The sequence below is a fragment of the Chiroxiphia lanceolata genome, chromosome 17, assembly GCF_009829145.1.
Source record: "Chiroxiphia lanceolata isolate bChiLan1 chromosome 17, bChiLan1.pri, whole genome shotgun sequence".
Lineage (NCBI taxonomy): Eukaryota > Metazoa > Chordata > Aves > Passeriformes > Pipridae > Chiroxiphia > Chiroxiphia lanceolata.
Genome location: NC_045653.1, coordinates 2,291,290 through 2,397,697, shown reverse-complemented (window position 1 = coordinate 2,397,697; position 106,408 = coordinate 2,291,290). Strand labels below are relative to the sequence as shown.

The 106,408-nt window shown below is 53.1% G+C and overlaps 3 protein-coding genes across 5 annotated transcripts; 1 reads left to right on the top strand and 2 right to left on the bottom strand.

Annotated features, from left to right (window-relative positions):
- The first annotated feature begins 18,598 nt into the window (after nt 1-18,598).
- CBFA2T2 (CBFA2/RUNX1 partner transcriptional co-repressor 2) lies at nt 18,599-64,506 on the top strand. 3 transcript variants are annotated; one of them, XM_032704695.1, is made up of 12 exons: nt 18,599-18,610; nt 26,722-27,031; nt 48,631-48,774; nt 51,887-52,128; nt 53,794-53,883; nt 54,593-54,774; nt 55,380-55,633; nt 56,241-56,326; nt 57,677-57,869; nt 59,263-59,331; nt 59,658-59,848; nt 61,719-64,506. In XM_032704695.1, exons 3-12 carry the CDS (start codon nt 48,657-48,659, stop codon nt 62,004-62,006), a joined length of 1,713 nt encoding a protein of 570 aa, XP_032560586.1. In that variant the 5' UTR covers nt 18,599-18,610; nt 26,722-27,031; nt 48,631-48,656; the 3' UTR covers nt 62,007-64,506. The 3 variants fall into 3 exon arrangements, with proteins under 3 accessions (XP_032560586.1, XP_032560585.1, XP_032560584.1); XM_032704694.1 differs by lacking the exon at nt 18,599-18,610 and having other exon boundaries at nt 26,679-27,031; XM_032704693.1 differs by lacking the exons at nt 18,599-18,610; nt 26,722-27,031 and adding an exon at nt 43,507-43,639.
- A 2,131-nt stretch (nt 64,507-66,637) lies between these two features.
- Nucleotides 66,638-93,007, bottom strand: NECAB3 (N-terminal EF-hand calcium binding protein 3). Its single transcript, XM_032704705.1, has 13 exons — nt 92,023-93,007; nt 87,360-87,384; nt 86,291-86,399; nt 80,426-80,451; nt 80,009-80,106; nt 71,630-71,766; nt 71,334-71,455; nt 70,832-70,911; nt 70,410-70,463; nt 69,704-69,816; nt 68,062-68,139; nt 67,692-67,783; nt 66,638-66,864 (listed from the first exon to the last, which is right to left on the bottom strand). The coding sequence occupies exons 1-13, from the start codon at nt 92,113-92,115 to the stop codon at nt 66,836-66,838; spliced, it is 1,056 nt and encodes a 351-aa protein (XP_032560596.1). The 5' UTR covers nt 92,116-93,007; the 3' UTR covers nt 66,638-66,835.
- A 4,806-nt stretch (nt 93,008-97,813) lies between these two features.
- E2F1 (E2F transcription factor 1) lies at nt 97,814-102,085 on the bottom strand. The gene is made up of 7 exons (XM_032704704.1): nt 101,882-102,085; nt 101,138-101,228; nt 100,374-100,593; nt 99,795-99,947; nt 99,556-99,670; nt 99,258-99,462; nt 97,814-99,042 (listed from the first exon to the last, which is right to left on the bottom strand). Exons 1-7 carry the CDS (start codon nt 102,083-102,085, stop codon nt 98,798-98,800), a joined length of 1,233 nt encoding a protein of 410 aa, XP_032560595.1. The 3' UTR covers nt 97,814-98,797.
- Between the last annotated feature and the right edge of the window lie 4,323 nt (nt 102,086-106,408).

The following is a 106,408-nucleotide window of genomic DNA, read 5'->3' as shown; positions in this document are numbered from 1 at the left end:
CTGTAGAGCTTCTTCTCTAACACACAAGCCTATTTCAAGGACATACAGAAGCATCAGCTGAGTGAACAGGTGTTGCTCAGTTGGACACAGCACAGAAATCCGTACTCATAAAGGCTGGGTGGGTTTTTTTCTCTTGGAGCAAATAAACCCTGCTCTGTGTACTAATGTACCAGCAGAACAAAAATTGCATCTGACACCTTTGTTTGAGGGCTGTTGATGTTTCCCAAACTCGACTCCAGCTCCAGAGAGCATGAGACAAGCTCAGCTCACTGTATGGCTTAAAATCTGGGGGGTGGGAGGTGGGGAAGGGGTGCTCCCCACAGGACAGGCTATGGCAGTGTGTGTCTCACAGACAGATCCTGTGTCTCAGGATCTGGGGCTCATCCTCCCAACATGACAATGCCCACACCCCATGTCTCACCTACAGCCCTGGCACCACTTGCCTCAAATATGAGAAAGAGCACAGAGAGCCTGTTCCTTGCTCACACCTCTCCCTCTCTGTAGCAGACACTTGCTGGAGGAGCAGCAGGATGGCCACATTTAAAACATGACCTTGCTTCTGTGGGGAAGTCACATATACCCATAGAAATGTCCCCAAAACTGCTGTCTTGAGCAGCTACATCTTTCATTGGCATTGAGGCCTGCAAGATCAAGCCCTATGTGCACCTTTTCCTGGTATTCTGTATTATGTAGACAATCCTCTCCTCTCTGGGGTTTCCCTCTGCAGCTGTTCCACCTTTAGAAACCAAGCAGCAATGCAGACCCACAAAAGAGCTCTTCTGTGCCCTCCGTTGCTTTGCCTTGGGCAACATGAAAGCTGTTGAACAGAAAGGAAGAGGAAAAATACATTTGCTCCTCCTTCAAAGCCTTCCCCAGGACATCCCAGTTCTCTGCTTTGTTTTCCCAGCTCTCTTCACCCTGTTCTCATTCAAAGCCATGATACTTTCACACCAGGGCATGTCCCTCAAGGTTGTGGTGCTCTGGAGGGATGCAACACAAAGCAGGGCAGCAACAGCCCCACACCATCATCACAGCAGTTCCCACCTCCTCCTCTGCACTCAGGCACACAGAGCATGGGGGAGCCTCAGGGAGATGCCAGGCTGTGGCCAAGGAGCACGTCCAGGTGGCTCAGGAAGCTGCTCCCATCACGCTGGACTCTGATAGAGCCCAGCCTGCCACTCAAGGGGTTTCACAGGCTTTGAGGACCAGCTAAATTAAAACAAAGCCCTTATCAGCACCCCACACAACGGCCCTTTCTGCTCCACCAGTGTGAATTTGGCCACAGAGAGGCTGTAGATGACACTGGGATGAAGCGGTGGTAAACACAGGCCAGAGCCAAGCTGCAGGAGGTGAGAGCAGTGTGGGGGACGTGGGCTCTGGCAGACAGGGCTCAGGGAAGCACTGCTGCCTCACAAGGGGGGGAGGCAAACACACAAAGTTAAAACGAGGACAATGGGACTAGAGGGATGGTCCTGTCGTTTTAGTGCAAATTTGGATCTGCTCCACCCTGAGACATCTGGGCCCAGGAGATGCCTGCTCTTGGCCAGCAAACTCGAACGGAGCCTGTGGCTCCCTGGGAATCCACAGAGAATCACTGCCAAGCTGCAGTGCTGGGCTTTCCACAGGCTGCTCCCCAGCAACCACCAGCCCAGAACTGGGGCAGGTCAAACCCAGTTTCCTACTGGGAAACAGCAGCCCTGACCTCTATACCCTTTTTTCCCCAAGTAGGGCTCACAGCTCTCGCTGCCTTGATCATATAGGCACCGACTTGAGGGGATGGATAGTGCCTTAGGGCAGCCAGTTTGGATTTCCTGCCCCATTCCAAGAGCTCTCTGTCACTGGAAGTGAGCTCTGCCAAGGCTGAGCCAAGAGATGGCAGAGCATCAAGAGCCACACTGGTACCAGCATGACTCGCTAACTGGTGGGAAACTGGGTCCTGGCTCTGCTTCCAGGATCACATATGTATTTTATTGCTGGGAAGAGGAACCCCGCCTATAACCCAACCAGCAGACATTTCTTTCTCCTGCAGCTACTTCCAAGTGTTCTGGGACATCCCTGACCCAGCTGGCCTATCTGCAGTTTCCCTAAGGAATCTACCATGGCAAATCCCTCTGGGATGGGAGCAAGGTTGTGCTTGGTTTTCAGATGCTAATCAGACTTCAACATGAGGAAAAGGTTCTTCCCCAGAGGGTGGTTGGGCACTGAACACTCTCCCCAGGGCAGTGGGCACAGCCCCAAGGCTGCCAGAGCTCCAGGAGGGTTTGGACAACGCTCTCAGGGACAGGGTGGGATTGTTGGGGTGTCCTGGACAGGGCCAGGAGCTGGACTGGATGATCCTTGTGGTCCCTTCCAGCTCAGGATATTTCATAATTCTTTGAGGCTGCAGCCTTGGTAAACCCCAGGTAGGACTCTCAGGCTCTCAGTGAAGCTCTCATGATCCCAAACTCTGGCATTTCTGGGCTTTAAGGCACCTACCAGGGATAAATGCACTGAAAGTTTTAATTTGTAGGAGTGTCTCAGCTCTGACATGGATATTTGGCTGTGGCAGGACTTACTGGGACATTCTGTGGATGTAGTTTAGTGGTGGAATTGGAATGTAGGAAGTGCCAGGAGGGAGCAAAACCACTTTGGTTACAATACCTGTGGCCCCGGGGCTGGGCTGCAGATAAACATATTCCTCCTCAGGTATTGTAACACCTTTGGGGAGGGTGTACAGGTATTGTAACTCCTTTGGAGGAGGTGTACAGGTACTGTACAACCTTTAGGGGACTCTGTACAGGTATTTTAACACCCTTGGGGGGGTTACAGGTATTGTTACACCTTTGGGAGATACAGCTATTGTTACACCTTTAGCGGTACGTACAGCTATTGTAACACCTTTTTTGGGGTTACAGCTTTGGGTGTGTGTGTACAGGTATAGTAACACCTTTGGAGGGTGTACAGGTATTGTAACACTTCTGGGGGTATATACAGGTATTGTAACACCTGGGGGGTTGTACAGGTGTTGTAACACCTTTGAGGGTGTAAAAGTACTGCACCACCTTTGGGGGTGTGTGTACAGGTATAGTAACACCTTTGAGGGTGTACAGGTGTTGTAACACCTTTGTGGGTGTGTACAGGTATTGTTACACCTTTGGAGGGTGTACAGATATTGTAACACCTTTGGGTGTTTGTACAGGTATAGTAACACCTTCGGAGTTTGTACAGGTATTGTAACAGCTTTGAGGGTGTGTGTACAGGTATAGTAACATCTTTGGAGGGTGTACAGGTATTGTAACAGCTTTGAGGGTGTGTGTACAGGTATAGTAACATCTTTGGAGGGTGTACAGGTATCGTATCACCTTTGTGGGTGTGTGTACAGGTATAGTAACCCCTTTGGAGGGTGTACAGGTATTGTAACACCTTTGGAGGCGTGTGTACAGGTATTGTAACACCTTTGGGGGTACGGGTATTGTAGCACCTTTGGAGCACAGGTACAATATACCTTTGAGTGTACAGGTACCGTACAACCTTTGGGGGGCGTGTGTACAGGTATTTTAACACCTTTTGCGTATAGGTATTGTTATACCTTTGGAAGGGCTGGGGAGACCTCAGCGGAACGCAGGAATGGGGCCAGACGGTTCTGCGGAGGCTACACAGCACAATTAGCCTAAACTCCATCACTGAACCGACACACACCCCCCACCTCCCCTCCCCACACATCCCCTTCCTGCCCGGCTCCCGGGGCGGGCCGGCCAAGCCGCGCCCCCGCTCGTCACGGGGAAGGGCCGGGCCGGGCGAGGAGGCGCCGAGCAGCCGGGCCATGGTGGGGATCCCGGGAAGCGGCCAGTGTAAGATCCAGGAGCGGGGGAAGGGGAGGGGGGGGACCGGGAAAGGCGCCGCGGGGCCGGGGGCGAAGGTCCGAGCGGGGCTGAGCCCCCCGAGCGAGACCTGCCCGGGGATGTGCGGTCCGGGCTGGGCTCAGCGGGCTGCTCGGCATTGCTCGGGGGGACCCACGGGGACCTCCACCCGCAAACCCAGCCCGGCAGATGGGTTTGTGTTCCATTTCCAGGCTGGATGGGTGGCCGGGAACAGAGATTCGGTGGCCGGGAACAGAGATTCGGTGGCCAGGAACAGGGGTTTGGTGGCCAGGAACAGGGGTTTGGTGGCCAGGAACAGGGGTTTGGTGGCCGGGAACAGGGGTTTGGTGACCGAGAACAGGGGTTTGGTGGCCAGGAGGAGGGGTTTGGTGGCCGGGAACAGAGATTTTGTGCCCGGGAATAGGGGTTTAGTGCCCGGGAATAGGGGTTTAGTGACCGGGAACAGGGGGTTGGTGACCGGGAACAGGGGTTTGGTGACCGGGAATAGGGATTTGGTGACCGGGAACAGGGATTTGGGGACCGGGAACAGGGGTTTGGTGTTCGGGAATAGGGATTTGGTGACCGGGAATAGGGATTTGGTGACCGGGAATAGGGATCTAGTGGCTGGGAAGAGGGGTTTGGTGTCCAGGAACAGGAATTTGGTGTTCGGGAACAGGAATTTGGTGTTTAGGAACAGGAATTTGGTGTTCGGGAACAGGGATTTGGTGACCGGGAACAGGGATTTGGTGACCGGGAACAGGGATTTGGTGACTGGGAATAGGGATCTAGTGACTGGGAAGAGGGGTTTGCTGGCCAGGAACAGAGGTTTGGTGTCTGGGAACAGAGATCCGATGACCGGGAACAGGGATTTGGTGTTTGGGAACAGAGATTTGGTGACCAGGAACAGGAGTTTGGTGGCTGGGAACAGGAGTTTGGCATTTGGGAACAGGGGTTTGGTGGCCAGGAAGAGGGGTTTGGTGGCCGGGAATAGGGGTTTGGTGGCCGGGAACAGGAATTTGGCATTTGGAAACAGGGGTTTGGCATTTGGGAACAGGGGTTTGGTGGCCAGGAAGAGGGGTTTGGTGGCCAGGAAGAGGGGTTTGGTGACCGGGAACAGGGGTTTGGTGACCGGGAACAGGGGTTTGGTATTTGGGAACAAGGGTTTGGTGTTTGGGAACAGGGATTTGGTGACCGGGAATAGGGATCTAGTGACTGGGGAGAGGGGTCTGGTGTCCGGGAACAGGAATTTGGTGTTCAGGAATAGGGATTTGGTGACTGGGAACAGAGATCTGGTGACCGGGAACAGAGATCTGGTGACCGGGAACAGGGATTTGGTGTTTGGGAACAGGGATTTGGTGTTTGGGAACAGGGATTTGGTGTTTGGGAACAGGGATTTGGTGTTTAGGAACAGGAGTTTGGTGGCCAGGAACAGGAGTTTGGTGTCTGGGAACAAGGGTTTGGTGACCGGGAACAGACATCTGGTGATCAGGAACAGGGGTCTGGTGTCTGGGAACAGGGGTCACCATCGCAGGCTGGGAGTTTTGGCAGTGCCAGATCTCAGGTGTTGTGACCAAAGTGGTTTTGCTCCCTTCCTGGTGCTTCCCACATTCCAAGCCCACCACTAAAGCACGTCCATGTCCTAGTGGATCATGCCACGGCAGAGCTGAGACACGAGTGTTTTTAGTTCCACCATCCAAAGGCACTCAGATGGGCAGTGACCTGTGTGTGTGTGTGAATCCTGTGCACATGAATCCTGTCCCTTGCAGCATCCTCTCCTGCCTGGAGCAAGGAAGGTGAATATCTCCAGCTCCATTTTCCTTAATTTCCCAAAGCAGGAGGTCTGTTGCCAGATCTGTGCTCTCTGAAAGCCGTGAGGGTGGTGCTGCTGCCAAGGAGCACAGTGCACGGTCAGTCTGTGCCTCTCACCATTATCAGCCTCCTGAGCGTTTTCCTCGTCTGTTTATTGTTTATCCACATATGTATCCATATTGTTTATCCACAGTTTGGGATGGAGGGTGAGCTGTCCCAGGATGAGGAGTGAGGTGCCAGACAGAGCCGTGGTGTCTGTGGGTAGTGGATGTCCAGGCTGACAGCCTGGATGGGCCATTTATGCACAGGCTGGATCACAGCCTCGAGATGACTCTGTGCATAAGTCATAGGTCAGGGAAGGAAGAAAAGCAGTTAAAAGCACATCCTAAAGCTCAGGAAATGAGGGAATTTTAAAACGAAGTGTGATTGCTCATAGGGAAGCAACGTAAGATAGTTACTGATGCTAACGTGGAAACCACCCTGGAAGCTGCATTCTCAATATGGAGAAAGAATTACCAAGTTACAGAAGTTGCAGAGGGTGGGTTTATACTTTATTTTGCTGCTTTGTGTAAGGTGTGTGGAGACGTTTGGGATGAGGTTGTTACCCCTCAAGGCAGTTACAAATATTAGTCTGTCAGAGCATGTGGACTTGACACAGCCGGGGCCCAGATGGCTTGGCAGGAGGAGGGCACAGCAGTGGGCAAGCTGTGCCACATCCATGTGGATCTGGAGAGCCCTGGAACCCGGCTCCTAACCTGGCTGCCAGGGAGGGCTCTTCATTTTGTCAGCCTTGAAGAAAAGGCCCTGCAGAAGGAGCTCGTGTGAGATCATCTGCTTTAACCTCGCTGTCCACAGTCAGCCCTCTGTGCCTGATCTTTCTCCAAGCTCCCTCCGAAGTCACATCAGAGAAACAGGCACTTCTGAGGGTGACTCCTCTCTCCAGTCATGGACACGTCTCTTTGGATGAGACAAATGACACACTGGAGGTGCCTGGGCTTTTTCATTGACTGCAAGGGGAGTTCAGGAGCTGGCTTAGGCTGCGGCAGCGAGGACTTAGATGAAACAAATGTGAGCAGTGTGTCTGCTCACGGTGCATCCTGATGATGTACAGAGAGACTGGTCAGATTTCCTGTTTCTCTTTGAGCACTGGGAGGAGAGACAGACCTTTGAAATCCTGCTAAAAATAATTGAAGCTAAGGGAGACGGGGATTTTGTCCCTCACTCACAGCTTCAGGGTGGGTATGTCAAACCGGTTCTTCTCTCAGCTGTGACACTTTCTGCAACACTGGGCAAGTGGTTTGAATATTTTATTGGATTGTGGCAGGAATGTCTGGATGTATATGTGGCTGCTCAGTTTTGCAATCTGATATTGAGAAGAAATCCTTCCCTGTGAGGGTGGTGAGGCCCTGGCACAGGTTGCCCAGAGAAGCTGTGGCTGCCCCATCCCTGGAAGTGTCCAAGGCCAGGTTGGACGGGGCTTGGAGCAACCTGGGCTGGTGGAAAGTGTCTCTGCCAGCTATTGGACAGGCTGAATGCTGGCACAAGACACCACTTAGTTCTTGGGCCTGGTGTCTGCCCAAGAACACTGTTGAACTTTATCTTTGGTCTCAAGAAAGTGAATAATCAGCTGTAGACTCCTAACTTTTATAAGCACAAATTATCTGTATTGCCTTGGTTATCTGCCCAGTGATTTCTGCTGTATTATAAACACAGATCCTGGCAATGTCAGGAGGCTTTTGATTTCTTTGGGCATGTGTGACAGAGAAATGGATCAGTGCTCAGTGTGAAACTAATAATTGGGAAAGAAAGAAGAAATGTAGGACTGCTTTGAAACTTTGGGATGTTCCATGTTAGTTTAAGGCACACACTGACTCTCTTTCTTACGTAGATATTTCCAATGGGCAAAAATTAAAATGGATCATTTGGGGACTTAGTCTTGATTTTCATATGCTGTAAAATAAAAGGCTTAAGGTGTTGTTCTTCCCTTGTGCCAGTGTTCAGGAGAGTGAAATAAATTCACTTTTTAAAGCAGTCAGAGAAAAGAAAAAAGAGTTTTTGATTTGCAGCTTCTCTGAGGATAGAAAAGAGCTTGTACTTCAAGTAGAGCTCATGGAGTTGACTCTGTTAAAGGCAGGACTGGAGTGGAACAGTGAATTGAGCCCTTTCCATTGGCCTGAGCTGCCAAGGTGTCACAGCTACCTGGACAGGCTGCCATGAACCACTGGGGATGGGGGGAGGACTGCTGGGGTTTCCTTTTTGCTGGCAAGGATCAGAGGTAAACCCTTCCCCTTCAGAGGAAGGAGGTGGCTGTAAAATTCACAAAGGTGAGGAGTGAATCTGTCTCTCCCAGTCTGATGTAGAAAGTCCCAGGGGAAGGATTTCCACCCAAACAGGCAGTTAAAGGGAACTCTTCCAGGCTGAAAAACACCTTCTGAGGGCACTTGTGCAGCCAGTGCCTGGGGCATTAAACTTCTCCTGTGTCCCTGTCACCTTCCCATCTCTCCCTGCCACATCCCACGTGTTTGATTCAGCTCCAGAGGTGTCCTGGACATCATTATGGCTGTATTTGTGCACTCCAAGTTAATCGACCCTGACCTTAGAGCTCAGCTAAAACAACCTTTACTCCATTTCATGTTTTTCTAGAGAGAGCAGCACTAACTTCTACAGGTAGTAACTTTTCTGGCAATTGGACTTTTGAGGTCAGAATCTGCACATATGTTTTCCTCAAAGACATGCTTTGCAGTCTTGGTGTGATTTAAAGGATCAGACTGTTAGGGCAGGGTTTTTCTCCAGTGTAGATTTATGTTGGTATTTAAGATAGTTGTTGCTAATAGCCCTCGGCCTTGGGTTGCAGGGGTATTTTCAGAAGATAAATAGCATGCTCTTGGCTTGACTTTAGGTCCATAAGTGACACTTTGAAGCTTGTTGAAAAATATTTCAAAAATAGTAGAGAATTCTCTCATTACAGGTATGGTTTTGAATGGAAAACGTAGCATTAGCCTGTTTTTCTGTAGAAATAAAATGATCAGACAAATACTTAGTGAATGCTTGCAAACTTACTACTGCTTTTCCCCAAGTGGACTTGACAGTAGTTTGTTCACATCAGTAGCAGCTTCTTCCTGGTTATCTGTATTTTTTAATCCTCGTGATCTCTGGGGCACCTGGTTGCTGTAGCAGGAAGTTCCTCCGAATATATCTCCTGGGACACTCCCAGGTGATATAAAACTGGGCGTTTTATCCCGCCTTTTCTAACCGGAGGCAGCAGGAGGTACCAAATCCTGAAGGAAAGAAAACAGGAAGGCTGTATGTGAGGGTAGGGTGGTCTGGCTGAGGACTGGTGAGGGATGGTCGGGTTGAGCACTGGCACCGGTGGGACTGGGCTGGTGGCAGGCAGCAGGTTGGCAGCGCTGAGGAGCCAGTCCAGGGACCCTGCCTGACGCCCACCTGGCCAGCAAAGCCTCTTCAGTCCCCTGAACAGCAGTGGTGAGCACACAGGTGAGCCTGATAACTCATTACATCCCAGCTATCTTCTGTTTGTTAGCCAGCAAATATTTGCTTTGTGCCTCTAAGCTGTGCATCCTGCCTGCGGAGCCTCTCGGGATCTGCCTGGAGGTGTTCGATCAAACGGAGGGGGAAGAGGGGCTGTAGTGTGGGGTACAGCCGTACGGTCACACGTGCTCCTGGGCAGGCAGAGCTCGTGGTTGTCTGCCTGGAGCACGGACAGCTTCCTTTTCTTAGGGGAGTGTTGTGGGCTGTAATATTTTGTGGCTGAGAGCAAGCATTTTCCTGGGTCTCGGCTAAGCAGAAACTTAATTTATCGCCTCTTTAAAGGCTGGGGATATCTCAGCCCGCCGCATTTCCAGGTGCAGGTGAGATTAATTTGCTTATCTTAGGTGAGGGCAGGTAATTGCTTGTGCCGGGGAGGTACCGGAGTCAGGATGTTAAAACACAAAGGAGTCAAATGGCTCCTCTGTTCCTCCCCTGCTGTGCAAACTCGTTTGCATTAAAACACCCCGTTTAGCAGAAATTCTTCAGGATCCTCCCCTCCTCCTCCCCGATTAGCTTTGTTGGGGGCCAAGAAGCCACCGTTGAGTTGTGACTGTGAAGCGCTGAACTTTGAGGAGAGATGAAAAAAAAAAAAAACAAACCCCTTCGGAACTTTTGCGGCCCCGGCAGCGCGTCCGGTGATGGGGGTTCATCCTCTGACACCGCGAGGATCTCTTGACATTTCTAGTTTAGAAACAATAACTCGCCTTATCCGTCGTCATGTTTTTCTAATTAAAGACAAAGCTTGGTAAATATTTTTTAAATGATTGAATTTCCCAAGTATGGAAAACACATGTGGGGAGCCAGCCTGGCTGCGTCCGACGCGCCTTTTCCCATCGTGTCCCTCGGAGCACGAGAGTGCAAATACGGATTTAGAGCTCCGGGTGACAGGTTTATCTGGGATGACTGGCAAGGATTTATAAACCAGGAGGGGATTTACTTCGCTCTTCCCCCTTCTCCCCCCCCTCCCCCCCCCCCCCCCCCCCGCCTCCCCGACCCCCGTCTCAGAAATAGGAAATTGGGATCGCATTAAACCCTAATTGGTTTGGCTCCAGCGCTAGTTCGGTGGCTGCCAAATAGTTAATTTATTGCGTGAGAGTTTGGCCATGTGTTGAGAGGCAAATTTGCTTGAAGCAAGGCATCTCTGTGAACTCTACATCCATTCCCGTGCCAGGTCCTGTTTGCAGCATCTCCAGAGTGGGGTGCAGGAGGTGCTTTCCATCCCCATCCTGGCAGGACAGCGAGGGGGGACCCCACCGTGGGGCTCTGCCTTCCCCGCTCCCCTGCCAAAATTTCAGGAATTTTTGGCCTAAAAGAGCTTAAAGTGGTTTTAGCTGGACTTGGAGACAGACCTTTGGGAACAGCCAGCCAGATAAGGCAGCCAGATAAGACGTGGGAGGCTGTTAGGAGAGTAAATGCATGTTTGGGAGATAGCAGCAGGCCTGGGCTGTCATATCCGAGCAGGGCCAGCTGGGAAGTCCCCAGGGGTGGCAAGATGGCTCTTCCTGGGTGATGTGAGGAGGGGCAAATGGGAAGCAGGCGTACCTGGCTGGCTTCCCAGGGCCCCACACAGACCCTCCTTGTTCCTGCCCTTCTCCATGAGGCCGCTGGGGCCGGTGGCTGTTGGACATCCCGGATTTGTCATCACTTGCTGTTGGACTGGAGGCATCTAGTTGTGTTTGTCACCTGTGAAGTTTTCTGGAAGTTGGGCTCCAGTAGAAGAGCTTGCATGGGCTTGAAGGACGAACATCCTTTGTGCTCCATTCACCAGCACTTGACAGGGAGCTGTTTGGATTTAAGAGGATGCTTCAGCCAGAGTTAAAGACTCTCACTGTCAGCCTGTCTCCAGTTTGGATTGTGATTTGCAAGAGGCTGTGTAAGGAATAAATCCATGGCTGTGGCATTTTCTTTCATTTCTCGCTGAGTTAAATAACAAACTTTGTGTAAGGGAGCTGCTTCCAGCTCCGAGGCAACAGAATTATCACCATCGGGCTCAGCAGAGCCCTTTCTGTGTCAGCTGCTATTTCCATTGTGAACTTGATACCTGAAGGCTCAATATTGTGACCCTTTAATTTTCAGCTGCTGAAACGTGCCCTGCGAGCTGGCTAAAGGGGAAGAGCTCAGAGGGGAATTTGCAATAGTTATGCAGTGGGAGCACTGTGTTTCTTTGGGTACTTCTTAAGTGCTGAGTGTTGAGGAGAAATTGATAGGTAGTAGCAAGGCACATTTAGCAATACTTTTCCTTCTGTAGCTCTTGCTTCCTGGGATGTAATAAAATCCATTAAGTTCTATTTATGATCCACGGCTCAGTATAGTAATAGTTTTATTTGGATAATTATGGCTGTTCTCCCGATAATGAGAATACTGAACATTTCCAGGCACACTGCAATGTTTAGAGGGGTACTGGGTTGGCACAGCCAAATGTTTGCCAGTTTTACTGAGGAGTCAGAGAGACACCAATTCTAAAAAAGAAACAAACTGGATTAAGCCAAGCCTCTTTGTAGGAAGGCAGCTCCTGCCCATGGATGCCACGTTGGGCCGTGCTGCCCTGGATTTGCCAGCCATAGCATGGAGGTACAGCAGGGTTAGACAGACCAAAGGGAGACAAATTGGACAGGTAATTTGGAAGCAAACGTGGTGGTTTGTTTTGGAGAGCACCTTTTAATCCTCAGGTCTGAAGGCAGGTTCAACATTCATCAGGGAGCAGCCGCTCCCCACTTGTGTATCTCCTACCTCGTTTGAAATGCAGCCACTTCTGGGATGAGCTACTGTAATTACTTTAAAGTACATCATACTTCCACTGCTTTTGGCAGGCAGGAAGGAGGAATACTGTGCTCCATCGCCAGACAAAATAGAAATCAACAATTGGGATTTTTCTCAAAGAGCGGATCTGTCTTCTCTGCCATTAAATCCGAGTTGGATGGAAGCCTTGTACCCATTTTGCTTTCACGGTGTGAGCGTGGCGTTCTGCAGCACACAGCCCGTGTTCACACGGAGATTTAAAGCAGCAAACTTGAGCCAGAAATTCTTTCTAGCACTTTGCTTTCCTTCTGCTGTTTGCTCCCCTCTTCGCACTCCAGATGCTGACGGATCACCTTCCGCGGTGGGTAACGATACGCGCTGTACTTCACGTTGTGCCGTGGAACTGTGTCATCTTCCATCTTCAGGAACGTTCTTTCAGGAAGGCATTCCCACTCCTAAACCATCACAGCTCAGGAAGCACTAAAAACCTTTGAGCTTAGCTTGAGGTCACTTGTGTCACCTAAACACCTTCCTCCTGTTTGCACCTGGGCGCGTTTCTGAGTGTGTGTCCGTGCTTGTGCCAGGGTTGGGTGTGTGTACAAGCAGATGCATCCAGGTTTCTAGCTCCCTTTTTTCCCTAATCCCTTCTCCTCCATATTCACAGATGGAAATTGTGTTAGATTTGACATCCTTTTTATGGAGCCCTCCACTTCCCTGAACCAGTTAGACTTTCACTCTCTACAACTCCCTGAAAGGAGAGTTGAGAAAGGATAAGAGAAAATGGCCTCAAGTTGCACCAGAGGAGGTTTAGATTAGATATTACAAAAGATATTTCACTGAAAGAGTGGTCAGGCATTGGAAGAAGTTGCCCAGGGAGGTAGTGGAGTCCCTGTCTCTGGGAGTGTTCAAGAGGCACCTGGATGTGGCAGTTGGGGATATGGTTTAGGGGTGATAATGGTGGTGCTGAGTTGACAGTTGAACTAGATGATCTTGAAGGTCTCTTCCAACCTTGATAATTCTGTCATTCTGCAGTGGCTGGGGGTTTTTTTCCAGATCTGCTTAGAAATGGAGAGGAAAGGCAGTGATCTTGAGGACGGTTTCCAGAAAAATATTGGGCAAATTTGTGGCGACCCTGAAGCAGACTAGTTTAGCAGATCTGGGAGGGCATCCCCAGGACCTTCACAGAGCTGGAATGGTTTGGGGCTATGGGATGGAGAAGCACAGGGGCAGGAACAGATCCTTGGCCTGTTCTCTGCTCTCATCTGTGCATCCATCTCTTGGGAGCCAAGCCACCTCTCACCTGTGCAGTTGTTCCCAGAAATGGGCAGCAAGAATTTACAGAAACACCCAGTGCAGTGATGTGTTCACAGCTTGTAAACCTGACTGTGGGCTATCAGTCTGCAAATCAACATCAAACAAAATGGAATTTTGGGTGGATCACCTGCATCCATTTACTGCTGTTTGTTTACCCCTATGCTGCAAACACCTGACTCCAGGTTACTGCCCTTGGTCCACCTGAGTTTCCACATTCCAGAATACACTGGTTGGCCTTTTTTCCCTGCAGGGGATGATTTTTTTCTGTGAAATCTTGGTCTTACCTCTTTGTCTGCACCAAGAAGTTAATGTTATGGAATCTTTTTAGGAAGGAATAATCTTGGCCTTGCACTGGTTTTGCACTGCAGTACTCTGAAAATGTTCCCAGGCACTTGTCTGACCATTTTCTTCTTGAATATATTTGTCTCATAGAACAAACCTTTTTTTTTCCCCTGTGAAGTGAGGGAAAATAAAACCTCTTTGTGCATGTGAATGGGTAAATAACTATCAGAGCCCACAAACTGTTGAGCAGGTGATTTTTAGATCTTAGATTTTAAACTGTTATGAATTTAATTTAAATGTAAAGTCTTCAGTCCCTGCAGCTACTGTGTTCATTAGGTTTTATTTCCCATTTAATAATTACAGCAGTTTCCCTCGAGCCCTATACCTCTAATTAAGAAAGCTAAGTTTGAGATAAAGTTAATGAAATGAAATTTGTCATGTTTTTATGGTGAAATACACTCACAAAAAAGAAAACATTTGTAGACTTCATCACTTCTCCTGAACGTCGTTCACCACATCTCCTTGTTCCTCCATCAGTGCTGAGGACTGTCCTGGTGGTGTAAGGACAGCTGAGCATCAAAGACTAGGATCTTGTGCATGCAGGAATTGTTGCCTTTGGTTTCACAGGTACCAAACAAGATGGTTTGGCTGGCACAGGATCTCTGCTTTTTCTTGTGTACATGTCCATAAGAATTGCCTCAGTTTCCAGAGCCCCTTTTGGTGAAAGCCAAGGCGAGGAGGAGCCAGTGGACAGATCTCCCTGTGCACGTGCAGCACACCAGGAATCTCAATCTGTCACTGATGATCCCATCCAAGTGGCTGTGCTGCTCCCAGCAGCAGCTCCCTGAATGGAGGTGCACCTCTTCACACCTGTTTTATAACACAGAAGCAAAATATTCAGGGCATCCAAATAGTTTATAGCCCAACAAACAAACTCTGGCAGTGGGAGCGTGAGTTTCCATCTCATTAAGCTGTTGGCAAAGCTCTGGTAATTCCAGTCACTGATACAGTGCAGGAATTATCCCTCGACATGACTGGCTGTGTCAGGTCAGAGCATCACTGTTCTTTCTCAGCAGTTGTGTGTTTGTACTTGAGGGTAAAAGAGAGTGTTGAAATGTCAATTCACTGGGTTCTTCTCTGGTGCTGGAGCAAGGTCTTGTGAGGTCAGGAAAAAAAGTGTCTGAGGATTTCTGTACAACGGGCATAGAGTGGATTTCTGCACCTAAGTTGTAATGAGGAATTGTTTTCAAATCTAATATTTTTTTTAATACAAAACCTGACAGAGATTCTCAGTTTGGCAGAGGCTAGAAGGTTCATCTTGGAGCTCAGCAGCCGCACTCCAACACAGATTGGCTTTGACTCAGTTCCTGCCATCTCCCAGCTCTTCACTGGGCTGTGTGAAATCAGCTGGAGCTTTTGATCCACTGTCTGGGGGCAGGTCAGCCATATCATGGCCATTCCCATTTTGGGAAGTGCTGCGAGTCGGAGAGATGGAGTTGGACGAGCTGGAGACTGTGATGTCCTCTGGCTCCTCCGGCAGGCAGAGGATGAGGCATTTTGTTGGAAGGGTGGCACGCAGATGTCTGGAGGCATGGGAAGTGTGTCTCCAGTGCTGTTACAGATTTTATGGTGTCTTGCAAACAAGAGAGAGCAGTTTGCTCTCCCTGCCGCGTGTTAACCTTCCGCAGCTTGAGACAGGCACATGCAAAATTCATTTCAGAGGTTGCTCGTCCAGTCCCAGAGACTAAGGAATGTTGTAGTAGGGCTTTTATAAAATTTATATGCTTTAGCAAAATTCCTATACTTTCCTCATTAAGGCAGGGTTATCCTTTTGGGATTAGCTGTTCTGCATGGGTGAGGAAGACAGCCACACTCCACTTCCCTAATGGACTTTTCCTGCCTGCAGAGATGTGCTGAGAAAGGGGAGAGGCTGAGTACCCAGGAGACACAGGGATGCAGGTGTTTGGAAAAGGGACCCAAGGGGAGCTTTTACAAATGTCTGCTTGATTTGACTTGACTCCTGAACACACAGAAGAATTGTAGCAGGCTGCACCTCCAGCACTTCCTACCATTCAAACATCCCATCTCTGAGACTTGTCCTGGCATTTAACAGCCTCTGTTGTTGGCATGAACCTTAGGGAGTGAACTTGCAGCTTTTCCATGTGCTGAAACAAACAGGCAGGAAAGCCTTTCAATTTGCACAAGGATGTTCCATAGTCAATAGAAGCTGATCCTGCAGGCTTTCTGGAACTAATTCCTGTCAGTTTGGCTTTGCAAGATCTAATGTAACCCTCCAACTATCTCCTTTTTCCCATAAGTTTATTATGTAGAATCACAGAAGGGTTTGGGTTGGAAGGGATCTTAAAACTCATCCCATTCCTGGCCCTTGCCATGGGCAGGGACACCTTCCACTAGACCCAGTTGCTCAGAGCCCAATCCAGCCTGGCCTCCAGCACATCTCATGGATTTTTTTTTTTTCCTGGTATGACTGCAAGGCTGAATTCAGTTCAAGTCATCTAAAAAATCACTGCTAAGTAACAAATAGCTTCTTCAACTGATGCTGTAGTTTCCAGACATTTGGAGCCGATTGGGAAGTGGGTTTGCAGGTTTTTTTAGTGCACTATCTGCCTCTACAGCCTGTAGACACATAGTTTCATACTTTTGTGTTCCTAATATAAATATTACCATCGTTGACCAAGGACCTGCAGGAAAATGGTGCAGAGAAATGCTGAAGCAGCACTGCTAACCTGGTAGATGTATTACACTGCTGCTTTGTGGTGAGGAGTCTCTGAGAAGAATGAACTGTTGGACTAGAAGCCTGCCCAGACTGCAGTTTTAACCTCAAGAGAGGTGTTATTTGACATGACTGCTGTAAAAATCCCTCAAAAAACAGTTTTAGTACTTCTCTTGCTCTGCTGATAATGACATTCCCTATAGGATAAGTATTTGTCATCTGTTTTTCTGGAGAAGTAAAATCCCAAGTACTCACATTGTAGCTTGGAGCATCGGATCAGACGTCAGCAGTGAACAGCAGGATGGTTTTCCTTCCCCTATCCCAACTGGAGCATCCTGCCAGCCTGGAACCCATCAGGATGCCTGGGCACAGCTGCAGCTGTTGTGCTGGTGGGGTTGGTACCACCCAAAGCTGTTGTGTGAGGGATGCAACTGGTTGTGAGTGTACAACAGCTGGGGCATCTCATGGTGGTCTGCTCTGAGTAGGACCAGTGGTGGACCTGTCACTCATCTTCCACACCTTCAAGGGCTCCTTTTTGTTGAAAAGCTGCCCAGCTGAGCTTTTCAGGCTCCCCAGCTGAGCTTTTCAGGTCCCAGGGGCTCAAAGCAGGCAGATTATTAACCACAAACGCGGCATTTACAACCTAAATAGTGATAGGGCTTTGAGTAAGGCAGGAGCTGCTGTAACTCTGATCTCCCCCTGCAATGGGGCAGGGCTGTGCCTGGCCAGGTGTTTGCCTTTAACTGCAGCTGCTCCATCTGCAGGAGCAGGTGGAGCCGTTCAGCAAAACACAGCTGGGAAGAGTTAAGAGCAGCCCTGGAGGTGCTGGTTCACCTGGGCAGAGGACACCCCAAAGCAGGATCACAGGCAATAAACTTGGCTTCACCTCAGCCACGGCTCTGGGTAGAATTAATGAAATGAAGAGGAAGTAGATGTATGCTCAAGCTGTTTTAGTTTTTTGGGTTTTTCTTCTCAGTAGCAACAGCCAAATCAAATCAGCTCTCTCCAGAACGCTGCTGTTTAACCACCCCTGCCATCAACTCCTACCCCACTTCGGAGAAGCTTTGCTGGTGAATCTCTCTTTTTCATCTCCTACTTCAGATTTTTATTGCTGTTTTCTTAAGTTAAGATGTTTCTTTCTTGTTCCTCCCCCCAAGAATTTTTTTTAATGACTTAAGGTGTAGAAAATCAAGATTTTGATGACTTTTGAAGTTTCAAGTTTAGTAAATCTGAGGTTTGGTTTCTTTTCTGTGTATGTTAATTAACTTCAACATACAGATGGTTGGTTTCTTCTGGCTCTTGAAGTTGTCTGAACATGTACAACCAGTGTGTGGGGTAGGAGATACCTGACTTCTTTGATGTGATACTCTCAGCAAACGCTGCTTTCAGCCTATTGCAAAATCTTCTCTTTGAGCTTCCATCCCCTTGCACAGGGACGGTGGCACCTGGGTGTGAAATGCTTGGGTCCAGGGCAGGCAGCTCCTTAGAAATGGTTTCCTGCTAAGGACTTAGGGTGGAAAAATAAGTTTGGGGAAGTTTGCATGACTCTCTGCTCCCCATCTCTCTGACTCCATGGGCAGTTTTGTTGTTAGTGCTGCTGGGTTGGTGTGGAAAGAGCTTGGACACCTGGGGAGTGAGTGGAGATGGGGCAGCTCTGGGTGAGGTGGGTTGTGAGTTCCCTCTTCAGCTGGGTTGCCCTAAACTTCTGCATGTTAAACCCTGAAAGGTTGTAAGGCTGGGTGGGTCGAGTGCTCTGTCAACCTGGTCTTGCTCAGCTGCTTCTCTCGGGAGAAGATTTTGAGACCTGATTTTCTGTACCTGTTATGTTTTGTTAAATAACTTTGTTTCAGAAGGGTCTTGTGATTGAATCATTCTTCTCTTGGAAAATGTCCATTTGTTAAGACTTTCCTTGGGACCAGAATGTTCTCAGGAGATCAGAAACGACCCTTAGGCGCTCCATATTTGTCTTTACTAAATTATACAGCATGGTCTAAATAAATATTTACTGATTTGAGTCTGGTCTTTGGCATCCTGGTAGAGCACTGGCTGCTTGACCTTTGGCTGTCCTGATGTCTTCTTGTTTTGTGTAATTCTGGAAAGAATATTGGGGTTTTTTGTTTGGGGTTTTTTGGTGTTTTTTTAATAGCCATATGGAAGGAGATGATTTTAAGTCCAAATTTCACAAGGTAGGGCTGTTTAGGCCCAGGGCTCCTGCTTGCTGAAGGCAGTAAATGGAGTCCTCAGCTTGATCTGGGGGTGAGTTCAGGGGGAAGGGTGGATCCTGGCAGGTCCTGGTGCATCCAGCAGCACCACCAGACACCATTATGGTCCCACGTGTGCCCTTGTTGAGAGGGAAGGGCCCACTCCAGTGGGATCGTGGGCTGAGCTTGGCTGTGACTCTTGGAGGAACAGTGTAATGGGAATGACAAGAGAGTTGGACCAGAGGAGAAAAATTCATGTTAGCCGGAATATGGCTTTTCATCCTCTTAAAATTCTTTTGCTTCTTTGAAGTGTGAATCCCAGATGCTGCAAAAGTATTTTTCCAGACGTGGCTGTGCTGTCTTGCTGTGTATTTTCCACCAAATTGCTGAATTACTGTTTTCTTTCTGGTCTTCACTTTTATTTTATTTTTTCTTCATAGCTTTATCTTTTTGTCTGGATGTTTTACATGGCTAAAACTCATTCCTGCCTCTCATACCCATCTGAGAACTCCCCCCTGAGTCAGTGTCCCCACCGAGCTATCACGTAGGACAGGAATGCTGCCTTTTTTTCCAGGAAACTTGTAAATGTGAGTTTCCTGTTAACACGAGCTGTAAATCTGCAAATAGGCTCTGCTTCCGTCAGGAGAGGAAGGTAATAAAATTTCAGGTCCTCATTCACTGTGCCTGCTCCTCCTTGAGCTGCATCCAAGCGCTCCAGAGGCACGGAAGGAAACCTGCTGGTTGCTCTGCACCTCTGGAAATGAGTCCTTCCCTTTATTTTTTTTCCCCCCTTTAGGCACCAAAATATGGATGCAATCCTAATAAAAGCCAGTTGGAGAATCTCAAAACCCCTGATGATTCCAAAAGGATGCTCCACTGCTTGTTTTCTCCTTCCCTTTCCCCCTGCCTCTTCCACCGCAGAGCTGATCTTGTTTTGGGGAGTTAACTCTCATCTACATCCAAACCATTTGGGATAATGAGCTGGCAGCTATTAGGAGACTAGGCTGTGTGTTTTTGGGAGGCTGAGGTATGCTTTATTTCTGGGTAGGTAGCAAGGACAGGTAGCAGACACCTGGGCAGGTGGCTGAGCTTGCTCGGCAGATACTGTGGACTTACAGTGGGTCGGGATGAGTGTGCTGATCTTCAGGATCAGCTGCTGGGAATGCTGGGGAATCTCTGTGCTGTTGGGGAGGGATGGAGACAGGTGAGAGGCTGGGAGGTGGTGGCAGCAGAGTGTGGAGAAGGGAAGCGAAAATAAGGCGAAAAAAGAGGTTAGAAAAGAGATTAAAGGGAAGAAGTAGTTACAGACCATGGAAACAAGGAGCAACAACGGGCAGGATAAAAGGAAGGTCTGGATGGAGGCTGAACTCTCTTAATAAGCATCCCATTAATGAATCGTTTCTCCTGCGGCAGCACCGGGATGTGGACGATATCCAGCCCTCTCCTCCTGACCTCTGCGCTCCCCTCGCTCGCCGCCCGGCTGGTTTTCCCTTGGCTCCCTGCCCCGAGCCAAACCACAGCCTGAGCGAGAGCCCCGGGCAGGATGGAGGCACATGGCAGCGGTGTAAGGGGAGCCTCTCGCAGCCGCCTGTGCCTGGGTGGGCGTGCTGCTTCTTTCGTAAACTAATAGCTCCCAGCAGTGCTACTAAATCAGACTTGGTGGAGCCGGGAGCGGAGCGCTGGAATGCCGGGCCAGGCGCAAAGGGCTGTGCTGGGTTCTTTCTTTTTTTTCTTTTTCCTTTTTTTTTTTTTCACCCTCCCCCCCCTCCCCTTTCCCAAACCCAGCGTTAGGTCCAAAGGGTCAGCGGAAAGCAGGAGAGGGAGCTGGCAAGGATGGGCTGTGCAAAGAGCAATGGTTGAAAAATGAATTTAAAAAGAAAACCAACACCCTAAAAAAGCACGTTTTAAACTGGGGTTGTGGTTCTTTGAGGCTGGAAGGAAGGGAATCGTGTTCAGTGCTAAACCTGCAAAGCCAACAAACTGGGATGCTGCTGGGAAGCCCTCCTTAAAAATCCTGGGCTGGTGGTTTTACTGGGTTTAACGAACAAAACAGCTGAGGATTTTATTTTTTTTTTAAAGCGACTTATGGGCAGGCTGTGGTTTGGATGAGAAATTGGGATATTTTTAATCAAGGTTATTGACAACTAATTAATGAGAAAAGACCCCTCTTGTGGTGGCTGTGTGGTGGGGAGGTAGCACCTTCCTCTCCTGAAGGACCAGGCAAGGAGCAGAGCCCCAGCAGCCCTCAGAGATGAGCAGTCCCAGGGACTGGAGGGGAGAGAAACTTGGGATGAAGTTGGGGGAAAGGCTTCTGTTAAAGGAGCCCAAGATAAAGAAGGAAAAGCCAGAGGCTGTAGCAAGGAAGTCACTGATGGAGGGAAGTGCTGGAAGCAAACGGGGTACATGATGACCCTGCTGTGGGGAAAGGGCTTGGGATCCATCACATGCATTTTCTTGTTCACATTTTGATTGTCCTTTCTGGGACAAGGCCCAAAACACAAGTTCAGCTGAAGAGTCCTGCTTTGATAAGCTTTAAGCTGTGCTTTCTTAACTGTTAAATATCTTCCATATGGGAGGTGGTAGGGAGTACTCGGAGCCCAGAGTAGGCTGTCTGATCTAGGACACAGCTCTCAAGGCCCATTTTCTCACCTGCAAAAGAGAGGATTTCTGCTTCCACAGCTTGTCTGCACCATAAAGAAGTGCTTAAGAGGATGGCCCTGCAAGGACTTGGGCAAAAGCGTCAGATCTAGGCAGGTAATTGGGTTTTCCAAAATTGTAGAGAGGTGCCTGAGAGCTGCAGCAGAGCTCCATCAGCACAGCTTCCCATGCCAGGAATGATCCTGATCGGGGTGTTGGGCACTTAAAGATGAACATCACTGAAATGACAATTGGAGGGGAGTGGATGTGTGTATTTTAACAAATCTCTGTAATCAAACAGCACTGCTATTGATCTGGAAAATACTGTCAAGCTGCAGAGCTGTTGGACTAGAATTAATCCTCTGCAGGCTGGATTTTACTCTCTCCAAATAGGATTACTCATTTTTTCCATATTTTTGTGTTTCGTTTAAATACCCGTGACAGCTACAGAAGCTTGAATTTCTAATCAGAGCAAGGGTGTTAGATTTAGGAATTGGTTTGTTGTTTTGGGGGGAATGTTTTTGGACAGGATGTCAGTTACTGCCTGTTTTTTCTTTACATTATGGTCACAGGAATAAGGCAGAGTCTGCTTAGGTGACATGTGTCCCCCCATCCTTAATGGGTGTCCAGAAGTAAAATTTCAGTAACTTCCTTAAATTGTGCCTAGTTCCTTGTTGCACCATTGTTGCTCTGGGTTTTGATTTTTGGTTGTTTGGTTTGGTTTTGGTTGTTTGTTTTTTTTTCTTTTGCAATGTCTGTCTGTAATTGTTCTGGGTGTAAAATTCTGCCAGCTTAGTTAAGACCAACTTTTAATACCGTTTTTCCCTTCTCTGGGCAGTATTGAAATGGCACAAAAGCCAAACACTGCTTATGTTCACTCCTGAAGGAGGCAATGTAATTAGATTTCCTTGAGGGAGGGAGCCTCTCTGCTCTGGAGATGGGCTGAGAGAGCTGAGGGTGTTCAGCCTGGAAAAGAGAAGGTCCAGGGAGACCTTAGAATCTCTTCCAGTGCCTAAAGGGGCTCCAAGAGGGGCTGGAGAGGAATGTTGAACAAAGGCCTGGAGTGACAGGACAAGGGGGAACGGCTTTAAACTGACAGAAGGCAGCTTAGATGGGATATTGGGAAGAAATTCTTCAGTGTGAAGGTGTTGAGGTTGGATGGGGCTTGGAACAACCTGGTCTAATGGAAGGTGTCCCTGCCCATGGCAGGGAGTGGAATGAGTTTCAAGATCCCTTCCAACCCAAACTGTTCTATGATTCTATGACAAATTAAGCTTGTTAACATAATCTGCCATGTGCTAATTCAAATAATGGATGTATTGAAAAGAGGATGTTTGTTAAATGTGATATATTTGCCAAGAATGGAGAGGTCTAATCTCTGTTTTGGGGGGGGGGGTTTCACGTTTGTCTGCTGAGCTTGAACTCAAGTCAGCCAGTCTCCCCTGCAACCCCACCAGCATCCCTTCAAAGAGAGCAGTCCCTTCTTGGCTCCACTGACTTGTAAGGCATAAAGAAGGCAATAAAATGTTTGACTTTCCTGCCAGACCTGAGCCTGGAGGAGTAGGAGGATCCCAATTGGTTTCCATCAGATTCCAGTTAGCCTGAATTTACGGTTCCTACTGAGCCTGATAAATGGCTTTGGCTGCCTCGGTGCCTTTGGATTTATTTTCCTGTGCGAGGGACAGTGGTCAGCTTGAAAAGGCCAAGGCTTTCCAGGGTTCCCGTGATTTCAAGTGAAGCTTCTTTCCGAGGCAAGAACACAGCAGGCAGAAAATAAAACCGGGGCACATCATGAAATATGTGTGGAATAGCAGAGAAATCAGAAGCAGTTTGGGTCTCTTGTGCTTGCTGTGGCAATGGGCTGTGATAGGCATAAAAATTCCACTGGAAACTGGAAAAATTCTTCAGATTTCCTCGCTTTCCTCAGAAACCACACTGAGCAGCAGGTATCAATAGCTCCCAGTGTTCAAACTTTGTTTGCATCGTTCTTTCCATGGAACGTTCCCAGGAGAAGAAAGCAGAAGCGGATTAGCATGGCGAGCTGGGGAAAGCAGTTTGCCCCGTGTTGCCTGCAGTCCTGCTTCCTTCCACTGTGCTGGTGATGTCTGGGCTACAAAATCTGGTTTAATGTATATTTGGGGAGCAGGGAAGCCTTTTTGTTACAGTGAGGTGCTGCTTGGAGTCAGTGGATAAGTGGACTCTCCATCCCTGGAAGTGTTCAAGGCCATGGGCAGGGGGATGTAACTGGATGAGCTTTAAGGTCCCTTCCAACCCAAACCATTCTGTGACTCTGTGTCTCACTGTCTTCTCTTGGTGAGTTTGCCTCTGCTTTCCACGAGCTCTGTTTGTAAAGGTGGTGGCTGAGCAGGACATGGTTTCTGGGATGCTTTCTGCTGGCTCACTTTGAAGAAACTGGAGCTGCCGTGTTGGTTTTCCTGGAGGGACCAGTTGCAAGTGGTGTGCTTACCTGTGGTTCCATGGATCTGTCTCATTTGAGGGATGGCTCGTGTTTTGGATGAGCTGAGGCACATGGATCATCTGTAAGACACAATCCACGAGCCTTTCAAAGGAGGTTTTGCAATGGCTTCTACTCAGAGCACCCCGGTGATCCCACCTTTAGTTTTTAGGCCTTGAGGGCCCAAAAACACATGTGCATCTTCCTTGTTCTGAGCCAGGAGGTCTGGCATATTCCTGCCTCTCTAGCCAGAAGTGGGGATGTATTCCCCTGGGGATGTTGGGTTTTTGGTTGACATTGGGCTGTGGACACCATGGCAAAGAGTGTGAACCATTTTCGTTAAGGTTTATAAAGCCACATCACTGGAACTGTACTTAAAGTACTCAGAATGGTGTGAGGTATTGACATTTCAAACTACTTTAGGTTGTAAAAATAGGGAAAAGATTTATTTGACCATGGGTTGACAAAGGATAGTTAGAACCCAGCTGTCATAGTTGGGGACCGCTTTTGTTTGTGTGAAGTGAAACGTTACAAGCTGTTCAGGTCCTCAAGTTAAAATATGATTAAAAAAGAAGTTGAGGGAACACCAGGTGCTAGTTACCTATCTCACATAAAGCCCCCAAACCCCAGGCTGTCCTATGTACCTTCTGAGAGGGCTTTCTGTGATGACTTTGACCCAGAGAGCTGCCAGCTGCCAGGCTGCATCTCTTGAGCACCTTTTGTTTGCCATCCAGCATTCACCCCTCTGTCTCACTCAGACCAGAGTCAGCTCTCGAATTCCCTGGCTGCTTTCAGGCTGGTTTGGCGATGTTGGGACGGGGCTGGACAGGGCACAGCCGTGTCTGATGCTGAATGCTTAATGCCTTGAGCACAGGGCTGCATCTGTCTGCCTGGTACCATCTCCACTGGGGACAAAGCTGCAACATGAGCTTGCTTCTTTTAAGACATCAGAGAATCCACATAAGAGCCTGTGCTGTTGGCACGACCCCGGCCGGGGAGGGCTCCTGTTGGGGACCTCCCATTGCGAGGCGCCGGGGAGCCGCTCATGAGATGCGAGTTCCATAGGAAAATAACTTTATTAGTTCTGGTGCTGGTGGAGCTGCTTTGGGTTGTGTCTCCCTTCATTGTCTGTGTAATCTAGAGATGATTTTTCCATCTCAGCTTATGAAATATTGAGAGCTTCAGTATTTTGCGCAACCTCCATCAGAAGTGTCAGAAGCCCCAGCGAGCTGAACTTTCTGCAGTTAAGTGTTTTATTGACTTGCCTTGCCAGCAGCCCCACCAGCAGGGCCTGAGGTGCAGGAAGAAGTGAATGCCTCTTCCCAACCCACTTTGCTGCCTGAGCATCACCTTGTGGGATGCTCTGGGTATCCATGTGCTGATACTTGAATGTTATTCACTTTTTTTTTTCAATTGAAGTGTGTGAAATTGCTGGTCTTGGGTTAAGTTTGGAGGTGGGAGAGTTGCTGTAAACCTGTGCCCCCTCTGCCTGCAGCCAGCCAAGGAATCAGCAGCTTCATGTGCTCCTACAGCAGACCAGAGTCCCTTCCAAAATGCTCCCCCAGTTATCATCCAGCATCCTATGCTGGGAGGCCTGTCTTTTGCAGGAGATCGTGGCCCCTGTGCTCATGCCATGCCTGCTCGTAGAATGCTTTTTAATACTTCCTTTAAAGCACTTTTCTCCCTTTACAGCCTTTTCCCCTCCCAGAGGGACGCAGAGGTACCTTAAACTAATTAGGAATAAGCAGCAGAGAAGCAGGGGCTGAAGGGTTAGGTGGGATGCGGGGGGGCAATACCTCTAGAAGGTTTATGGACCTGGCTTGGCAGTTAGCAGTAGCCTGCCAGAACACTGGGAATTTCATAAAAAGAAGAATTTTCTGTCTGTGAATGAGTAAATATCCTGTCATGCCTACACCAACTATGGAGAATTTGGCACGTGTGATTTCTGGACTTCTGAAAAGTCAGCATCCCTCAGCTTGGGCTCTTAGTTTGCTGCCCTGGGAATGGACAGAGGGAAAGTACAGAGGTCCCTGGTTCTCCAAAAAGTAGCTGGAGGGAGAGGTGGTGTTGCCTGCAAAGATTTGAGAAGGATAGCAAGAGCTGAACCTGCTCAGCTGTGTGGATTGGATTCACAATCCCTGCCGAGATCTTAAAATGTGTCTGTGCACTCTCTGCAAGCAAAACGCAAGTGTAGCTTTGTCCTCCTGGGGTGGTTTTATGGGAGCTGGGAGGAGGATGGTTTTTGGGCAAGAACTGGAGGAGTGGTTGCCCTTTCTCGGGGCAGCACAGCCGGCAGCCAGGGACGCCCATCTGCGTGGCCAGGAGCTGCTGTGTAAATGCGTGTTTGCCCAGCGCCCGGCTCGAGGTGAATGGTGCTGGGCTGATGGGATTAGTCAGGGGCCCCCAGTTAATGTCTGTTGTTCGCACCACACCTCGGGGAGCGGCTATTCAGGATTACCGAGGGGTTCGGAGATGGCAGAGCCGCCACGTCTGTGCATTAATGGGAGGGGGAAATGGTCAAATGTGGCTGTGCCCGGTGGGTTCCTGCCCCGAGCCTCCCTCGCTGCTCCGAGGTCCTGGTGGAGTTTGCTCCCCGTTATAAAGCATTTCGGATTTACATTTTCCTTTAACACTTCCTCTTCGATCCCAGTAATATGTTACACATTTAATTGCCCTTCCTTTGAATTTTCCAGTCTGCGTTTGGTACCCTTGCAACATCAGTATCTTGTTATCTTGTTGTTGCTTCTAATTGCTAACACATGCCAGCTTTTCCAGCGCTGCAAACTCCGGCGCGGGCTTGTTGGAGTGGGGGGAGTTTACAGCGAAGATTTACGTGCGTGGGGAAAACCTTCAGAAAATTAATCCTCTGGTTTACCCAACAGCTTAATCCGGATTTCAAAACCGAGGTCTGAAGGGAGATGTACCCCCGGCGCCGCGTAAGGCAGAGCTGGTTTTTGGGAGGGTGGCAGCGCCCGTGTCGGTCGGCGGAGCCTCTTTTCCTGCCGCCGCTGTCTCGCTGTTATTGCCGGCCATAAACAAATTACGTGTATTTAACAAGTTAATGTCAGGCGGGCTGCGAGGCGCTGGTAGGTGTGTGCCTGGTGACATCAGCTGGCGAGCAGCCTGGCAGCAGCGCGGCACAGGCAGGGAGCAGGCAGGGAGCCGAGGGTGTGTTGCCTCTAAGCTGGGTATTCTGGCAAGGTGGAGAGCTGGTCTGTTTGGCAGGACCTTCCCATCTGGGATCCATCTGTGTTTCCCTGGAATCGGACAGGCGGCTCCAGGCAGTGAGAAATCGCAGATGTGCGGGACCTGACACATGTCCAGCTAATGAAAGGAGAAGGCAGGCTGGGCTCCGGCTGCGCTCGAAGATCACGAGCGGAGGAGGAGGAGGAGGAAGAGCGCTTTTCTTTCTGTTTCAAAGAAACTAGGTGTATTCAACAGCAGCTGGATCCTTGCAACCTCGCCGGTTAGGGTAAGCGATAGCCGGGTTTATTTTTAAACAGCGCTGGGTTAGGCTCAGCTCATCCGGGCGCAGCGGGGGATGCTCGGGGGGGATGCTCAGCCCTTGTGCCGCCGGCAAGGTTTGAGGAGCGACGTGTGTTTTGCCGGCGGGCTGGGGAGACCCTCAACCTTGGGAGCAGGTAGAGGGAGAGGGTGGGAGCGGCGGCGGCCGCAGCGCTTTGCCTGCCTCGCTCCTCTGCAGTGGCTGTGCTGGGGAAAACTTCAATAGCCGAGCGGCTGCAAGCGAGGATTCTGCAGCTGAAAAAACACTAAACTCTCTCTGAGGAGAGCTGCGGTACAGCTTGTTCCGTGTTGCTATGGAATGGTTATTATTTTTTTTTTTTCCTACCCCCCCAACCCCTCCTCCGTGAGCAGAGGGCTGGGATTCAGCGTTTTCTGGGGAAATGGCAAAGCAGGAAGGGTTTTGTGTGTTTTAGCAGAATGTGGTTTTTTTGCTGTGCCCAGCCTCACTCTGGTTTCTGCATACTGGTATTGAAGCTCGGAGAGAGGGGGGGTAAATCTGCAGAGGTGGATTTCTTCCATTGGCTCCCAAATTTCCTTAATTTTCCCCGTGTTTTCAGGGCTTCTCTGCATTGTGGCAGAGGCTGCTCCCTTTTTGTCTTTGCGCTCCTTGAGCAGCAACTGATGCTCCCAGCATCTAAATCTCCTGGATCAATTTTGTGATACCAGCACAGATATATTTTCACGTTGGGCTGCAGACTGCTGTATTTTCTGGTTTTCCGTTGTAATCCCTGGATCCTGTGTATTTAGTTTAAACCTGTCCTTTTCCCCCCTCCCTGTCTTTTGGGAAGGTTCAGCAGTTGAATGCTCCTCCAATCCTCTGTGTAGCTTCTTGTAAAGATACTTCTGTTCCATGTTTGCTGAGCTGCTGCCCCAGGGCGTGCTCCCCAAAATATTACCAGCTTTTTCTCCTTCCTGCAGCACTCAGCTCCCGTGACAATACTCACAGTCCCTTTTATGTGCTGGAGAAATCCTGCCCAGCCACGGGAGATGCACCAAAATCAGCGCTCAAAGTTGGGGGAGCTGAAATGTGGCTGTGCATCGCTTGCTGTCAGGCTGGAAAAAGAGAGAATATTTGCTAGGCTATCTGGTGCAGGATGATTCCCTTTGGTGTTGCTTTGTCCAGGTTAGTTTTTAAGTGTGCCAGATGACAGGGTTTCCCAGGGGAGAGCCTGGCCAGGCTCCCTGGCTGGGTGCATGGGCTGCTACAGCTCTGTGCTCGGCCACTCTGTGGGCCACCCTAAGGTTTTCCTTCTCCTGCAGCATGCAAGCATTTGGGTAGAGGCTTTAAAAATAAAATATATACATATATATATATATATATATATATATATATATATAAAATCTCCTTCTGCAGACACAACAAACATTTCTCATGTGTCCCTTGCTGTCCCCAGAGAGGAGGCAGAAGGAGCATGTACTGCCCAGCGCTCTTCAACTTCAGCGTCTCAAAGTGCACCAGCACAAAGGAGGTAGAGACCCAAAAAGTGTCCAGCAAAGCCAGACAGAGTGTGATGATACCTAAAAGCAAAGGGCCGTGCTCCTCTGCTGCAGCTCTCCTGGAGACTTCCCGAATTTGTGAAGGCAGTGCAGTGTGTTGGAGCATCTGCTCCTGTGGTCTCCTTGCAGGGCTCTGATTAAACCAACGGAAGTTTCACCGGCATCAGGGCAGCGCGTATGGCCATTAAACAACTCATTTGCTGAAGTCTTGCTCAAGCCCTGCAGGAAACTTTGGGGTTTTTTTTCTCAGGTTCCTTCATTTTTGGAAAGGATTTGGGATGCCTGACGAGCTGAGTGCTTAGGTGGGAGAGGTGATTGTATTTTGGGAAAGAGGGGGGCCGGAAACTCGGCAGCCAGTCGTAATAATTTTATAGAAATGGTATAGGACATCCAAGTGAAGACACCTTGTTTTTTCACAGTTGTCTGCTGGATGACATGATTTTCACTATTAATGTGGAAAAGATGTTTAGTCTGATTTTTTTGGAACTACCTGGGCTTCATCTAAATGACTGTGTGTCCTCCTCAGGCAGGGAACCCTACCCCAGCACATCCAGCAGGTAGAGAAACGCACAAATAATGCAAAACTGAGAGACTCCAGTGTAAGAAACAAGGAAAAAGGGGTAAAGCAAAGGCAGTTTGAGCAAATACTGCCAACAGGAAAGTGCAGTTAAGCCAAGAGAAGGATTTGAAAGGTTTGAGGAAGGAGCAGAATTGCTAAAGGCAGGGAGAATAAATCGTTAATCTGAGAACTCTATTACACAGGGAATGCCCCAAGGAAAAGAGCAGAAACTCCATTTAATAGTGAAAAGGCCAAACCAGTGCTGCCAAGTCGGGCTCTGCTCTGCCCAGGGACTGGAGCCACAGCCCCTGCTTACTTCCAAGATGCTGCTATTTTTGCAACTTGCATCTGCTGGTGTTGCAGAGGCTTGTTCAAACCCGCCGGAGCCGAAACGAAGGGAGCTTTTCTCACGTGAACCCTGGGTCAGGCTCTTGGGTTTGGTTTTTCCTTTTGTTTTATTCCTCTTGGTCTTACAGGAGCAGTGTCCCCGAGAGAGAAGGGTTTCTCTTAATGTTGCCTCATCTGTCCTGCCGAGTGTGAGTCCCAGATTATTTTATTGCTGCTTTACAGAGCTTTGTCACGTGTCACCCATGGTGGATTTTGGCTTGTTGAGGTTATCACTGGTTTGACAGGTTTGTGTGGTTTGACTGAGTTTTCAAGGCAACCAACTCTTTGGTCCTCAAACTGACCCATAAATGCAGTAACCACCAGCAGCATTTAGCAGGAGGCAGCTCTCTCCCATGGTTATGGAATGGGATGGGTGAGCCAGGTGGCCTCTTGTTTTTTTCCAGCTCTGTTTTTTTAAGGTTTGGACAAAAAACAAGATTTGTTTGATGGATATGTGTGATGTTTATAGTATAACTGGAGGGCTGAATACAGTGATTTGAGGATTTGGGCATATGCAGCAAATTTAAGGCAATGCTGGCTAGTTCTTACATCTGAGCAGGAGATGGTCGTAATCTGTTGCCTGTTGGGTTTTTTCCCATTATAAGAGCTGGCTTATCCATACTTGTTCTGGGCTGGATTGTAAGCTTGCCTTTATTTAGTGACTATTTCCATATCTGATTGCCTGTTAGGAGCTAGGTATGAAATGTGTTTCGACAGACACTCCAGAGCAGTCCCTGGGGGCAGCGTCACTGCAGGTCTCTGGGAGCCTGTTCAACTTTTATTTTTATGATGGAGACTGTCTTAATTCATGCAGCGTTCAGGGAACGGCTGGAAAAACCTTTGTTTAGAGCAGGAGCAGCAGCCAGGAAGAGCTGGTGAGCGATGATCCCACAGTTAAAGTGCAGCATGGAGAGGCTTGGGTTCAGTGCCTGGGTCTGCAAGCAATTTTCTGAGGCAGGACCTTGACCTTAGCACCGCTTTGTGTGTCAGCAGCTTATGTCCGACAGGACAATAGCGATTTCAGAGGTTTCAAAGCATTTTAAAGTGTAACTATCATGCCTTTTATTGGGCTGGGCAGTGGCATTTTTGTAAGCCAAGCTTAAGGTTTTAGAATAATGCGTATTGAATTTCCTTGGCGCGCTCCTGGCCGCAGGATTCCCGTCTCTCATGGCCACAGCAGGACTTGTGCTGTGGGAGGAGGACAGTCACAGGTGGCCAGAAGACCATCGAGAAGAACCAAGACCTGCAGATGTGCTGCTCGGTTACTCCCTGGTCCTACAGAAACAACAAAACCGGGAGCCAGTTTTCCTTGCAGCAGCAGGACGCCACGACCCGCCGGTGGGATGCTGCTGCGTAACCACCCCTTCCAAAGACATCTCTTTCACCGGAAAACAAACAAACAAACAAAACCAACTGAGAAAGCCCCAAAAGCATTGAGAGGAGGAGGAGGAGGAGGAGGAAGGCCATGCTGCAGCCCCGGAACAGCTCAAACCTGTTGCTGCCCGGCGGGCGGTGGATGCGAGCGGGGCCGGTGCGGCTCGGGATGGTGCCGGGGGGAGCGGGGCATTGTGCGGGAACAGATGTGCGGGGCGCTGCCGCCGCGTGCCGGCTCGGAGCCGCTGCTCCCAGCGCCAGGTGCAGCCATTGTTCCCGCTGGTCCCTATTCAGCCGCCCTCGGCTGCCGCTCCGCGCCCGCTCCCGCATTGTTCCTCCAGGAAATTAGCATTAAAAACCCATCCGAAACCCCCACGTCCCTCAACTGCAGGTGACTGTTATTGGCCCCAGCTGCCACCCTTGTGCTTGATTACTTCCATATGGGGTTGTGGCAAGGAGTAGGATCCACTTATTGATTTTTTTTTTAAAATTTTTTTCTTTTTAATATATTTTTTCCCCCTTTTTTATTCCCCCCCCACACCCCACACAGACACTTCAGCTCTTGCAAGGAACAAAACCCTGAAATCTGTTAAGCCCCCGATAGGCTTCAGTTGCTGTTACAACTGGGATGAACATTTTACAGGCAAAGCTAATTACACCCTCCCTCTGCCTTCTTCCTTTCTTCATACCCCACCCCATAAATGTAAAATAACCAGAGGGCGATTGGTAGTAAATTAAATCTTTGCAGTGTCCTCAGAGGAGGTTTCCTTGCTAGCAGGAAGAAGTCTGCCAGGCTTTAGATGTTTGGGGTTGTTTTTTTTTTTTTACTAGAAAATAGGAAACTGGCATGTTGCTGTGGCACACCTATTAAAGGGACACACAGATCCCAACCTGCGTCTGGATAGAAAAGGAAAAAATAATTGAACAAGTGGGCTGTTAATTTCTGAGTGTTGTCAGCTGTTGAGAGGAGCCAGAGAGAAACTGGGTGCCAACTGAGGCTACAAAATTCTAGGAACAATGTGATTTTGCTCCTGGTGTGATTTATCTGCAGGGCAGCAGGTTCCATGAAACCCCAAAATATTTTGTGGGGTACTCTGGCAGAGTGCCATGGAGCAGCCTGGGTTTGCCTCGAGGCGAGAAATGCTGCAGTTGGTAAGAGGAGAGAGGGAGAGAAGCATCTCCTGGTGCCCTACCTAGGACTTGGAAATGAACCTGCCCCGCAGAGGCACGGAGCATCTCCGGGGAGGAGAGGTGGGTCATGTCCCATGACGTGGGGACCAGCCCACACAGCCCTGACCTACTTTGTGCCAGCAGGGATGGAGGAGAGTGGCACTGGGCAGAGCCTCCCTCCGTGCTCCTGCCCAAACAGCTTGGGTGGCAAAGCCCTGTGCGGGTCTGGAGGGCGCGTGGTCGCAGCACATGACTCTGTGGAGAAACGTTGTGCTTCTCTTGTGGAACACTGGGCCTCCCAGAATGAGTTTGGGTATGGTGATGAGGGTTGTTCTGGTGGCTCCTGACAGAGGAGCTTGTGTGGGGGGATGATGGTCCTTGGAGCTACTTGACCGAGGTGTTGCCTGCTGCTGAAGGTGAAGCCCATCAAAGCCCCCCAAGCCTCAGCTGTTACAGCTTGTGAGGCTGTTCCACAGGGAATCAGTGGATTTGGTGTCTTAGCATTCCTGGTGGTGCCTCAGCAGCCACTTCCATGGGATCTGTCTTGTTCCTGCTGGTGGTGCACTGGGAAGTCCCAGGCAGCACCTGCTGAGAGCTGCAGGGCACTGTGGTGTGACAGGGGTGCTGCACTGTGGTACAGATACACATAAGCAAACCTCTAGGTAGAAATGACCCTAGATGTGCTCATCTATCCTCAGAGCGAGACATGGCAGACACAGTCAAAATGGAAATGACTTTTTATTCAACCTTTGGGCAAAGTCCCTCTGGCTGGTCTGGAAGTAGGCACTGAAGTGAGTCTTTGCTCAGGTCTTTGGGGTTGGCTGGGGTTGACCTCTGTGTTGTGAATGTGAACTCACAGATGGGGAATGGACTTGTCCTGAGACTGTCTCTCAGCATGGGTCCTTTGGCATTTGCCAGGTTGGCCCCTCCCGTGAGCTCCCTCCTCTCTTTTACAGGTGGGACCTGCCAGTGTGGTTTGTGAGGATTTAGAGTAAAAACTCTGGTTGCTGTCTGAGAAGATGTGTTTAGCTGAAGTACTTGGCTTATTTACTGCACACACTTCCTTCCTGATACAGAGCTCTCCTGGCTTGGCTGCCCAGCGTGGACCAACCAGATCTTCCTGGGAAGTATCCGTGCAGGTGCCGCCGTGAAGGTTGTGCACTTCTCAAAAGGTCTGGTTCTTAGGGGTGCTCTGCAGTGTGGGGAGAGCCACAGGTCAGTCGGGTCAGAAGGTGGATGAAGGTAGCAAGGCAACCTAATGGAATATCTCGAGCGATTTTCCTCAGACTTGGTTTAGACCCTTCAAAGTCAAATCTCAAACTTAGGGGGTTTCTTCTCCCTAATTAAATTAACAGGCCATATGGTGTTTACTGTGAGCGCCTGCAATATGGAAGGAGCTACCTCCTGGATCACTTTCTTTTTTCAAAAGCTGCTGCTTTACCTGATGTCACTGTTCTGAAATGTTCTTTTCAGCAGCGGGCGCAAGGGGTTATTTCTGCCACCTCACTGCTGTTGGTGTCACCTTCTGATCCCGGGGCTGAGCTGTATCATAACCTGTTTCTGCAGCCTTCTTTGTCTTTTCCTGGCTTTTGGAATGTCATTTTGCTGCTTAGTGGGGAGTGTGCACAGGTCAGGGCTTTTTTTTGATGCTTTTTCACATGCAGATAATGATTCTTGTTCTTGTGTTTGAGGAGCATAGAAAACAACTCGGGGTGAGTGTTTTTGGGGGGCAGTGGTATTTTTTCTAGCGACTACTACTGATTTTTTTTCTTTGAGGGTAATGTGACCATCTCAGGAACGTGTGAAACTGAAAGTTTTGTAGAGTTTTGTTCTTTATTACTGGGCTATTTTTAAAGAAAGAAGTTACTTCGCATGTGCTGCTTTTATCTTCACATGAAATCTGGAGGAGGAAATTAAGACCTCGAGGAAGAAAACCATTGGTTTATTATCAGACCCCTGCATTTAACTGAACAGGAAATAGGGTGTGAATCTCTAAACCTGTAAGAGAAATCAAGGAATGGAAAGTGTCAGATTTTGCTGTCTGTTTTGAGCTGCTCTCACTCCTTTAGCTGGGTTTTTTGGTAAGCAGCGTTCTTGTGAGTGGACTTGCTGTGAACTCATCCTGTACCTCTCCAATGATGTAACTTAACCTTTCTCTGCGATTTTTTAACTTGTTGATGCATCTTTTCTTTAGGGGCTTGGTGACCCTTCGTCTTCAACCAGGCTCAGCTTGTTCTGGGGTGTCTGAGCTCCCAGGAACAGATCCATTTGTGTCCTCTGAAAACACCCTGCCACATTAGCATATTCCTGTAACGTATGCTCAAAGGGTGTTTCTTTGCAGAGAAGCCTCTCTAAAGATAGCATCGTGAAGTTCTGTGTTGTCAACCAGGGACACTTGATCTAAAAAACAACATTTGATACACAGACAAGGTTTGCAAGTGCCATCTGGATTCTAGGAGATGAGCTAGGTTGTCTCTGTTTTGCATACACTCACCAGGAAAAAAAAGTGGGTGCAGGCAGATTAATTCTTTAGGATAACCTGAGCAGAGCTGTTCAGTCCACACGAATGTCCTCAGTGACATGGGACACCAGTGTAATCCCACACCACTGGGTATCATGTGCCTGTGGACCTGCTTAAGGTGCTGGAAATAATTCTGTAGTTTAGTGGTATATTATTGAAACCTGGGTGGAATCAATTTAAATTCTCCGGGGCCAGAAATACTTTAATCTCTTTATCAAGCAAACTGCAAGGCAGAACCTGCAAATGGTGCAAAGCCCCGCAGAAGTGGGCATCTTTTGAGGGAGGTGGGATGCAGAGAACGCAGATGTCTTTGTCTGGCTTCAGTTCTGTGTGGTGGAGAGTCTGTCCCCAAACCCACGCCAGCACTGGGAGAAGCCTGAACACCGTGAACATCCAATGTAGTCCTGGGCTGAGCAGCAAACTCAGCGTCCACATCTTCCCAGGGACATGTAGCTTATAAAATGTATTTTCCTTCAGGGTCTATTTCTTGATTTTTCTAGTTATCCTCTCGTATGCAAATCTAATTTGCCTAATGGGCTGGTGAGTGTAATTGGAAGGCAGCCTGCACTTACACGATAGTGAAAAGTCTCACCTGTGCCCAAGCACAGATGGGGCTCTGCCTCACTGCTGCATCATTAGAGGAAATTTATAGGCACTGTGTCACAAGCTTTGCTGTGACCAGAGGAGGAAAACAGCAGTTTCAGACAAACTTGGGGCTTTGCTGGGGTTTTTTGTTCCCTGGTCTTGCAGTTTTGGTGGTCGAGCTTTTTGGTTAACATAATTTTTGTCTTTCCCGTGTGCTCCACTTAATGGGGAGCAGGTTAATGCGAGTTACTGGTAACAAGCTGAGGACAACCCTAAGAATGACGAGTTGGAAAAGTCTTGTCTGTGCTATGTTGCAGTGGGATGGTTTGAAAGCAAGCACAGCAGCAGCTGAGCCAGCCTTCACTCTGCGGTCCCTGTGGATCACTGGATCTCCAGAGCTTATCCATGGAAAATCTCCAGCTCCACTGCCCACAAGAGGGAGGGGAGGGAGGCACAGCAGAGACCATTGCTGCTGTGTGTCCATCTCTGCTGGGGTTGTTCACTGAACAGACCAAGAAGCTGTGGCTGCCCCGTCCCTGGAAGTGTCCAAGGCCAGGTTGGACAGGGCTTGGAGCAACCTGGTCTAGTGGAAGGTGTCCCTGCCCATGGCAGGGGGTTGGAATGAGATGAGTTTTAAGGTCCCTTCCAGCCCAAACTGGTGATTCTAAGCAGTGAGCTTTAACATCTGTCCTCTCTGTGCTGGCCTGTGGTGCTACAGGTGTGTAGAGGCCCATCTGCATCATCGGGCTCTTACACCCCTCCAAACCCCACCCTAAATGTGTTCCTCCTGTGCTTCCAGCCCTGTGGGATGGTGGAAAACTTTCCACATGCCGGTCAGATTTGGGGAGAAGAGGAAGAGCAATTTGTGTAGTGGTGTGAGAAGCATTTTTAAGAGGCAGAATTGTTGTCTTGGCAGGGCTCCTGTGTGTGCCATCGATCGGGAGGGACTGTGAGCTGGGCAGCAGTTAATGCACTTAGCGCCCAAGTGAATGAAGTGTGCTCTCCACAGAGCTGTTGGGAGTTATGGAGGGATTAGTGAGCCTTGGCTGCCTCAGGAGCATTGACAGGGCAGTGAGACGGGTGTTGGTGTGTGCAGCACTGCCAGCACAGTGCCAGGGCTGATGTGGGAAAGCCACTGTGGCTGTGGGGTGAGGGACACTTGTCACAGAATCCCAGGATGTGTCAGATTGGAAGGGACCACACTGGGGCATCTGGTCCCTGCTCCAGCAGGGTTACCCCAGAGCACACAGCACAGGATTGTGTCCAGAGGGTTCTGGAATGTCTCCAGTGAGGAGACTCCACACCCTCTCTGGTCTCTGTTCAGAGCTCAGTCACTGCTCAGCAAAGAGGTTCTTCCTCATGTCCAGCTGGAGCTTCCTGGGCATCAGTTCCTGCCCGTTCCTCCTGTGCCATTGCTGGGCCCCCCCAGCAGAGCCTGGTCCATCCTCTGCCCCCTCCCTGCAGGCACTGACAGACATGGATTGGGTCCCCTCTGGCACTTGTAGGAAGTTGTAAATAATGGAGATGGAAGGGACTTCCTAAATCTTTTCCAAGTTTCTCCTTGATTTCTTGGATGAGCTGCCCAGTTTTGGGTAAAGTCTGGTGGAACTCTGGCCCTGGAGCTGGCTGGCAGTGAGGGAGCTCCTGCTCTGCAGCCTCCATCCAGAGAAGGGAGACTTCCTGTTGGACTCTGCTTTATATTTGGAAAAGAGACCAAATGATATGACTTCAGGGACCCAAGGGGGATGTTTTTCTGTATCCTTCCTTGATTGCTTCATGCTGGGATTGTGGTAGAACTTGGTTAGTGGTTTGTTTTGCGTTGGATTTAGTTTTTGTTTTGTTTTTGCAAAAATGACCATTGTTTTCATCTAAACTGGCCCTTCTGCCTGGGAGCTTCTGGACTGCTTCCTTCTCCAGATGGTCAGGACTTGTACCTGTTCTGTGCTTAACAAACAGTTTTGGGGGTTTTTTTCTCTAGTTTAATTTAGGCTTTTCTAATAGTTTTGGGTGTCCTTGGTGTTATTTGTGCTTCTCTGTGGTCATACTGGCTGTTATGGATTAAATGTGGGTTTTTGTCTTGAGATTTTCTCACTTCTTTAAGAAATGACCTTGCTTTTTTTTAATTGACATTATTTACAGTTACTGGTAGTGGTGCTTTGGGTCTGCCTTGTATGCAGAGACTTTTTTATCCCAGTTCCTGTATTACTCACTTTGAGTACTCTTTGCTCACTGAATACCTTCACCCACAGACCCCAGATCTGCTGGTTCTCATTAGCTCCAGATCCCCTTGTGCTCAGCAGCATTCATGATGCTCTTGAGAAATCCAGATTTGCTCAGTATTGGATATTTTTCAAGGTCAGTGGTGGTTTTCAAGGTTGATTTATAGTGGTGGGAACCAAATCATCAAGCAGCAGAGCTTGGAGGATGGAGGACCGTGAGAGGGATGTATCTTAAATAGTTGTTTTAAAGCTTCTGACTTAAACCTCCTCTATACATCTTTGATAACCACGTTTTAAGTTTTTAATATTCAGTTACTGGATAACTTAGAGGAATTTGTGGTTGGTTTGAAATCATGCTTTATTTTAAAAGATTTAATGATTTTCAGGCTGTTCCCCTTTTCCTTGCATTGTCTGAACTTCTGAGGTGCTCTGGGCTGGCTCTGCCCTACGTGGGATTCCTGGGTGTGTCTGCTCACCTCTGGGTCAGGTGGAGCAGTGCAGGGAATGAGGACCTGTCCGAGTCATGGACAATATCCATGTTTGTTGTTCCCAGCGAGGCAGGTGAGGCAGGATCACTGTGAAGGTCCAGTCTGATCTCAAGGATACCCAGGAAAAAGGACAAGCTTGCACAGACAAGGGCTGTCTCTGCTGAAGGAGACTTGTGTTTTCCTCTTGCTGCTGTGACTGAAGGATTTCTGGGTTCTCTGATGACACAAAACTTCAGTGAACCTTGCTGTCCTCCTAACAATCTGTGGGAGCTTCTGTACAGACAAACAACCCTTACATATCCCTGTAGGAACTGGTGCTGTGTGTGGCCAAACGGATTCCCAGCAGCAAAAAGGGAGCAGAGGGGCAGGGGTGGGCAGGACCCAAAGTCCCAGGAGCTGTGGGGTTGGGGTCTGAGCTCTCCTGGCACTGCAGCACGGGCATCACAACATCCTCAGCTGCTTGGGGTTAAAAATGCATTAGGAGGTGCAGTGGACTCTGCTTGATGTGATGCTTTTCTCTCAAACTCCTGAAGTGGTTGCCCCTGGAAGGGGATTCATCCTGCAGTGAGCAGAGTAGGATGCTGGTGGGAAGCCTTGAAGGAAAGGGGCTCACAGTGCTGACCCAGAGTCGGCATCTTTCTCAGCATCTTCTGAAAGTTTCCTCCTCTTCCACAACTTTACTTTTCCTACTGAAACTAAGAGCTGGGATGTAGAACACCAGGCGGTGAAAAAGAAGGGTGGCTCGCTCGGTGTCTCAGAACAAACCATCGCTGCTGGTTTTCCCCAGCTCCCAGGGCTGCACCAGGCTCACAGCGTGGGTGCTGCAGGACAGGACCCAGCGAACATCCCCTGGGCAGGGCGTCTGCTGGGGAAGCCATGGGAATGCTGGGCCTGCAGTGCTCACCTGGATGTTTTGGAGGGGGGCAGTGCTGCAGTGTTGGAGCTGTGGCCTCGCTGTGTGTGCAGCTCCAGCGATGCTGCAGCGCTGCTCCGGCTGGAACGTGCCCTTTGCAGATTGCCCTTCGCTCAACTCTTTTCTTAAAGTAAGGCAGTGAGGAGGCTCGGGGTCCCAGGCTCTCAGATGGAGTTAGTGGGGTGGTGGTGAGATGAATTTGTGGCTTAAATCTCTTCTGCCAAGGTCTTGCTGGTGCATTTGAAGCAGCAAGCGCTGCTCGTGCACCTCTAACTGCAGCATCCGTACGAGAGGCTTGTGCAGGAGAAGCTGCACAGCAGCCAGATTCCTCTGGGAATGCTTCCCTTGGGTGAGACAACCCTGTAGCCTCCCCGAGGCTCCTCCAGAACCTCTCCTGTGACCAGAGAAGCCCAGCAAGGGCTGCAGTGCTGGTGGCCCCATGCTGGCTCCTCCATGGGGAGCTGTGGTGGTGGCCTGGGTTTCCTGGGTCATTCCTAGGAGCCTGGCCAGCAGCTCCGCATTTCCAAAGCCCCTTTAAGTGAGTGGATGCATTCCTATTACCTTTCTGAGCTGTGGAGAGCCCCTTGGAGCTAATTAGTAATTAGAGGATGCCAATTAACCACAGCTCCCCAGGCTCTACCACCGCTTTGCTGGTACTGCTGGGTTGAAGAGAGAGGGAACAAAATGGAGCCCAGTGGGAATGTGTTTCATCTGGAGAGCAGGAGAAGGGTGGAGCTGCTTGTTAAATGGCCAGCAATCCAAGTTTTAAAAGGATTTATGAGGGCTAGATAAAATCATGTCCTGAAGGCTGTCTCGAAGCCTCTGTTAAGGTGGAAAATGCTTTCTACAGTTAAAGCTTGTTTTGCTGTGTTTTCCCTCTTTTGGACCTCCCAAAATTTTACAGGTACAAAAGTTCCAGCCTTATTTACTCTATGGTGTTTAGCCTAGGCAGGATGGAAAGCAGATTTCCACTCCCAAAATTACAGTGCTCAGTTGTTCTGTATAACCTGTGGGTTGTATGCCTGCCCACCTTTGGGAATGTGGTCCTTAAACTGTGACAGAGTTTAAGGAATGTCAGTAAGTTTGGTGCTGGCATTGCCAGGGGAGGCTTGGTCATTCTGCCACGAGTTTCTCACTTGTTGGATCACTTCTTACTCTCTGGTGTAAACTTGGTGTTCACTCTCTGGACCCTAGAGGGGCAACTGGCCCCATCCATGGCCTTCCTGCTCTGGGCAGGGAGCAATTTCCAACCTTTTAGGGGTAACCCCTTAAAGCCAACTTTTTAAATTACTTTTCCTATCTAAAAAGTAGCTGAGATGGTAAAAGTGCTGCACTGCTTTCATTTTATTTTGGTTTTAATTCATATAAGCACGATTAACTCAATTCTTGCTTTCACCACGGACAGAATTTACTGTTAAGAGAAACTCAAGCTCTTTTTTTTTTTTTGCCCTGACTTATCGTTTCTCCATATGTGGGAGCCCCACAAAATAACCATTAAATAAAAAAAAATAATCTTTGATACCAGACTGCTGCTCCAAGTCTTTCTCCATGGTATCCCTTTGTACGTGTTGTGTCTGGGCTCCGCCGGACTCGGGAGCCATTTATCTTCCTGGTGTTTTCTTCCCTGCGGCAAATGAGACACAGATGTTCCCATCTGGAAAGTTTGCTCCCGCCACCGTCGCTTCGCTCGGAGTTGGAGGCTTTTGGAGAGCAGTGCAGCAGGCTGAGACTTTTTAAGAACTAATTTTTCCCCGTGATTGTGATAATTGCCTGTTTGATATCTGTAACTGCTTTCGTTTTTCATTCGGAGTGCTTTAACCCAGAAAGTAAATAGTGCGGAGGAGTAAATATTTCTTAATATTGTTACAGGAGTGGGTGATTTAAAAAAAAAAAAACAAAACCCACAACATTGAATGGAACAATGAATTAATGAAAAAATACCAAAAATACTTCAGCAGTAACCAGGCAAATGAATTAGTTAGCATCTCTGGCTTTGCTGAATAACTGCCTTGTCCTGGGTTAAAATCCCAGCCAAAGGGGGCTGAGCAGCCAGAGGGGTGGTTTGGGGAGGGAGGATCACTCCCCTCAATCCCCAAAATGCTTCCCACTTTAAAATTGCAAGGCTGGCCACGTTGTAGGCTTTGATTTCCAGGAATATATTCTGCTGGGCTATATTCCAGGAGTATATCCCTCCCTTCAGGGTGGCTGTCCGTGATGGGGGCAGAGCAAGTGGTTGGTGAGGATGAGGAGGGTTCTGTGCCCTGGGGCATCCATCACAGGCTCCCTGGCAGAGCTCACTGCATCCCTTTGAGACAGTGATGAGCAAAAGCTGCTGCCATGGACATCAAGGGATGAACTGGGGTCCCCAAAACTTCTTTGGATGGATGCTAGTGGTGCAGGAAGGGAATGACTGCGGCATTTTGGTTCGAGAAGCAACAGCTCCCAGGTGGCTGCTGCACCGTGTGTGAATGGTTTTTAGAGTGTCTTTCATGGTCTGAGTAACTATTCCCTGGCTCCTTCCTGGAAAAGAGAGCAGGAGAGTGGGGGATACCACACCAAGGTGGCTTGTGTTCTTGTAGAAGCAAGATGACCAGAATAGGGGCACTTGATGTGCACCCTGCTCTGGGGGCTGTTGGGTGTGAGAGTTTGTGGGATGAATCCTGCATCCACAGGTTTGCACCGCTGGCCCTGGTACAAATCCATGGCCCAAGAGGAAAGCAGAGCTAAGGAGGCAGGAATGTCATGCAGGTGGGTTTGTGCCGATGTGTCCAACACAGCCAAGGCACGGGCAGAACTGGGGCTCCATCCGTGTTGTCTGGGTGGGAACTGCTCCCGAGTCCAACCTGTGCTACTGATGAGTTTGTAGAGCCAGGCACGTTAATAGGATTTCATAAAAACCACTGAAGGGCAAGATGGATAAAGATCTGCAGTCTGCCTTCAGGAATAAATTATTAATCTTATTTCCCTTATTAACTGCTTTCTGGACTGGTTGTGAACGATAACATACTTTGCTCTTTCAAGTTCTTCTGAGTTTCACGTTGAATTGAGATTTAAAGTGAAACAGCTGTGTGTGGGAGAGGACTAGATGGCAATGGAGATACAAGCGTTTATTTTTGATTTATAAAATGCCTCTCCCAGGCTCAGCAGCTCCCTCCTGTGTGATGCAAGGCTCTCCTGCGAGGGGCCGAGCCCTCTCCACTCCCACAGCATCTTACAGCTCAGGAGCCGAGATGTGCTACAAACCCAAGCTGAACAGGCTAAAAATAGTCTGATCACATTTGGGGGAGGAAGTATCAGCACAGTTAACATAAGTTACCCGCTGCAACAGATGCTGTAGTATCATCTTGGCCAGCTCAGTGTGGAGGGAGAAGGATGGAGAAGGACCTTGTTGGACCAGCCCTTGCTGGTGACCTGTTTATGCAACTTTATCCTATTTCTGGTTGTAAATTATCATTTATTGACTGGAGCAGAGGGAAACCTGTATAACCCCCCCTACATGCAAATAAATGTCAATATTTGTATAGAAATGTCATCTTGACTGCAAACCTCCAAGTGTCTCACTCTCTTCCAAATTGGGATGGACCCAATCATCCTTTTTTTCCCTAAGGCTGCTGTATTGGCTGCCTTGTTGCTGATGCTTATCTTCAGTCTTCCCCCTCCATCACTTTTTGATGTGGTGATGCTGCAAAAAGATAAAATATTGGCTCTTTCCTTGATGATGTGGTTTCAGTTTGGGCTCGGGGGAAGCTGTCTGGAAGCAGGTGAGGGAGGGACTGCAGTGGAGAAGCAGTAAATGGCATCTTCTGGAAGCCTGAGTAATGATACCCTTGCTTTGCATGTAGATCACCTCTCATCTGTGTGCCTTGGAGAACTGCAAAGGTGCTCTACAGATGGCTTAGAGCCGTCAAGGGGAGGGAAAGGCAACCTTGGAGCACAGGAAAGATGTTAATAAAATTTAAATGTAATTCTTCCCATTTCTCAGTTCCTAAATGTGAAAAATATTAGCTTGGTGGAGACTGAAAACAGATGGTGAGCAGTTGGAGCAGATAAGCATGTTATTCAAAATAAACATTCGCCAAAGCTGGGGAGGTGGCGAACCATATTTCATTTCACCCTATTTACATTATCAGGTCAGGTTACACTGATGCTGCCTCTCGTTTGCATTCAGACTGTCAACAGGGAGCCCTGTGAGGAGCCAACTGCAGCCCGTCCTTCTCGGAGGGGACGTGTCGGGGCTGCAGTGGGTGCGTTGGGGCCCTTTCCCTGGCTTTTCTCCAGGGGATCTGTTGAGCTGGTTATGGAATTGTAGTTTGGGTCAGAAGGGACCTTTAAAGGTCAGCCAGTCCAGCCCCCCCTGCCATGTGCAAAGAGCTGTCCTAGGATATAGGCAGGGTCCTGCCGGCCACTGAGGTCTGTCCTTCCTTGGTTTCCCTCTTTCCTCCCTGTCTGTTTAGCCAAGCTTGGCCTTGCTTTGTCATAAACCAGGGAGTCTGCTCCATGTGAACAGTAGGGGAAAGAAGCCTCTGGTTCCAGGGGGTGTTACTAGAAAATGTCCATCTTGCTGACGTGTAGGTGATGTATAATTCATGCCTCTAGTCCAAGTGGTCATCTGAGGTGGTAGGGCCGGTGGAAAGAGAGGTGTGGCTGGAGCGTGGGTTATCTCCCTTGTTTTGATGAATGTTTTGGGATGGGCTGAATTGCCCTTGCAGGATTCTGTCTGTCCCTTGGCTCCAGAACAAGCTCAGACCTGACTCATGGGTGACCAGAGGATTTCTCCTGCTGGATTTAACCTTGGTTGCTGTTACTGGGACAGTTCTCCAGTCCCTTGCTCTCAAGAGGCAGGTATGAATTTGGGGCTTCTAATTTTTTGAGGTGAGGAGTGGCATTTTAGGTTATGAGCGTATTCTGCCTGTTCTAGATGAAAGGCAAAAACATCTGCTCGGATTAAACCTCTTCTTTCTGTCTGAAACTGTTGCATGCTTTTGCTCCTGAGACTCTGAACTGCTGGGCAAACCCTTGTACACAGGCTTTCCCTCGAAAATATCAGCCAAACCCAAAACTTTGTCGATTTACAGGTTTTCAAATATGACCACTTAGTGGTCAGAGCTGCTTTGACGAGGTCTGATTTTGAGTCTGCTCTCTGTCCTGAAGTTGCCAAAAGGAAAAGCAAACCTTACCTGGGCATAGTTGCAGGGCTGTCTCGTGGCCTTCTCTTATTTCTTCCAAGATGTTTCATGTTTTGACTTCTGCAAAAAGCCAGGAGTGCTCTAGTCCGGCATATGGATTGGTGAGGTGCATTCCTGGCTCTGTGCAGCTTATTTAGAAACAGGAGCTACAAAATTTCTCCCAGGGCAGGCAGGTTCCTCCTTCCTCCTTAACTCTGGTGCCGGGGAATCAAGGAGAATCCTACCCCTGCATCAGGAATGGCTTGAAGATACCAGTGTTCCTGCTGTACAAGACCTCCAGACACCCAGCCACAGGCTTTAAATCCCTGTCCCAGGGGGAGGAGGAAAGGCTGGACTGTCTCAAGCTGATAGCAGGGTTTAAAGCCTGTACACACTCCATGTGCAGAGGTGACTGGATTAAATTGTGCAGACACTGCAGTGCAAATTCATATAAAGCACCCATGTTTTCTGCACTGGAACAGTGGCTCTTCTTCTCTTCCCTTTATCTTGGCAAATTCACAGCTCTGCCAGGGGAGCTGGATCAAGGCTTTCTCTTGAGCAGGGTGGAACACCTCCTGGTGTTATCTTGCTGACTGTTGGAACTGTGTTTTGAACTTTGGGAAGAGGATGGGGAGGAGACCATTTGTGTCTGTCTGCCCCCAGGGTTATTCCTATCACTCTTTCCTGGTTATCTTGTTTTTTGAAGGAAGGTAACATCCAGTTCTCCTCATGCAGTGTTTTTGTTTCTTTTTCATGGCTTAGTCTATTCTTTAACTGCCAAAGGAATTAAAGGATTAATTTGAATTCCACTGTACTTGAGGTACTCCCTAACTTATCGCTGTTTATTTTCTTGTGCCTTTTCCGTTTTCTCAAACCCACAGGCATGAAGAGATTAATAAAGCAGCTTCTTTACAGAGTTTACAGTGCAAGCAAATGCTGGCTGTTTGTCATAGGTTACCTGTCACAGCAACACTCTCTTTGTGCTAAACACCATAGGTGGTAAAGTTCTTGAAGAAAATAAATAGGATGAAATCTGTCTCAAGTGCGTGTTGAAACTGCCCCCTCTGAAATGTGCTGTGGTGTTGGAGAGCTGGAGCCTCAGTCCCTTGGACTGCAGGAGTGGGACTTCCCTGAGGGTCAGTCAAGACCCCTGGTTTTCTCCTGGCATCTTGTCCTGTTGTCTCCCTTTGCTCTTTCTCCTCTCCAGAAAGGAAAACCATCGGCTGAACTTAATCTCGACATATGTTCCTTTTTAATTTTGTTACGCCAGGAGGAGAACTGGAGCAGGGGAGGAAATAGGGTGGTGTGGGGGCACATGAAACAGGGGCTTTGCAGCGTGCAACAGGGGGGGTGAAGGCTTCCAGGTGTAGTCAGAGCTCTGGGGCTTTCTAGTCCCTTGCACACCTGGGCTCCTTAAATGGGACACACGAGTATATAGGGCAGGAGCACAGAGTGGTCTGTGCCTGCAGCTGTCTGTGCCCAGCTGGCAGCTCGAGCATCTGAAATCTGGAACTCGGCGCTGTGAAATCTGCTCTGCAGCTCCACCACCATTTGGAGAAGACGGAATTCTTGCATCAAGCCAAGACTAAAACAGCACCGTCACGATCGGGTTTTGTTTTACTCCAGTTGAATCGTCTTCCCGTGTGAATCTGCAGCATTCCAGGCTGGGAAGGCAGCTCTCCCACCCGCCTGGGTGGCCGTGTCCCTGCTGCCTCTTTCCCTGGTTAACCTGGGCAGGGCCTGGTGCAAAGCTGAGCACGTGTCACTGCAAAGTTTGGTGTTTGGCAGCTCGACAGCAAAAGTATCGTGCCATAAACAGGTTGGATCTGCTCCTGCAGGCACTGCTTGGAAAGTGGCGACAGCATTGTGAGTATTTCTAATCCAGGTGGGGTTTGGAAGGAGTTTTTGAAGGAAAACAGCCCAACGTTTCCAGTTTGGGCAGGTATCCTGCTGTGACACTTGATGTATTCAGTCATTGACAAGAATTATTGTTCTTAGGGCATCATCCAAAATCTGTGACAGCATTTGACTGTTTAGGAGTCAGCTAAGTGACACAGTGGAGTGACTTGGACACATTTGGAGGAGCATCTCAGCATCCTCCCTGCACATCTGGAGGCAGCACTGAGATGTTGCTGTTGGTGAGCCAGTAAATATTTCTGAGTGCTGAAATCGGAAGAATGAGGCCGGGAAGGCAGCGTGTCCCCAGGGAGCAGCTCCCTGGCTCATTTTTAGCCCCAGGTCAACTCAAGGCTGACTCAAGCCCTTGGTCACAGTCTCGTTTGTTCACATGATTCTCATTAAATGGATGTGTTTAGGCTAAAAATGGGGAGCTTTAGAAAGATGGTTTTTATCTGCATTTATAGATGCCCCAGGTCATTAGCAGGAAGCTTTTAAATTTAACAATCCTGTTTGCTTCTTGTCTGTCAGAGTGGGCTTGGAAAAGAAGGTGTTGGCTTCTTGTGGGCTTTGGTTTTAGTGTCTCACACAGTAGCTGATTTTATTTTTGGGCTGTAAACTCCTTTTGAAATTTATTCCCCCCCCGTAAATTAACCAAATTAGTTCTGCTTTTGTAATGTGCCCTTGGAGCATTTTAGGAGGAAGGAGGAGAAAACTTAAGGATTAGTTTCATGCTGTTTCTCTCTAAGGCATGGCAATATTGTGTTGGCCACGTACACCTGGAAAAGGGGTTTTCATGGGAAGGAGATCAGAGGAGGCAGGAGGGTGACAGTGGGTCCCTGGGTGGTCATCAGGCAGCTAACACCAAGTGCTGGATAGGCACAATTAGTGCTGTTTTGATTGAAAAATATGGGTCGTTTAACAACATGGTTGTTAATTGGAACATCATATTCATGCACAGGAATGACAGGAAGAGTCTGCACTCAAAGGTTCAATTGTATGAAAGTTGGACCAAATGTATATGAACAGTAGTTTGCAATATGGCATTAATATGGCTGTATATGTTATCAGTAGTTTCCTGTGGCTTCAGTATCTCCCCACGTCGTGAAAGAAAGCTTAGAATTTTTCCCTTCCTTTTTGAAAGCAGGCTTAGACAAATGAAGACAAAAAGGTTCTGGGATGTGGCTTTTATAGCAATTCCAGCCCCACTGCCCCTGTTATTCCATCTGCACTGACAGGGCAGGAAAACATGGGTTTTCAGTGTATATCATCTCTGCTTCCCCTTCCTGCAAAGAACAAAAAAAAAAAATGTTAGGAATAACTAAGTTCATTTGTTACCTCTCTGGCATTTCCCACGACTTGCCATAAGGAGAATAAATGAGGCAGCTCGGTGGCAGAGCAGGTGCTGGGGGCTGACAGAGCAGATCCCAGGCAGCAGCACGAGGGCTCAGGTGCCAGTTTGTATTTTCTCTGCTCTCGAAAGCAGCATTTTTGTTGTTGGGAGTTGAAGTAGCAGGTTTTGTGGTTGTGTTTCAGCGCACAAGTTTGCCATGTATTCAGTGCTTTATGGGAATACAGCATTTAGTCGCTCTGCCAGGACTCGAAAGCTGAATTTCTTACAGCTGACAGATACTGGTTATAACTGTGGGTTACAAATCAGATTGTAGCTGTCTGGAGCCCAGCGTGCATCACCAGAGAGGTGGAAGTTGAGTGTCTGCACCTCCCTCCCTGCCTGAGCTGGGGTGCAGGTGGATGTGCTGGGAACACCTCGTGGTGTTCCCGTGCAGCACGTGCTGGAGCATGGTCACAGCTCATTAGTGAGCTAATTGAACGAGGCGAGGGGCAGCTCGAGGAGCAGGGAGTGGAGACCATGATCTCAGAGGGATGATTTGTTGGGATCGTGGACACTGGAGACGCTGGCAGTGCAATACGGAGCACCCCTGGAATGGTGTTGGCTCCCACAGGAGCTGTGCTGTGGAGATCCTTAGGCTTTTTCTGCTGAGCTGTCTGGATTTAAAGAACAAAAAAATTACCCCGAAACACACCCCTCCAAAGAAAAAAAAGTCCCCCAGAACCCCAAGACTTGCTTAAACACATATTTCCTCCTTTTTCTCTTGTTTCATCTAAGGATGCCTTGTGAAGCTGATCCCAGCCACTAGAGCTGGGAGTGTGGTCACACTGTTCCCCTGAGCTGGGATGTCCCTCAGAGGCTGGAAAGGAAGCCACAGTGTGAGGTGATGTGTCAGACCCTAGAGACTGCACGCAAGGGAGAGGATGTGAATGGCTGATGTCAGTTCAGCTCTGCAACCCCAGGCCCATTCTGGTCCCTTGCTGGCACAGCACAAATCCAGGTTACCTGTTGCACGGCTCTGAGAGGTGGTGATCCCTCTGGAGAGGCTCTGTGCTGGTGAGGAGCATGTGGAGCATCTGAGGAGTCTCAGGGGGATCTTAAGTGGGGGCAAAGTGAAGCAAATGGGCAGAAATACTTTGAAGAAGCATCTTCAGGCACGAGGGGTGAGAAGATGCTGTCAGGAGACTGGAGTGGCGGGCATGGACACCGTGAGCATGCACCCAGGGTGCCTGTCCCAGCTCAGGGCCATATCCTGCCTCTTCCCTGCAGCAGCTCGGGGCCACACGGAGCAGTGTGGGAACCTTGTGGGAACCCTGCGTGCCTTCCCTCCCGCCTCTTCACCCGTGTGACTGCTCGTGTGCTGGGCGGGGAAACGCGTGTCCCTGAATGTCACTAAGCCTTGCCACCTTCTCTTGGTACAGTTGCTGGTGAGAAGAGGGTGCCAGTGATGCCCGGATCGCCTGTGGAAGTGAAGATCCAGTCCAGGTCCTCTCCTCCCAACATGCCGCCGCTGCCCCCCGTGAACCCCGGCGGACCCCGGCCCGTGTCCTTCACTCCGACTGCACGTAAGACCCCAGTAGCTCTGCTTTTCCCAGGGATTAGCTCTAGCCAGGAGGGAAGGCTGAGCTCAGAGCACTCACTGGGGGTGTCTCAGCCATTAGCATTAGCGGTGGGTTGCTGCTGTTAGGAAGGTGGGACTGGGGCTTTCCTGCTGTTCTGCAATGCAAGCGGGATGTCTGTATTCCCCCTCTGCCCCCCTGCCTGCTCCTGTCTTGCTCCTGGTGCTGCCTTGAGTCCTTCTCTTTGCAGGTGCAGCTTTGATTTCCACCATAAACTCCTTAAGAAATTGAAGTCTTTTATCAGGTCGGCTTCAAACAAGCCAAGTGCTGGGCTTTTCACTCTATCATCTGGAGGAGTTAATTCCCACTCTGCTGTATCTCACTTTGCAGACAGCATTCCTGCAGCTGAGATTAGAAAGTTTTTCTTTTTTTTTATTTCCCAGCCTTGAAAATTCCTTGCTGTCCATCCAGATTCTCTTTTCTCCATCTTCTCTGTATAATCTTTCCTCTTAAGCCACGGTCGATCCCAATCCTGCCCAGCCGTAGCACAGCCTTGCACCCACTTTTTCTAGCAGGGTGTTGCTTAGAGGTGATCCACAGATGGGATGAACTTCCAGCCTTTTTGTACAGCCTCTGATTTCCTCCCTTAGCCAACGTTTAGGCCATTTAACGTCTTTTTAAAAGCATCATTTTGTAGCAAAGCTGCTTTACTTTGTTGGTCGTGGAGTTATCTGACCCCTGCACATGGCGTGTACATATTTTCCAGGCCCTTCTCGCCCCTTTTTCCCTGCACAGTGTTCCCTAGCTGGCTCTGCATCACTCTGCTGTCCATGACAGCGTCTGGGCTATCTCACAGTTCCACACTGGCAGTGGGATTCGGGGATTTACAATCCAGCCTCTTGGAGGACACACACTGATGTACTGCGTGATGCTGGCAACAGCACTAATCACTGGGTTATCCCGCCAGACACATTGTCCCCATCTTTATGTGCTGAGGGATTTTTAATGGCTCTCCTTTTGCTCAGGCAGAAAAAGACCATTAGCAAAGTGACAGAAATTAATTTTTCCAATGAGGATGCTTGGCATGCTGTTAAGGGCCAAGAAACCTGAATCTGCTGATTGCAGATGACTTAATTGCCTCTTTCCAAGACAGATGAGAGCTGCGACCTGTGGTGAAGTTCGTTCTTGCTTTTTTATTTCTCAGTTGCACCAGAGGGGCTTGGTCAGAGTCGGTGACCAAGCCCACAGCTTGGGCAGGTGAGAGGAGCACGTTGGAACAAAACCTTGCCTACCTGTGGATCGCTAACAAAGAGTTGGAGAAGCAGCAAAACCTTGTGACTTTTGAGGACCTAAGGCAGAATTTAGGCGTAGCCCGAGAGGATGACTTTGTTCCCAGGAGTTTATCCTCCTCCTCTCCCCACACCAGTAATCCCCCCGGTCTGGGGACGCCACCTCGTTCGCTTCAGTGCTGTCTTCTCACCTGGAAAGGGAGGTCCCGGCCCGGCTGTGAGGGCTGTGGTGGAGCAGCTCCTGGTGATGTGCAGGATCAGATAACTGCCAGCTGCCCTGCGGTGACGCCGTTGGCAGAGGGTCAGGAGGGGTGAGCCCAAAGACGGGGGGCGGTTACGGGGACTATGTGTAACAACAGCCCCGGCCCGACTCATCCGCTCCGGGGGATCACCCCGCGCTGTCAACATCCCTGCTCCCATCCTTGGCAGCCTCTCCTGAGGGTCCCCCGCAGCCCCCAGGGATTGCCCAGCCCCTGCTTCTCCCAGGGTATAAATAGAGCCCGTTGCTCTCCTCGGGTTTTCATCTGAAAGAATAAGAGGAAGTGAAATAGAGAAGGGGGAAAGCGCCTCAGTTGTGGCTGTTGGAGAGCGCGGGGCTGCACAGCCCTTGGCTGTTTGAGGGGAGCTTCTCTGGGCAGCTTCCCTCCTATTTATAATGCTTTTATTGGGAAATAAATGTCTTTATGGGTAATTGTCAGAGGCCTTGCCTTTCACGTAGCTCTGGTTTTTCTGGTACTCCATGCTAACTAACCCTGTGGGTGCTCCCTGACATCCCTGTACCTTTGCCACTTCAGGGAAGCCAGTGTGGACAGGAGTTTTCCAGGTTGCTTTTCTCCATAACAAGAGGCATGAGCTTACTTAGCCTTTACACCTCCATTCTCTCAATCCTGGCCTTCACCTTCACCTCATCATTTCTGTCTATGAAAGGCCACATTTTTGTTATCCCCCAAAGAGCCTGTCAGCCCTTGGTTAGCAGGAACCACCTTTGATGGTCTCGATAGCCTTATCTTTCCTTGCATCTTAACTGACTCTGGTTAAGTTTCCCTCCTGTGCTCACCACTAAAGTCCAGGTGTGTGCAGCCTTTCCAGCCTCTGGCCCTGGTGTGCCCCAGAGTGGTTTAACTGTTCCAGTGCCTCCTGTCTTCTCTGAAAAACCCCTGACTGGGTTCAGCAGGATTTGATATGATCCTCGTGAAGCTGCAGTGGAAGTTTTGGCCATTTGTTTTTGGTTTTGTTTTTGTTTTTTTGCAAAGTGCTGCTCCTCGCACAGGCCAAAGACAATGCTGCTAGGTGGCATCAGGGCTTCTCTTGCAATGGTTTTTACAACTTGTGGCCTCTTTGTCAGCACTTACATCCATAAGGGATTCAGGGCTGGGCTTTTAAGGATAACCCAGTGGATCAGCAACAGCTATATTTCCAGTGATGTGCTTTTCACCTCTGAAATCCTGGGTTTATACCAAGTTGGGGCCCTGGCGCACAGCTGCTCATCAGACAGGGCTCAGGATTGCACAACCACGGCCCAGGGATGTCAACAGTTTATTCTAATCCCTTGCCGAGTTCCCAGACTTCCAGCCCTTCAGTCTGTTTTGACGTGCTCACCACTTACAGGAGGCAAAGCTGCAGATGGGACCAGGTTGTTAAAAACAACAGTGTTTGTGAAATTCCCTGCAGATCCCTGGGGACGGGTGGCGGGCGCTGCTGGGGCAGGATCTGTCAGCACCCCTTGGGGTGAGGTGGAGGCACCTGAGCTGCCATCCTGAGTGGAAAGCACCAGACCACAGGGACGTGCCCACCTGATGCTCAGTGTTGCTTCCTTCTCCCGTTTGCAGTGCCCAACGGAATCAACCATTCCCCCCCGACGCTGAATGGAGCACCATCCCCGCCCCAGAGGTTCAGCAACGGTCCTTCCTCCTCCTCCTCCTCCTCGCTGACAAACCAGCAACTCCCAGCCACGTGTGGTGCCCGGCAGCTCAGCAAGCTGAAGCGCTTCCTCACCACCCTGCAGCAGTTTGGCAACGACATCTCACCGGAGATCGGGGAGAAGGTCCGGACCCTCGTCCTGGCACTGGTGGTAAGTCCTGCACCAGCCCAGGCTGCCTGGATTTTCCCAGAGCACTTTGGCCGTGGGATCTCGGCAGCCAGCACGTGCCCCCATCCCACAATGTTCTCTGTGTCTTTGCAAGCAGAGCTGGGGGCTGAGCAACACTGTCATGTTTGTGCTTTCTGGGAAACTTACTGACTTCTTCTTTCTTATCTCTAGTGGGTTTCAAAAAGCTGTTTGTCCAGTGGCTTTGACATGAGACTTGTGTGCAGCTAGTCTTGAGGAAACCTGGAAGGATTTGGACAAAGCTTTTCTGTAAATCATAGAATCACAAAACGGTTTGGCTTGGAAGGGACCTTAAAGATCATCTCGTTCCAACCCCCTGCCATGAGAACACTCTTCCAACCCAAATGAATGGGTGTAGCTGGGGAGTTGTACCCAGTATTTGTAGTTATACAGACTGAGAGAAATGCTGTCCAGTGTGTTAGACATTATGCTCTATGTGCTTTACAAGGGCGTGGAGCAATAGGACAAGGGAGGAATAGCTTTAAACTGAGAGTAGGTTTAGATTGGATATTAGGAAGAAATTGTTCCCTGTGAGGGTGCGGAGGCCCTGGCACAGGTTGCCCAGAGAAGCTGTGGCTGCCCTATCCCTGGAAGTGTCCAAGGCCAGGCTGGACGGGGCTTGGAGCATCCTGGGCTAGTGGAAGGTGTCCCTGCCCATGGCAGGGGGTTGGAACAACATGAACTTTGAGGTCACTTCCAACCCAAACTATTCTAGGATTCTATGACCTTGGACTGAGGCCCTGGAGCCCAGCACCACACAGCCTGGCCAGCTTCGGTCCCATGGGGCACCCAGTGGGGCTCCTCAGCTGATCTCTGCTTTTTGGCACATTTCTTTTGAGGCTCAGCGTGCAGTGAAGGTCACTAGACTGCAGCAGCCTGGAGCATTTCTGCTTCCAAGTTTGGAATGGGCTGCAAACGTGGGTCTGTCCATGTCCTCAGGAGCATTCTCAGTGCTTGAGCACTGGATGCAAAGTGCTGCTGCTGCATTTATATAGCATAGATACTTCCATGGATAGTACCTTAGCTTACCCTGTTGGAAAGGAAATGATAAACTGTCCAGGTCCATCCTGGATTGTGGTAATTGCTGCAGGGATGAGCTTTGTACAGGCAGGTTACCAAACGCTGCTTGTCCCGGGGAGACCCCAGAATGAACAGCCCCAGGGGGTGCAGGGCTGGACCAGGGGAGGATTGTGGTGAGCAGCAGGCTGATGGAGACTTCATGGATGGTCCTTAGGTTAGAGGAGGAGAGCTGGAAGGAAGGAAGGAGAGGAAGGCGTGCAGCTCTGAGCAGCTGGGATCACTGGCTCCCTGCAGCCTGCCCCAGGCCACTGGGCCAGCATGCAGGAGATGCCAGCTGGGTTGTGCTGCCTCCCAAAGCCAGCCTCTACCTCCCAGCCCCAGAGCTGGGAGGATGCTGGGCCAGGCAGTTCCCACCCCTCTCCGGGTGCAGTGTTCCTGCTCCGCTGGCCTGAGCCTTTTTGGCCGCGCTCGGCAGGATCCGATGCAAACACTGCCAACCCCGTCGTGGCAGATGCAATCACCCTCCCGGTTCTGTTCCTTTGGAGCTGTTTCCCATATGTCTAAAAATAAGAACAAATTGTCATTTCATCTCTTAATTTCTTTTCTCAGAACTCGACGGTGACAATTGAGGAGTTTCACTGCAAGCTGCAAGAGGCGACGAACTTCCCCCTGCGGCCGTTCGTGATCCCCTTTTTGAAGGTGACAGGGAGCTGCTGGGGCTTGCTGGTGCTCCGTGTGCCAGCCTGTGCTGCTTGGCAACATGACATTGCTGGGAAAGCTCTCCTTGCAAGCACCACAGCAGTTTTGTTAAGGTCCAAGGCAGACTGCACAGACCGTGGTGGTGGCCATGTGGGACTGGCTCGCGGCAAGCTGGAACGTGTGCCACTTATGTCTGCTTGTGTGCTGGGGATAAAGGAGGCAAACCAAGCTCCATGTGGCAGCTCAGATCTAGAATATTTGAAGTGCTGGCACATGGAGCATGTCTGGGATGTGCAGATTGCAGAATCACAGCGTGGTTTGGGTTGGAGGGACCTTAAAGCTCATCTGATTCCAACCCCCCTGCCATGGGCAGGGACACTTCCACCTGACCAGGTTGTTCCAAGCCCCATCCAGCCTGGTCTTGAACACCTTCAGGGATGGGGAGTTCACAACCTCTCTGGGTAACTAGATAGTGGAAGCACAGAGTGATTCCTGTGACACTTGGGTTTTGGGTGCACCGATATCAGACCATCCTCAGTTCCTGGGAAAATACGGGTGAGTCTGTCAGTGCAGACACCAGGAGCTGGAGGATCCTGAGGGGGGGCCACAGGCATTACCACTCTGAGGTATTAATGAAGAAGAGCAAACCCTCTGGAACGGCTGGAAGCTCCTGCCCCCTCTGTAATCCAGACCCGTGCTTGTTTTCCAGGCCAACCTCCCGCTGCTGCAGCGGGAGCTGCTGCACTGTGCCCGTGCTGCCAAGCAGACACCTTCCCAGTACCTGGCACAGCACGAGCACATCCTGCTCAACACCAACACCACGTCCCCTGCCGACTCCTCCGAGCTGCTCATCGAGGTGAACGGCAATGGGAAGAGGCACAGTCCAGACAGGTAAAAACAGCTGTTGTCATTCTCTGAGTCGTTGAAGTCGTGGGTTTCATTTTCAAGCAGCATCCAGGGTCTTATCATGCCCAACAACTATTCTTGCTGTTAAAAGACACCGATGACTGCTCCTGCTGCACTGTGAATTCAGGTTGTGTTCCTCTTTCAGGCAGGTTCTGTCCCAGAGGGACTTTTGGGTAGCATTGAAAAGCCAGAGCTGGAGAGCTGAGCGGTTTTCCACCACCCCAGCAGTAAATGGAGGCACTGGCAGGGCTGGGAAGGATGTGGTTCATTTTCACCACTTTTTATTCCAAGATAAAAGTTGTTATGTAATTATGTGGAGCATGCCTCAAATTTATAAAAACTGTGAAATTTTAATTTGGTCATGCTCAGAAAGATGAATCACAACACTCGGGCATCCTGAGCCTTTCCTTTGACAGGGTCACTCTGTGCATCGCCTCACAAATTGAGTGTGTTTGTTTGAGCTCCCTGCATTAACCCCCTGGTAAAATCATCGCTGCCCAGACTCTGCTGATTCAAAAACTGCATTTTTCCCTTTCTGGGTGCGTTTGTGAGATGCTAATGAAGGCCTGTCCGTGCTGGTGTGGTTGCAGGAGGGAAGACAGCAGCTTTGAGAGGGAACCACTGCCGACAGAGCCCCCAGCCAAGAGGGTGTGCACCATCAGCCCCGCACCCCGGCACAGCCCTGCCCTCACCATCCCCCTGATGAACCCCAGTGGGCAGTTCCACCCCACCCCACCACCCCTCCAGCACTACACCTTGGAAGATATCGCCACCTCCCACCTCTACAGGGACCCCAGCAAGATGTTGGAGCACAGAGAGATCCGGGACAGGCACGGAGGGCTTGGTGAGAGAGATTGGAGGGCTCTTTGTTGAGCTCTGGTGTCGGTCCCCGCTCGGCCACCCAAAGCTGTGTAATGCTGGGCACGTCCTCAGCAGAGTTTTTGCAGGGAATTCAGAGGAAACAACTCACCATGGAAAGTTAAAAACAGGAAGATTGAGAGTTTGTATTTCCCTGTATATGTGTGAAGACTGGAGCCACTGGGGATGAGAAGGAAGGATCTGGTGTGTGAGTTGAGTATAGCCAACCCAGTAGGGCAGTAACGTTTCCAAGATCAGGAGAGCAGAGCCTGACCCCCTGCCCCGTTTCTCCCTTAGGTGTGTGGGAGGTGCACACTGTTTTTCCAACAGGACAGCCTGAATCACAAGCTCTGAGCTCCCTTGTTTATAACAAAGGAACCAGCTCCACAGGCAGGTCAGAGCCAGAGCCACAAGTGGATTATAGCACTTTCCAGAAGTGACACAGACAGGAATGAAAAAGCACCAGCATGAAATTGCCCTTGTAGAGCCACTGCCCTGAGATGTGTTTTAAGATCCCAGCTAGCTTTATTGTCCCTTGGAGCACTGCAAACAGTTGGTCCATCTAATCCCTCTCTGGCTGTGGCTCGTTGCAGGTTTGAATGGAGGGTACCAGGACGAGCTGGTGGATCACCGCTTAACGGAGAGGGAATGGGCTGACGAGTGGAAGCATCTCGATCACGTAAGGAATGGCAGGAGGGGTGGGAAGCTCTGTGGGATGCAGCAACCCATTGTTCCACCTGCTCCAGTTTGTGATTTCCTTGTTGTTGGTTCTATATCCGGGCTCTCCCAGTGGCTGGTAGAGGAACAACATCCACAGGAAGGTGGATGGTGGGGAGGGTGGAGAGGAGCTGTAGCACTTCGCTGGTAGGTTTTCTCTGCCCGTGGTCAGGGGAAGCCAAAATCATTGTGAATGAAGTGTCTGGAGCTGGGGAGCTTCTCCTGCAGATCACAGCCATGGCTGTCTGAGCAAACAAACCTGGCCTTGTCCCCAGGTCTCACAAAGTCCCTTGACTTTTTGGTCTTTCCTGCCACAGCCCTGGCCAGCACAGGACCAACAAGCATGTAGATGTGCTATTTGCAGTCAGGACATGGACATTAAAAATAAGTAAACCCATCATTATTGTTTTAAATACTTTCTTTCCTGTGGTGACAGCTTTTTATGGGCCACAACAAGGCACTGACAGCAAGACTCGGTGCTTCTGGCAGACTTTAAGCTGAGCTTTTTCCTTCTGAGCAAGGCTGCTCTTCCAAGCACTTCCCTGGAGCGTTTCCCTCAAAGAGATGGGATTGAAATTCAGCTTTGATCATAAATGCAGAGACATATCATGGTCTAAAGCTAATGATTTTTTTGGAGGGGATGGGGTTGGGGTGGAGCAGAGGCCCTGTAGCTGGGTATTTGGAGTTAGCTGTGGCTGTAGAGAGCTGGCACCAGGATCACAGCCGACCCTTGCATGGACACCGTATTCCCAGAGGAAAGTGGTGGGGTTTTCCCCTCTACCTTCAGGAGGATGGCCTGGAGGTGTTTACCCACTTCCTGTGGTGACCAAGGCCTTAGGGTGCAGGTGTGACCTCCTCCTCCCCACCTGGTGCTGCATCCCTGGGTGTGGCACCCTGTCTGAGTACTGCATCATCCCAGATACCAAAATTGCCTCTCTCCTGTCTTATCTGCCTCGGGTGGTCCCTCCATGGCACCTCTGAGACATTTGGGATCACAGAATATGCTGAGTTGGAAGGGACCCACAAGGATCATTGAATCCAGCTCCTGGCCCTGCACAGGACCATCCCTAAGAGTTACCCCTATGCCCCAGAGGATCATCCAAACCCTCCTGGAGCTCTGGCAGCCTTGGGGCCATGCTCACTGCCCTGGGGAGCCTGGTCAGTGCCCAACCACCCTCTGGGGGAAGAACCTTTTCCTGACACCCACCCTGACCCTACCCTGACACAACTTCAGGCCGTTCCCCCCTGGTCACCGCAGGGAAGGGAAACGACCTCGCGAGCGGGACTTTGAGAGCACTGTTCCCTCCCGCAGGCGCTGAACTGCATCATGGAGATGGTGGAGAAGACGCGGCGCTCCATGGCCGTGCTGCGGCGCTGCCAGGAGGCCGACCGGGAGGAGCTCAACTACTGGAAGCGGCGCTGCAGCGAGACGGCGGAGCCGCGCAAGGCGGGCGCGGAGCTGCTCTCCCGGCACAGCCCCGGCAGCTCCGACTCCGTGGGCAGCGGTGAGTCCGGCCCTTCCCGAGTGGGTGTCTTAATTAGCACGGAGATCTGTTAGGCATAAGTGATACAATAATAATATGTTCGGATTGTAATGCAAATGAAGCGGCGCATAACTGTTCTCGAAGCTTTGAGGAGGGACGGGTCGTTGGATAGGTGGAAGCTCCTGAGTGAGCTCCTGGAAGCAGCACTTGTTTGCATCTAAAGGCACCATTTCTTATGGCAGAGAAGAGTCTCTCTTCCTTGTCACTGAGCCACGTTTACTGACCAAACACAGCCAAACTGATCCAAAGCTGAGAAACCTGGGGGTGAAAAGGCAGGAGAGGTGTTTGGCTCTGCCTCTCTTCCCCTTCCAGTCCTTCTTGCCTAAAGGGTTCTAAACTTCAAGGTCTACTTATTCTAAAAATACCAAAGACTTCTGTAAGTATAATAACTACCTTAATTCTGTTTTTATACCATGAGTCAACTTAACTTTATTCAAGCTGACTAGTTTTCCCCTCCAGTGTGCAGGGGTTTGACCCTATACAAAAAACAAGTCTAAAATGATGAGTTGGTTTATTTGGATGTAATTCTAATTTCCATCCTAACAAATATACTGTAAATCAAGTCCTGGGGAGAAGAAAAAGCTGTGATCATTCAGTAATAAAAATGGATTTTTTTCTAACAAGAATAGATGTCCATTTGATATGTATTCCACTTGTTTGTGTACAAACTAAAGAGTGAACCCTCCTGCAAGAAATCCTAGTGCCCATGGCTCCAGCTGTCAGCATGGAGTGGCTGGGCGTGTGTGACAGCCTGAGGGGTACAGCCAGCTTTTAGCCCTTCTATATTTAAATATATCATGACTAATACACTTACAGCTCCGTGTTGTTAAAGGTAGTATATTTTAATATAAATTGGGAATGCTTTCGATGCTTTTCTGCTTGTGGGACCTAGAGATAATTTTCAAGCTCCATTGCTCTTGTGAGAAGGTGCAGTTAAACATCAAGCAGCATCCCCAGGTGTCTTTGGGGACAGTTTGTCCATCAGTTCAAGCCTCTGAATTGCCCAGGGAGTGGGAAGTGCTGTTCTTAATGTAAACTGTTGGTGCTCACAGTCTCTGGACAGTGCAGATGTTGAATGACATATATTTTATAAGTATTGCCTGTTGCTATAGAGTACCAGGAGATGGAAACAGGTTATATAATGTCATAAATTATGCAAGGTGCTAATTAAATGTTGTAATTTGTCGTCTGAGTGTTTGAGGAATGTCTTTAACCCTCGGAACCCTCTGCTTTGAGTTTTAGCTGGTCAGTCCTACCCTGCCCCACGGTGTCCCCAGGTACCTCTGGGCACGTAAGCAGCAGGTGGGGGAGATGAGGCTTTGCCAACCTTTCCCTGTGTCCCTTATTCCAACAGATTCACTGCGGGAGTTCAGCAGCAGGTCGGGAACGGGCTACGTCACTGAGGAGATTTGGAAAAAAGCTGGTGAGTGTTTGCTGGTGACCTCGGCCAGGGATTCTGTGGATCGCCTGGGGTAAACACAGATGCTGTGCAGAAACAGCAGCAGGCCAGCTGCAGGAACGCCCCAGGATGTGCACATCTGGCTGCCAACATCCCCGCCCTGGGCCTTCCAAAGGGCTCTGCTGCTCTGTGGTGCCACTGGGGATCCCGTGGGACTGAGCCGCTCCCGGGAGCGGTTGGGATGCTGGTGCTGGCCGTGGCTCTCTGGGAACGCTCCGCTGCACCTCTCTTTCTCTGGGAGGCTCGTCCCGCTCCTCGGGCAGGGGGGTGACGCCGCTCTCTCCTTCCAGAAGAAGCTGTGAACGAGGTGAAGCGCCAGGCCATGTCGGAGGTGCAGAAGGCGGTGGCGGAGGCGGAGCAGAAGGCGTTCGAGATGATCGCCTCGGAGCGGGCGCGCATGGAGCAGACCATCGCCGACGCCAAGCGCCAGGCCACCGAGGACGCCTTCCTGGTGATCAACGAGCAGGAGGAGTCCACGGAGGTAACGTGGCCAGGGGATGCCCCCAGGAAGGGGCTTTCCTTCCAGGCCCTGCCCGATGGTGGCTCAGAGCCTGCAGGTCCCCCATCCCTTGTTGTGGAATCATAGAGCGCACAATGGTTTGGGTTGGAAGGGACCTTAAAGATCATCTTGTTTCAAACCTCCTACCATGGGCAGGGACAACTCCCACTAGACCAGGTTGCTCCAAGCCCTGTCCAGCCTGGGCTTGTGCACTTTTTCCTTTTAGAAGTTTTTCTCTGATCAATAACTAAAGGAATGAGCTGATATCATAAAAAAATCCCTTTTGCTTTTGATTTTGCTGGCACGGAATCAGCCTAAACAGTGTCTGCAGCACCTGTGTGTGTGTGCAATGTACCACTGGGGACCCTGAGCTGACCCCAGTGTAATGACCATGGGTTTTGGGGGATTGAGGGAGGTGTGGAAGCAAAGAGAAGGTGATGCTGGTGGATGCAGCTCTCTGTTTAGCTGTTGAATGCACCGGTCAATAAACACGTGATGGGAGTGGGTGGAACTGCTCAGTAAGCCACAGGAGGAATGAGACAAGCAGTGATTTCTCTGTAGGGGAATACCAGAGGAGTGTCCTCCTCCTCCAGCCATGCTGGGAAGCAGTGTGGGACCTTGGGAGCTGTCGAGCACCCCCTGTGCAAGCCCCAGAGCACGTCTCTAAAAGCTGTCCTGTGTTCTGGCACATCATGTAACCTTTGCAACACAGTTTAAAAACAGTTCAAGTGTAAACAGCTGTGAAGCGGTGACCCAGTTTTCCAAGAGTTACCACAGCCTTTGGTGTAGGGGCTTTTTGGTCACAAGTCCTGCTTCTCCTGGAGTGGAGGAGCCTTGGGGATGTGCTGGCTCTGGAGCAGCTCGCTCACAACCCACTCTCTTTGGTGCTTTGCTGCCAGACTGTAAATGATCATCAGGAGCTGGTGGCTCCAATGCAGACACTGTGAGTGGGGAATCTTGCTGCCCTTCCTCACAACAGGGCTGCCTGGCACAGCCCAGCATCTCCCACCACCCCACTTCCCTACTTACCCAGCTCTTAGGCGGGGGTCGCAGCAGCGGTGCCCCCACAAAGGTGCCCCGTTGGGCAGGATCGGAGCAAGCTGGCTCTGGCAGAGGCTGCGTTCCCACAACTGAGCTCACCCTCCCCAGTATGTGTTTGCTGTGCCTGGATCCAGCTGCAGGGAAGCTGATGCACCAGCTCCCCTCCTCGGAGCAGCTGCGGCCGCCGCTCCGGCGCTGGCCCTTTGCCCCGCGCTCCGAGGGAAGCGGTGGCACGCCAGGAGCCCACCAGCTGACTCCTCTCCCGGCAGCCAGAGGGGCTTTGCTCTGCTTCCAGATTGAAGCTTGGGCTCTGGCAGTGCTTCCACCTGGCTGGGAGGCTTTCAGATGAGCTCTCTCTTTTCCAGATTGGCCTGTTCCAACCCCTTGTGTAGCTAGGCAGGGTGCGGAGCAAATGGTGCCTGTGCATCGTGTCGTAATCCCAGCGGAGAGCGCTTGGCTGGGAGCGATACCAAAATAGAGCTGCTTCAAACAGGAAATAAAAAGACCCAACAACAGCATCTGCAGCATGTTTTTCAGTCCTTGCCTGCTGTTTCCTCTCTGCATTTGGGTGGATCTAAGGGAGAGGATGTGACCGGAGCAGTGTGACAGCAGCTTTGGGCAGAGAAGAGGAGCCAGGGTTAGAACCGTTGGCAAAGAGCTGTGAAATAGCAGGAATTAATGGATTGCTCATTTTAATATTACCAAATCTGGGCCAGAGGGGATGGACAGTCCCCTCCAGAGCTGAGTCAGCAGCATCCTGCAGCTCTTGGAAACTAAACCCCTTTCAAGTGTGGTGTCTTTGGTCTTGCAGAGCTGCTGGAACTGCGGTCGTAAAGCCAGCGAGACGTGCAGCGGCTGCAACATCGCCCGGTACTGCGGCTCCTTCTGCCAGCACAAGGACTGGGAGAGGCACCATCGGATCTGTGGCCAAGGCCTGCATGGCCAGAGCAAGCCCCTGGCTCTGCCCACGGGCCGGGTGGCAGCAGGTGCCAAGAGCCTCGACGGCGTCCCCAGCCCGGCCCTTGAGAAGACTTCGGCGACCACCTCCCGCTCCTCCACCCCAGCGTCTGTGACAGCAATAGATACAAACGGGCTCTAGGAGGGAGGTGTTGGTTCTCTCCATTTGATTAGTTTCCCGAGTTTTTTTAAGCCGAAAAGAAACCCCACAACGACTGTTATCACTTGACACGTTTGACCCATCGCGCCGTCTCCTCGGATCTCTGACACTCTGGCTTTGCCATCTCATCCTGCCTTTTCCTTTGTGGCTCATGAACTGGGACAAGCCTTGCCCACAGCAGCTCCCTGCCCCTCTCTGGGGGGGCACCAGAGCATCGTCAGGACCTGGGGGACATTGGGCACCCACTCAGGGGACCTGGACTGTGGGAGAGTGCCGGCACACACGGGAGATGCTGAGCGTGTGGTGCCCAAGTAGGGAGCCCCATCCTTGTGGCATGCTCAGGCTTCCTGAGGTGTCTGAGCTGCCTCCTTCAGCCACCTTCCTTCCATAATATCCCTATGTTTTTTTCCTTACTCCCAGCAGCGGTGCCTCAGGTGACCGTGCCAGCCGGTTGTTGCTGTGAACAGACCGGAGCCGATTCCCCAGCAGGAGCATCCCATCCTCTAGTGCCGTGGCAAAAGCTGAGCCTGCTGCTTCTGCCTGCAGCTTGGCAGCTGATGGCTGCAGAGAGGGAGAGAGGATTTGTCTGCTTTAAACTGAATGTCAGTGCTGGGGAAGTACTGTGGGATGGCCTGGATTTCATCCCCTTCTGTGGTGGGACAGACAGTTGTGTGCTTCCTGGGTGGGACCTGTGCTGAGGTAACACGTGCAGAGCAGATCTGGGTTGGGAGCAGCTGCCCTTTCCACCTGGGGGCTGTTTGGGTGTGCAGAAAGCGTTGGGTTTTTTTCACTGCCTGGAAGCTGTTGGTTTGTGAGTTCCTGCCATTGTTTTTGAGCCCAGGGATCCTCACAGGGTGCGAGGGGGTGATTTACAGCCTGTGCTCTCTGCACACATCAGCCAAACTGCTAAAAGACAGGCAGGACTTGGTGTCCTGCATCACTTCTCCCCCCCAGCCCCAGGGAGGCTCCTCTGGTGCTGCATCGGGAGGTGCCCAGGATCTGCCTCGTCCAGCCTTTGGAGACCATCCCAAAAATGCAGGCTGAGAGTGAGGGGATGCTGTGATCAGCCTGGGGAGATCCGTCACTTGGAGGTTCCCTGCTGTGGAGTGGCAGGAGGGATTGGAGGGATTCAGGGCAATGATTAACACAGACCTGCAGCAGGGCTGTCCCAGGGCACAGCAGGGCTGCTCTTGGATGCCTCACAGAGGTCAGCAGTGGTGCAGCCCGTGGGAGGGGCGGGCATGTGCCCTCTGGGAGCTGCTCCAAATTCCCACAGTCGCACAAACAGGCTCTGGAAATCCACCTATTCAGCAAAGCTGTGTTTCCGTGACTGTATGTGTGCAATTGCTGGGCTGGAGCCCAATGAGGCGAGTAATTCCCAAATTATTTTTGATCACTTTCTCGATTGGAGGTGAATAATGGAGCTGTAATGAATCGTGACGGAGCTCGCGGCGGGGACGAACGGGAGACCCCGCTGCACCAACCCTGGCTCCTGGGGAAAGCCCTTTGGGAAGCTGCTGTTGGGGGATAGGATTGGTGATCGGGTGTTGCAAGGTTTTGTTATGCAAAAAAGCCACCATGGCTGGTGTTGAAGATGGGTTGGGAGTGGCAGAGGGGAGTATATCCCCCATGTTCCCAGGAGTTGGTGTTGGGGGAGCCCTTTGCATGGAGCCCAGCACAGCCACTGGGATTGAGGCAGCCCCCAGTGGGGGAGGCACTGGAGCCACCCTGACCTGCAGCAGCCCAGAGGTGTCACCCAACCTGGGGCAGGTGGAGGTGGCTGGGGAGCCCCAGGTGACCCTCACAAGGATCCCAGAACGCAGCTCTGTCCATGTTTGCCATGCCCAAATCCATGGCATGGAGAAGATGCCTCAGTGGGGAGGAGCAGCACTTGGGGCTTGTGAGAGCACCAGGGCAAGGGGCTGCCCTGGCACCCCCACTTAGCCAGGGCTGAAGGGTTTTCCTGCCCTAAGGGGCACATTTGGAGCAGCCTCAGGTAAGTTATGTGCTTGTGACATCCCATCCTCACCCACACTGTGGGTCAGTGGTGGCCAACTGTGCCAAGGTGGGATGGGAAGGGAGAGCAGGGCAGAGCTGGAAGGAATTGCTTGTAAATAGATTGTCTTCCATAATTCTCATGCAATGTTGATGGCTGTGTATTAAAATTAACCCCAGTGTAAATGAATGGAATACTAACAGTCATGATTAGAATGATTGCTTCTTTTTTTTTGTTTTTGGTTTTTTATTTTGTTTGTTTTGTTTTTTAAAAACATGGAATGATAAATGTGAACTTGGGACATGGGAAGACATTGGGTTGAGGTTTCTATTTTTTTTTTTTTTGACATTTAATTCTGTAATAGAAATTTGTTACTTCATTCCTGTGCATAACTTATTTAATGTCCTGTATAAAGGAACCCAAACTGTTACAGATGTATTTAGTTTGTTCTACTCAAAAGTAGTCAATAAAAAGACTATATTCATCCTCCAGCTCCCCCTTCTTTGTGGGAAGGGGCAGAGGTGTTTTCTGCAGTGCTTAGGCTGTTGTTGGGTTTTTTGGGAGATGCTGCTAGGCCGTGACCTTGGCTGGGGACCTGCAGGGACAAAAGCTGCCTCCCCTGCAGTGGTGATGCTGCTGCAGGTGCTGTGGGCAGCCTGAGCAAAGCCTGGGAGCAGAGCTGGAGTTCTGCCCCATACTCAGTGATGTTGGAGTTCCTGGTTAAGTGTGTTCTTTTCTGAGCTTTTTTGAACTTACTACTTTTATTTGAGCACAGACCAGCCTGCAGGGTTGGTGCTGTCACAGCTGGCTGGCAGTGCCAGCCCTGTGCCCCCAGCCCCCTGCACCCATGTTGGCCTAATCTGATGATTTTGCTCTCCAGGCTCCTGCAAACACTAATCCAGTGGTGAAGAAGCCCAAACGTGAGGGGCAAACCCCACGTGGGGCTGGGGAGGCAGCTCAGGAATCCCAAATCAGTGCCTGCTGCAGCTCTGCCCTTTGTGGATGCTCTGGGTGTCCATCCCTAACCCACCCTGGCTGTGCCCTGTCCCTTTACCAATGGCCCACGGCCCCACTGTGGCCCTTGTGTGTAGTTCCCATGGGGGGAAGGTGGCCCTTGGCAATGGAGCTGCCTCCCCTGCCCTGTGACCATGGTTTTGGCCAGGGCAAGCAGCAGTTATCAGTAACAGGGTACATAACTGGGCACTCAGAGGATGGGTCCCCAGGAACTGGGAGGAGCATTTGTGGTTTGGTTCCTGAGTCAGCCCTGGGACGTAGGACAGGGTTTGTTGGTGCATATCTGAGCTGCTGTTCCTCCCCTCTAATGAGGAGCTTCCCTGATCCCATTTCTGCAGGTCACTCCTGGCATCAGCAGTGTCACCCCCATATCCCAAACCCAGGGAGCCCCTAGAAAGCTTCAGCTGGGGCAAAACAAGCATTCCAAGCCCAGCAAGCCCCTCTGTGTTGTCACTCCATGGTACCAGGGCAGGGGCTGACACTGTCAGACCCGCCCAGCACACTGTGTGTGAGGTGTCCCCAGGATGGAGCTGCACTCACTGCCCCTTCAGCCACGGATTTTACTTGTTGCCTCCAGGGATTTGGGAAGAAACAGTCAAAATTAGTATTTCTTGTGGAGCAGCACCAGGGAAAAGAGGTTGAGGGGTGGTAGCAACCCTGAGTGTCGAGGGTGTAGGCACCTGTGGTGACCCACGTGGGTGCTGGGGACAGACAGGGGCACAAGGACAGTGGTGTCCTCCATGCCAAGAGTCCCTGGGGTCCCTGCCTGCCCCGTGTGCCCTTCTCCCCTCATTCCACACTGTGATGATGCATTTCACCCCAGCTCAGTGAAGGATTTGCTGCTCCAGCACCAACAACAGAACCATGAGCACGACACATGGACCAGCTGGGCTTGGGCCACTCCAGCCCTGGGCCTTTCCCCCTTGTTTTGTGCTCCCCCCCCCATGGTGCCCATCACCATTAACTCAGTTACAGCCTCTCTGGCAGCACTGCCTGGTGCTAATGCCTGTTTATGGGAACTCATGAAGCAACAGAGCCAGAGCCACACTGGCCTTCCCAAGGATGTGCTGGGACTGGAGCCACACTGGCCTCCCCAGGGACTGGGATGTGCTGGGGCTGGATCCATGCTGACCTCCCTGAGGAGCAGGGTGTGCTGGGGACGGGCACAGCTGGGGGACACAAGGCCAGTCTCAAGGCCACTGCAGTGGCTGCACAGGCTGCCAGCATGCCAGGGCCTGATCAGGACACCTTGCCAGAAATAGTTCATCAAATATTTTTTTTCCCTATAAAACACTTATTCACAATCCATACGAGGCCACCTGACTCCCTGGGCAGAGGTGCTGCTGGCCCAGGGTGGCTCTGGTGGGCAGGGCACAGGGATGTCACAGCTGACCCCAGCCATGTCCCCCTGCCCATCCCAGCACCCCATGGAGCCTCAGGCAGTCCTCAGAACCAGGAGGAAGAGGAGCTGGAGTGCAAGAGGGGCTGAGAGGACACAGCAACCAGACCAGTGATCCCCCAAGGGCCGGGGTGTCACCCCCAAACACGGCTCCCCTGGCACTCTGGGAGTGCTCCGCTCTCACCAGGCAGCTCAGAGACTGTCTTGGGGTGGAAATAAATAAGTAAATTAACAGGAAAATAGCAGGGATGAAACACTGGCAGGGCCGAGGGCAGGCAGCCCTGCTGGGCAGCAGGAGGGGCTGAGGGACAGGGAGAGGAGGAACGTGAGGGAAGGCGAGGGCTGTGCCGAGGGCTCCGTGTCCTCCCGCATGCTGACGGTGTCCTGAGGTGTCTGCCTGGGTCAGTTGTTGTTCATGATCCACCAGGAAGCTGGGGAGAGAGGGAGAGGGGTCAGGGATGTGAGGGCAGTGTTAAACAGGAGAGAGATGTAGGGTGGCAGGGATGGGGGTCCTGGCCCTGCAGGTCCCTGGCACCTGGCCCTAAAGCACCCACCCCCCCCTCCCAGGGCAGGGAGCACAGCCATGGGAGGGCCTGGAGATGGGTGATCCCCCTTGAGCTGTGGCAGCTTCTGCAGGGGAGCACTGGGAATGTGGGCAGTGGGACTGGCAGGTCAGGAGCAGTGCTGGCAGCAGAGGGTTCAGTCCAAATTAATCCATATTTTATGTTATTTTACACAAGACCTGAATGTGATCCCTGAAAGTAAACTGGGGCTTAACGTGGTCCCTAGTTCCCACATCTGGTCACATTTTTATGGATACCCCAGGAACGTGCACATTCCCTGTGTTGGCCTCTCCCCTGCCTCAGCACTGGGCTGTAACCCTGGATGCAGCCACTGGGACTGACCCAGGAGCACCAGAGCTTTGCAGAACAGGTTCAGGGCTCAGGTGAAAACCAAAACAAGGCACCAGGTGTATTTGAGACAGGGCCCAGCTTATCTGCTAGCTGGGAAGTGCCCCTGCTGCTTGGCTGTCCTGGCCAAAGAGCATCCCTGGGCAAGGGACAGACCCTGCAGCACCACCAGCTCACACAACCAAACCTGCCGGGGACAGTGGGTCTCACCCTGGCTTGAAAAACCCGATTTAGATCACCCTAAACCAATCTTCTGCTCTGGAGGGAGTCCCTGTGCCTGTTCCTGCACTGCTCCTGCCCTCTGCAGCACACCCGGGGCACAGCGTGGCACTGGGGGACCCCCTCACCTGGGAAGAGCATGGTGGTCAGCAGCTCCGGGGACTCCAGCAAGCTGATGATGGACTGCTGGAAAGTCTTGCTGCAGCTGGACTGCAAGTGGCTGTAAAAGAGGGAGCAGGGTCAGAGAGGTGCAAGGGGTGCAGCCTCTGGTGCCAGGATCCCTGTCCACGCATGGGGACAGGGCTGCTGCTGCACCAGGCACTCTCTTATGCTGCCAACAGCCCCGGGGTGCACATGAGAGTGTTCTGAGCAGCAGTTCACAGTTGTGAGCAGTGCCAGCAGCAGGACAGGCTGGGCAAGGAGGGGGAGCCCTGAGAGGAAACCCCTTTGAGCCGCCCCCAACCTCCAACCCCAGCCCTGCACACGGAGAGCTCCCACCTTCTCCACGAGGTCACGTCCTGCCAGAACTCGTACAGGATGAAGCAGGCCTCGTCTGTCAGCTTGCAGGCAGAGACACTGTGGGGACAGGAGTGACCCTGAGCTGTGGCTGGGCGCTGGCACAGCCACATGTGCCCCACCAGCCCGGGCACATCAGCCTCCCCACGAGGCTTCCAAAGCACAATTTGGATGCACCCAGTTTGTGGCTGCTGGAGCACACAGCTCCAGGGGATTCCAAACCCAAATCCTGCCTCGCAGCTCCCGTGTCCAGGCAGCAGAGGAGCTTTAATGCTTTTAAACTGGTCTTCACTGCTGCTCAGGAATCAGCACTGTCAGTGTTTTGTTATCTCCACATATCCCCAGCACTGGCACAGCTCATCCTTCCAGCCCTTTGGAGGAGGTGTCACCATTCACATGGAGAGAAACTGAGGCACAAGTGCAGGAGCCGAGCTCACAGCACGAACCCACAGCCTGCTGCCCCCAGCGTGATGCCATTGTCCCAGTGATGCTCCCCACACTCCCTCCTGCCACAGGAACAGACTGGGCCTCCAGCCTTTGGGAAGATGGGGGGCAGCAGGAGGGGGGTGAGAGCACAAGGCTTGGGGTGCAGGGCTGAGGGAACCAGCTGTACTCAGCTGCAGCAGCAGCAATTCCAGCTGAGGATGAGCCTTTCCTCCAGCTGCTGCCAAGGGCTGCTGGAGGGGGCCAAGCTCTGGGGGGACAGCAAAAAACTCCCCCAGGAGCTCTGAAGTTGCATCCCCCTGAGGGGCCACAATGGGCTTTGCAACTCCCTGGAGTGAACCAGGACTGTGGAGTCTCCCTGGGCTTGGCTCCAGCTTTCCACTCACATGGAGAGCCTGCCTGTGACACGCCACCCTGTTGTCTCCACAAATAGCTCTCATGACAAAAAAGCCCATCAATTCCATAGAAAAGAACTCCCATTCTCCCTGTCACATGTGTCACAACGAGCGTCTTCCTTTTGTTTGGACTGAAAACGTGCATTTATGCTGCTGAAACTGAAGAGCTGAAAAACGACGCTTTAAATGGGAACAGCATGAACATTCCCTGCTGAAAGCGGCTTGAAATCTCCCACGGGAGAAGGGAAGTGCCGCTCAGGGAGCAGCTGTGCCATCTCAGGGACAGGCTGGCAGTGATGTGTCCCTGCAGGCAGAGCCCTGGAGCAGTGCTGGGGGCAGCCTTGGCCTCACACAGGGTCAGCTTCAGGTGCTCATGGCTGCTTCCCACACACCCCGTCCATAAATCAACGCTCTGCATGAGCTCTGCCCTTGACCTTTCCAAGGCTTTCGAGTCCTTCGGTGCTGGAGGAGTTCGTGCACTCACTCACATGCACGTGCCATTCCTGCTGGCATAAAACCCACCCCCTCCTTCCCAGACACTGGTTCTTACTGGGAATACCTGCAGCAGGAGCTGGGACAGTGCTGCAGGCAGGGACAGTGCTGCAGCCCTGACACACTCACCGTCTCTGCAAGGTCCAACCCCTGCATGCTGAACCCACCCTTGCACTGACCAGCACACGAAACACTCCACAAAAACCCTTTTACCCCCCCTAAAGGTGCCATATTAAAGCCCCCATTTCTGGGGGAGCCACCCCACAAACCACCCCACAGACCCCCCCACTTACTGCAGGCAGCTGCTGTGCCCGGCGGTGCCCTCGGTGTAGGAGCGGAACGCCTGCCGGAACTCCTCGATGCTGCTCGTGGCCACCGAGATCTGCCTCTTGGCCACCAGGATGTGCTGCCAAGGGACAGAAGGGCATCAGGGACTGGCCTGTCCCCTCCTGCCCTCCCTGCTCCCACCCTGCTGCGGGACACGGCGGTGCCAAGCAAGCACAGCACCGCAGTGGGACTGGCACCACAGTGCTGGGGACGATGGTGACAGGAAGTGGCTTCTTCCCACCTGGGCAGGTTGCCTTTACACCGAGGACTGCACCAACAGGAGATGTTCCATCCCCTGGTGGTGGGGTCCTGCTGCAGCTCCCAGTGTCCTTCCCGCAGCAGAAAGGGCCTTGGGGACCCCTCCACCTGGGCTGTGCATGGAGCACACCTGGGGGATTTGGCCACTCACAAGCAGAGTGTCACCTTCCTCTGGGCTGGCTGTGGGCACTGCCCGGGGCTTTCAGGGGCCTGAGGGAGCTGCATTTGTCCTGGGCATGGTCCCACACCCAACTCACAGCCCTGAATCCCACCCTGCTCCATCACCAGGCTGCAGACTCCTCGTCAGCCCACAGGCAGAGCTCACCCAGTCTCAGGGCACAGGAGCTGAGTGAGGGGAGATCTGTGCACATTTTGGGTTACCTGCAAACAAGAAGCAGCAGGACAGGGACTTACTGCATCTTGTCCTTTGCACATGGATTCCTCCTTCAGCGGCTCCAGGCGTGGGCTCTGCATTCAACACCATGGAGAAAATCAGTTACTGCAACAAGGCAAACCTGGGAACCCACAGCCCAGCTCAGGGGACAGGCAGGTGCACTGGGGATGTTCCTGGGGTACTTGGGGGAGGACAGGCATGTGACCTCTGGGGTTGGTGGGTCCTGACTGACTTGTCAGATCAGCAGGACCATGGGAGGGTCAGCAGAGCTGAGAGGAGAAGGGTGGCTCTGGCAAGTCTGGGTCTGGTGAGTGGGTGATGCCAGCTCTGTGACGATGCCAGGACAGAATACGGGGGGTGCTGGCACAGGGAGAGGTCCCAGCACCGACCTGGCCATGCCAAGGTGGGGGGCAGCCCCCAGCAGCTCTCGTTGGCCACACACCTTGCACTCCAGCTTCTCGATGAGCTGCTGCAGCCTGTTGATCTGAGCCATCCACTGGCTGTTGTCCTCGACACAAACACCTGCACGGCAAAGGGCACGGAGATGTCACCAAAAAAACCCTCAATTTTGTCATTGCAAAAGTTTGCTCAACACCTAGAAAACCACAGATCTTCTAAAAACCTCTGATTTAAACCAAAAATCTGATATTTCTGCTGAAACTTCTCCTACTGCCCAAGGGATACAACACCCCACAGAAGCTGGCATCTTAGTGAGATGCTCCAGGCTCCATCCCAGAGCTGCCCAGTGATGCTGTAGATGTGGCACTTGGGGACGTGGTTTAATGGTGGCCTTGGCAGTGCTGGGGTAATGGTTGGACTCGATTATAGAGGTCTTTTCCAACCTTATTGATTCTGTGCTGATCCCACACCCATTCCAGGTTCCGGGGGGGCACTGACCAACCCCAGGGACACCAGGGACACCAGGGACACCAGGCTGCAGGTACCTGTTGTCAGCATCCCGGAATAGGGGTCTGTTGGAGACAGACAGACGTTTTTCTGTCCTCTGCGCCCACACCGTCTCCCCGACCTCAGGCCAACTGAAGTCTCAGGTTTCTTTATGTCCTTTCTGGAAGGAGAAAATGCAGAACAAGGGGTTGAAGTCATTCCCAGAGGGATCAGCTTCACGGCAGGCTTGGAAAGGGCAAATCCTGCTCTCGGATGTCCCTCCCAGGGAGACCCTGCCCCATCCTGCACCTGCATGAGCAGGGCTGGGAAGGACCAGCACGTCCCACCCCATTACCTCTCCCGTCCCGCCTGCTCCTCCACGGTGTCCACAGCACACTCCAGGGATGCCTGCAGGGACTGCAGCTGGTGCATGGTTTCCCGGAGCAGGAATCGGGTCAGGAACTGCTCTATCTTTGAGGAGGTCTCATACCTCTGCGGGGAAGAGGAGAGGATCTGTCAGGCACCTCTGACTCCATGCGGAGGGAGCAGAGCCACATCTGGAAGGGGTTGGCCCTTAAATAAACTCAAAGAGGTGGATTTCAATCAAATGTTTAGTTATTTCAGAAAAAAGTGACACTATAGGGCAGAAGAACCCTCTGGGCAACTGCCTGTGAGATCACAACAGGGAACACAGGCATGGTTCCATCTGCACTCCAGCCAAAGGACCCTCAGTCCCGGCCCCAGCAGTCTCAGCCCTGGCCCCAGCACTCTCAGCTCAGGGAGCCGTGGAGGAAAGCAGATGGACACAAGCCACAAGGTAAAGGGACTGTCCCCAGCTTCAGGGAGGGTTCCAGGGCTGGCAGAACATCCTTCGTGCCCCCCCATTCACACACGGCTCTGCTCGCACCAGGGCTCTTGGGACAAGGCTGGGACCCCATGACGATCCCCCAGGTGCAGGAAGCCCCTTCCAGGGATCCCTCACCACTGGCAGGCCAGGACAGGGGCTGGCTTCATGCCCTCTCTCCCTGGGAAGACACCACCAAGCCCCTGTGCTCCCACGGGAGGTTCCGTGATGAATGTCTGACATGTGCTGGTGTTCAGGGTCACCCCACAGACCTTCCCCATGTCACTCGTCAGGTGTGACTGAGTGACAGCCCCTGTGAGCCCCAGCCCACCTGCCCCCTGGCACTGGAGGGGTGTCCAGGAGGAATATGGGTCTGTGTGCCCATTCCCCACCACCGTCCTTCTGGACCAGAGGTGCAGAGTGAGCACCAGGGGAGAATCACCTCCTTTGACATCCTGGGCACACTCCTTTGGATACAGCCCCAGATTCGATCTCACCACTCGAATCTCCTGTCCAGTTTTCCCTTGCTTCCTTAAAACCACCTGAAATTCTGTCCTTGCACTGCCAGAAAATTTCCAGGCCCCCAGGGAGGGAGACAAAGTACTCAAGGAGGGATACTCAGTGAGACATGGAGCGAGGAGACAGGAGGAAAGGCTGTGACACGTCCCCAGACACTTCTAGAGCAGGCACTGCTGTCCTGCAGTGGGGCTGAGCCACTCTCCCTTGCAGGGCAGGTACTTGGGCCTGGTTTGGCTTCATGACACCCCTCTTGTCCCACTGCAGGCTCTTCCTCCCTCCCCGGCATCCCTCCGGAGTGCCAGCCATGCTGAAGCCTGCAGTCATCATCGACAGCGGCAGCAGCTTCACCCGGGGTGGCTTTGCGGGGCAGAGGCAGCCCCAGTTTGTTCTAAGGACTGTGCTGCTGCACCCCTGCAGTGCAGGCCCCAGGAGGGACAGCCAGCAGCGTCCCACTGCCACGGGAAGCACGGAAGGCTTCGCCGCAGCACCCAGGTCCTGCCCACTCCAGCACGGCATCGTTGAGGATTGGGATGGCATGAAAAGCCTGTGGGGCCACCTCTTCTCCTGCAGCCTCAGAGTTCCACCAGAGGAACACCCGGTGCTCCTGGCTGAGTCCCCGTCCTGCCCTGCCACCGACAGGGTAAAGGCAGCCGAGGTGCTTTTTGAGAGCTTCGGGGTGCCAGCCCTGCACATGGCCAACACCGGGTTCCTGTCCCTCTGCGCCCACGGCAGAGTCACCGGGCTGGCCGTGGAGGCCGGGGCGGGAGTGTCCCACGTCACCACCGTCTGCCTGGGCCAGACCCTGAGGAAGGGCACCCAGCGCCTGGGGGTGGCCGGGGAGCTCCTCTCCAGCCACCTGCACCGGCTGCTGTTGGAGAGCCCCAACCAGCCCGCGGCGCTGCACGCCCTGACCAGGAAGACGCTGTCCCAGCTGAAGAAGCAGTGCTGCTACGTCTCCCTGGACTATGAAAGGGACCTCCAGGACCAAGGTTGCCATCATCCAGCCCGATTCCAGACGCCAGATGGGCACTGGATAACCCTGGGCAAGGAGCGGTTCTGCTGCCCGGAGCCGCTCTTCCAGCCCAAGCTGCTCCAGCACGGCTGCCCCGGGCTGCACCAGCTGGCCTGGCAGAGCCTCCAGACGGTGCCCGACCACGCCAGGAGGGACGTGCTGGGCAACATCGTGCTCTCAGGTGGCTCCTCCATGTTTCCTGGCTTCCCAGAGAGGATGTGCTTAGGGTTGAACCTCCTTTCCCAAGGCACGGGTGTCCAGATTGATGTCCTGGCGAGCCCGGAGAGGGGCACGGCAGCCTGGCTGGGGGGCTCCATGGCAGCGTCTCTCACGTCCTTCCAGCGCGCGTGGATGACAAAGGGCGAGTACCAGGAGCATGGAGCTGAGTATGTGCACACCAAATTCCAGTAGATAGATGGCAGCCGTCCCACCGTCAAGCTACAGGAGGAGGGACTCCAAAATACCATCTTGCTCCAGGAAGAGCTGCGGCAGCAGTGACCAAGGGCAGCTCCTGCACTGCTACAGGGGTGCAAAGTCAATTAAAGTGCTCCAAAAGGAACAAACTGCTTCTCATTGACACTCTGGGTTATTTCCGTGCCCGTCCATGGCAGCAAAGCTGTCCTTTCCTAATGGAAGTGCAGCTGCCAGGACAGGGAACAGCTCCAGCTGTCAGCACAGCAGGACCCCCGAGGTCTGCGGGGAGCCACAGGAATGGGAGGAAGGAGCCAAGGAGGGGAAGGTCCACATGGTACCTGCACTGCAGCCACTTTCTACAGCAGGCAATTCCAGATCCCGGCACTGAAGCAGCTCAGGGCTGGGTATGGAGATGAGCTGAAAACCAGGGAACTGAACTCGCTCCTTGTAATTTTGGTATAAAGGTCATTTGGTGCTTCAGGGAGCCAATTCAGCTCCCTGAACAGGCATTTCCTCACCTGGCTTTGCTGCTGCTTCAGTGAACTGACTCAGCTCAGCAGATGATTAGAAAAGGATTGGAAGTTGCAGGGGGGATCAGCTGGGGAGCACAGCCCAGCTGTCACAGCAGCTCCCTTCCCTCCGGCCAGGCCCATTCCAGCTCCTCAAGGGACACAGGCAGGACTGCAGTGGGAAGGAGTCTCCACACGATGCAGGAGGGCTGGTTGCTCCACAGAAGCATCCACCAGGAGAGGTCAACCCCTCTCCTCGACAAGACAAGGAGACAGACCAGCATCCCCTCTGCCTTCCCTGTGGTGTCCTCGTGTGACCCCAAGGCTGTGGCACAGCCCCAGAGCCAGGCTGCCTTCACCCCCCCGAGCTCCATGAGCCATGTCCAAAAGAATGTCCAGCAATGCCACCACATTACTCGGGTCAAATATTTCCAATTCCTACTGTGTTTCTCTCCAACACACTGAGGATCTGGAATCCCAGAAGCTCTGTACAGAAGCATGTGGATGTAACCCTTCCATTGCTGGTGCCAAAGGAGGGGAAGGGTGGGGAAGGCCTCGAGCCCCTCGTGGTTTTCTGGTTGTTCTGTGCCGCAGCCAAGCCACCAGCCCGGTCCAGGAACTGCATCCAACTGGGCACAGCTGTGGCTGGCTGGGATGGGAAGGTAAGTGGAGAAAGTGGAGAGGATACTCATCCCCTGAGCACTGCCCTGGGCTCGTGCTGGAGGTGGCAAAGGAAGGCCCCAACCACCCCCCAGCACCACGGTAGGCAGAGCAGCCAGGGGGGTTTTCATCCCTGCTGGAAAATGAATCCCATTTTCCTGCCAGAGGAAGAGGATGGCAGTGGAGCCGACACGATGCAGCCATGGGAAGCTGAGCTCCAGCTCTGCATCTCCGGGCTCTCCCCAGCCAAGCATCCCACCTGATCCCACAAGACTTCCTTCCCCACAGCCCCAGCAACGGAGAGCACAGGGCTGGGCACCCCTGCCCAGCCCTTCCCCTCCCCACTCCCAAGGGGGGCAGGAACCAAAATCCCTGACAGCACCACTTATCTGTGCTTGCCCAGCTCCTGCCAGCCCAGACACACATTCCCTGCTTATGAGGGAACAACCAACATTCCAATCTCCCCAGGACACACCTGGGAAAGCAGGTGAAGGGGAGCACAGAGGATACATTATTCACCCCCCACATGGCCTGGCACAGTCTATGTCACTCCAAATACAAATACTGTCACCTCCCTGGCAGCACAGAGGGCACTTCCACCAGCAAGCAGCCTCTACAGGTGAATGAGGTGCGTTCCCACCTCCAAGGTGTCCTTCCCAGCACTCCCCCAGCCTTGGCCTATGGATCTTCACCTCACATGGGGGTTGGATGCTTCTCCCGCAGCACATCACACCCCTTCCAAGGGCCAGGTGCAGGGAGAAGCACCAAGCAAACCTTCCAGCACCCTCCATGCTCTCAGCTTTCACCCTGAGGGGGCCCAAGCCTCCTGTCCCTCCTGGATGATGGGGGTGGATGGAGTTTTATGGCAGGAGCGGGCGCTGCTCCCACTGACATCACAGCTGTGGGGGGCACCTTGAGCCTGCCCTGAGCCCCACAGCTCCCCCAGTGCAGTCCTTGCACCCCAAACACACAGGCACAGGCATCAGCCTGGGGTGCCACCCCCCAAAACCCAACTGCCAGCCCGGGGCACGCTGTGCTCAGAGGGGACTCGGCCCTGGAGGGTCCCATGTGGACACGTCAGCACCACACAGGACGAGCAGCTGCCTCCTGTCTCTCACCTTGTCACACACAGCACACCCAGGGGAATGTGCTGGAGGGAAGGATGGAAATAACCATCCCTCCAGAGAGCCCCAAATAGTGCTTCACCCAAATTCAGCTTGAAAAATGTCATGCCAGGCGAGAGAATCAACTGAAAAACACACCTTTGCTTCAGCCCAGCTGCCCAGCCCTCCTTGCACTCCTCATCTGGGGGCAAACAAGCAAAATCCTCTCATCAGGAGCTGCCCCACATGGGTCAAACCCTCTATAAACAGAGGTTCAATGAAAATGTGCTCTGGCTCATCAAGCACAGCGTTTTCTGCCCACAGGGAAGCCCCATGGACAAGAGTCACAGAGGAAATAACCCAGTAAGCGCGAGACATGGAATTCTGCTCATGGACTGGTATTTCAGCTCTCTTTATCCAGACGAAAATCTCCAGGTTGCCAGGAGCCGCTATAATGTTGCATTTGAGAGGTTTTATTAGTTTCTTACGATGATAGTTAAGCTCAGGACAGAATGGAACAGGTGGTCACATTCCTGCCAAAGGAGAAATAATAGCACCTGGCTTGGAGAGGCATTTATGGGCTGGTTTGCAGTGTTTGCAGACTGGAGAACGGAAAGATTTTAGCATACAGGCCCCCTGGGAGAAACATCAGGCTGTTTCCCAAGGTATTTCCACAGTTCACTTCCTACTCTGCTGCTATTCTATTGCAAACATGAAGTTCAGCCACAAAATAAGGTGTCATTAGCACACTACAGCACAGCCATCAAGTTATACTTTACAAATATAAGTGGGAATTACAGGATTTGGAGAAAAACCCTCTTTTCTTTACCATGCTTCTACCAGCCCAGTGAGGAAGGATGGAAGCTTGGGGACCCCTAATGATTTGGTTTCCTCCTGCCAACCTGCAGGCACAGAAAAGTGGCCAAGAGCAGCTTAACTGCCCACACACACACACAGAGTCCTGCAGTCCCACAGCGAGGACAAACCCAGCTTGCACTTCTCCTGCTTCATCCCAGCATTTATCCTGCAGCTGACAAGGGGCATGGCAGCAGATCCAGGAGCCTGCCAGCCAGGGGACAGCTGTGGAGACATGACATTGATCCATGCCAGGGATCCTGGCCCGCAGAGGTGGGAATCCTCTGCACCAAAAGGGCTTTTGGCACCACAGGTCCCAAATCCAGAGCTGCAGAATACTCCCTCCAAGCTTTGCTTTCCTTATTTCCCTCCTTGCTGCAGCTCATGGCCCTGGCATGGCCTGAGCAAGGCCAGTACACCCCCCAGGCTCTGTTTCTTGTGCCAACGAGGCATCTCAGGCTCTCTGAGACTTTTCCTGGTTGTAAAGTAGGGGTTTATTTACATGAGCCTGTTTACATCTGTGGGGAAGTACCTGGGGGATGCAAGGATGCAGGGGTGAGAAATCCTGTGGCAGTAGCAGCAAGAAATTGGAGATGGATAATGCTCTGACCAAGAGATGCTGTGGCTCAGCTGGTGAGACTCAGCACAAGTCAGAAATCCCCTTCCCCTTCTTCCAGCCAGTCTGGACATCACTGCCTGCTCAGGAGTCACGTAAAGTCCTCTTAAATACAGCCTGGGAAGAACTTCTGCTGCCTGCACAGCCCTGATCTGGAGGCAGAGCTCTGTGGGGAGGGTTTTTGGAGCAGGCAGGTCTCTTCCAGTTTCCTCAGAGCACTATGGCTGCAGCTCCAGCACAAGCAGCTCCCTGGGAAGGATTCATCTGGCTCTTCCATGGAGTGGTCTCTCTGCCCAAGTGGGGCTCTCAGACCTCAGCCCGGGGTATCACAGGAGTGAATCAACAGGAACAAGGGGCAGGTGTAACATGGGAAGTCTCTGCTCTCTGTCCCCACCCCCGGCTCACAGAGGGGGGAGTTCTGCCCAAAATCCAGCTGAATAAAGCCACTCATCCCATAGTAACTCAAGTAATTTGAGTCCAATTCTGGAAATACAAATCTGGGAATATATTCAGGTCACAGCAGGTAAGAAGGCAGCATTTATCACCTCTGGCAGCCTCTAGAATGGCTCTGCAAGAACTCTGCCCACAGGGTCAGAGTGTCGCCCCTTCCTTCCTTCTCCCCAAACCAGAGCCCAGCAGACCAGGAGAGTGCAGGGAGATGATTCCCAGGAGGGTCAGTGTCTGCATCAGGGCACTCAGGAGCTCAGGGCTGGGTTCAGAGCACCTGGTCAGCACAGATCTCACCTGGGTGAGAGCAGTGCTGTGAACACTGGGCTGCCCCAGCTCTGGGCAGATCCAAACGGGTGGAAAAGCGAGTCCATAAAAATCTGTTCCAACAGGGAAAACCTGCTTCTCCTTTCCAGAGAACACCAGTGGCACCAGAAACTATGAAGTGAATGAATGCATCACACCAATACTGTGAAGCAGACAGTGACTGTGCTGTCCTTTGGAGAAACACATGAATATACACATTCATTACACACAGAAAAACAGAACAGAGAAGAACTGAAATAAAGCATAGCTCTCTGGAGAGGATTCCTTCTCTCCCTCTGGACTTGCAGTTAATAACTGTGAAGGGGGCAGGGCAGCTGAACCAAAGAGAAAATGCATTTTCCAGTGATTCCCTCTCCTGGCATGAAATTTCTCGAGGTACAGGGAGACACTGCTGAGTCTGGGTCTGGGCAGAGGAAAACTCAGAGAGAAGGACTGACACTACAGAGGCACAAACACCACTGTGATGACTGTGGGACAGATCCCCCTTTGCCTCTCTGGCAGATCAACAGGTCAGTGGATGGTGTTCACATGCATGATGCCTTTCATTCCCTTCCGACCGAGCATCAACCCTCTGCACTGAAGGGAAGGAAAGGGCTGGCCCTTCCCAAGGAGGTAACACAGCATCAGCCCCAAGCACATTTCAGGGGCAAAGGGGACTGCTGGTCACCGAGAAGGGTCCTTCCAGCAATGGCCACTGCTCTTCCCAGCTGTCTTTAGCTGGGCACCACAGCCCTCTGACACACGGGCGGGGGGCTCAGAGCAGGAGGCTGCTTGCCCTAATTAGCAGCCTCCAATCTGCTTCCCATCAGCACAAGCTGCAGGGAGAGGGAGAGCATTCCCAGCAGGGATGAACTCTGCATCAGCCTGGGAGTCAATGAATTGCAGCACTTCCTAGCTGTTGCCTGGCTGTTCCCAGACAGCGCTGCTGCCGCTGCTGCAGTGGCCCCTGCCCCTCTCCAGTGCCGGGTTTTGTGGCTGTGAGCACAGGCTGTGCCGAGCACGGGCTGCTGGGGTCCCTCCAGAGCAGGCTCGACCCTGCAGTCCCCATTTTTCAGCATGCTGCTTTGTGGAAAACACCTTGTTTTGGCTCAGAACTCAACACAGATTTTCAGCGATGCCCCCACAAACAGTGGCCGCAGGCAGGACCCTGCAAGGAGCTGCTGGAACAGCCCCTACCAGAGCCCCACGAGGAGGAAGATGATGTCTCCAGAGCACAAAAGCACTAGATTTACCCTTCCCCTCCTCAGTCTTGGCTCCCCCCCTCCAGGCTGTGCAGCTGCAGCACTCACCAAGCACGCACAGGCACCCCCTGGATTTGGGAGTTACCACATTTGCTGCCTCCAAACCCCAAATTTAACACTAAGCAAGCAGCTAAGATCACCACAGCTTCTGTTTCACCCTGCTGCCCTCCCATGGTCCCCTCCTTACCAGCTTGGTTTTGTCCATGGCAGCCAGCACAGCAGCATTGAGGGTTTCAAGGGCAGACAGCACATTCCTGTATTCTCCGAGATATCCCGAGAAATAATCTGAAGCAGGAGAGAAGACCATGGTGAGGTTCCTGAGCACCTCCATCTCTGCCTGCCCTGCCCCTTCTTCCCACACACAGCCCAGTGCTGCAGGGGGACATTCCCCCCTCTCTCCAGAGTCACACTCCCACTTGGACTGAGATGAAGATTCCTTCCCCATCCCCTTGGGAAAAGCACAGACACCCTCAGAGCTGGGCTTCAGGCACAGGGAATGTCAATGCCACCTGACTGCCCAGTCCTGCCCAGGTCAGACACACAAACCCCACCACAGACCTTCAGGAGAGGGAGCCCTCCAGGGCAGGAATATCCCTTGACTTACCACACAACTTCTCCGTGTCCACGTTACTGCAAAAACAGAAAAACAGGCTCTTGTCAGATAACAGGGCTGGTCTGGGAGAAACAGGTATGATGAGCAGGGTCTTGAGGGCTTGTCTTGAGTCCCAGGGGATTTACTGCTTATTCCATGTATTTTCAGAAACTACATTAGAAAAATAAGAAGCTGCACAAGTTCAGAGCCAGCAGCTCAGGGGCCATGCCCAGCCCTTGAAGCACCCAAGCAGGGCTTTGGGGGCTGAAGGAGCAAGCAAAGCTGCTCCAACATCTCCTGGAGTCTGTGACAGCAGGATGGGGCCAGGATGGAGGCTCCCCACACCCCTGGGCTGGCAACCCCACTTCTGAGCCCTGCAGCTGCTTCTTCAACCCAACCTCTTCCCCCGAAAGTGGGAAGCACCAAACCAGGGCTCTCTCCTTGTGTCTCCCTTGACCTCGCCCAGGTCCTCTCCCATGGCTGCCCCTTGGTACCAGACCCTCTCCCCTTCCCTGCCTGCAGAGCCCAGGTGATGTGGAGCTGCCTGCAGGCTCCCAGGGCAGGGGATGGATGGTTTCACAGCCCTTGAGGGTAGTTCTTCCTGCCATGAAGGCCAGTAAAGCAGGGATCTGGGTCTAAAAACCTGGAAGCAGGGACCAGACCCTCACCCCCTTTTACTAACAGAGTGCACTGCACTGCAGAATCCACGCTGGCACCCCTGCAGGGCTTGGGCATGTCCCTCCTGTGGCTAATAAAGGTGCTGCTGGGGTGGAGAGGGAGGAGGAGACACCCAGAAACAGCCACAGGTTTTTGGGAAGGGATGTCAAGCAGAACCAAGGGTTTGCATGATGCTGTCAGATCTGCTCAGGTCTCCAAAGCCACAGAGACAGAGCTGCTCACATATCTGGCATCACCCAGAGCCTGCAGGGACATGTCCCAGGATGTCAATTATTCAAATCAGCCTCTGCTCAAGGCATTGTGTTGCCCCAAAATCCCCTAAATGATTACAACCGTTTATAATCCTGGTTGGGGAAGTGGAAAAGAGCACAAAAGAGAGGGTTTTAAGTGTTTTTGAATTGCTTTTCAATTGTTTAAGTGCTGTCACACGTGGAGGAACTGGTGATACCTGGAATTTGCTGGGCTCCAAGCACAAGGACAGCTGCAGTGCTGCTGACCAGGGCATGTGAAACCAAGGCCACATCGTCCTGTCCCCCCTCTGACACTGCTCACAGGGCAAAGGGACCCCAAGGCAAAATGAGAGGAGAGTGTGTGAAATGTCCAAAATGCCATGTGAACAGGAGAAATGATTCAAGCAAAAATCTTCCTATAGCTTTTCCTCCAGGTATCCAAGGCTGGTTTCTGTCTCCCTGTTTCTTCTGGGGGTCCACTTAGTGTCCTTTAATAACAGGCAGTCCTTCAAAGCATGAAAATATTTTGGTGTGATCCATTGCAGAGCCAGGGCAGTGGGACTGCAGCCCCCTCTGCTCAGGTAACTGCATTAGGTGCCTCTGTAGCAGCAGAGAGGGGCAGTGTGAGCCTGTGATTTGGCTCAGCTATTTTAAACACACAGGAGCTGATTTAGGCAGGGCACCGACCTGGCACTGCAGGCAGCTTTTTAAAGTGGATTAAAAAAACAGTGTTTCCCTCGAGACACAATCCAGATAAATCTGCAGAGCCACAGCCCCTTCTTCTGCCCACTGCACTCCATTAAAACTTTGCTGATCCCATCCCAGCTCTGCCAGACAGAGTGACTGAGCTTTGAAGCACCAATTTACATTGGAAAAATGTTTTTTGCTCCTTCCTAATTTTTCCACTCGCTCCTGAAAGCTGCCTGGAGCCTGCAGAGCTGCTGCAGTGCTGCAGGAGCCTTGGCACAGCAGCACCCACGGCACAGCCTGTCAGACCTGTGCCCCAGGGCAGTGACTGCAGCCACCCATGGAAGAGATGGGTAAAAAAAATCACTGCAGAGGGGATATATGGCCATGGGATAACAAAATAGCCAGTGAGACACCTCATGCACACATTACCCAGGCATTCACATCTGTCCCCAGTGAGGACCTGGGGCTGGGAATGGTTTCACCAGGAAGAAGGACCCACCAGCTCAAGTCACTGCCCAGTTCCCACCTCCACTGAGGTGTGACAAAGAGCTGCAATCAACACCCACCTCGTGGCTTCTAAGGAGAGGCCAGGGGTTATTAATAACTCTTTTTATCTTCTCTGTTTGCTGCTTAAAAATAAGCATTGGCTAATCAATCACTAAAGCACTGAACAGCTGAACACTGAACCAGTCGATGAGATCTTGTGGCAAAAATCAGCCCCTGGGAGTTGTCCAGGGGAAGATCTGCTCCCTTCCTTTCCTGAGGCAGCCTGCTCCAGCAGCAACCCTGCATGGGAAGACCCTGAACATCAAACCCTGGCCCATATTGCAGGGCTGCAGGGGGCAGCAGGTTTTTCCTGCTCCTCTCTGCCATCCCCACTCCCACTCCAAGAGAAGAGCCATCCTCTGCCTCCAAAGCACTCATCCTGAGACTCTCCACATCTCCCATAGCTGTATTTTGACTGTGCTCAAACCACTGATTAACTGTAATTAAGCTTGAACTGATGATGAAGGATCTTGTCATCATTATGCTGTTGGGATTTTGTCAGAATGTGCCTGGAATTTATGCAAGAAAACAGCAATCAGCTGCTGAAAAGCAGACAGGATTTTGTTTTATTTTCATCGTTTATCATGTTGGGAACCCCCTCTGCCATCACAGATCGGGTTTCCAAACCTTTTCAGTGCAACACAGAGTGTTTCAGACACTCTCCATCACTCAGAGACTGGTAGATGCTGCAGCTCTGAGTAAAGAGAGGGGAGGGAAGTTCATTTAAATCCCTTCTTCCATAGAACCACAGGCTTGAGGTTATTTCCCCTTTAAGAGCCACCAGGTCAGCACTGCCACCTCTTTCCCTTCTGGCTCAAGATCAGAGACTCTGGGCTGCCTGCACCCAATTCCTGAACACCCTCGTGGAAAGAAGGATTTTCCAGACCTTATTTTTCCAAATTTCCCCAACAGATGCAGGACAGGAAGACATGCAAGGTCCACACAGCACTTCCCTTGGCAGGTTTCACAGTGCCCTGCAAAGAGCTGCAACCTCTGCAGCACCACAACCTTCAGCCCAAGGCCCTTTGTAACCAACTCTCCATTAAGTTGCCCTGATGAGACCCTGGGATCTGCTTCCTCCCACCCAGCTGGGCTGCAGAGAGCAAACCACACCTCTCCAGATGCTTCTGCAGCTATGGAGCTCTCTCAGCCCTCCAAAAACATTAGTCCCTTCTCACCCAGACGTTTCAGTGGATGCAAATGCAGCTGTCCAGGAAGATGAATCCTCCTGTGCCACTGCCAGAGCTGGTGTGGAGCTAAACCAAACAGTGGTCCCAGGTGTTGCACCAAACTGCCACCAAGAGCTGAACTTGGTTTCCACATAAACCCTTGAATGCCAAAGAATCAAAGCAAGGAGATATTTTAAGCCAAAATGCGACAGTTTTCAGAAATGCAGAACAAAAAAAGCCTCATGTGGGAAGGTAAAATCTGAAGTGAACCCTACAGAGGTGCCTGATTCACAGATCACAGCGTCCCACCTCAGCACCAGGTGGGTGGGAAGTGGAGGAGGGGAGAACATGGTGCTGTGGGCTCTCTGGAAAGAGAACAAGTAATGTGGAAGACCTCTGAACTCTCTCCTCTTCCCAGATGTCAGCTCTGGGGCCCAGAGCAGCTGCAGGTTCACAGAGATGGGTGAGGAGGTCAGGACAGCTCTGGGCAGTGCCAGACAGGGAAAGGGCCTGGATATAAAGGTCTCTGTTACTGTCTGTCCTCGGGTCAGGCTGACATGGACAAGGAAACACAAATTTCAGCCTAGACCTGACAAACATAACACCAAATCCACCAGCTGGATGGAGGGTGAGACTTTCCCACCGCCACAAAAGCTACAGGACACAAAAGAAGCACGCCAGGTATGTCTGTAGAGCTTGTAGCTGCTTTCCAGCTTTGTAATACTTTATTACTTCAGGTAATAACTCTTGAATCTGGCAGAAGATTTCAGCCAGCTCTCTAAAATACTAAGTTTTGCAAGTGCAAGCCAAGCCTAGAGGAGAGGGGCTGCCCAGCCCCCCACCACGGGGACAGCAGGGCACCAGCACAGCCTTTCCATGACACCAGGGGCTGCACAGAGGAGCAAGTCCCCCCCCACATCCCAAAAACGGTGTCTCCTGCGTTGGCTTGAAGCCACCGAGTGCAGGAATTTGGAAATGGCTCTGTCTGAGGGTCCCTTCTGCTCCTTATGACAGGAAGAGAACAAAGACCCGAGGCTCATGTCCCACTAATAGATGTCACCAGCTCGACGTTGCAACTGCCACGTTGCCATGGCCACGGCACCATCCTCACGGTGAGGAGCCATCAGGAGCACCACTGCAGCCAGGCCCTGCTCAGCTGCTCCAGACACGTGGGATGAGCCCAGTCTGAAAGCAGTGGGAAGCCAGGAGGCCTCCCCTGTTCAGATCAGGGCTTGGTGAAGTCTCCTGGCTTTGCTGCACCCCGTGTTTTCCAGCAGTGCTGGACGGGATGGCTCCAAGGTCACCCCAAAGTGCAGCAAGAGGAAAGGAGTATTCCCAGAGGAAAGGGAACAGCTCACTGCTAACTTCCTGGGATCACAGCCCAAACAGAGCTATTTTCAGGAGACATCTCCTGCTGCCCACATCCACAAGTCCAACCAGCAGGACAGGCAGCATTGGGCAGCCAAGCTCCAAAGAAAGCAGCACCAAAGCCACCCACACCAGCCCATTTCTCTGCCCCATTACCAAAGTGGGAGCACCAGATAAACCCACCACTCCAACACCATCAGGAGTCCATCATCCCCACTGCCCCAGTCCCAGGGGGATGATGTGGGGACCTCTGGGTATCCTCTGCCAGTGGCTTGGTGGAATTCAGTGTGACAAGGGCCTTCTGTGCCACTGCCCTGGCTCCCTGCAAAGCCCTGGGACCAGTGTGTGCAGCTCAGGCTGCTCAGGTTTTCTCTCCCTGATGGAGATACTGCCCTGGCCAAGGGTGTCAGAGGTGCAGGAGGTGCTTCCCGGGGAGCTGGGGAAGTGGCACCAGCCAGAGCCAAAGACCAGGAGGAAGCTGCAGCCCCTTCTCTCCCAGCAGCACCCCAGTGTTTGGACAGACCCCAGACATGCAATTCATGAACACCCAGTTTCTCCCAGTGCCAGAACACACTCACCCATAGCAGATAGCCGGGCAGAGGGATCCCAGTGAGGCCACACTGGTGTCCAAAACACTGGGATGAGAAACCTTGCCCAGCCCAACAGACTGCTCTGGACAGCACCAGTCAAGACCAGACCAGGGCTAAACACAGTTCCTTCTCCTGTTTGTTGGGGGTTTCTTTTTTTAAAAGCAGCTGGCCTAAATTCCCAGTTCCATGCACCAGGCCCACTTGTGTTGGAAAGCAGCTCTTATGTAAGTGAAAAGCAGTTCCCTGTGTCAGCAGTGGCAAACTCTGCACAGTCTGTGCCTTGTCCTCACACCACCACATGCTCCTGCAGACATACAACCTGCTCCACGAGCTGGGTATTTCTGGAATACATTTCTCAAGCTACAGTAATGTCATCTTAGATGGTTGCTTTGCTTCATGGAACTACAGTAAATCTGCTGACTGTTCTCAAAATGTCTGACTCCCCTCTTCACCAACGGTGTTCAGTGGGTTTTAACATCTGCGTGTTGCAAGAGGTGGGTTGATCTCACCCTGACTATTTATCACACCCACCCCCAAACGTCCTCCATCTGCACTCAAGCAGGTTTATGTTCTCCTTCGTCTCCTCGGTGCCACCGCGGGACTTACTCTGAGTGACGCCTGTCAATGCCACTGAACAACTCCCACAGCTCCTCCGAGCTCAGGATCCCATCAGCGAAATAGTTCTTGAACTCCTCGAATGACAGCTTCCCATCATCTGCATTTAAATAAAAGGGGGAGAGTAATTATGTATCCGTACAAAGCAGCATCCAGGCCCCAAGATCCTCCCAGCAGCCGCTCCACCGGGAAGGTGGGACAGCTGGGCGTGTTGTGCATGATAATTAGAGCAGATATCTCACTGAAAGCATGTCCCACCATCCCAGCCAAAGCCCAGGAGTGTTGGCAAGCAGGGACACTGCTGCTGGAATTTCAGGTGGGGATTTCAGCACCTTCCCAAAGAGCCCACTGCAGTGATTTCAGAAATGCATGCAGACACTCCGTTAGATGACTGTGCAAGGAGAGAGTCCATTACAAACAGCACAGGTTTTTATGGTAAGAAAATCTCTCCATTGACTCTAGAGCTTTTCCCTTCCTCTCTGTGGAGGACTTCAGCTCCTGGGCTGCATTTTGATCTCCACCAAAAGTGGTTCCTGGAGCTACCACAAAGGAAAAGAGCTCAACAGAGCTCTGAGAAACAACTTGTGATTTTGGACCTCTTGGTTTATTGGTGCTGCGTTAAAAACTGGGTAGCAGAGCCTAACTCCCAAATGCCAGAGGCTCCAGGGCTACCCAGAGACAGGGTCACCTGTAAACCCCTGGACTGAGCACGGAGACTGAATCAATCCCACAAGAGATGGAGCAGAAGCCTGATGGCCCCTGGGCCTGGGCTGTCGGCAGCACAGAGGAGAAATCATGAGCATACAGGCAGGAGAAGGGCTTGGAAGGGGCTCTGTCCTGTGTGATGCATGGATGGTGAAATGGCAGAGCCCACTCCCCTGCCCCTGACCAGGCCCCTTGCTCCAAGCAAAGCAGAAAAGCATTTTCCTTGCAGCCAGAGCACTGCTTGCCCTTATCCTCCCTCACTCTTTCAGCCAAACCTCTCGGTGGGAATGAGCCACACTGCTTCACCCAGAGCCAGGCAGGGAGGGGGAGGCAGCAGCAGGAACAAAGCACTCACCGTTCTTGTCGGCTCGCCGGAAAATCTGCAAGAGAAAATGCAACAGAGCTCAGTGTGGCAGTGGGGAGAGAAGGGCAGATGAGCCAGGCAGCACTCAGCACCATGCAAAACCACCTCCTGGAGCACAGGGGGCCATGGAGAAGCCCCTGCTGCCAGGACTGCACAGGCTGCTCAGGGAAATTGCCCTTTGCCAGTGATTAAACCCATTTCTTGCCTCTAATGCACAGAGCCCTCGGCGCAGCTGCGGCGACCGAGCGAGCCCGGCTCTCACAGTGAGCATCTCTTAGAGAACACGGAGGGAGGAGAAGCAGAGAGGGCTTTGCTACACCCTTGTGATGGCAAATGTTTAATTTTTCAGAGCCTTTAAACGAAAGAACATTAAGTATAAAACCACTCCGTACGGAAGCACTTAGGGCATCACCAACACTCCGACCGCCTGCACCGAGGAGCAGCTCCTGCCCTGAGCTTCAAAACCACCCCTCACAACAGTCCTGCCTGCAACATCTCCATGTGCACACATGCTGTAATTAATTATTAATGAGTCAATTAATCTGTAACTAATTCTGACACAGAGCACAGTTGGAGTCCTCAATTCAGGGCCTCAATGCGGGTTCCCGACCACGAGGCTTCTGCCCAGGACGCAGGAGAGAGCTGGGGTTGCTCATCCCTGCCAGGATCTGTTTCACCAATAATTATTGAAGGTCTGGGGCTGACTCCAGTGAGGAATGTCATCATTTCCAAAGCCTCAGAACATCTTCTCAGACCAAACATTACGAGGTTTTGGCCAGCACAGCCTAATGGAGCCAAGGACTGAAAGTTGTGTGTGTGGCAACTCTTTTCTTTATATCATCCTCGGTGACGTAGAAATCCACAGGTCTGAAGAAAGATCGGGAATGGAAAAGGGCAGGAAAAGGAGAAAGAGGACTTCTATATTCTTGTCCACGCATCCCCACAGAGCAGCAGGCAGAGGCATCACTGCCCCAGGCTCCTTCCTTCTGCACCACTCACCAACAGCTCTGCTGTGTTCTGAGATCCAGCCACCAAAATCTCCCTGGAATAGTGCTCTGAGGTAAAGAGAGAGCTGCCCAGGAAAACCTGCACTGCTCATTCCTAAGCCACTGGCTTGTAACTGGGAAGAGGCTTTTCTGCTGCTGGTCCCAGCAGGGAGCTCCCTGGTCCTTCCCTGCACAAAACCAGGAGCAGGGACACCTCCTCCAGGAGCAGCATCCTCCTTGGAGGATGTTCTTCTGAACAAAGTGAGCTCCTCTCGACCTGAGCTGCTGCAGGGAACAGAGGCTGCCTTGGGCTGACCAGCATTAGGTAACCATCCCTCTGGGATTCCATCCCACTGTTCCTGCCCTCCCTTGCAGGAAAGCAGGGCAGGTGCTCCTTGAGCACCCCACAGAACTCGCTGGATGCACTTTGGAGCTGAGATGGGAACCTACAGCTTCCAAACAGAAGAGATTTCTCTGGATTTTAAAGCAAAATTTTCTCCAGGCTAACGGGTTCCTTGTGGGGTCTCCCAGCTGCATGGTCACACATTCCAGGGCTCCCCGGCTGCAGGGGCAGCACCAGTGGGTCCCATATGTCCTGCCATGGGAACGACACTTTCCATCAAGGGAAAAGCTTCATTCTGCAGAGCTCTGTGTCATCAGGGAGACACATGGCTCATGCATTGACATCTCATGGCTCCAGATGTCACCGAGGCCAGTTAGCTCATCCCAGAGACAGTCAAGTGTCACCCAGGCTCTTAACAAATGCAGACTCAGGTGAGGCCAAACATTTTTGGCCTTGCTCAGGGGGATCTGTGTGCAGACTACGAGGGAGAACATGGTTCTGGGGGGGAATCCATGGAGATGAGAAGGTCTCTAATCCAGGATGAGCCAATGATGGATTTAGCAGGAACCTCAGCAAACGGAGTGGATGCTTCTCCCTCACACTCAGGTGAGCGATGTGTTACACAAGCACTGCGAGTGCATGTACAGCAGCAGCTGCTTGAAGTGATTTATTTTAATATGGCACAAGCAGGGAGCTGTGAGAGCCCCACAGGGCAAGGCCACACCTGCTCCATGGCCCCCAGGAACAGCAGGGCTCCTCACTATTACCAGCAAGCCCGTCCCTGGCTGACCCAGCTGCAGAGGTGCCTCAGTGAGTGCTGCTCATGTTGGAAAACACCAATGGATCCTGTACATGACACAGGATCCAACTCCAGCCAAGTACAAATGGTGCAGAACCACTTCCACACTCCACGGGGTGAATCCTGCCCCCTCCCCGGGCACAGGCATGAGCTCAGCAATGGCAGGTAAGAGCTGCTTCCCCTGTGGGCAGCCAGGGAAAAGTGATGCAAAGCCAGGCTGGGAATGGGATCAGGTCTGTGTTGACTGCTGAAGAGGCCCTACAGGCAATCCCTCACTCGCCTCAGGGAGGACTGGCAGCCTGGACTGACACTGCCTGGAGCCCACGATGTTCCCTTGGCCCCCAGCTCCTGGGCTTGGGTCTGAGCAGCCACAGCCCTGCTCGGTGCCTGATGGAAGAACTGAAACGGCATTTATCTGGGAGATGAACCCCCTACACACCTCAGGAAGGAGGGACATTATAGGACTTCTCCCTGCCTGCAGAGCTGGGAGCAACGGTGGCTGCTGGACAGGCAGGGACACAGTGACTGCTGGGGAGGGGACAGTCACCCTGGTGACACCGTGTTCATCACCGAGGGCTGAGGCAGCTGCACCAGGCACTGCCAGTGAACGGCGTCCTTCCTGAGCCCCCCGTATCCTGGGAGAGCAGTGAGGAGCCCCGGGCACCAGCCTGGGGGACAGACCTCCCCAAGGCTTGAGAACAGCACAGGGGAACAACAGCGATGGCAGCTCTGCAGTTTATACCGTGCCTGCAGCAAAGAGTCTCGGGCAAAGTCCTCCTCCTCCTTCTCCTCTTTCTCCTCCTTCTCCTCCTCCTCACCTCTCTCAAAGGCAGGCCATCTGCAGGCAGGTCCCAGGGGAAGCAGCAGCTGCCACCTGGAATCTGTGGTGGGCAGTCCTGCCGGGAAGGCAGGCTGGGCATCCTTCCTTGTTGATGCTCACCCCAACAAGCCTGGGGGGCAGCTGGACACCAGTCAACCACCCAGAGACAAAAGTGGAGACATTAAACTCGCCCTGCCAAGCTCTGGAGCTGAGGTGGGAGCAAAGGAAGCCACGGGGAAGTGGAAGAGAAGCCGTCAGAATCGGAAAGCAGCTGCTAGAGTTGTTAACATTTCCCATTTTAATTGCCTTGATGACACCCTGAGGGATAGATGTGGGACTGAGCAAGTGCCCTGAGGAGCTGAGCTGGAACACAGCTGTCATCACCCACCCCCTCCAGCCCATCTTCCCTCAGCCAAGTAATTAGCATGGTAATGATAATGGCTGGAGAGCCTTCCAGCCCGAAATCCCCCCAGGTGGGAGAGAGGCCCTGACTCCCAGCTGGAAGCTTCAAGCACCACCCTGACAGAGGGAGCTGGGCTTCCCAGTGGCACCAGGGAGATGCCAGGAGGTCTTGGACTGGACCAGGCATGGCACTCACGTTCCAAAAGTGCTGACCAAGATCTATCGTTCCCCTCCTCTGGGATGAACTGGGACATGGGGGTGAGGCTGGATTGGGACAACACAGAACTGGGACATGGGGGTGAGGCTGGATTGGGACAACACGGAGATGACAGCTGGGGGATGACAGCTGGGGGATGACAGCTGGGGGATGACAGCTGGGGGATGACAGCTGGCATTGACCTGGGCTGGGCAGGTGCTGGGGCACCACCAACCCTCATCCTTAACCCCCGCTGGCTTTCTTCTCCTCGGTCCTGCAGCTGGGCAGGGGCAGCACCTCCACTCACACGTCTCCTTGGCTCCACGGGGTTGGACTCAGACCACAGTGGTGTTGGACACATGGGAACAGCAAGGGCTGGTGGCCCACCAGGGAGATTTGGGCACTGTGCCCCCGACCCAGGTCACAGCAGACAGGCAGGGGCAGGAGAGCTGAGCACCTCGGATGTGCTCCAGAGGTGGGCTCTCACCCTGGGAGATGGCCAGGGATGCAGCCCTGGCCCCAGGGCACGCAGCTGCCCCTCCCAGGAGCACACCGGGCTGGAGGGGATGCGGTGTGACGGGAGGCACTGTGCCAGCACCTCTGGACACGCAGACAGCCACTCTCTGCACCTGAACTCCCCCCAGCCACTCACAGCCGCTGGGACGCCTGGCTGCCCCCCAACCTGCACGGAGCATCCTCCTCCACACCTCCCGGCGCGTCGGGAGCGGGCAGGGACGGGAGCCGCGCCCGGGGGTTGCAGCAGGCAGCGCTCTGCCTGTTGGATCCCACGGCTGCGAGCAGCTCCACGGAACCTTCCTGCCAGACACGCGCAGCTCCCGCTCCGGGAGTCACGACAGCCAGCTCTGGATGAGGCGTGGGCTGTTTCCAGCCACCCGGAGGCCCATAATTCATCAGAAGGACACGACACCATTATTTAAGCCATCACGACTCCACACCTCGATGCGCAGCTCCAGGCTGGAGCATCCTTCGGGCTGGCTCCTCCGGGAAGGGGCGGGAAAGAGTCTCCCCCTGACACCCACCCCCGAGGGGAGGCACGGCGGCCCGGGGGGCGCGGGGGGGTGGCGGGGAGCCGGCCCGCGGTACTCACGTCGTGGAAGATGGGGAGCGGCTGGCGGAGGGGCGCGGGGCCGCGCTCGGCGGAGAGCAGGCACACGGCCAGCAGCTCAGCACAGGACATCATGGTCCCGCCGGGCGCGGGCGCTGCGGGCTCCGGGCACGGGGCGGTACCGTGAGGTGCGGTGCGGTACCGGAGGTACCGTGAGGTGCGGTGCGGATGGGGGCGGTGCGCTGCCGAGTGGCACCGTAGGGCACGGTGCGCTGCCGTAGGGAGCGGTGCGGTGCGATGCGGTACCTTAGGGCACGGTGCGGTACCGTAGGGATGGGTGCGGTGCGGTGAGGAGCAGTACCGCGGGGCACGGCGCGGTGCCGTAGGGATGGATACGGTGCGGTGCCGTAGGGAGCGGTGCGGTGCTGTAGGGCACGGTACCGTAGGGATGGATACGGTGCGGTGCCGTAGGGACGGACGCGGTGCGGTGCTCTAGGGGTGGATGCAGTGCGGTACCGGAGGGCTGGACGTGGTGCGGTGCCGTAGGGATGGATGCGGTACCAAAGGGACGGACGCGATGCGGTGCTGGAGGGATGGATGCAGTGCCGGAGGGATGGACACGATGTGGTACCGAAGGGACGGACGCGGTGTGGTGACGGAGAGAGGGATGTGGTGCCGGAGAGATGGATGTGGTGCCGGAGGGATGGATGCGGTACCGAAGGGATGGATGCGGTACCGAAGGGATGGTTCGGTGCGGTGCCGGAGGGATGGTTGGGTGCGGTGCCGGAGGGATGGATGCGGTACCGAAGGGATGGTTGGGTGCGGTGCCGGAGGGATGGATGCGGTGCCGGAGGGATGGTTCGGTGCGGTGCCGGAGGGATGGTTGGGTGCGGTGCCGGAGGGATGGATGCGGTACCGAAGGGATGGTTGGGTGCGGTGCCGGAGGGACGGACGCGGTGCGCAGGTCGCGCCCCGCAGATCCCGACTCAGCCGAGTGGCTCCGCCGCCGCCAGGCAACTTTGGCTCCGCTGCGGGCCCGCCCCCGCCGCCACCCGATTGGCCACGAGCCATGATTGGCATCCAGGGCCACCACTGCGGATGGCGGAGGGGCGGGGCTGGGTCCCGGTGCCCGGGGCTGCCGCAGGAGGGGTCCCAGTTGGACCCAGCGGTGCCTCCAGTTGACTCCAGTAAAGCCCACCGTGGTCTCACCCGTGGGCTGTGTGACCATCCCCGAGTGTCCCAGTTGGTCCCAGTTTGACCACAGGTTATCCCAGTGTGCTCGCTGTTGGCCCCAGGATAGCCCTGGTTGTGCCAGTGCTGGGCCAGTTGGTCCCAGAGTGGCCACGGGTAGTCCCAGTGTGGTCACTGTTGGCCCCACTGTAGCCCTGGGTGCCCCAGTTGGCCCTGGGATTATTCTAATTTGGCCATGAGTGGTCCTGGTGTGGTCACTGTTGGCTCCAGGATTAAGCCTGGACACCCCAATATGGTCCCAGTTGGTCCCATTTTGGCCATGGGAGGTCCCAGTGTGGTTGCTGGCGGCCTCAGGCTAGCCCTAGTTACCCCAGTTTGACCACAGGTGATCCCAGTGTGGTCACTGTTGGCTCCAGGGCAGCCCTGGCTTCCCCAGTTGGTCCCAGTTTGGTATGGGTTGTCTCATTGTAGTCACTGTTGGCCCTGGGGCAACCATGGCTGCTCCAGTTCATCCCAGTTTGGTCTCAAATATGGTCGCTGTTGGCCCCAGCACAGCCCTGGTTGCCCCAGCTGGTCCCAGTTTGGCCACAGGTGGTCCCAGTTTGGCCACATGTTGTCCCAGTGTGGACATTGTTGTTCCTGGGAAAGCCCTAATTTCCCCAGCTGGCCCTGACTTGGCCCCAGTTTGGCCACGGGTGGTCCCACTGTGGTCATAGTGGCCCTGGGGTGGTCCCCTGACAACCAGGGTGGCTCCAAATGCCCTCCTTCCATGCCCACAGTGCCAGGCAGCCTTTGCTCCCCGCTGCTTCCCTCCAGTGTGGCATATACTGACTGTGGAGGAGGAGGAGGAGGAAGCAGGAGCTGCCTCTATCCCTGCCTGACACCCAGAGGCCTGTGCACACGGAGAGGAATAAGACAGACATCCATATCCATATCCCAGGCTGTCCTCAGGGGTTTTCCCAAACAAGAAACAGATAATTAGATAAATAAACCAGATAAAGCCATGGCTGGGCAGAGCTTCACAAGCTCCCAGGGTACACAATGTGCAGGGACTTCTTGGGGCTGCTCCCTCTCCCTCTCGGAGTATTCCAGGATTTTACTTACAGAGAAAGAGACATGAACCGGTTTTGTTTGGATGGAAAAGCCCAGGCAAGCTTTGCCTCCATGAGCACCACCTCTGCTTTCACATGGAGCTCCCAGCAACATCCTGTTTGCTGAGCTCAGCTCCGCTTAACCCAGATCTCAAATCCAAGATGCTTCCCCATCCCAACATGACCGAGCTGTGGCACATGGAGTTTGCTCACCTCCTCCTCCCTCAGGGATAAGAGGCTCCAAGCTGAGCCTGGAGCAGCTGCAGGATGCATCACAGCTATTTTTACCATCTCCCAGCTGTTCCAGGTGTGTGCAAGGGAAAAGAGGCGGAAAAAGCGCACCTGGGACCTGATGGGGGGTATCCAAAGGCTCTGGAGGGCATGTGCACTCACACACACAGCACAGGGCTCTCCCCACCCCAGGGAGGCAGAAAGAGGTCCAAGGACTGGAGCTCTTGAGTGGTCATCACTCAAATCCGTGGTCAATCAAATCCAACTGAAAAAGGAAAAGGAAAAAAACACAGGCAGGGGACACAGCAGGGACAGGGATCACCTCACCAGGGAGTGTGGGAAGGCTTGTGTGATGGTGGGGCTCTGTCATGGATCAAAGCAAAGCCTGAGAGGGCCTTCCCACACTTCTGTTTGCTAAAATCCATGCTCTGTCCCCATCGGGATGCCTCAGGGTCAGCATGAGTTCCTGTGTGGGAAGGAGCAGCTGGGCAGTGAGGGAAAGCAAAGTCCAGGGCAAAATCGCCAGTGGCAGGAGGGAGCTGATGCTCCCAGCTCCTTCCACAGGTGCTTCCAGAGCACCCTGAAAGCCACAGCTGGGAATGGTGACATGGCTCCAGCTGAGGGGGACACCAGGGCTCTGCTCTTCTCTCCAGGACCACAATGGCTTGGAATTAAGGGAAGCACCCACTCACCAAAATTCCAGAAATAAACAATGCTGTGTTTGACCTCCTCAAGTTCCTTCCTCACGGAAGAAACATGGGAGATGTTTGAGAGTGGAAATATGGAAGTTTGGGGCAGGATGCAGAGGTGGGGCAGGGAGCATCAGCACTGGCAGAGGCAAGACATCCCTGCCTAGAGAGACCCCAAAACCTGCCCAGACCCTCCAAGGGGGATTAGGTTAAAGGTACAAAGTCCTTATGAGGGGCACCTAATTCTGCCCCTCAGCCACTGCCACACTGTTCCAGAGCTCATCCCACTGAGGGGCTCTCCTGACTCCCCCTAGTCCAAACCTCACAGCACAGGGACAGGAGACTCCATGGCTGCCTGGGATCAGCACCACGGCCACATCCTGCACAGCATTTGCCAGTGCCAATGGAGCTGCCCAGGGCTGGATGGACATGATCCCTGCAGGGTAACACTGCCTGGGAATGGGAGATAGGAGCAAACAGGAGCTGAGAGCCCATGGAGCAACCAGGATGTGTGCAGGATTCTCATCTCCTGGACTGTGTTGGCTTCGCCTGACAAAGAAAAGCATCTGTGGAGCAGATAAATAAAACCAGGCAGTGCCTGGGGCCGCTTCCCAAAGCTGCCATGTGCTCTTCCAAACCAGCTATCATCAGCTCCTTCTCCAGTGATCTGAAATAGCAGGAGGGAAGCCCTTCAGCTGCATCATGAATCATCCCTGGGAGGCAGAGTGGTTATTTTTATGGTTCTGTGGCTCACGTGGAGCTGCCAGTGCATCCCTCAGAGATGCGGCAGCAGGACACACTCTTGTCCCTGCTGGGGACTGCTTCCATGGGGACCAGGAACCCCAAGGGCCCAGCATCCCAGGAGGTTTGCCATGAAGGGAATGTGATGGTGAATGTCATCACAGGTTTACCTTTGCTCAGGGGAAAAGGGAAAAGCTGTGCTGCTGGTGGGGGGGTTGGATGGGCACAGGAACAGCCCCGTGGAGCTCAGGATGTCCGTGTGAGTCCTCTCTCCTCTCCCTGAGCCTGATGGCTCCCATGAAAGCCATTCCCTGTGCCAGAGTCTCTCCTCTTTGGGCAGCATTTCAGACCACCATCACCCTCCACCACAGCAGAACTAAACAAGAAGAGAAAGGGGGGTGGATGAGGAGGAGTTGGCATATGCCTGAGCTGGGCACCCTGCAGGAAACCCTGCAGCACCTGTCACCCCAAGGTGACAAACATGACTCTGTAATGAAGGAAACAGCAGGCTGGGACCAGAGCCCATGCCCACCCACCTGCCACTCCATCCTCCTGCCCTGGCTCTGAGGGGCAGGAGCCCCACAGATCAGAACAATGGGAATGTTCTTCCAGTTTGTCTGGAAAAGCCCCATTTGATGTGGTGACAATGTGACAACAAACACGAGCTCTTCCCTCTCAGACAGAGGGGTCACTCAAGACAAGCTGTGTGAGCCACTGCCCTCCCAGGCACTGGTTTGGGGGTGCCAGGGCCTGGCTGGCCCTGCTGCCGAGCTCTAGAGAGCTGGGAAAGGGGAGGGTGCAGGGAGCTGAGCTATGGGGTTTGGCACCTACACCTGCACACCACGATCCCCACGTGTCCAGCTGAAAAAACAACCCAGTGGCAGCACAGTCAGCCAGGGACTGTGCCCAGATGTGAAAACAGAGGCACAAGGATGCAGACAAGAGGCCAGGCTGTGCCACCCAGCACCCACCAGCAGCCTGGCCAGAGCCTGTGCTCCCGTCACCTGCTGGCACAGGAGCAGGGTGAGCTTACACAACATGGTCAGGCTGAAATATTTATAAGGCTGTTTAAAGGCAAACCAGGCAGGAGGCCAGGCAGGAGGGGAGCAAGCACACAAACATGGGGTGGTGGCCATGGCCCCCCTGAGCCAATTCCAGGCTGCCAGTGGGTCCTTGGGAACTCCAAACATCCCTCCCTGAGGGCCCTCAATGTCCCTCAGTCAGTGTGGTGCAGAGAGGATTGGGGCACGCAGGGGCAGGGCTGCCACTGGCAGCCAGTGTGTCCCCAGTGAGCAAGGACACGGGGAGCTTGAACTTTGGGCCAGGAATTGGTGCCAGCACGTGCCTTTAGGCAGCACCAAGAGGTGCTGGGGCAAACAGGGGAAGCTGGGAAGTCACAGGGAGCCTGCTGGTGTGGTGGATGCATGGACTGGTTTCACACTGGTCCCATGCTGCCACACTCTTCCCAGTGTAGGTGCTACAGCCAGGGACCCTCTCCATGCAAATGCTGCCCCAAAACCAGGGGGAAGGCAGGGAGGGGGCCAGGCAAGAGAGCAGCCAAGTGGGGACAGGGCCTGCCAAAAAGAAAAGCAATCCCCATCCAGACCCATCACCACATCCCCCTGCAGCACAACCTCTTTGGAGGAGCAGCAGGCGCAGGATCAGCCCCAGCTCCCACCCCACACGTGGGAGTGTGTGGAGTTGCAGGGGGGAAAAAAACCCCCAAGGACCAAAGCACCTCCTGCAGCCCCAGGCATGGTCAGACCTGGTCATGCATTTCAAGTTTGAAATAGCAAAAAAAACCCCCAAAATCACCCCAAACCACTTTGTTTCTCAACTGGGGGCCCCATCACCCCTAAAACCCCCAGGCACTTCAGCACAGCCGAAGAGCAGAGTCAGTAGAAACCTTTATTAAACACAAAGCTCAGAGGAACACAAGCTTATTAAATGGCAGTAAAAGTGAAAGTGCGTCTCCACCCCGGCCCAGGGGGACCCCAGGACCCCCCTCTCCTCCCCTCCCATCCCAGTGGCCTGGGGAGGGGGAGACAGAGCCAAAAGGCTGAAAGGCTGCACGGGGAGGGGAATAAAAGCCTGGAGACAGCGTTGGGTCCTCACCTGCAGAGATGCACTCCCTGGGACACCTCTGTGTCCCCTAAGGGGACAAGCCCATGGTCCCGGGGCCACCAGCCCCATCCAGCCCCGTCCCCCCTCCAGCAGCCACTGCCACAGCCGTGGCCTTGCCAGTCTCATTTTGGACATGAGCAAAGCCAGGATGTGCTGGCAAAGCCCCGGTGGCCTCCTGCTCCTTCCTGCCCCCTCCATGTCCTGGGAGAGCTCCCACATGCCATAAATAATAAATAAATACCCCATGCTCAGCCAGGCTATGGGCAGCTCCCCACACAGGGGGGACAGCCCTGACCCAGCACCCCCCACATCTCCACCACCCCCTTCCAGCACAACAAACCCTCTCAGCACCCTCACTCTGCTGTACAGCCCCCCCCCAAACCCCCATGGAAATGGAACGCTGTCCCCAGGGGACAATAATAAATTAATCAAATCTATACACAGGACTGCTTAAAGCTCTGGAATGGGCTCCTGGGGGGCTGCCCTGGGCAGTTCCCCTGTGACCAGGGCCCTGTGTGGGGGGTCCCCCGAGATGGGAACCCCATCCTGGCATCCCCCCTTGTGGGGCTGGAGCTGGGGATGCCACTGGCCCCCCGCCTGGCTGGGGGGTCTGGAGGGAGAAGAAAATATTGCAAAAAGGGGATGGGAGAGGAGCAGCGGGCGCTGCAGCCAGAGGGGCCGCCTGCCCTGCCCGCCCTGCCAGGGCTGCCCCCCTCGCCTGGCAGCTCCCCCGAGCACCTGGGCAGAGCTTCAGAAGTCCAAGGGGGTGAAGTCCCCAAAGTTGCAGTCGAAGAGCTCGCTGATGCCCTCGCCCTCCTCCAGCCCGAAGTGATAGTCCTGCGCCTGCGGCGGCGACAGGTTGATGAACTCATCCGCCAAGAAACCCGCCAAGTCCTCCCTGCTCTGCTCCAGGAGAATGTCCATGGAGGCCAGAGGTGACAGGCTCACCTCGTCCACCTTGCTGGGCAGTGCACTTGTCCCTGGCAGCAGCGCTTCTGTGGGGATAGGAAACAGCTGTAAATCCCACAGAAGTTGCCAAATAAACCCCACAAAAAACCCATTTTTTAGGCTACGGAGAACCCAGCTGTTCCCACCTCCCTGCCTTGCTGGGGTGCCCAAGCATTATCCCAGCTCCTTCCTTGTGCTGACAGCTACAAACACAGCCAGAGCCACCGTGACATCACACCAACATCCCTGTCCCCAGCCCCACCTTGCTCTCCAGGAAGCAGTGGCATGTTCACATCCTGGGTGGGATGCAGGAGTGGGGAGGCTCTGGACTGTGAACACCTGGGAGATGAGTCCTCTGTGGAGGCTTTGAAAGGGCTCTTGACAGGGCTGCAGACCCCTGAGCTGTCCTCAGGACAGAGGAAGACATCGATGGGGCCCTGAGTGCTTCGCATGGAGACCTGGAAAGCCTGGGAGAGGGGAGAGGAGTGAGACAAGGAGGTGCAGGGATGCCCAGGGAGCACTGGGCTGTGTAGAGGGGTCAGAGGGCGACCCCAACTCACCTCTGCTGGGTCTGAGACCTGCAGCTGGGTCTCTGGGGGGGCTTTGATAACCATCACCATCTGCTCCGAGGGGTCCACGATGCTGCGGAGATCCTGGCAGGTCACATAGGCTGCGGTGGGGCGGGTCAAGGAGCAGACACAGGGATCATTCCCTGCAGGGACCGCAGCCGGCCGGGCTCATCCCGGGGCTCACCCACATCCCCCCACCCAGCCAGTCCCATCCCATAACCAAAGGATATTGCTGGTTGGCGGGGTCCTCGGTGAGCAGGCGCAGCTGCACCGTGCACATCTGGATGAGCTCATCCAGCTGCCTCTCGGCCGCCTGCAGCTCCCGCAGCTCCTTCTCCAGCAGCCGGTGCCGGCCGGGCGCTCCCACGGTGGCCTGGCTGCCCCTGGGGAGCACCATGCCTGTCAGGAGCCAGACCCCACAGCTCCCTCTGTCCCCAACCAGGCCAGGCTACATCCCACCCCACACCCAGGGAATCAGCCTTGTCCGGATTTCCCAGTAGGGCACAGCCCTGGGGTCCATTCCCCGAGCCTGGACACAGCCCCCCCGCTCCCTGGGATGACCTGGGGAGCCCGAGGGGGACTCGCAGTGTTGGTATTCCTGTTTTGCCTGCTGAGGAGCCACCTGCCACTGAGCACAGCCCTCGCCCACAGGGAGCCACCACTTGACCCGTGAGCAGATGCTGTGGTGACCCTGCTTTGAACTTCTCCACCCCGCTAAGACCCTGCTCTACCCTGAGCCTGGCCCAGACGGCTCTCCCAGCCCAGGGAACAGCCAGACACAGCCCCGTGAGCCCAGCCAAGGGACATACAGCCACTGGATGTGGTTCTTGGATTTCTTGGTGATGAGCTGAATGCCTTCCAGGACATTGGTGATGTCGTAGATGCGCCTCTTCTGCACCTTCAGGACCTCGGCCGCCCAGTTGAGATCCACCACACCATCAGGTGACTGGCTCAGGAGCTCCAGGAAGCGCTTGGTGGTGAGGTTCAGGGAGGTTTCATAGCGGGACTTCTCTCCAGGAGACTTTGCCCCTGCCAGCCACCGAGGACAAGTGTGATTTTAGCCAAAAGGCTGGAGCTGAGAGGTCCCAAAACTCCCCCCATGCTTGCAGGTGACTCGTGCACCAGGTACCAGGACTGGCACCCCAAAACCAATGTGCTTTCTCAGGGCAATTGGGTGAGCTTCCCAAACCCTCCACAGGAAGGCTGCTGCAGGACCTGGCACAGGCTCTGACACCTGTGCTCCATCCTGACCACAATTTCAGCTGTGCCAGGCAGGGCTCAGGGGGGAGATAACAGAAGGTCCACGTGGGACACTGCACCCACCCCATGTTGGCAGCTACAGCTCCACCCCACAGGGAGGGATGGAGCAGGTGTGGTGCCCAGCAGCTGGGCAGGACAACTATGTCACCAGCCCAGGGGACAGCAGCAGCTGTGGACAGCAGACAGAAAGAGGTCAGCCCCAGGAACAAAGTGACATGAAGGAAAAGGAAGAAGCTGCCTGTGGGAGCTGAGTGGGGCTGCAGCACCCCTGCTCTGGGCTGGGCTGTCAAGGGGGGGTCAGGAGGAGCAGTACCTTTAGCAGGGTTCCTGGCCTTGCCCCGGACCACCGGCAGGCTCTCTGCTATGTACTGATGATCTGTCTCCAAATTCAGCTTCCTCTTCACCTGTAAGGGATGGGGCCATCAGAGAAGCAGTGACCATCCCATTGGTCATGGAATGTGACCCGAGGGATCGCCCCAGGGTCACAGAGGCCCGGTAGGAAGGGACTGACAAGAGCAGCTCCGCGGCTGTCCCGCACGCCAGCGGGGATGGGGGGCTGTCCCCGTCGCGGGGGCCCCGCCAGGCTGCGGGGAGCGCCCCAAGGCCGGCGCAGGCCGCGGCGGGGGAGGCAAAGCACGGCCCAGCGCCCGGGCCTGCGGCTTCCGGAGCGGCAGCGGGGCAGGGCCGGCCCGGCAGGTGCTGCGTGGCACGGCCCGGCTGTACGGCAGGGCACGGCCGAGAACGGCCTGGCACGGAGCAGGACATGACATATGGCACAGCACGGGGCAGAGCAGGGAGCAGCGCGGCCCGACCCGGTTCGTGTACAGCACGGCTCGCTATACAGCCCGGCTCGGGATCGCACGGCTCGCTATACAGCTCGGCCTGGCAAATAGCCCAGCTCGGTGTACAGCCCGGCTATACAGCACGGTCGGCTATACGGCCCGGTCGGTACCCAGCCGGCTCGAAGCGGCCCAATACTGCACGGCCCAGCACACAGCCCGGTCCCCGCAGCCCCCGCCCGCCCACCGCGCCCCCCCGTCCCACTCGCGGGGGTTACCGGCGGGCGGCCCAGCGCGGGCCGTCTGGGCGCGGCGCCGGGGCGGGCGGGCTGCGGCGTGGCGAAGAGCAGGAGGTCGGTATCGGGGTGGCCGCCGCCGCCCGCGGGCTCCTCGGCGGCGGCGGCGGCGGAGACGATGAGGAGGTGCGGGGAGGCGCTGCCCAGCAGCGCCGCCAGCCCCGCCGCGCCGCCCGCCGCCGCCATGGCTCACATGGCAGCCGGTGCCGCCGGGGCGGCGGGCGGCGCGGCGGGCAGGGCGCGGGCTGAGGCGCGGCCCATGGCGGGCGCGGGGCCGCTCCGCTCCGGCTCCAGCCCCGGCTGCAATCCCAGCCGCGGCTCCGCTCGGTGCCCGCCGGCTGTCTCGGCGCGCCGGCCCCGCGCGCCTTTGCGCGCCAAATCCTTTTTGCCGCGAAAAGCGGCGCGAGCCGCCCCGCCGCCCGCCCATTGGCTGCGCCCGGCGTGGCGGGGGCGGAGAGGCGCGCCCCCATTGGCTGCGCCCGGCGGGGCGGTGGGCGGCGCCGCGCGCCCATTGGCGGGCGGGGGGCCGCGCTGACAGGCGGCCAATCGGCGACGTCGCGGCGGGGGCGGCGGCCAATGGGAGCGCGGCCCGGGGACGCGGCGGGGGCGCCGCGTGGGTGCGGAGCGGGCGGGGCGGGGTGGGGGTCTGTTCCCTTGTGTCCCCTTCTTGTGTCCCATCCTTGTGCTCCCCGTGTCTCCTCTTGCGTCCCCCCTCGTGTGTCTCTCATATGCCCACCCTGTGCCCCTTGTGTGTCCCCCTGTGTGTGTTCCCCTTGTGTGTCCCCCTTTTGTCCCCCCGTGTGTGCCTGCCATGTACCCACCCTGTGTCCCCCCGCGGATTCCCCGCTCCCAACCGGCCCTGGCCACTCCTGCTTTTCCCAGCCATGGGAAAGCCTCGGGCAGAGCCGGTCCCTCCCGGGCTGACGGGCTTCCGGCTGCGGGCACGGCCGTTCCCCGCTCCGGATGGCCCGGGAGGGCACGGGCACACACCCACAGCAAAGTTCGTACCGCTTCCCCCACCCTCGGGTAGCACTGGTGGCACACGGGGTGGGTTTGGGCTCTGCGGGGTGTCCCTTTGTGTCCCCTTTCCCCAGGGGTGACCCCAGCCCGTGCAGAGATGAGCTCATTACTGTTCCTCTCTCTCGTTCAAAGCACAACCCCGAGACTCCAGACGAGGATATCGGGAAGCCTGGAGGCTCTGACACTTCCAGGGGTCCGGCTCGCATGGAAAGCCTGGGATGCCGCAATTTGCTCTGTCCATTTGCCGGGTGATTCACGGCATTCTGTGTTTCCAAACACCCACCAGCTGTGGATCTCGGCGGCTCCTGCAGCACTCCTTGATAACCCCTTGCAGGGCAGCACGGAGGGAAAGCTCTGCTGGGAGCACAGCCCGCACTTGGCCGTGCCGGGAGCGATCCCCGGCCGTGGGACCGCGCGATCGGGGAGGGGCAGGGACAGCGGGGTGGCAGACGGGGCCGGGAGTGGCCCCATATGCTGTGAGGGATGATAGTCCACCCCCAGACAGGCACAGGCGGCTCCCACCGCCGGTATCTGCTGCCTGCAGGACACCGATAACCCCCCCCCCCCCGCATGAGAAGGCAGAATTAAAAAGGAAAAAAACCCCATCCTGCTATTAAAAAAACCTAAAAAGCAATTAAAGATTAGACCTTTTGCAGGGCCCAGAGATGTTGAAGCTCGTGAGGGAAGTGTGGAGTGAGGGGGTCTCAGTCAGGCACCCAAAGCCCCTCTGAGCCGAGCCCAGGGTTTAACCCCTCTGTGCCCCCCAAAAGCTGCCCCACAGGTCCCCAGGGGGCCTCCTGGTGGAGCACAGTGGCCCCCAACCCCTTGGTGCTGCCAGGCGGGGCTGTGGGCCAGTGCTGGCTCCTGCCCCGGCCCTGCTGCCGACCCTGACCTGCCCTGGATGAGGAGATGGGGTGTTTTTTCCAGCAGTGCGTGGGATGCAGGAGGCATTCCCAGGGCTGAATTAACTCCTGTGCTGCAGAGCAAATCCTGACATGCAGTGCCCCTGCTCTGGCCTAACAGGTTTCTGGCTTCAAAGGATTTTCTGCTGGATACTTTGGCAGTGGCTGTAATTCCCCCGAGGACTGTCAGTGCCGTGATTTCCCCGGATCCCCACATCCTTAAATACACCAGGAACATACTGCATGTCCGTGACCAATCACATCAGCTCGCTGTGCCTCATTTCTTCATCAGCAGAGAGCAAATGGAAACGCTGCCTTGCTTACAGGAAATTAATACAGTTAATTAACACTTGGCCCCTCTAATATTCCAGGGCCTGCTCTCCAGAGCCCTTCCACTGCAGGATCATCATTACCGTGATGCACAAGCAACAGTTAGACCAGATGTTTGCACGCAGTTAATGCTTCTTCCATCTGGGGAGGGGGAGAAAAGGCAGCCCCACCAGCCTGGCGGGAGCGCATGGCTGGCAGTGCTTTCCCCATCCCCGGGGAGCCCCAGCCAGGCGCTTCCTGGGCTGCAGCGGGGTTTGGGACACAGCTGCTGCACCAGCTGCTCCCGCTCTGCTCACAAAGGCTGGGTCCTCCCCTAATTCATGCGGGAGCTTATCCGCGGGGGGGGAGCAGCTCTGCCCCCTCTCCCCGGAGCTGCTTGGCTGCGCTGCAACTTCTCCAGGGCTTTCAGTGGCGCGAAAAAGGGCGGCTGTGGAGACAAATGAAAGGCGAACGCTGGCGGGAGAGGGGCGGGCAGGGGCTTTCCTTGCATGCATATGAGGGGAAGCAGATGAATCCCATCTCCTGCACAGCTGCAGCCTCCCCCCGGCCTCGCCAGCCCTGCTAAGGAGTGCAGACGTGCTCCCAAGATTAGCTGTCTGGCGGGTGCTGCACGCAGATAAAGCCCTGTCTCCACGGTCACACTTGGTCCTGGAGAGGATCAGGAAGGATGTTTGGACAGTTTGTACCACAGTGGGATTTACCCCACCGCAGTCCCTGAGTTTGGGTGGGTTTGGCTGCCCTGCACAATGGGGTAGACACAGGTCAAGGGGTGTCTGCTGGTCTCTGCATGGATAGAAGAATGTAGAGCAGGGCTGCAGGTGGAGCCAGAGCTGGTGCCATGGAAAATCATCTTCCGGCAGCAGGAGCAGGCAGGATACAAACCTACATCCCTGTGCTCAGTTAAGTGTAGCATGTGGGTGTCCCAGGAACACATTTAGTGTCCTTGTCATTGCAGTTGGTCCAGTCTTCAGCAGTTCCCACACGGAGTGTGCTGAGCTGTCACATGGAATGATTGCAGCAGGACTTCTCCCAGGGTCTCCTGCCAATGCTCCTGTTCCCAGTGCTTTGATTTGTTCCCATGAGGGTGCAGCTCTCAGTGCAAGAGGACCTGGAGACCTCACTGCAGAGGGGACAGGCAGCTGGGGAAAGCCCAGAGCCCCCCAGTTCTGTCCTGACCCCACCCCCTCACCTGTTCTTGCTCCACCCTCCACCACCTGAGTCATTGCCTTTGTTCTACAGGAACCAAAGCGATTTTCTGGTAGCACAGATTATCTAGAGGATCTAAGCTTGCTTGTGGCAGAAGGACAGCATCCCTGGCTTAGGTGTCTCCTCCTAGAGCCCAATCCCAAGAGCCAGGAACTGCCTATTCCCTTGCATTGTTTACAGATGACTACACCAGCTACTCTCTTGGATGCTGGGCACAACAGACTCAGCAGTGTTAGTTCCTCCTCTCATAGGATGGCATCTGTTATCAGAGCTCACACCAATCCATGGAGTCTTTCAGTGGAAGCAACAGGGGCATGGAGCCCATTCATCCCCCATTCTGCTCTTCACACCCAAACAGGACAATTTTGTCCCAGCCTCTGTGAGGCAGAGCAGTACAAACAAACACTTCCCAGCCCCATGGCTAAAAGCCACTCCATTCCACAGGGCTCTTCCATTTCCTTCACTCAAGCCTTGTGGAGGAATGGAAAGGCTGAAGTGCTTCTTGGGAGTCATCAAGGAGTAATTTGGGAATATACCCCTTGATGTTGCCTTCTGTGCTTCAGCTTCTACTCAGCTTTAGTGACAAAGCAGCCCAAGTTCCCTTCCCAGAAGGCTCAGAGCATGGTCAGTGGAACTGGGAACCCAAAAAGCAGGTGAAGAGTCAGAGCAAAACCTGTAGGTGACTCAGAGCTTCACCTGGAGCAGAAGAAGGGCTCAGACAGAGTATGATGCTTTGTGAGGAGGTAAAAAAATCACTTCAAGGCAGGACTGGCATCAGTTTGAGGGTGTTAATTTGGCTTCTCACAGGCACAGGCTGGACACTCCAGTATCCCAGCAGCTACAAAGCAGGAGCTTTTGTCTTACAGCCACTCAGTGCTCCCCTGGCAGAGGGACCTCCTTCCCCTGCCTGTGCCATCCATAGGGAGCTCCTCACACAGGAATTGCTTCATCCCCACTCCCACAGCAGTCACCTTTACAGCTTGGAAGAGGCAGTGAGATCACCCCCACACATCCTTATTTTCCTTATTTGTGTATGTCCCTATTTTATCTG

What these genes read in the sequence shown, in the direction of transcription:
- CBFA2T2 (XM_032704693.1), top strand. Translation starts at nt 43,552, where the DNA reads ATGGGTGACCAGAGGATTTCTCCTGCTGGATTTAACCTTGGTTGCTGT. An exon ending in GTCCTTCACTCCGACTGCAC is followed by an intron (nt 48,775 to 51,886) that starts GTAAGACCCCAG and finishes TCCCGTTTGCAG; the next exon opens with TGCCCAACGGAATCAACCAT. An exon ending in CTCCGACTCCGTGGGCAGCG is followed by an intron (nt 57,870 to 59,262) that starts GTGAGTCCGGCC and finishes TTATTCCAACAG; the next exon opens with ATTCACTGCGGGAGTTCAGC.
- NECAB3 (XM_032704705.1), bottom strand. Translation starts at nt 92,115, where the DNA reads ATGATGTCCTGTGCTGAGCTGCTGGCCGTGTGCCTGCTCTCCGCCGAG. An exon ending in CGCTCCCCATCTTCCACGAC is followed by an intron (nt 87,385 to 92,022) that starts GTGAGTACCGCG and finishes TTTCTCTTGCAG; the next exon opens with ATTTTCCGGCGAGCCGACAA. An exon ending in TCGAGAAGCTGGAGTGCAAG is followed by an intron (nt 70,464 to 70,831) that starts GTGTGTGGCCAA and finishes TGTTGAATGCAG; the next exon opens with AGCCCACGCCTGGAGCCGCT.
- E2F1 (XM_032704704.1), bottom strand. Translation starts at nt 102,085, where the DNA reads ATGGCGGCGGCGGGCGGCGCGGCGGGGCTGGCGGCGCTGCTGGGCAGC. An exon ending in AGGTCTCAGACCCAGCAGAG is followed by an intron (nt 99,463 to 99,555) that starts GTGAGTTGGGGT and finishes CCCCTCTCCCAG; the next exon opens with GCTTTCCAGGTCTCCATGCG. An exon ending in ACTGCTTCCTGGAGAGCAAG is followed by an intron (nt 99,043 to 99,257) that starts GTGGGGCTGGGG and finishes CTATCCCCACAG; the next exon opens with AAGCGCTGCTGCCAGGGACA.